This window comes from Dendrobates tinctorius, unplaced genomic scaffold (assembly GCF_039654945.1).
Source record: "Dendrobates tinctorius isolate UK_male_01 unplaced genomic scaffold, ASM3965494v1 ptg000297l, whole genome shotgun sequence".
Classification (NCBI taxonomy): Eukaryota; Metazoa; Chordata; class Amphibia; order Anura; family Dendrobatidae; genus Dendrobates; species Dendrobates tinctorius.
This window is the reverse complement of record NW_027361964.1, coordinates 1,088,580-1,232,758: the sequence shown is the minus strand read 5'-3', so window position 1 is coordinate 1,232,758 and position 144,179 is coordinate 1,088,580. Positions and strand designations below refer to the sequence as shown.

The 144,179-nt window shown below is 43.5% G+C and overlaps 3 protein-coding genes across 4 annotated transcripts; all 3 read right to left on the bottom strand.

The window, feature by feature from the left end:
- Positions 1-1,075: 1,075 nt before the first annotated feature.
- LOC141073130 (uncharacterized) lies at positions 1,076-16,055 on the bottom strand. Its single transcript, XM_073560489.1, has 4 exons — positions 15,248-16,055; positions 13,709-13,832; positions 3,932-4,005; positions 1,076-2,078 (listed from the first exon to the last, which is right to left on the bottom strand). The coding sequence occupies exons 1-4, from the start codon at positions 15,561-15,563 to the stop codon at positions 1,546-1,548; spliced, it is 1,047 nt and encodes a 348-aa protein (XP_073416590.1). The 5' UTR covers positions 15,564-16,055; the 3' UTR covers positions 1,076-1,545.
- A 5,081-nt stretch (positions 16,056-21,136) lies between these two features.
- LOC141073129 (uncharacterized) lies at positions 21,137-63,678 on the bottom strand. 2 transcript variants are annotated; one of them, XM_073560487.1, is made up of 4 exons: positions 63,149-63,676; positions 53,501-53,624; positions 23,075-23,148; positions 21,137-22,375 (listed from the first exon to the last, which is right to left on the bottom strand). In XM_073560487.1, the coding sequence occupies exons 1-4, from the start codon at positions 63,462-63,464 to the stop codon at positions 21,807-21,809; spliced, it is 1,083 nt and encodes a 360-aa protein (XP_073416588.1). In that variant the 5' UTR covers positions 63,465-63,676; the 3' UTR covers positions 21,137-21,806. The 2 variants fall into 2 exon arrangements, with proteins under 2 accessions (XP_073416588.1, XP_073416589.1); XM_073560488.1 differs by lacking the exons at positions 23,075-23,148; positions 53,501-53,624 and having other exon boundaries at positions 63,149-63,678.
- Positions 63,679-79,580: 15,902 nt separating this feature from the next.
- Positions 79,581-127,051, bottom strand: LOC141073128 (uncharacterized). The gene is made up of 4 exons (XM_073560486.1): positions 126,619-127,051; positions 123,547-123,670; positions 87,932-88,005; positions 79,581-81,047 (listed from the first exon to the last, which is right to left on the bottom strand). Exons 1-4 carry the CDS (start codon positions 126,932-126,934, stop codon positions 80,500-80,502), a joined length of 1,062 nt encoding a protein of 353 aa, XP_073416587.1. The 5' UTR covers positions 126,935-127,051; the 3' UTR covers positions 79,581-80,499.
- Positions 127,052-144,179: the final 17,128 nt, after the last annotated feature.

Genomic DNA, 144,179 nt, shown 5'->3' with positions numbered 1-144,179 from the left:
TCCTGGAGTCAGACGCGTGTCATGTACACCATAAGGGATCCTGGAGTAAGACATACGTCATGTACGCCGTAAGAGATCCTGGAGTCAGACGCATGTCATGTACACCATAAGGGATCCTGGAGTAAGACATACGTCATGTACGCCGTAAGAGATCCTGGAGTCAGACGCGTGTCATGTACACCATAAGGGATCCTGGAGTAAGACATACGTCATGTACGCCGTAAGAGATCCTGGAGTCAGACGCATGTCATGTACACCATAAGGGATCCTGGGGTAAGGCGTGCGTCATGTACACCGTAAGGGATTCTGGGGTCAGACGTGCGTCATGTACGCTGTAAGGGATTCTGGGGTCAGACGTGTGTCATGTACACCATAAGGGATCCTGGAGTAAGACATACGTCATGTACGCCGTAAGAGATCCTGGAGTCAGACGCGTGTCATGTACACCATAAGGGATCCTGGAGTAAGACATACGTCATGTACGCCGTAAGAGATCCTGGAGTCAGACGCGTGTCATGTACACCATAAGGGATCCTGGAGTAAGACATGCGTCATGTACGCCGTAAGAGATCCTGGAGTCAGACGCATGTCATGTACACCATAAGGGATCCTGGGGTAAGGCGTGCGTCATGTACACCGTAAGGGATTCTGGGGTCAGACGTGCGTCATGTACACCATAAGGGATCCTGGAGTAAGACATACGTCATGTATACTGTAAGGTATCCTGGAGTCAGACATGTGTCATGTACGCCGTAAGGGATCCTGGAGTCAGACATGTGTCATGTACGCCGTGAGGGATCCTGGAGTCAGACGTGCATCATGTACGCAGTAAAGGATCCTGGGGTAACACTGGTGTCATGTACGTGGTAAGAGATCCTGGGTTCAGACGCGTGTCTTACATCACACGCATCTGCCTGGACGGTTGCTGCACTCGGGCTGGCGTACATTCCCAGTGTAGTTGTTGACCCTTTTATAGTATATACTGTATATTGATGAGTTTGTCAGATATCTTTTCCGCACCCCCTTCCTTTCGGCCCGGCTGGCCACGATTAACAGACAGATTCCAAAAGTCAGAAAAATTGTGTGAAATTTAGAGTTGCAAAAATTTTCAGAACATTACTAGTAGTTTTACTCTAGAATTCTGGCATAAACTGCCTTCTGGACTTTCCTTTGACGTTTGGTGGTTGCAGCCTCCTCATCACAAGGATACAAATTTGTGGTGATTGAATCGGCCAATGGTGAGATCGCTGCTTTCTCTTTAAATAAAAATCATATAATTTTACTGTAAAGCAAGATACCAGGAGGTGTAAATGTGGTGTAAACTGTGGACGCCATGTCTCATCACGGCACGAATAGTAACAACTGCTGGGCTTGGCCCCGTTCACACCAATGTCTTATGGAGCCCTTTTCTTTTACGATTTGTCTCTGGGCTCAGGAAAAAGTTCAAAGAGTTCTACTGGGATCAAAAATCAGAAAAAGTAAGTGGGAGTGGAAACTAAAGAGATGGAGTGTGGTCTCTGTGACCAGAGCTTGATCAGAACGTGACTAGTGGAATAGACGATGCCACTTGTTTTTCTTGTCTTTGCTCGCCCTCTGTGCCCTGATTTCCGCCTCTCGTCTCGCCTGGTCTACCAGCTTCTTCCTCTCCATCTCCTCCAGCTTCCTCCGCACTTCGTCCTCCATCTCCATCTCTTCCCTCTTCGTCTGCTGCTCCAGTGTCTTCTCTTTCTTCCGTAGTTGTGCCATTAGGATGGTTTTCTCCAGCTCCTTGTGTCTCTCCACCTTGTCCTCCTGCAGTTTCTTCTCTCGCTCATGCACATAATTTAGTACAAATTGCTTCCGCTCCTTCATTTCTCTCTCTGGATCCCGAGAATGGTCAATTTGGAATATCACCTCCTCAATAACCTCCGATAAGAACTTCAGGACTTCCTCGTGCCTTCCCCTTGTCTTAATACAGTCTTCAAGGGTATAGTTTTCAAATGCAAATATCTTCTCGGCCCCCATGTCCCGGAATGCTGCGATGGTGTCCGTCAGACTCCCGCTTGTCTTGTAGGTAAGAACGACAATTGGGTAAATCCCTGTGAAGGAAGCAGAGAGGAATGACTCTGAAATCGGCATTAATCAAGTACACAGGGGTGGACGGTGATGGCTCCACCAGCTCCACCATCTACTCGAAACATTTCCACTGGTTACTGAGCATTTGGTAGACAAGGATGCGCCAGATATAAGATGATTGTTCCAAGTTGCACCAAGAGCTTAAAGGACATGTAAATTAATAGCACATGTGAATATAAGGAATTTTGTAATATATCTTACTATCAGCTTATAAGTCACCTGTCCCCCATCCTGCCTTGTGAACTCACCATCCACTGAAAAAAACAGCTCAACCCCATCTTGCTCAAGATAAGAAGGACTGCTCTTATTATACTGAATGAAGAAATGACGATGGGTAAGGAGCAGAGGGAGAAAACAAGCAGAGACAGACGCAGAAAGAACATGCTGAGCTTTCTAACAAGTATTTTCCCACTCAAGGTCTGGATGCACATCTGCACCGCTCAGTACTGCAGCATAAAACTCCTCTATGTCACTTCTGCTTCTTTCTGTGAGATAACTAAGGAATAACGAGCAGGAACCCCTCATGTCTGTGTGTTACATATCGGCGACGTGATAGCATCTAGTCTCCACCCACCTCAAAGGCAATTGGATGTTAAAGGGATGTTCTCATGTTGTCTCTTGAGTGGCTAAGAGCCATGCAGTTTCCTTACCTCCTAGTTTGTAGCAGGGTGGGTCCTCGTCCTTCAGATGCAGATATAGTGAAGAGTAAAACTACAGGATTAGCAGAACTATAAATGATATTGATAACAAGGCACAAAGCTTCCAAGAAGAAGCTGTCTCAGAGCTGGCCGGTCTCTACGTTTAATCACTTGGCATTTTAGAAGAACTGAACGGTTAAAAGAAGTAACTTGTATTTCTTCATACGGCTTCCACTGGGAATATGCCCAAGCTTTGTGCCGAGAAAGACACCGACAGTGGAGCTGCTGCAAGAAAAGCACAAATGCCTCCTCAGGAAGCCAACTGCCAGAGTTTTCAGGAAGTGGTTTCACCTGATAAACCTCCGAGGCTGTGCCGGTGCCTAAAAGACACTGTGTGCACATGTCCCAAGCCTACTAACACGCAGTAGGACAAAGACCAGCGACTTCTTCTGGAAGTGGCGTTATCTAGGAAACCTCGGCTGATCGGCCGGCATCTTAAAGATGACAAGTGGACATAGCCTTAAAGTGCTTCAAAAACTCTTCAAAAACTTCCGCTCAAATTAAAAACTCCTCTAAAAACTCCCCAAAGAAGGAGCGTTTCCTGAAAGTGTCATCACTCAAAATAAAACCTTCATGTGGACACAGCCTAAGGATATGTTCACACTACATCTTTTTCCACTGTTCCGCTTCAGGAATCGCTCCTTTCTTTGTGATCCTGAGTGTTTTTTTAATTGTTTTTCGGTTGTTTTCTGAAGTTCTTGTCAGCGTTCCTTTCTGCCTGCATATTTTTGAGCATTTTGGCATCTTTTTATTTGTATTTCCTGATATTTTAGTAAATCCATTAAGCAATGAAGAAACAGCAGAAAAAAATGCTCAAAAAGACACTATGGAGTTTCCAACCATTTTTGAAGCCTTCCATTGACTTCTTTGGTATAGTATGTTGTCAGGTGTCTTCTCTTAGACGCTCGATGGTTCTAAAAGCCTGAACCATGTAACAGACGCTCCACAGCCCGGAACATGGGCACAGAACAACGGTTTTTCACAAAAGTTAATTGATGGTCTTTTGAGCACTTTTTTAAACACAATCTGCTCAAAAAACACTGAAAAAAGTCAAGTGTGACTATCCCTTGAGCCTTTGGCCTCTGTCACAGGAACACAGTAGCGGACTGGATTCTTACCGGTAAGTTTGGCCGCAGTAAGTAGCAGATGTTTGATCTCGTCGACCTCGGTGGGGTGGACGCCGGTCTTCACACTATAAATGAAGAAATCCATCTGATCAGTATCCTGGTGATTACCGGCGTCTGTAGATTGTTAAAGGGAACCTGTCACCAGGTTTGGTCAATATGAGATGCGGCCATCACCTTTCAGGGCCGATATACTATAGGGGATTCTATAATGCCATATATCTGTCTCCAACCCGACCTGTAAGAGAAGAAAAACACCTTGTATTATACTCACCTGCGGGCCGATCCGGTCCAATGGGTGTTGCAGGTATTGGTCCGTCGCGTCCCTTCTTCTTACGATCGCCACCCTCCTTCTTACTACGCTTGGATGACGCGTACCCCAGCTTCATTTACTCAGTCTCCCCAGCATCGTGCTTCTGCGCAGGCGCACTTCTGTGACCTGTTGAGGGCAGAGCACAGTATTGCAGTGCGCAGGCACTGGGAAAGGTCAAAGATTCCCAACGCATGTGCCAGTACTGGTCAGGGCAAAGAAGGACACCTGTGCAGGAGCGCGATGCCGAGGACACTGTGTGGATGACGTAGGGATGTGTCATCCACATGAAGCAAGAAGGAGGGCTGCAATTGTATGATGATGAGAGGCGCCGGACCAAAACCAGCGATGCCTCTCTGACCGGACCACCTCCCAGGCGAGTATAATAAAAGGTCTTTTTCTTCTCTTACGGGTCCAGTTGGGGCAGATCTATGGCATTATAGAATGCTGTATATCAGGGCTGAAAGGTGGTGGCCGTGTCTCATATCGTCCAAACCAGGTGACAGGTTCCCTTTAAACATCAATGTCCTATATATATTTGTAGGGGGTCGTCTCTGGTAATACGTGAGATCCCCATCGGGAGGACGTCTCCACAATTCTTACTGGATTGTCCTTGGAAGGAAATTATTGCAGGAAAATACAGAAGTTCCCGGAAAATATCCGGCAATAATTGTGAGTCCGTGTGATTGATATATTCCTCCGAACTCTCTGTGGAACCTGAGTGAATCTTGTGGCGACTTTTTGTGCCCGAGAGCCACTCGCCATCAGGTATCAGATATATCTGCACTGAATCCACCACCTTTTGTGTCCATCCATGGCCTCCTAAGTGCTCCACCCTCAGACCTTCACCCGAGTGTCCATAAATCGGACGTCAGCGGATTCTCGTCCCGCTCTGTATGTGACAAGTATGACTTAGATACGTGACGCTTGTTGGATTGTAGGTGAGATGGTGGAGACATCTGACCCCGTAGACGCTCTGTGTCCTCCCTCCCGCCTCGTATTTCCTGATTCTGGCTTTTCTGAAATGGCGCATTGATTTTATGGTAAAACCATCTGTCTCTGTGATTCTTTACCTCCGTGACATTACGGAAATACCAAACTGACACTTTTCATTATTTTATTTAGCGGTGATAAAAATATCTGAAGTCTAAAGAAATATCTAATGTTTGTTTGTGTGGCCATTTTCCAAGACCCGTGATGCTTGTATTTCTCCATCCATGGAGGGTCAGGGCTTTTTCTGTTTGCGTGGTGACCGGGCGTTTTTGTTGATATCAATTTGGGGAACATAACATGTGCTGATTGCTTTTTTGGCATATTTGGGGATGAGCCCGATTCTGGAGTTTAGATACTTTTTCTTTTTATGGCATTACCATAAGGGTTAAAGGGATTGTCTGGCGGAAATGTAAAGTCTGCGGTCACTCTCTCATCACTGCAGACAGCGCGGGAGGCACAGGTCCACTTGGCCGTTATCTCACCTCATGTATGTGGTTTGTAGTCACAAGCCGGCGTCTCTTCTGGAAGAGAATTGAGAGAAGTGCAGAAGTCTAGTCAATATGTGATCACTAGTTGCTGAGACATGAGGCCACGAGACCATTCACTCACTTTATTTTTTAGCCCTCTTAGTGCACTTCAGCCTGAGATCGTTTCATCACTTACACATCATGGCCACATATGTCGCTGAGCTTCATAGGAGAGCTAATAATGACAGCGTCGGGTCCTCGTCAATGTGAGCCATTGATTCCCCATCGTCGTGTTACAGGGCCAATGGGAGCCGGTGCATGTGAGGATGAGTAACCTATTCATATAATTACCACTGATGGAGATTGACAGCAGCATGTAAATGGTTAACAGCAGCGACCAGCTCTGGCAACTGTATACTAAAGCCACCGTCTGCCCTGTACGGAGAGAGTTCAGCTCCTGAACCCTCTCTACATGGTGATCTGCTCTGTGGAGTTACTGGGGTTGACTCCTTAGGGGCCATATTTTGCTCCGCCTGAGGTGCACTGTAACCCCAAATGGCAGAAACAGCCCAGGGCACAAAAATGGACAAATGGTGGCTCAGAATTTTTGATTATGTCCGACTTACCATTTTACCACATACTGGAAAACAGAAAAAAATCTATCTGCTGTGAAAGGATGAAATGAAAAACTAATTCACAAGTCTGCCTTTTTTGGGGAAAGTTCATTTTTACGTCGTCCACTGTGTGGTAGAAATGACCTGGTTAAATGAATAATCTGGGTCAATATGATTGAGGCGATGTTACACTTGTATAGTTAATTTTGTTTTGTTTCACTATTATTTAAGGGGTAAAAAAAATCATGAAAGCGGTTTTCCACTCCTAGGACAGCCCTGTCTGGAACGAAATGTTTGGACCCCATGAAATAATAAAGTATTGGCCGGAGCCGAGCCTCCCCTCCCCTCAGGAAAGGCGTTACGCGGAGGCCAGCATGACGGGGGGTTTGGTGGGTGAAGGTGGGGGGAGTGGGTTGGTGGAGGGGGTGTTGCCAATATACAGTATATAGGGGCATGCAATGGACTTCCCTCCTCACAGTTCCTGCCCTGCTATACCAAGCAGTTTGTCCCGCCCTCGCTCCCTCTTTTTCCTAGGTTGGCGTATGGCAAAGTCGGGGTTACTCGGGTCATGGCGGTTCGAAAGGGGGGGGGTCCTTGGAGTCGTTTTGAAATTGGTTTTGGAGACTCATGGTATTGGGTCTCCTACGTTCATAGGTATGGTGGTGGTGATCTGGTGAAAATTGGATGGGGAGTTTCCGTAAAGTGGGCGGATCCCCTAGTTGATTAGTGGACAATATACCTCGGTGTGGTGGTGCTCCCGAACCTGTGGGGTAACGGCTGGGAGTAATATGTTGGTTTTGTCCACAACATATTTGAGTTTAATTCACCTAGATCTTTGTGGCTTCAAGGACTCCTCCTCAGTGTTCAAGTATTGTATTTATGGTGTTCATATTACATTATTTATTGTTGTTTGTTAATTTATAAAGGCTGCTGTGGCCATACAAATTCCAAAAGAAACTTTTGGTCTCTGGTGTTATTAAGCGGCGTATAGGGTTAAGACATGGGGGGTGGTGTTGGTCTTCGGGATGGTCTTGTCTCCCACAAACGAGAACAACTTGACAATCACAACGTCATGCCCTTACTCCCCACTAGTGCCGGCTTTCTGAGAGGTCCCCCCTCCAGGCTCACGCCAATTACATGAAGTGGTTCTCAGCAGTGATTGGAGTGAGCGCTGATCCTGCAGGCAGAGGCGGATGCTTTATTATACTGCCTGCACCCCGCGGAGCAAGCTCTGCTCCTGTGCCGTATACTCGCATATGATGTAATAGTGTGCAATGGATAGGGAAGGGGTTAAAGGGTTATATCAGACCTACCGATGACTTGTCAGTTAGGATAGGTGATCCATAACAAAGTGATTGGGGAAAGCGGTCAGTTATATAAACACCCACATAGACCAACTGTCATCACCTGTACTCTATGTAGTGGCCATTCTCGGTACTGCAGCTTAATTCCTATTGAAGTGAATGTTATTTGGGCAGTAAAATCAGCCACTACATGGTGTATGGAGTTGTGAGGTGCTGCAGTACTGAGAACGGCCACTGTTATGAATGAGTCACCGAAGGAGGAACAAACAAAAATACAAGCTAAGTCCAGAAAACCGGAGAGGTTGGTAGCTATCGGATTGCAGACCCCTGAACCTATCCACAACAACTAACAGTAGCCGTGGGGGGTTCCTACGGTGCCCTAGACCCCTCGTTCACAGCCGGAGAACTAAATAAGCCTAAAGAAAGAAAGGGGAAATTTAAACTGCCCCAGAGCAGACCCCAAAGCAATAGACAGCCCCCAACATGTATTGTTGGTGAAAAGCAGATGAAAACACAAACACAGACAGAAAGACAGGCTGAGCAAACGATGGGGCCCAACTAACTAAATAGGAAAGGACAGAAAAGATGCTGGCTGCAGTCCGCAAAAATTCTGCCAAAATAATGTCTAACACGTCTGATAAGAAAAAGGCCCTGAAGTCACTAGACTTCAAAATCACTACATCAGCACTCAGGTATATTCTGAAGACTGAGCAAAAGATCAACTTGACCAGAGACAAAAATGGAGCTCAGCCTGTACCAACAAGGGCAGGCAGAACCAAACACTAAGTAAGCAGACAATATCTCATGGAAAAATAAGAGAGCAAATACTTAGCTTTCAGAAGACAGGTACTGAACTGGTTTGCAAGAGCTCAGAGCAGAAAGGATCACCAGCACCCCTGTAGGGCGTCGGCTGCCTTATATCCACTCAGTGATTCCGAGTGTCCAATCAGGCTCCACCTGTTCAGATGACAGGTTCTTCCCAACCCAATCAATTTCACTACCTCTCTTCACCAGCAGAGGGAGTTCATCAGACATCAACGGTGAAGGGGAAAATGAACTCATAACAGACCACTACACGGTGTATGGAGCTGTGAGGAGCTGCAGTACTGAGAACGGCCACTACACGGTGTACAGAGCTGTGAGGAGCTGCAGTACTGAGAATGGCCACTACATGGTGTACCGAGCTGTGAGGAGCTGCAGTACCGAGGATGGCCACTACATGGTGCACAGAGCTGTGAGGAGCTGCAGTACTGAGAATGGCCACTACACGGTGTACAGAGCTGTGAGGAGCTGCAGTACTGAGAATGGCCACTACATGGTGTACAGAGCTGTGAGGAGCTGCAGTACTGAGAAAGGCCACTACACAGTGTACAAAGCTGTGAGGAGCTGCAGTGCTGAGAATGGCCACTACACGGTGTATGGAGCTGTGAGGAGCTGCAGTACTGAGAGTGACCACTACATGGTGTACGGAGCTGTGAGGAGCTGCAGCACTGAGAATGGCCACTACACAGTGTATGGAGCTGTGAGGAGCTGCAGTACTGAGAATGGCCACTACACGGTGTATGGAGCTGTGAGGAGCTGCAGTAATGCGAACGGCCACTACACGGTGTATGGAGCTGTGAGGAGCTGCAGTACTGAGAATGACCACTACATGGTGTACGGAGCTGTGAGGAGCTGCAGTACTGAGAATGGCCACTACACAGTGTATGGAGTTGTGAGGAGCTGCAGTACTGAGAATGGCCACTACACAGTGTATGGAGCTGTGAGGAGCTGCAGTAATGCGAACGGCCACTACACGGTGTATGGAGCTGTGAGAAGCTGCAGTACTGAGAACGGCCACTACATGGTGTATGGAGCTGTGAAGAGCTGCAGTACTGAGAACGGCCACTACACAGTGTACAGAGCTGTGTGGAGCTGCAGTACTGAGAACGGCCACTACATGGCTACATGGTGTACAGAGCTATGAGGAGCTGCCGTACTGAGAACAACCACTACACGGTGTACAGAGCTGTGTGGAGCTGCAGTACTGAGAACGGCCACTACACGGTGTACGGAGCTGTGAGGAGCTGTAGTACTGAGATCAGCCACTATACGGTGTACGGCGCTGTGAGGAGCTGCAGTACTGAGAACGGTCACTGCACGTTGTATGGAGCTGTGATGAGCTGCATTACTGAGAGCGGCCACTACATGGTGTATGGAGCTGTGAGGAGCTGCAGTACTGGGAACGGCCACTACACGGTGTATGGAGCTGTGAGGAGCTGCAGTACTGAGAACGGCCACTACACGGTGTATGGAGCTGTGAGGAGCTGCAGTACTGAGAACGGCCACTACACGGTGTATGGAGCTGTGATGAGCTGCAGTACTGAGAACGGCCACTACACGGTGTACGGAGCTGTGAGTATCTGCAGTACTGAGAATGGCCACTACACGGTGTATGGAGCTGTGAGGAGCTGCAGTACTGAGAACGCCCACTACATAGTGTATGGAGCTGTGATGAGCTGCAGTACTGAGAATGGCCACTACATGGTGTACAGAGCTGTGAGGAGCTGCAGTACTAAGAAAGGCCACTACACGGTGTACAGAGCTGTGAGGAGCTGCAGTATTGAGAAAACCACTACACGTTGTATGGAGCTGTGAGGAGCTGCAGTACTGAGAATGGCCACTACACGGTTTACGGAGCTGTGAGGTGCTGCAGTACTGAGAACAACCACTACACGGTGTACAGAGCTGTGTGGAGCTGCAGTACTGAGAACGGCCACTACACGTTGTACAGAGCTGTGAGGAGCTGCAGTACTGAGAATGGCCACTACACGTTGTATGGAGCTGTGATGAGCTGCAGTACTGAGAGCGGCCACTACATGGTGTATGGAGCTGTGAGGAGCTGCAGTACTGAGAACGGCCACTACACGGTAGATGGAGCTGTGAGGAGCTGCAGTACTGGGAACGGCCACTACACGGTGTACGGAGCTGTGAGGATCTTCAGTACTGGGAACGGCCACTACACGGTGTATGGCGCTGTGAGGAGCTGCAGTACTGAGAACAACCACTACACGTTGTATCAAGCTGTGAGGAGCTGCAGTACTGAGAACGGCCACTACACGGTGTATGGAGCTGTGAGGAACTGCAGTACTGGGAATGGCCACTACACGGTGTACGGAGCTGTGAGGATCTTCAGTACTGGGAACGGCCACTACACGGTGTATGGAGCTGTGAGGAGCTGCAGTACTGAGAACGCCCACTACACGGTGTATGGAGCTGTGATGAGCTGCAGTACTGAGAATGGCCACTTCACGGTGTATGGAGCTGTGAGGATCTGCAGTACTGAGAATGGCCACTACACGGTGTATGGAGCTGTGAGGAGCTGCAGTACTGAGAACGCCCACTACACGGTGTATGGAGCTGTGATGAGCTGCAGTACTGAGAATGGCCACTTCACGGTGTATGGAGCTGTGAGGAGCTGCAGTACTGAGAATGGCCACTACATGCTGTACAGAGCTGTGAGGAGCTGCAGTACTAAGAAAGGCCACTACACGGTGTACGGAGCTGTGAGGAGCTGCAGTATTGAGAACAACCACTACACGTTGTATGGAGCTGTGAGGAGCTGCAGTCCTGAGAATGGCCACTACACGGTTTACAGAGCTGTGAGGAGATGCAGTACTGAGAACGGCCACTACATGGTGTACAGAGCTGTGAGGAGCTGCATTACCGAGAACGGCCACTACACAGTGTACAGAGCTGTGAGGAGCTGCAGTACTGAGAACGGCCACTACACGGTGTATGGAGCTGTGTGGAGCTGCAGTACTGAGAACGGCGACTACATGGTGTACAGAGCTGTGAGGAGCTGCAGTGCTGAGAACGGCCACTACACGGTGTACAGAGCTGTGAGGAGCTGCAGTACCGAGAACGGCCACTACACGGTGTACAGAGCTGTGAGGAGCTGCAGTAATGAGAACGGCCACTACATGGTGTACAGAGCTGTGAGGAGCTGCAGTAATGAGAACGGCCACTACACGGTGTACAGAGCTGTGAGGAGCTGCAGTAATGAGAACGGCCACTACATGGTGTACAGAGCTGTGAGGAGCTGCAGTAATGAGAACGGCCACTACATGGTGTACAGAGCTGTGAGGAGCTGCAGTACTGAGAACGGCCACTACACGGTGTACGGAGCTGTGAGGAGCTGCAGTGCTGAGAACGGCCACTACACGGTGTACAGAGCTGTGAGGAGCTGCAGTACTGAGAACGACCACTACACGGTGTATGGAGCTGTGAGGAGCTGCAGTACTGAGAACGGCGACTACACGGTGTACAGAGCTGTGAGGAGCTGCAGTGCTGAGAACGGCCACTACACGGTGTACAGAGCTGTGAGGAGCTGCAGTACCGAGAACGGCCACTACACGGTGTACAGAGCTGTGAGGAGCTGCAGTAATGAGAACGGCCACTACATGGTGTACAGAGCTGTGAGGAGCTGCAGTACCGAGAACGGCCACTACACGGTGTACAGAGCTGTGAGGAGCTGCAGTACTGAGAACGGCCACTACATGGTGTACAGAGCTGTGAGGAGCTGCAGTAATGAGAACGGCCACTACATGGTGTACAGAGCTGTGAGGAGCTGCAGTACCGAGAACGGCCACTACACGGTGTACAGACCTGTGAGGAGCTGCAGTAATGAGAACGGCCACTACACGGTGTACAGAGCTGTGAGGAGCTGCAGTACCGAGAACGGCCACTACACGGTGTACAGAGCTGTGAGGAGCTGCAGTACTGAGAATGGCCACTACATGGTGTACAGAGCTGTGAGGAGCTGCAGTAATGAGAACGGCCACTACATGGTGTACAGAGCTGTGAGGAGCTGCAGTACAGAGAACGGCCACTACACGGTGTACAGACCTGTGAGGAGCTACAGTAATGAGAACGGCCACTACACGGTGTACAGAGCTGTGAGGAGCTGCAGTAATGAGAACGGCCACTACACGGTGTACAGAGCTGTGAGGAGCTGCAGTACTGAGAACGACCACTACACGGTGTACGGAGCTGTGAGGAGCTGCAGTACTGAGAACGACCACTACACGGTGTACGGAGCTGTGAGGAGCTGCAGTACTGAGAACAGCCACTACACGGTGTACAGAGCTGTGAGGAGCTGCAGTAATGAGAACGGCCACTACATGGTGTACAGAGCTGTGAGGAGCTGCAGTAATGAGAACGGCCACTACATGGTGTACAGAGCTGTGAGGAGCTGCAGTACCGAGAACGGCCACTACACGGTGTACAGACCTGTGAGGAGCTGCAGTAATGAGAACGGCCACTACACGGTGTACAGAGCTGTGAGGAGCTGCAGTAATGAGAACGGCCACTACACGGTGTACAGAGCTGTGAGGAGCTGCAGTACTGAGAACGACCACTACACGGTGTACGGAGCTGTGAGGAGCTGCAGTACTGAGAACGACCACTACACGGTGTACGGAGCTGTGAGGAGCTGCAGTACTGAGAACAGCCACTACACGGTGTACAGAGCTGTGAGGAGCTGCAGTACTGAGAACGACCACTACACGGTGTACGGAGCTGTGAGGAGCTGCAGTACTGAGAACGGCCACTACACGGTGTACAGTGAGGAGCTGCAGTACTGAGATCAGCCACTGCATGGTGTGATGCGCTGTGCTGAATCGGTTCTGCTGCCAGAGCTGATGAACATGGGGATGAACGTTGCTGGATCCCAACTAGAGTTGAGAAAATTTGTTTGGATTCGGTTCCGAATACGTTTGGCATCGAATATTGTTTTTGCAATATTTGTCGAACACAGCCGAATGAATGGGAGCAGAAATTGCCGAATATTTTCAGAACCGATCATCAAACTTACATTCAGTACGAGCAGGGAACCAATATGGCCCGAATATGGAAAATTCAGCATTTGTGACCACATCCAATGAAATTCGCTCCTCTCTATTCCCGACCGATCTTAAGAATAACTCACTGGTGTACAAGTCCCGGACAACCCCTGTAATACTGAAGCGGGTAGGTCCGCTCCCCATGCCCCGGTCCAGTCACATGAAATCAGATGTAAAGTGCTTATATCATTTGTTACTCGCCTGTAGATGAACACCGGGACGATGAAATCCGAGGTCTCTATTATGTTTTCCGCTCGGACGATTCTCTCTACGAGTCCAAATCCTTTACTCCACTCAACTGCGTCGCCGAGAGGAAGCAAATGACCTGAAAACCAGAAGACCAGCGATAAGTACGACCATGAGCAGCGGAGGGCCGAGACCCCAAACCCTCTGCCCCCTGTGTAGGGCTGAGGGCCGTCTTACCCTGTTCACCCCCTGATCCCTGAACACAACAACCGCACGGTGTGTATAGTGTCATGCGGTGTTATATGTGATAGTGATGTGCGTCTAATCAATGTATCCTGGCGATGTGCGGTATGGGAGTCGTGTGACGAGCTGGGGTGTAATGTCAGGAGTGTGCGCCTGAAGGTACTGTAAGTACGGTGCAGGTGATAGGGGCACAGAGTAAGGACACTAGACTCAGTCTACAGGATGGATGACAGAAGGATTCTCAGAGTGATCCCTTCATTATATTCTAGGAGTGATCCCTGTATTATATTCTAGGAGTGATCCCTGTATTACATTCTAGGAGTGATCCCTGTATTGGTAACCAGAAGAAATATATTTGCAGCTTTCAGAGCACAGCGACGCCTTCTTCAGGCAGGATTAGAAATGAATGTACAAATGACTGTGTGAGTGGATGATGAGTGTGTGAGTGGATGATGAGTGTGTGAGTGGATGATGAGTGTGTGAGTGGATGATGGCTGTGTGAGTGGATGATGAGTGTGTGAGTGGATGATGAGTGTGTGAGTGGATGATGGCTGTGTGAGTGGATGATGGCTGTGTGAGTGGATGATGGCTGTGTGAGTGGATGATGAGTATGTGAGTGCATGATGAGTGTAAGTGCATGATGAGTGTGTGAGTGGATGATGAGTGGATGATGGGAGTGTGAATGGGTGATGGGAGTGTGAGTGAATGATGATTGTGTGAGTGATGAGTGGATGATGGGTGTGTGAATGGATAATGATTTTGTGAGTGGATGATGGGTGTGTGAGTGGATGATGAGTGGATGATGGGAGTGTGAGTGCATGATGGGGGTGTGAATGGGTGATGGGAGTGTGAGTGAATGATGATTGTGTGAGTGATGAGTGGATGATGGGTGTGTGAATGGATAATGATTTTGTGAGTGGATGATGGGTGTGTGAGTGGATGATGAGTGGATGATGGGAGTGTGAGTGCATGATGGGGGTGTGAATGGATGATGGGAGTATGAGTGGATGATGGGAGTGTGAGTGGGTGATGGGAGTGTGAGTGAATGATGATTGTGTGAGTGGATGATGGGTATGTGAATGGATGATGATTTTGTGAGTGGATGATGGGTGTATGAGTGGCTGTTCATCTGTATTTTGCACTTGTGATACCCACCACATGTGAGAAGGTCCCGTTCTTATGAAGACCAGATGATGATAGTTTTTATGACCCATGATCTTATGGATGGACGAGGCTTTCTCCACTTGATCAATATGGCAGCCAGTGGTGGTGATGCGCCGGTGTCTCCTCATCATGGCTGCTCTCACTTACCCAGCTGAGCAAATATCTCTCCAGACTCGTAGCTCCCCAGTTTGGCGTATCCTCGGTTGTCCACCAGGGTGAGATGACTGGTGAGTGGGTATGTCAGCCTGTTCATAGTGCAGCCCTCATTGCTGGCAGCAGACTCTGCCCAGTTCTTGTAGTCGCCATCTTCCCAGACATACAAGCAGCTGTTGATGAAGGAGGACTTCCCGTGACCCAAGAGGCCGAAGAGCTGAATGAGGACTCTGCGAAATCCCTGCCGGCCATTCTCACCAGGCCTCAAGGTAAAGCTTTTTATTTTGCTCCTCAGTTTGTCCATATCCATGGCTGCCTCCAGACTCAGGTGTTTTCTCAAGTCACAAGGACTGAAGTCCTCTTACTGAACTTTATTAGACAAGTTACTGATTAAAGATACGGCAGTGGGAATATCCCCAGCGGGTCCAGGGTTCACTTTAGCAGGAACTGTCTCTTCTGGTCACTCAGGCCACATATGATGACGTGTCTTCTCACCTATGACATGGTTATGCTTGTGGGAGTAGGAATAGTGGAGGGAAAGCAGAGATGCTACATTCAGGGTTGGGATATTAGCTGGAGGGCAAGGATGGTAGTTGGCTGGTAGGGATGTTGTAGGGAGAGCAGGGATCGTAGCTAGACAGCAGACATTTAAGTGGGCCATGAGGGTTAGTAGAGGCAAGTCAATGATCTTAGCATAAGGGCTCGCTTACATGACCATATAACATGACCGAGTTATCTGATGTTTTATGAGTGTGTGAGTGGATGATGGCTGTGTGAGTGGATGATGTGAGTGGGCCCAATGTTATACTGGGAGGTAGTGCAGATCTCCAATGAGAGGACAATTGCAGCTTACTGTAGGCACATACGATAATCAGATCACACGCACCCATACAAGTCTATGGGTGCGTGGAAAAGATTGGATTATTGTGGACGCAGACCATGGAAAAGATGGAGAAATTAAGTCCTCCGTCTTCTCCACCCGTGCTCCAATTCTCACGAGAGAATCCGATCACACTAAGGTGGCCGTCAGATCAAACTCGGCCAGAATTTGCTCCAAGTGTCATTGGCATAATTGTCCCGGTTCTCTCGCCGTGTGACCCCGACCTTAGCACGTGTATTTCAGTGGGTGGGGGAGGTTTAGAAAGACAAAAATAATTGAAGAACTCATGAGAACATGTCCATAATTATCGTCCGGTGTGGTGAGATTCCAGGAATGAGACATGTTTTAGTTGGATCCTTCTAATCTTGTTACTTCTCTCCAGTTTTATGTGTCAGGTATAACAGTAGAGAGATGTGAGGGCCCCAGTTCTCCAGCTTTTATTCAGTGTCAGTGACGCCATGTCTCTTTTAGCAACCTCTTAATGGATGTCTTCTCTTCTGGGCGGTGCAATGTCAAAGATACGGTATGAAAATATACCTGTGCAAAGACTATGAAGTGCCAGCACTCACCCGATCCCATGGTAAATCAGGTCATTTTTATTTTCATTGCTTTTTGGACAACAAGATAAAGTGCGCTTCTACTAGTAACATGGACCTGTGGAGATGCAAGAAAAGCGCAAAACGGCCATTGTCCGTCCTGTCTTTTGTTCTTCCTGGTTGAAACTCCTGCACCTGCACTATTGGCATTACCGCACTTTAGGTTCTTGTCCAAGAATCACTGAAAATAAAAATGGTCTGATTTACCACCGGATCGTGCGAGTGCTGGCATCTCACGTTCTCAGCACAAGTTTACAGGTAATTACAGATTGTCTATGATCAATATAGATGTTCTGTACTCATCATCATGAAATAAAATCTCATCTCTCTGACAAAATTGCTTATAATATAATGAGTCTTTTCATTGGAAACATGGAGTTTGTGTCACGGTTCCACCTCTCAGTGTGTCTGGGATGCAGTTACTGACAGCTGTCGTCAATCTAGTACACTGTGTTCCAAATTATTATGCAAATGATATTTTTCTCTGATTTTCCTACATAGTCGGTACAAATGACAGTCAGTCTAAGAAAAGTCATCACCAATTTTATTGACGAAACCTCCCAATGATAACAGTATAATCTCCAAAATGAATAAAAACTCAAATTGCACTGTTCCAAATTATTAGGCACAGTAGAATTTCTAAACATTTGATCTGTTTTAAAGAACTGAAAATGCTCATTTGTGGAATTTGCAGCATTAGGAGGTCACATTCACCGAACAAAAAAGCTATATAACTCCAAAACATCCTAACAGGCCAAGTTACGTGGTAACATAGGAACCCTTCTGTGACATCACCTTCACAATTCTGGCCTCCATTGAACTTGGGAGTTTTTGGAGAGTTTCTTCTTGTATTTCTTTGCATGAAGTCAGAATAGCCTCCCAGAGCTGCTGTTTTGATGTGAACTGCCTCCCACCCTCATAGATCTTTTGCTTGATGATACTCCAAAGGTTCTCTATAGGGTTGAGGTCAGAGGAAGATGGTGGCCACACCATGAGTTTATCTCCTTTTATGCCCATAGCAGTCAATGACTCGGAGGTCTTCTTTGCAGCATGAGATGGTGCAGTGTCATGCATGAAGAGGATTTTGCTCCTGAAGACACATTTCTGCTTTTTATACCATGGAAGACAGCTGTCAGTCAGAAACTCTATATACTTTGCAGAGGTCATTTTCACACCTTCAGGAACCTTAAAGAGCCCTACCAGCTGTTTCCCCATGATTCCGGCCCAAAACATGACTCCCCCACCTCCTTGCTGACGTCGCAGCCTTGTTGGGACATAGTGACCATCCACTACTCTATCCATCTGGACCATCCAGGGTTGCTCGACACTCATCAGTAAACAAGACTGTATGAAAATTAGTCTTCATGTATGTCTGGGCCCACTGCTACAATTTCTGCTTGTGAGCACTGTTTAGGGGTGGCCGAATAGTAGATTTATGCACCACAGCAAGCCTTTGAAGGATCCTACACCTTGAGGTTCGAGGGACTCCAGAGGCACCAGCAGCTTTAAATATCTGTTTGCTGGTTGGTAATGGCTTTTTAGCAGCCGCTCTCTTAATCCGATGAACTTGCCTGACAGAAACCTTCCTCATTCTGCCTTTATCAGCACAAACATGTCTGTGCTCAGAATCAGCCACAAATCTCTTAACAGTACGATGGTCACGTTTAAATTTTTGGGAAATATCTAATGTTTTCATCTCTTGACCAAGGCATTGCACTATTTGATGCTTTTCAGCAGCAGAGAGATCCTTTTTCTTTCTTAAATTCCTTGAAACCTGTGCCCTGCTTAATAATGTGGAACATCATTCTTAAGTAGTTTTCCTTTAATTGAGCTCACCTGGTAAACTAATTATCACAGGCATTTGAGATTGATTTCAGTGATCCAAAGAGCCCTGATACACAATACCATCTATGAGTTTATTTGAAAAACTAAAAATTACATCCTTACGACACTTAAATCCAATTTGCATAATAATTTGGAACGCAGTGTAGAGGGGTGTACTGAAGCTGTCAGTGCTTTGACAGCACAGTCATCCAGTATGGTACAGGGGTATGCTGAGCTGTCAGTGTGTTGACTGACAGGTCAGCTGTCCAATCTGAGACTGGGAGGCGCTGACTGTTTCCAGGTGTTCATTGTCCCAGGTGATTGCCAGGCTACTTAACTGAGCTGTTTCTCTCAGACCTCTCTCTGCCAGACGTACATTTAGCTGGTGAGGTTTGTCTCTCTGTGCCTTGCATTCTGTATGTTGATCTTTCCTTGCCTGACCTTGGACCTCGTTCTGACCATCTGTCTGTGTAACCCCTTCTGCTCTGATCTGCTATCTTCCTTGTATTCTGACCTTGGAACGTTACCTGACCACGCTTTCATTTCCTTCTGTTTATGACGTAACTTCCAGGCCTCCGACCTTGGACTCCTTGACTATCCTGACTCACAGCTTGGCTATAAGAAGTGACTAGCATCACAGTTGGTAGTGACATTGACTCTGGGATCCTTTTGATCTACATGTTTCCTGCGACATTTGGTATTGGGTTAATCTGAAGTCACAGATTCCCTGGTTTTCACCCATACGGAGAGGTCAGCATTACTGCAGATAACCAGTAGGTTGAGTAAAATAATCTCTGAGCTCTAAAGCTTTTATACATTTGTCTGGTTCACCGATAAAGATATCTCTTACACTATATAAAGACTCTATAGAAACAGGGTCTGTTCCTTTTGATTGGCGGCAAGCAAATGTGGTACCAATATTCAAAAAGGGGTGTAAAAGGGAACCTGGAAACTATAGGCCGGTAAGCTTAACATCTGTTGTGGGTGAAATGTTTGAAGGGTTTCTAAGGGATACCATTATGGAATATCTCAATGTTAATAAATGTTTAACTCCATATCAACATGGATTTATGAAGGATCGCTCCTGTCAGACTAACCTGATCAGCTTCTATGAGGATGTGAGCTCTCAAATGGACCAAGGAGAATCATTGGATGTCATTTATCTCCACTTCTCTAAAGCATTTGACACTGTCCCACATAAAAGATTGGTCAGTAAGAGGAGAAATCTTGGGCTATGGGAAAATGTGTGTAGATGGGTAGGTAGCTGGCTTAGTGATAGAAAACAAAGAGTGGTTATTAATGGGGCATCCTCAGATTGGGCCAGGGTTACTAGTGGGGGACCACAGGGGTCTGTATTGGGCCCTCTACTATTTAATATATTTATTAATGATCTAGTGGATGGCTTACACAGTAAAATATCAGTATTTGCAGATGATACAAAACTATGTAAGGTAGTTAACACAAAGGAGGACAGTTTGCAACTACAGACAGATTTGAGTAAATTGGAGAATTGGGCTGAAAAATGGCAAATGAGGTTTAACACAGATAAGTGTAAGGTTATGCACATGGGAAGGAGAAACAGATGCTACAATTACTGACTAAATGGGAAACTGCTGGGGAAATCAGACATGGAAAAGACTTAGGCATCTTAGTCAATAAGAAGCTAAATTGGAGTGCCCAGTGTCAGGCAGCTGCCACCAAAGCAAATAGGGTGATGGGATGCATTAGAAGAGGTCTGGGGACACGAGAGGAAAACATAATTCTCCCTCTGTACAAATCACTCGTCAGACCACACTTGGAGGATTGTGTGCAATTTTGGATGCCGGTGCTCAAGAAAGACATTACTGAACTTGAAATGGTTCAAAGGCGGGCTACTAAAATGATAAATGGAGTTGGTTCACTACAATACCCAGAAAGGTTATCAAAATTAGGTCTATTTACTCAAGAAAAGAGAAGACTAAGGGGAGACTTAATATATATGTACAAGTATATCAGAGGGCAATACAGAGATCTCTCCAATGAACTGTTTGTACCAAGGACTGTGACAAGAACAAGGGGGCATTCTCTTCAATTGGAGGAAAGACAATTTCTGCACCAGCATAGAAGAAGGTTCTTCACGGTAAGAGCAGTGAGGCTCTGGAATTCTCTTCCTGAGGAAGTGGTGATGGCCAACTCACTGAATGAATGTAAGAAAGGAATGGAGGCTTTTCTTGTGAGTAACAGTATAGAAGGTTACGAATAACATAATATTATAGGTAGATGGTTGACCCAGCTTAGGGGAAGGAATTTTTTTCCCTATGGAGAAAATTGGCTTCTACTCTGTGGGTTTTTTGCCTTCCCCAGGATCAACAATGCAGAACAGCTGCACTAAAAATAGGCTGAACTAGATGGACATAAGGTCTTCCTTCAGCCTCCAAAACTATGTTACTATGTTACTATAGAATTCTTTTGTATTTTCTGACAAATGTTTTGACATCGAGAGGAAGGAACAAAACAGATTTGGGCTGTGGAACGTCACCTCACATTCTGGACTTAGCAGAAACATTCAAACTCTCAAAAAGTTTTCTTGCAACAAAATACAAATTCGTGAGTAGACAATGATTTTATGGAAATAAATTGCTGAACAATGGTTCATTTTTGGTTCAAACCTTAATCTTTTGTATTCACCGTCCAGTGAGCTGATGACGATATACTGGGATCCTTGTATTCTCATCATCCCACAGGACCCTCACATGTTCATTCTCCCCATACTCAGCCATTCTGGACTAATCTGTGTTGATATTTAGTGAGATGAAGTCAAGAAGTCGACCACTCTGATGAGACCCGGACCCTTTTATTTTGTGTTTCTATCGATCACATCCCTAGGGTTATATACAGTTTATCACAGTGAATCGTTCGTGTTGTGATCGGAGATTTATAGGACATTTTCTGCTTTCCGTTGCTATGTGAGCAGGGACTTGTCATTAGGACTACATTAATCATAAAGATCAGTCATCATGGTGCCGACAGACGCGGCTCTGGACGATCTCCGCCGCCTCCTATACTGGGGCAATGGTTTATAGTCGTATTACTGATTGGTAGAAAGAAAACAATTCCCCAAATGTGAATCATTTCAGAAACTCTGCAATTACGCTGAACGAGCAGCAAACACCGAGAAATGTCAGTTCTGAATTTAGAAGAGCATAGACAAGTGTCCATCTTCTGGTCCTGATATTTCCTGCCTGGATCATGAATATTATTTATTTATTTTGGGTTAAAACAATCCAAAGAATAATTTCTTCTTCTTCTTCTTCTTCTTCTTCTTCTTCTTCTTCTTCTTCTCCTCCCCACTTTGTCTCTGGTCCCTGATTTCCTCCTCTCGTCTAGCTCGCTCACATTCTCTCTCCCATTGGATCTCTTGCTGGCGTCTGATCAATTCCTCCTCCATCTTCCTCTCTTCTTCCTCCCTCCGTTTCTTCATCTCCTCTTCGGGATTCTTATGTTTCTTCTCCAGCAGAAATTGCTCCAAGACCTTTTTGTTTTCCACTTTTCTTTGCTTTTCCATTTTATCCCAGTCTTGGATGTAGTCAAGCACAAATTTCCTCCTCATCTTCATCTCCGCCGATGGATTTCGAGGTTGTTCCACCCGAAACTGAACGTCTCTAATGACTTCACACAAGAATTTCAGGACTTCTTCATGTTTCCCTCTGGTTTTCATGTGATCTTCTCTGGTGTAATTCTCAAATGAAAAGATCCTTTCCACCCCGAGGTCCCTGAATATTCCTTCTTTTTCAGTCAATGTTCCCGCCGTCTTATGAGTGAGAACGACTATTGGGACGACTCCTGGAAGACAAGAGACAAGATATCAGATGAGTTGCATCTATTCTATTGCGTTGACAATCTCTAGACAAGATATTTGGAATATAATAGCACCAGTTTGGTGTTTAGTGCCAATGTGACGTGTGGGACAATGTGAGCCGCAGCGTGACCGTTATTCCGAGAGGAGCAGATGAATTGTCTTTAGAACTATTGACTTTTTGGAGACTTTTGTTGGAATTCAGTGATTTTTGCACAAAGAAAAGTAACAGAACGGTCCTCATCATCTACTAACAGCTATGGGGCACGTGAACATGCTCTGTGAGAGGAGGACATGCTGTACCTCTGTCAGCACTGATAAGTCTTGGGTCATTAATCTCCATGTAATAATGACGTGACTGCAGAAAAGTGATCCCTACAGGAAGTATCAGTCTGGTATGAGACTCACTGGACAGAAGAAGAACTGCGACATTTCAGATATAACTTTCCCAGTCTCCTCTCACCCTTCCACGGTAAAAATTGTGGGAGACCACAGTCCAGGATGTGATTTAAAGTCACAATTTTTCAAGATTCACATTTGGGTGCACTCAGTTTGTTTTCCCACAAATCCAAGAATACAGAAGGTCAGCATTGTGTGTGCAATGTGATAGAACCGGACAGGTAACGCCATAGAAGAATGAGGCCCCGGAGATTCTCAGAACCTTAATATATACGGGCGGATAATACCTGTCAGCTTCTGGGCAGAAAGAAATAAGCTTTTCAGGTTCTCCTTTTCTTCATTTGTGATTACTTTTCTTACACTAAAAAGATTAAAGAAAAAAAACAACAACCTGAGAACCGTCACAAAATGGGAGAACGAAGCATTTATCATTGCAACAGGTTCAAGACGAAAAACATCAACATAGTGATGCCACAATAAAAAACATATGTCCAAACATAACTCACCAACGAGCCCATACAATGAAGAGATAATACCGGAGTAACAGGCACGTCACAATTTTCAGAATTAGATTTTTAAAATATTTATAAAACTAGAAAACCACGTATCATTTCCAGGGATGGGAGAACCCGAACAGTAAAGATTGGCGTCAGTACTGATCGCCTACTGTTCGGGCATGGACGCAGAACACTGATTTCACCAGGAAGTCCGTGTTACTGTTCGGGTTCAGAGTGACCCCAATTATCCAGTCTTTGTCATGTGCATGCCAGCGCGGCAAACACCGATTATGAGCGGCGGTAAAATCATTAGCGCCAGTCAGAGAGCCAAGGTTTCCAGGCGCAGCTGTGATCGGAGGTATAAAGTTTACCTCAGGTCATTGGTGTTGGCTGATGGGACTACTGCTCCCATCAGCCAATGCCTGCTGCCGCTAATAAGAGTGAGAGCCGGAGTGACTGAAGGGAGTATTCACCAGCCGGCTCCTGCACTGTAAATAAATAATTTAAAAAAAAAAGGTTGTGGGTTCCCCTGTATTTCTGATAACGATCCAGGCCAAACTGACAGCTGGGGACTACAACCCTCAGCTGTCAGATTCAGCCAGGCTGGTTATCAAGAATAGAGGGATCCCACTTCGATTTTATAAATTATTTAAATAAAAAAGGCGTGGGGTCCCCACAAATTTTTGACAACCAGCCAAGCTAAAGGAGACAGTTTGAGGCTGGTATTCTCAGGCTGGTAAGGGAACATGGATACTGACCCCCAGCCTAAAATTAGCAACGCGCAGCCATCCAGAAAAGGCACATCTATTAGATGCGTCAATTCTGGCGCTTTGTCCAGGACTTCACACTTGCCCTGTAGCGGTCGCAAGTGGGGTTCATATTTTGAAGGTTGATTTCACCTTTCTATTGTCAGAAGTGTTGAGCGATACTTTCCGATATTCAAAAATATCGGATCGGATTGGATCGGACCGATACCCAAAAAGTATCGGGTATCGCCGATTCCAATACCGGAAGCCCCATTCAAGTCAATGGGACAGAAATATCAGAATTAAAAAAAACCCTCGGGGTCTGTGCGGGCCTGCTGGGGGTCTGTATGGGCCTGCCGGGGGTCTGTGCCGGCTGCCGGGGGTCTATACGGGCCTGCCGGGGGTCTGTACGGGCCTGCCGGGGGTCTGTGCCGACTGCCGGGAGTCTGTGCGGGCCTGCCGGGGGTCTGTACGGGCCTGCCAGGGGTCTGTGCCGGCTGCCGGGGGTCTGTGCGGACTGCCGGTGGTCTGTGCGGACCTGCCGGGGGTCTGTGCCGGCTGCCGGGGGTCTGTACGGGCCTGCCGGGGGTCTGTACGCGCCTGCCGGGGGTTGTGTGTGCAGGCATCGTCCGATGGGACTACAATTCCCATCGGGCGATGCCTGCTACAATGACAATGATTGACACATTAGCCAATGATGGGACAGTAGTAGTCCCATCATCCGGCTAATGTGTTGAATGTAAAAAAAAAAAATATACATACTACATATATACAACATTCATACAACATACATACTACATACATACATACTACATACATCATATATACCACATTCATATAACATACATACTAAAGTACATACATACTACATAATACATACATACTAGATATATACTACATTCATGCAACATACATACTACATACTACATGTATACTACATTCATACAACATACATACATACTACATACTACATATATGCTACATTCATACAACATACATACATACTACATACAATACATTCATACATTCATACAATACATACATATAGACATACCGTACATATAACATACTTACCATCACTTGTCACTTTGTTCCCCGAAGCCAGTGTCATCTCATTTGAAAAGATATGAAAATAACAAGCAACCGATATACTCCCTGATCCGCAGAAATCCACGCGTGTCCCACGACGATCTCCTGTTGAGAACTGCAGCATCAGCTGATGCGACCGCTCTCCAGGGGGCTCCAGGAATCCAGTGACGGGAGGTAGGTATCCTTCCGCACTGTATTCCTCCGCCACTGTAAAAAAATAGTCCCTAGTCTCACTTTTGGCATTGATGCGCGAGAAAGTTCCCACGCAGCTTTTGCCATAAAGTGAGACCAGTGAACTATAGTAACCACCCAGTGATGCGCTGCAGGAGATCGTCGTGGGACACTCGTGGATTTCTGCGGATCAGGGAGTATATCTGTTGTTTGTTATTTTAATATTTTTTACAGATGACCCTGGCTTCGGGGATCAAAGTGACAAGTGATGGTGAGTATGTACTCTATATTATATGTACTGTATGTCTATATGTATGTATTGTATGAATGTATTGTATGTAGTATGTATGTAGTATATATGTAGTAGGTATATATGTATGTAGTATGTATGCATGTATATAGTATGTATGTAGTATGTTTCTAGCATGTTGTATGTATGTAGTATGTTTCTAGCATGTTGTATGTATGTAGTATGTATGTATGTTGTATGTAGTATGTATGTTGTATGAATGTAGTATATATGTAGTATGTATGTAGCATGTATGTAGTATATATGTATGTTGTATGAATGTAGTATATATGTAGAATGTATGTAGTATGTATGCATATTGTATGAATGTAGTATATATGTAGTATGTATGTATTATGTATGTACGTTGTACGAATGTAGTATATATGTAGCATGTATGTAGTATGTTTGTTTTTTTTGTTTTGTTTTTTTTACATTCAACACATAGGCCGGATGATGGGACTACTACTGTCCCATCATTGGCTAATGTGTCAATCACTGTCATTGTAGCAGGCATAGCCCGATGGGACTTGTAGTCCCATCGGACAATGCCTGCACACACACACACACAACCCCCGGCAGGCCCGCACAGACCCCATCAGTTGGCACAGACCCCTGGCAGGCCCGCACAGACCCCTGGCAGCCAGCACAGACCCCTGGCAGGCCCGCACAGACCCCTGGCAGCCAGCACAGACCCCTGGTAAGCCCGCACAGACTGCGCATAATGATATCATTTAAGCAGCCAATCACAGCCACAACAGTGGCTCATTGCATTATGGGGACTTCCGATTACGGTATCGGATATTTGAAGTATCGGAATGCTCAACACTAATTGTCAGGTGACACAAGCCAATGGCTTAGTAATGGAGAGGCATCTATAAAACACTGATCCATTACATAGAAAGTTTCATGGTGCAGAGTTGAGCTCAGAGTTCACTGCAGTGAAATTCTCCCGATGAATTGTAGTGAACTCACCTCTGCACCGTGAGACTTTTTCTCACTGTGCTAGCGGTGATCTAACCGAGGTCACCGCAATTCAGCCCAGCTGGGAACGCAGCCTGAGAGGCTGGCAGTAACCTCAATAATGTCACCACTATTCACTGATGCTGCGCTTGCAGCAGCTCACTCACCAGTGGTTCTCAGCCTAGACGGTTGCATCTTGGCACCGTCTACAGTGAAAGCTTTTTATCCCCCAGACATAGATCATGGCGTGAGACAGAACTACAGACACATGAAGGATATTGTTGTTTTTTTATTTTTATTATTTTCTATGTACAAGAATATAGCTACTATAATACTGCCCCCTATGTACAAGTATATAACTACTATAATACTGCCCCCTATGTACAAGAATATAACTACTATAATACTGCCCCCTATGTACAAGAATATAACTACTATAATACTGCCCCTATGTACAAGAATATAACTACTATAATACTGCCCCTATATGTAAGAATATAACTACTATAATTCTGCCCCCTATGTACAGGAATATAACTACTATAATACTGCTCCTATGTACAGGAATATAACTACTATAATACTGCTCCTATATGTAAGAATATAACTACTATAATACTGCTCCTATGTACAAGAATATAACTACTATAATACTGCCCCTATGTACTAGAATATAACTACTATAATACTGCTCCTATATACAAGAATATAACTACTATAATACTGCTCCTATGTACAAGAATATAACTACTATAATACTGCTCCTATATACAAGAATATAACTACTATAATACTGCTCCTATGTACAAGAATATAACTACTATAATACTGCTCCTATATGCAAGAATATAACTACTATAATACTGCTCCTATGTACAAGAATATAACTACTATAATACTGCTCCTATATACAAGAATATAACTACTATAATACTGCTCCTATATGCAAGAATATAACTACTATAATACTGCTCCTATGTACAAGAATATAACTACTATAATACTGCCTCCTATGTACAAGAATATAACTACTATAATACTGCTCCTATGTACAAGAATATAACTATTATAATACTGCCTCCTATGTACAAGAATATAACTACTATAATACTGCTCCTATGTACAAGAATATAACTACTATAATACTGCTCCTATGTACAAGAATATAACTACTATAATACTGCTCCTATATACAAGAATATAACTACTATAATACTGCCCCTATGTACAAGAATATAACTACTATAATACTGCCCCTATGTACAAGAATATAACTACTATAATACTGCCTCCTATGTACAAGAATATAACTACTATAATACTGCTCCCTATGTACAAGAATATAACTGCTATAATACTGCTCCTATGTACAAGAATATAACTACTATAATACTGCTCCTATATACAAGAATATAACTACTATAATACTGCCCCTATGTACAAGAATATAACTACTATAATACTGCCCCTATGTACAAGAATATAACTACTATAATACTGCCTCCTATGTACAAGAATATAACTACTATAATACTGCTCCTATGTACAAGAATATAACTACTATAATACTGCTCCTATATACAAGAATATAACTACTGTAATACTGCCACTATGTACAAGAATATAACTACTATAATACTGCCCCTATGTACAAGAATATAACTACTATATTACTGCTCCTATGTACAAGAATATAACTACTATAATACTGCTCCTATGTACAAGAATATAACTACTATAATACTGCCCCCTATGTACAAGTATATAACTACTATAATTCTGCCCCCTATGTACAGGAATATAACTACTATAATACTGCTCCTATATGTAAGAATATAACTACTATAATACTGCTCCCTATGTACAAGAATATAACTACTATAATACTGCTCCTATATACAAGAATATAACTACTATAATACTGCTCCTATATGCAAGAATATAACTACTATAATACTGCTCCTATGTACAGGAATATAACTACTATAATACTGTCCCTATGTACAAGAATATAACTACTATAATACTGCTCCTATGTACAAGAATATAACTACTATAATACTGCCTCCTATGTACAAGAATATAACTACTATAATACTGCCCCCTATGTACAAGAATATAACTACTATATTACTGCTCCTATGTACAAGAATATAACTACTATATTACTTCTCCTATGTACAAGAATATAACTACTATAATACTGCTCCTATATACAAGAATATAACTACTGTAATACTGCCACTATGTACAAGAATATAACTACTATAATACTGCTCCTATGTACAAGAATATAACTACTATAATACTGCCCCTATGTACAAGAATATAACTACTATATTACTGCTCCTATGTACAAGAATATAACTACTATAATACTGCTCCTATATACAAGAATATAACTACTATAATACTGCTCCTATATGCAAGAATATAACTACTATAATACTGCTCCTATGTACAGGAATATAACTACTATAATACTGCCCCCTATGCACAAGAATATAACTATTATAATACTGCCCCCTATGTACAAGAATATAACTACTATAATACTGCTCCTATGTACAAGAATATAACTACTATAATACTGCCCCCTATGTACAAGGATATAACTACTATAATACTGCCCCCTATGTACAAGAATATAACTACTATAATACTTCACCTATGTACAAGAATATAACTACTATAATACTGCCCCCTATGTACAAGTATATAACTACTATAATTCTGTCCCCTATGTACAAGAATATAACTACTATAATACTGCCCCCTATGTACAAGAATATAACTACTATAATACTGCACCTATGTACAAGAATATAACTACTATAATACTGCACCTATGAACAAGAATATAACTACTATAATGCTGCCCCCTATGTACAAGAATATAACTACTATAATACTGCTCCTATGTACAAGAATATAACTACTATAATACTGCCCCCTATGTACAAGTATATAACTACTATAATTCTGTCCCCTATGTACAAGAATATAACTACTATAATACTGCTCCTATGTACAAGAATATAACTACTATAATACTTCCCCTATGTACAAGAATATAACTACTATAATACTGCTCCTATGTACAAGAATATAACTGCTATAATACTGCCCCTTATGTACAAGAATATAACTACTATAATTCTGCCCACCAATGTACAAGAATATAACTACTATAATACTGCTCCTATGTACAAGAATATAACTACTATAATACTGCCCCCTATGTACAAGGATATAACTACTATAATACTGCCCCCTATGTACAAGAATATAACTACTATAATACTGCCCCCTATGTACAGGAATATAACTACTGTAATACTGCTCCTAAATGCTAGAATATAACTACTATAATACTATCCCCTATGTACAAGAATATAACTACTATAATACTGTTCCTATGTACAAGAATATAACTACTATAATACTGCTCCCTATGTACAAGAATATAACTACTATAATACTGTCCCCTATGTACAAGAATATAACTACTATAATGCTTCCCCCTATGTACAAGAATATAACTACTATAATACTGCTCCTATGTACAAGAATATAACTACTATAATACTGCCCCCTATGTACAAGAATATAACTACTATAATACTGCCCCCTATGTACAGGAATATAACTACTATAATACTGCTCCTATATGCAAGAATATAACTACTATAATACTGCTACCTATGTACAAGAATATAACTACTATAATACTGCCCCTATATACAAGAATATAACTACTATAATACTGCTCCTATGTACAAGAATATAACTACTATAATACTGCTCCTATATACAAGAATATAACTACTATAATACTGCTCCTATATGCAAGAATATAACTACTATATTACTGCTCCTATGTACAGGAATATAACTACTATAATACTGCTCCTATGTACAAGAATATAACTACTATAATACTGCCCCCTATGCACAAGAATATAACTATTATAATACTGCCCCCTATGTACAAGAATATAACTACTATAATACTGCTCCTATGTACAAGAATATAACTACTATAATACTGCCCCCTATGTACAAGAATATAACTATTATAATACTGCCCCTATATACAAGAATATAACTACTATAATACTGCTCCTATGTACAAGAATATAACTACTATAATACTGCCCCCTATGTACAAGAATATAACTATTATAATACTGCCCCTATATACAAGAATATAACTACTATAATACTGCTCCTATGTACAAGAATATAACTACTATAATACTGCCCCCTATGTACAGGAATATAACTACTATAATGCTGCTCCTATATGCAAGAATATATCTACTATAATATTGCTCCCTATGTACAAGAATATAACTACTTTAATACTGCTCCTATGTACAAGAATATATCTACTATAATACTGCCCCTATGTACAAGAATATAACTACTATAATACTGCTCCTATGTGCAAGAATATAACTACTATAATACTGCCCCCTATGTACAGGAATATAACTACTATAATACTGCTCCTAAATGCTAGAATATAACTACTATAATACTGTCCCCTATGTACAAGAATATAACTACTATAATACTGTTCCTATGTACAATATAACTACTATAATACTGCCCCCTATGTACAAGAATATAACTACTATAATACTGTCCCCTATGTACAAGAATATAACTATTATAATACTGCCCCCTATGTACAAGAATATAACTACTATAATACTGCTCCTATGTACAAGAATATAACTACTATAATACTGCCCCCTATGTACAAGAATATAACTATTATAATACTGCCCCTATATACAAGAATATAACTACTATAATACTGCTCCTATGTACAAGAATATAACTACTATAATACTGCCCCATATGTACAGGAATATAACTACTATAATGCTGCTCCTATATGCAAGAATATATCTACTATAATACTGCTCCCTATGTACAAGAATATAACTACTATAATACTGCTCCTATGTACAAGAATATATCTACTATAATACTGCCCCTATGTACAAGAATATAACTACTATAATACTGTTCCTATGTACAATATAACTACTATAATACTGCCCCCTATGTACAAGAATATAACTACTATAATACTGCCCCCTATGTACAAGAATATAACTACTATAATACTGTCCCCTATGTACAAGAATATAACTACTATAATGCTGCCAACTATGTACAAGAATATAACTACTATAATACTGCTCCTATGTACAAGAATATAAATACTATAATACTGCCCCCTATGTACAAGGATATAACTACTATAATGCTGCCCCCTATGTACAAGAATATAACTACTATTATACTGCTCCTATGTACAAGAATATAACTACTATAATACTGCCCCCTATGTACAAGTATATAACTACTATAATTCTGCCCCCTATGTACAGGAATATAACTACTATAATGCTGCTCCTATATGCAAGAATATATCTACTATAATACTGCTCCCTATGTACAAGAATATAACTACTATAATACTGCTCCTATGTACAAGAATATATCTACTATAATACTGCCCCTATGTACAAGAATATAACTACTATAATACTGCTCCTATGTGCAAGAATATAACTACTATAATACTGCCCCCTATGTACAGGAATATAACTACTATAATACTGCTCCTAAATGCTAGAATATAACTACTATAATACTGTCCCCTATGTACAAGAATATAACTACTATAATACTGTTCCTATGTACAATATAACTACTATAATACTGCCCCCTATGTACAAGAATATAACTACTATAATACTGTCCCCTATGTACAAGAATATAACTACTATAATGCTGCCAACTATGTACAAGAATATAACTACTATAATACTGCTCCTATGTACAAGAATATAAATACTATAATACTGCCCCCTATGTACAAGGATATAACTACTATAATGCTGCCCCCTATGTACAAGAATATAACTACTATTATACTGCTCCTATGTACAAGAATATAACTACTATAATACTGCCCCCTATGTACAAGTATATAACTACTATAATTCTGCCCCCTATGTACAAGAATATAACTACTATAATACTGCTCCTATGTACAAGAATATAACTACTATAATACTGCTCCTATGTACAAGAATATAACTACTGTAATACTTCCCCTATGTACAAGAATATAACTACTATAATACTGCCCCCTATGCACAAGAATATAACTATTATAATACTGCCCCCTATGTACAAGAATATAACTACTATAATACTGCCCCCTATGTACAAGAATATAACTATTATAATACTGCCCCTATATACAAGAATATAACTACTATAATACTGCTCCTATGTACAAGAATATAACGACTATAATACTGCTCCTATGTACAAGAATATAACTACTATAATACTGTCCCCTATGTACAAGAATATAACTACTATAATGCTGCCAACTATGTACAAGAATATAACTACTATAATACTGCTCCTATGTACAAGAATATAACTACTATAATACTGCTCCTATGTACAAGAATATAACTACTATAATACTGCCCCCTATGTACAAGTATATAACTACTATAATTCTGCCCCCTATGTACAAGAATATAACTACTATAATACTTCCCCTATGTACAAGAATATAACTGCTATAATTCTGCCCACCAATGTACAAGAATATAACTACTATAATACTTCCCCCTATGCACAAGAATATAACTATTATAATACTGCCCCCTATGTACAAGAATATAACTACTATAATACTGCTCCTATGTACAAGAATATAACTACTATAATACTGCCCCCTATGTACAAGAATATAACTATTATAATACTGCCCCTATATACAAGAATATAACTACTATAATACTGCTCCTATGTACAAGAATATAACTACTATAATACTGCCCCCTATGTACAGGAATATAACTACTATAATACTGCTCCTATCTGCAAGAATATATCTACTATAATACTGCTCCCTATGTACAAGAATATAACTACTATAATACTGCTCCTATGTACAAGAATATATCTACTATAATACTGCCCCTATGTACAAGAATATAACTACTATAATACTGCTTCTATGTGCAAGAATATAACTACTATAATACTGCCCCCTATGTACAGGAACATAACTACTATAATACTGCTCCTAAATGCTAGAATATAACTACTATAATACTGTCCCCTATGTACAAGATTATTACTACTATAATACTGCTCCCTATGTACAAGTATATATCTACTATAATACTGCCCCCTATGTACAAGTATATAACTACTATAATACTGCTCCTATATGCAAGAATATATCTAGTATAATACTGCTCCCTATGTACAGGAATATAACTACTATAATACTGCTCCTAAATGCTAGAATATAACTACTATAATACTGTCCCCTATGTACAAGAATATAACTACTATAATACTGCTCCCTATGTACAAGAATATAACTACTATAATACTGCCCCCTATGTACAAGTATATAACTACTATAATACTGCTCCTATATGCAAGAATATAACTACTATAATACTGCCCCCTATGTACAGGAATATAACTACTATAATACTGCTCCTATATGCAAGAATATATCTACTATAATACTGCTCCCTATGTACAAGAATATAACTACTATAATACTGCTCCTATGTACAAGAATATATCTACTATAATACTGCCCCTATGTACAAGAATATAACTACTATAATACTGCTCCTATGTGCAAGAATATAACTACTATAATACTGCCCCCTATGTACAGGAATATAACTACTATAATACTGCTCCTAAATGCTAGAATATAACTACTATAACACTGTCCCCTATGTACAAGAATATAACTACTATAATACTGCTCCTATGTACAAGAATATAACTACTATAATACTGCCCCCTATGTACAAGTATATAACTACTATAATTCTGCCCCCTATGTACAAGAATATAACTACTATAATACTGCTCCTATGTACAAGAATATAACGACTATAATACTGCTCCTATGTACAAGAATATAACTGCTATAATGCTGCCCCTTATGTACAAGAATATAACTACTATAATTCTGCCCACCAATGTACAAGAATATAACTACTATAATACTGCTCCTATATGCAAGAATATATCTACTATAATACTGCTCCCTATGTACAAGAATATAACTACTATAATACTGCTCCTATGTACAAGAATATAACTATTATAATACTGCCCCTATATACAAGAATATAACTACTATAATACTGCTCCTATGTACAAGAATATAACTACTATAATACTGCCCCCTATGTACAGGAATATAACTACTATAATACTGCTCCTATATGCAAGAATATATCTACTATAATACTGCTCCCTATGTACAAGAATATAACTACTATAATACTGCTCCTATGTACAAGAATATAACTACTATAATACTTCCCCTATGTACAAGAATATAACGACTATAATACTGCTCCTATGTACAAGAATATAACTGCTATAATGCTGCCCCTTATGTACAAGAATATAACTACTATAATTCTGCCCACCAATGTACAAGAATATAACTACTATAATACTGCTCCTATGTACAAGAATATAACTACTATAATACTGCTCCTATGTGCAAGAATATAACTACTATAATACTGCTCCTATGTACAAGAATATAACTACTATAATACTGCCCCTATGTATAAGAATATAACTACTATAATACTGCTCCTATGTACAAGAATATAACTACTATAATACTGCTCCCTATGTACAAGAATATAACTACTATAATACTGCCCCCTATGTACAAGAATATAACTACTATAATACTGCCCCTATATACAAGAATATAACTACTATAATACTGCTCCTATGTACAAGAATATAACTACTATAATATTGCTCCTATGTACAAGAGTATAACTACTATAATACTGCCCCTATGTACAAGAGTATAACTACTATAATACTGCCCCTATGTATAAGAATATAACTACTATAATACTGCTCCTATATACAAGAATATAACTACTATAATACTGCTCCTATGTACAGGAATATAACTACTATAATACTGCCCCCTATATACAAGAATATATCTACTATAATACTGCCCCTATGTACAAGAATATATCTACTATAATACTGCTCCCTATGTACAAGAATATAACTACTATAATACTGCCCCTATATACAAGAATATAACTACTATAATACTGCTCCTATGTGCAAGAATATAACTACTATAATACTGACCACTATGTACAAGAATATAACTATTATAATACTGCCCCCTATGTACAGGAATATAACTACTATAATACTGCTCCTATATGCAAGAATATATCTACTATAACACTGCTCCCTATGTACAAGAATATAACTACTATAATACTGCCCCTATATACAAGAATATAACTACTATAATACTGCCCCTATGTACAAGAATATAACTGCTATAATACTGCTCCTATGTACAAGAATATAACTGCTATAATACTGCTCCTATGTTCAAGAATATAACTACTATAATACTGCCCCCTATGTACAAGAATATAACTATTATAATACTGCCCCCTATGTACAGGAATATAACTACTATAATACTGCTCCTATATGCAAGAATATATCTACTATAATACTGCCCCCATGTACAAGAATATAACTACTATAATACTGCCCCTATATACAAGAATATAACTACTATAATACTGCTCCTATGTGCAAGAATATAACTACTATAATACTGCCCTCTATGTACAAGAATATAACTACTATAATACTGCTCCCTATGTACAAGAATATAACTACTATAATACTGCCCCCTATGTACAAGAATATAACTATTATAATACTGCCCCCTATGTACAGGAATATAACTACTATAATACTGCTCCTATATGCAAGAATATATCTACTATAATACTGCTCCCTATGTACAAGAATATAACTACTATAATACTGCCCCTATATACAAGAATATAACTACTATAATACTGCCCCTATGTACAAGAATATAACTGCTATAATACTGCTCCTATGTACAAGAATATAACTGCTATAATATTCTTGTACATAGGAGCAGTATTATAGCAGTTATATTCCTGTACATAGGGGGCAGTATTATAATAGTTATATTCTTGTACATAGGGGGCAGTATTATAGTAGTTTATATTCTTGTACATAGGAGCAGTATAACTACTATAATACTGCCCCCTATGTACAAGAATATAACTATTATAATACTGCCCCCTTTTTACAGGAATATAACTACTATAATACTGCTCCTATGTACAAGAATATAACTACTATAATACTGCCCCCTATGTACAAGAATATAACTACTATAATACTGCCCCTATATACAAGAATATAACTACTATAATACTGCTCCTATGTACAAGAATATAACTACTATAATACTGCTCCCTATGTACAAGAATATAACTACTATAATACTGCCCCTATGTACAAGAATATAACTACTATAATACTGCTCCCTATGTACAAGAATATAACTACTATAATACTGCCCCTATATACAAGAATATAACTACTATAATACTGCCCCCTATGTACAAGAATATAACTACTATAATACTGCCCCCTATGTACAAGAATATAACTACTATAATACTGCCCCTATATACAAGAACATAACTACTATAATATTGCTCCTATGTGCAAGAATATAACTACTATAATACTGCCCCCTATGTACAAGGATATAACTACTATAATACTGCCCCCTATGTACAAGAATATAACTACTATAATACTGCCTCCTAGCTGTGAGGTTGTGTGTCAGTGGTTCTCCTGATGTCTGGAGCAAGCACAGGGAGGGGCCACCCTGGGCGGGGAAGCTCCCCAGGCAAGGCCCAGGCTTCCCGGCCTACACTGGGACTAGCCTCCCAGGCTTCTAATGGGAATGTTAATCCCAAAGCCGCTGTGAGTCCAGTGAATGCAGCGAGTCAAAGCTGCAGCAGTTCTATGAAGAAGGAAACAGTTGTGACTAAAGTTTTGGGAGGAAAACCTTCTCCAGTTCCAGGAAAGAAGCAAGAAGGCAATGTGTCAGTGAGTGATGGAAACCAGCTGAATGTGAAGTCTTGTAGCTCCCCAGTCAGTAAGCAGCTCCTGCCAGGTGCACAGGTGAGATCGGCCCCAGCTGTGCAGATCACCTCTCCTGCTTCCAGGCAGAGACGGACGTCTTTGGAAAGGCAGACAATGCAGGAGAACCTACAGCAGCATGGCAGTATGGCGCGGTCAGGACGCACACGGTCACAGTCAGGTGGCAGCGATAAACCTGCTGCGGAGCCTGCATCCAGCCAAGGGGCCACAAAACTATCCGTGGTGGACCCGCACAAGACCATCTTCAAAACCCCTGTACCTGTGGTCAAGACTAAGCCTGTGGAGCCGGCGCGTGCACCCGAGCTGCAGCTAGCGGATGAGATACCGGGACTTGTCCGAAAACTGGGTGAGTTACAGCAGCAAAAAAAAGCGCTGCAAATGGAGGTAGACTTCATCTATAGTCTAAAGACCACTAATCCTGCCAGTAATGACGCCTATGACCTGAGACTGAACACACTGGGTGTACAGCTGGCGAGTGTTGTGCAGGACACTGAGTCTGTGCTGGAGAGCATGGGGCCCCTGGCAGAGACCTACAGGAACCGCGAGCGGTTCACCTCCTATAAGCAGGACTGTGCTGTAGAGGCCAGGACCCCTGATGTTCAGGACGGGACCCCCCAGCAGCGGACACGGCCAGTGTTACAGGCTGCCCGCTTCTGCTTCCAGGAGGGAAAACAGCTGCAGCAGCTCAGTGTGAACAGGAGCACACACTGCAGACTCCAGCAGAGGCACCACAGGTCCCAGAGTGCCCCACACAGGAGCCGGACAGTGTATGTGAGACTGTTTGTGCTGATGAGGCTGAGGCTGAAGCACAGACTGTGGCTGGTGATGCTGTGCCCATGGGGTCGGGGGTTGGAGGGGTTTCTGTAATGGACGTCGCACTGTCTGATAATGATGCTGCTCATGATAATGTGCATGATATGTGTGACTATCCCCCTTTGCCATCCAGTCCACAAGGTGTGACAGCCCCCCCTGCTGCAGGCCCTCTCCCTGTCAGTCAGCCCAGTGTGACCCGGCAGGTGCCCCCCCAGGAATGCCTGGAGCTGCGGCGCCCCATCCTTCACTTCCAGCGCCAGGTATACCGGCCAGACATTCAAACGCATTAATGTGGTGCGGTTTAAATACATAGGTGCCAAGGAGGATCTGCCACAACGCAGGTATGTGGTGAAAGAGCTGCTCTGCGGCCAGATGGGGTTTGTGGCAAATGAGATCCTGGCAGTGTCTAATCTTCAGGACAGGCAGGGCTACGAGGTCAGCTTCAAGCTCATGTCTGACCTGGACAGATTCTGGGCCAATTACCCCAAGTTCAGAGATGCTGAGGGCTGGAATAAGTTTGTGTTGGTTCCTATCTCCAGGCCGGACACTGTCACAGTGAATATCACGTTCTGGAATGAGGCCGTTCCTCCACAGGACATCGAGGTGTGGCTCCGGAGACACTGTGACCTCGTCTCTGGACTCACCAAGGTCAGAGATGAGGATGGTATCTGGACAATGGGGTGGCGGGTCTTGGTGAAACTGCGGCAATGTAATAACATCACTGCCCACTTACCCAACTCCTTCTTCATTGGGAGGGAGAAGGGAAGGTGTTATTATCCCGGGCAACCCAGAAAGTGTTTCAAATGTGGTGGGAAAGGTCATCTGGCTAACGCCTGTACTGTGGTGAAGTGCAGTCTGTGTGGGGCAATCGGCCATGTCGCTGCAGACTGCCGGGACGTCAGGTGCAACCTCTGTGGTAGGATGGGCCACCCTCACAGGGACTGTCCAGACGCCTGGCACAACATCTGCAGAGTCTTCCCTGATGAGTTAGTGATGGCAGGGGCAGAGGCTCAGGAGGATGAGGATGTGGTGGCAGGGACACATGAGGAGAAGTGTTTAATGTCAGGAGAGATGTTGACCAACTCAGATGCCCACCAGGAGTCCACTCAGGCAGCACCAGAGAAGCAGGGTGCAGAGGGAAACATGGAGGTCGTCCATCAGGTCCAGCAGCCTCAGATACCCCCCCTTCAGCATCGCTGTCTGTATCTGATGACTGGAGCATTAATAATAATAAAAGGAAGAAAAAGAACACATCCTCCCGTAAACCTGAGGCAGAATATGACACTGGTCAGAGTGCTAGTAAGAAGGTTCAGAATTCTGCAGGAGTGATGGTCGTGTCCAACAAGTATGGAGTTTTATCTGAGTCCAATGGTGACGATTATGAGGAAGAGTTGAGGAAAGTTGATGCTGAGTGTGACAGGGACATAGAGGACCATCCCCCGCCAAAGCGGAAGCCCTTATCTGTGGACCCTCAGGTAGAGTCTGACATGGACACCAGTGGTGGACAGAACATCTCTGACTCATGATGATGGCTGTTACTCTGCTCCTTCTATATTGTGCTGTGATGGCGGGGTTCTCATTGACAGTGACCTCGAGCAATGTGAATAGCATTAAGCTGAGGAGAACTAGACACACGGTGTATGAACATCTCAAATATCTGGACACAGATGTCATCTTCCTGCAGGAGACACGACTGACATCTCTGGGGCTTATGAGAGAGGCTGAGAGGGAATGGCGGTCCGGTCCTTCTTTCTGGTCACTGGCTGTGGAGCCTTACGCCGGGGTCGCTGTCCTGTTTAACACCAATGATGTGACTGTGCATAGGATGACGGAGGTGGTCATGGGAAGATGTCTGGTCCTGGAAGTCACTGTCCATGGGAGGCGACTCCGGCTTATTAACATCTATGGGCCACAGACAGTGACGGACAGGATCCAGCTGTTTAATGACGTCAAGCCTTACCTCTTCACTTCTCTTCCAGTGGTGATGGCGGGGGACTTTAATGCCATAATGACATCAGGTGACAGCTCCTCGGGCAGGGCAGTGACCAGGGACGGTAAGGTCCTACATAACGTCATAATGCAGGCAGGATTGACCGACGTTTTCACACAGGGTGGGCGACAGCCAAAATTCACGTATTCATGTTCCAACAGGAGCAGTAGGATAGATTTTGCTTTTGTCAGTCCTACTGAGGCTGTCGGCGCCCTGAGTGAGAAGGTCGTCCCTTACTCTGATCACCTTGCCTTGTGCTTCTCTTTGGGTTCCTCTAACCGTCCGGACATTGGTAGAGGGTTGTGGAAGCTCAATTCCAGTCTCCTGGATGATGCCTATGTTCAGAGCCGTGTTCACTCCCTTATCCAGCTTCATCTAGACAGGGTTGACTTCTATGACAACATGACCGACTGGTGGGAGGACGTCAAGGAGGATATCAGATCCCTCTTAAAGAGACTGTCAGTTAATAAAGGGAGGAATAAGTACAGCCAGTACCTAAAGCTGTGCAAAGAATTGGAGTCACTGTATTCGGCGGGCGGGGATGACAAAGTGAAGATCGACCGGCTGAAATCTGAGATAAAGCAGTATCAGTATAGCAGGTATACCTCCCTGGTTCTTGAACGGGATTATGGGTCCTTAGGGGCCCCTGATCCCTTTGAGAATTGCAGGGAGAGGGTGGCCAAAAAAATGGTCACGGGTCTCATTGACTCCCAGGGTGTATTGCAGGATTCACGGGAGGGTATCCTGGAGGTGGTGAGATCTTACTATGCTGACTTGTTTCAGAGGAAAGTTTTGGATAAAGATAAGATGACTCAATTCTTGGAGGCAACTCCAGCGCCTGATACTAATGATCTGGACTTTTCTCCTTTGACAGCAGAATTAACGGTGGAAGAAGTTAAGGAGGCTATTGATAAGTTATATCTGAAGAAGGCACCAGGTCCAGATGGTATAACGGCAGAATTTTATAAGAAATTCAGAGACCTCCTGGCTCCAATTCTCGTGGATGTGTATAGAAATTGTCTAGAAAATCACCTGATGCCTCCATCCATGAGAGTGTCCTCGTTAATTCTGCTGTCTAAAGGTAAAGAGCCGAGTGACATCAAGAACTGGAGGCCGATTGCCCTCTTGAATGTGGACAGGAAGATTCTAGCAAAGATCCTATTTTCTAGATTAGTCTGTTTGTCCCCGGCACTGTTGGCAGGCTCTCAGTTTGGCACAGTAAAAGGGCGGAACATCTCTGGAGCGGTCATCTCGATACGAGAGATGTTTGAGAGATGTAAAGCTCTGCGGTGTGGGAGATATATTGTTAGTCTGGTCCAGGCTAAAGCCTTTGACAGGGTTGATCATGACTATCTGTGGGCCACTTTGTCAAAGTACGGTATTCCGGGACTATTTGTGGATTGGTTGAAGACGTTGTACAGAGAGGCGGTGAGCTTTCCTCTGATTAATGGTTGGCAGGGTGACACTTTTGGAGTTGGGGCGGGGGTGAGACAGGGCTGCCCAATGAGTCCGCTCCTGTATGTTTTTGGCCTAGACCCATTTCTGAGGTCACTGCAGGAGTGCGATTTTCAGGGGGTGCCGGTCCCCCACTGCCCGCCTCTGAATGTTGTTGCCTATGCGGACGATGTGACACTGGTGATCTCCAATCCTTGTGAGGTGCAGATGTTATCTGCGTCCATCAGAAGCTACTCAGAGGCCTCCGGGTCTCTGATCAACCTTGAAAAGAGTCAAGCTCTGTGGACATTAGATACTGAACCCAGCTTTGATCTGCCGCAGTTTTCCAAAGCCTCCACCCATATTAAGATCCTAGGGGTTAAATTTGGGAGGGATGATAATGCCACGCTAAATTGGGAGGAGAAATTGGAAACCGGAAATGCAAAGGTTCAGCGATGGAAGAACTGGAGGCTGACCTACAGAGAAAGGGTCACAATGTTGAAGACTTACCTGGTCCCCGTTTTCTTGTATGTCTCTGTCGCTTTCCCTTTGCCAGAATCTTTCTCAGCGAGGCTCTTCAGCCTGTTCTTCCAGCTCTTGTGGGGGAATAGGTTGAACCTAATAAAGAGGGGAATAACGTACCTACGGCGGAGAGAGGGTGGGCTGGATATGTTGAATCCAAGGGTTTTCTTTGACTCCTTGTTTCTAAAGGTGAATTTTGGGAACATGGACTCAAACAGTAGCTCCCTGTGGGTAAATAGTATCAGGTACTGGATATTGCCTTTTGCAGAATCTTGGGTGCGAGGCGGCAGTCTCAAGAGGAGGAGATGGACAGGTGACCACCTCCCCCAGTATCTGGACTATGGACTGAAGTGTGTTAGGAGGTGGGGACTGGAGAGGTCTTACATTGAGAGCAGTACGAGAAGAGACCTGTATGCTCGTGTATGTAGGACTTTCTTCTACTCTCCACTGGCCCTGAGAGATTGTGTCACCACCACCCTGCAGGAAAGCCTTAGGTTCCTAAACGGGAAACGGCTTCCTCCTAAACTGTTTGATGTCACTTGGCTTTCACTGCATAGTCGGCTCTTTGTCAAAGGGAACCTGAAACATCTGTGTGTCTCTGATCGGAATTGTCCCCTTGGTTGTCAGCAGGAGGGGACTATGGAGCACTTTATATGTGATTGCTGGGGAGGAAGATCTGGGAGGAAGTGTCAGATAATCTAAAAATCCCCAGACTGCGGACTCTAAAGTATCCTGACATAATCTATGGTGTCCCCTCCACTGTTAGTAACATCAACAGAGAGACAATGTACATTATAATCAGTGTCATCAAATACTATCACTGGCACATGAGAACCCGGGTGTCACTACACAATGAGCTGTTCGATCACACCGCTGCCGCCAATCAGGTTATGTCAGAACTCCGGTGGATAAAATCACTGGAAGTTGGAAGGAGTCCAAGAAACATAACGTTATGGAGAAACGTAAAATTCAGTTAGAAAATATGATAATGTTTTTTTGTTTTTTTTTCCCTCTAACTTTCTTTTTCCATCCCCAGGTGTGGACACTTTAATTTATTTATGAATATGATCTGATCATTAGTGCTGCGTATATATTACCTAAGTGGTTTGTGTTTTGTAATACTGGATGATTTTTGTTTTATTATAATTGTATTTATGTTTGGGTTTTTATAATAAAAATTGCCCCCTATGTACAGGAATATAACTACTATAATACTGCTCCCTATGTACAAGAATATGACTACTATAATACTGCCCCTATGTACAAGAATATAACTACTATAATACTGCCCCTATGTACAAGAATATAACTACTATAATACTGCTCCTATGTACAAGAATATAACTACTATAATACTGTCCCTATGTACAAGAATGTAACTACTATAATACTGTCCCTATGTACAAGAATATAACTACTATAATACTGCTCCCTATGTACAAGAATGTAACCACTATATTACTGCTCCTATGTACAAGAATATAACTACTATAATACTGCTCCTATGTACAAGAATATAACTACTATAATACTGCCCCCTATGTACAAGAATATAACTACTATAATACTGCTCCCTATGTACAAGAATGTAACTACTATAATACTGTCCCTATGTACAAGAATATAACTACTATAATACTGCCCCTATGTACAAGAATATAACTACTATAATACTGCTCCCTATGTACAAGAATATAACTACTATAATACTGCCCCTATGTGCAAGAATATAACTACTATAATACTGCTCCCTATGTACAAGAATATAACTACTATAATACTGTCCCTATGTACAAGAATATAACTACTATAATACTGCCCCCTATGTACAAGAATATAACTACTATAATACTGCCACTATGTACAAGAATATAACTACTATAGTACTGCCCCCTATGTACAAGAATGTAACTACTATAATACTGCCCCCTATGTACAAGAATATAACTACTATAATACTGCTCCTATGTACAAGAATATAACTACTATAATACTGCTCCTATGTACAAGAATATAACTACTATAATACTGCTCCTATGTACAAGAATATAACTACTATAATACTGCCTCCTATGTACAAGAATATAACTACTATAATACTGTCCCTATGTACAAGAATATAACTACTATAATACTGCCACTATGTACAAGAATATAACTACTATAATACTGCTCCTATATACAAGAATATAACTACTATAATACTGTCCCTATGTACAAGAATATAACTACTATAGTACTGCTCCTATGTACAAGAATATAACTACTATAATACTGCTCCTATGTACAAGAATATAACTACTATAATACTGCTCCTATGTACAAGAATATAACTACTATAATACTGCTCCTATGTACAAGAATATAACTACTATAATACTGCCTCCTATGTACAAGAATATAACTACTATAATACTGTCCCTATGTACAAGAATATAACTACTATAATACTGCCACTATGTACAAGAATATAACTACTATAATACTACCCCTATATACAAGAATATAACTACTATAATACTGCTCCCTATGTACAAGAATATAACTACTATAATACTGCTCCTATGTACAAGAATATAACTACTATAATACTGCTCCTATGTACAAGAATATAACTACTATAATACTGCTCCCTATGTACAAGAATATAACTACTATAATACTGCTCCTATGTACAAGAATATAACTACTATAATACTGCTCCCTATGTACAAGAATGTAACTACTATAATACTGCTCCTATGTACAAGAATGTAACTACTATAATACTGCTCCTATGTACAAGAATATTTCTACTGTAATACTGTCCCTATGTACCAGAATATAACTACTATAATACTGTCCCTATGTACAAGAATATAACTACTATAATACTGCTCCCTATGTACAAGAATATAACTACTATAATACTGCTCCCTATGTACAAGAATATAACTACTATAATACTGCTCCTATATACAAGAATATAACTACTATAATATTGTCCCTATGTACAAGAATATAACTACTATAGTACTGCTCCCTATGTACAAGAATATAACTACTATAATACTGCTCCTATGTACAAGAATATAACTACTATAATACTGCTCCTATGTACAAGAATATAACTACTATAATACTGCTCCCTATGTACAAGAATGTAACTACTATAATACTGCTCCTATGTACAAGAATGTAACTACTATAATACTGCTCCTATGTACAAGAATATTACTACTGTAATACTGTCCCTATGTACCAGAATATAACTACTATAATACTGTCCCTATGTACAAGAATATAACTACTATAATACTGCTCCCTATGTACAAGAATATAACTACTATAATACTGCTCCCTATGTACAAGAATATAACTACTATAATACTGCCCCTATGTACAAGAATATAACTACTATAATACTGCCACTATGTACAAGAATATAACTACTATAATACTGCTCCTATATACAAGAATATAACTACTATAATACTGTCCCTATGTACAAGAATATAACTACTATAGTACTGCTCCCTATGTACAAGAATATAACTACTATAATACTGCTCCTATGTACAAGAATATAACTACTATAATACTGCTCCTATGTACAAGAATATAACTACTATAATACTGCTCCCTATGTACAAGAATATAACTACTATAATACTGCTCCTATGTACAAGAATATAACTACTATAATACTGCTCCCTATGTACAAGAATGTAACTACTATAATACTGCTCCTATGTACAAGAATGTAACTACTATAATACTGCTCCTATGTACAAGAATATTTCTACTGTAATACTGTCCCTATGTAACAGAATATAACTACTATAATACTGTCCCTATGTACAAGAATATAACTACTATAATACTGCTCCCTATGTACAAGAATATAACTACTATAATACTGCTCCCTATGTACAAGAATATAACTACTATAATACTGCTCCCTATGTACAAGAATATAACTACTATAATACTGCTCCTATATACAAGAATATAACTACTATAATATTGTCCCTATGTACAAGAATATAACTACTATAGTACTGCTCCCTATGTACAAGAATATAACTACTATAATACTGCTCCTATGTACAAGAATATAACTACTATAATACTGCTCCTATGTACAAGAATATAACTACTATAATACTGCTCCCTATGTACAAGAATGTAACTACTATAATACTGCTCCTATGTACAAGAATATAACTACTATAATACTGTCCCTATGTACAAGAATATAACTACTATAATACTGCTCCCTATGTGCAAGAATATAACTACTATAATACTGCTCCTATGTACAAGAATATAACTACTATAATACTGCTCCTATGTACAAGAATATAACTACTATAATACTGCTCCCTATGTACAAGAATATAACTACTATAATACTGCCCCCTATGTACAAGAATATAACTACTATAATACTGCCCCTATATACAAGAATATAACTACTATAATACTGCCCACTATGTACAAGAATATAACTACTATAATACTGCCCCCTTTGTACAAGAATATAACTACTATAATACTGCTCCCTATGTACAAGAATATAACTACTATAATACTGCTCCTATGTACAAGAATATAACTACTATAATACTGCCCCCTATGTACAAGAATATAACTACTATAATACTGCCCCCATGTACAAGAATATAACTACTATAATACTGCCCCCTATATACAAGAATATAACTACTATAATACTGCCCCTATGTACAAGAATGTAACTACTATAATACTGTCCCTATGTACAAGAATATAACTACTATAATACTGCTCCCTATGTACAAGAATGTAACCACTATATTACTGCTCCTATGTACAAGAATATAACTACTATAATACTGCTCCTATGTACAAGAATATAACTACTATAATACTGCCCCCTATGTACAAGAATATAACTACTATAATACTGCTCCCTATGTACAAGAATGTAACTACTATAATACTGTCCCTATGTACAAGAATATAACTACTATAATACTGCCCCATGTACAAGAATATAACTACTATAATACTGCTCCCTATGTACAAGAATATAACTACTATAATACTGCCCCTATGTGCAAGAATATAACTACTATAATACTGCTCCCTATGTACAAGAATATAACTACTATAATACTGTCCCTATGTACAAGAATATAACTACTATAATACTGCCCCCTATGTACAAGAATATAACTACTATAATACTGCCACTATGTACAAGAATATAACTACTATAGTACTGCCCCCTATGTACAAGAATGTAACTACTATAATACTGCCCCCTATGTACAAGAATATAACTACTATAATACTGCTCCTATGTACAAGAATATAACTACTATAATACTGCTCCTATGTACAAGAATATAACTACTATAATACTGCTCCTATGTACAAGAATATAACTACTATAATACTGCCCCTATGTACAAGAATAAAACTACTATAATACTGCCTCCTATGTACAAGAATATAACTACTATAATACTGTCCCTATGTACAAGAATATAACTACTATAATACTGCCACTATGTACAAGAATATAACTACTATAATACTGCTCCTATATACAAGAATATAACTACTATAATACTGTCCCTATGTACAAGAATATAACTACTATAGTACTGCTCCCTATGTACAAGAATATAACTACTATAATACTGCTCCTATGTACAAGAATATAACTACTATAATACTGCTCCTATGTACAAGAATATAACTACTATAATACTGCTCCCTATGTACAAGAATATAACTACTATAATACTGCTCCTATGTACAAGAATATAACTACTATAATACTGCTCCCTATGTACAAGAATGTAACTACTATAATACTGCTCCTATGTACAAGAATGTAACTACTATAATACTGCTCCTATGTACAAGAATATTTCTACTGTAATACTGTCCCTATGTACCAGAATATAACTACTATAATACTGTCCCTATGTACAAGAATATAACTACTATAATACTGCTCCCTATGTACAAGAATATAACTACTATAATACTGCTCCCTATGTACAAGAATATAACTACTATAATACTGCTCCTATATACAAGAATATAACTACTATAATATTGTCCCTATGTACAAGAATATAACTACTATAGTACTGCTCCCTATGTACAAGAATATAACTACTATAATACTGCTCCTATGTACAAGAATATAACTACTATAATACTGCTCCTATGTACAAGAATATAACTACTATAATACTGCTCCCTATGTACAAGAATGTAACTACTATAATACTGCTCCTATGTACAAGAATGTAACTACTATAATACTGCTCCTATGTACAAGAATATTACTACTGTAATACTGTCCCTATGTACCAGAATATAACTACTATAATACTGTCCCTATGTACAAGAATATAACTACTATAATACTGCTCCCTATGTACAAGAATATAACTACTATAATACTGCTCCCTATGTACAAGAATATAACTACTATAATACTGCCCCTATGTACAAGAATATAACTACTATAATACTGCTCCTATGTACAAGAATATAACTACTATAATACTGCTCCCTATGTACAAGAATGTAACTACTATAATACTGCTCCTATGTACAAGAATGTAACTACTATAATACTGCTCCTATGTACAAGAATATTTCTACTGTAATACTGTCCCTATGTACCAGAATATAACTACTATAATACTGTCCCTATGTACAAGAATATAACTACTATAATACTGCTCCCTATGTACAAGAATATAACTACTATAATACTGCTCCCTATGTACAAGAATATAACTACTATAATACTGCTCCTATATACAAGAATATAACTACTATAATATTGTCCCTATGTACAAGAATATAACTACTATAGTACTGCTCCCTATGTACAAGAATATAACTACTATAATACTGCTCCTATGTACAAGAATATAACTACTATAATACTGCTCCTATGTACAAGAATATAACTACTATAATACTGCTCCCTATGTACAAGAATGTAACTACTATAATACTGCTCCTATGTACAAGAATGTAACTACTATAATACTGCTCCTATGTACAAGAATATTACTACTGTAATACTGTCCCTATGTACCAGAATATAACTACTATAATACTGTCCCTATGTACAAGAATATAACTACTATAATACTGCTCCCTATGTACAAGAATATAACTACTATAATACTGCTCCCTATGTACAAGAATATAACTACTATAATACTGCCCCTATGTACAAGAATATAACTACTATAATACTGCCACTATGTACAAGAATATAACTACTATAATACTGCTCCTATGTACAAGAATATAACTACTATAATACTGCTCCTATGTACAAGAATATAACTACTATAATACTGCTCCCTATGTACAAGAATATAACTACTATAATACTGCTCCTATGTACAAGAATATAACTACTATAATACTGCTCCCTATGTACAAGAATGTAACTACTATAATACTGCTCCTATGTACAAGAATGTAACTACTATAATACTGCTCCTATGTACAAGAATATTTCTACTGTAATACTGTCCCTATGTACCAGAATATAACTACTATAATACTGTCCCTATGTACAAGAATATAACTACTATAATACTGCTCCCTATGTACAAGAATATAACTACTATAATACTGCTCCCTATGTACAAGAATATAACTACTATAATACTGCCCCTATGTACAAGAATATAACTACTATAATACTGCCACTATGTACAAGAATATAACTACTATAATACTGCTCCTATGTACAAGAATATAACTACTATAATACTGCTCCTATGTACAAGAATATAACTACTATAATACTGCTCCCTATGTACAAGAATATAACTACTATAATACTGCTCCTATGTACAAGAATATAACTACTATAATACTGCTCCCTATGTACAAGAATGTAACTACTATAATACTGCTCCTATGTACAAGAATGTAACTACTATAATACTGCTCCTATGTACAAGAATATTTCTACTGTAATACTGTCCCTATGTACCAGAATATAACTACTATAATACTGTCCCTATGTACAAGAATATAACTACTATAATACTGCTCCCTATGTACAAGAATATAACTACTATAATACTGCTCCCTATGTACAAGAATATAACTACTATAATACTGCTCCCTATGTACAAGAATATAACTACTATAATACTGCTCCTATATACAAGAATATAACTACTATAATATTGTCCCTATGTACAAGAATATAACTACTATAGTACTGCTCCCTATGTACAAGAATATAACTACTATAATACTGCTCCCTATGTACAAGAATGTAACTACTATAATACTGCTCCTATGTACAAGAATATTACTACTGTAATACTGTCCCTATGTACCAGAATATAACTACTATAATACTGTCCCTATGTACAAGAATATAACTACTATAATACTGCTCCCTATGTACAAGAATATAACTACTATAATACTGCTCCCTATGTACAAGAATATAACTACTATAATACTGCTCCTATATACAAGAATATAACTACTATAATACTGTCCCTATGTACAAGAATATAACTACTATAATACTGCTCCCTATGTGCAAGAATATAACTACTATAATACTGCTCCTATGTACAAGAATATAACTACTATAATACTGCTCCTATGTACAAGAATATAACTACTATAATACTGCTCCCTATGTACAAGAATATAACTACTATAATACTGCCCCCTATGTACAAGAATATAACTACTATAATACTGCCCCTATATACAAGAATATAACTACTATAATACTGCCCACTATGTACAAGAATATAACTACTATAATACTGCCCCCTTTGTACAAGAATATAACTACTATAATACTGCTCCCTATGTACAAGAATATAACTACTATAATACTGCTCCTATGTACAAGAATATAACTACTATAATACTGCCCCCTATGTACAAGAATATAACTACTATAATACTGCCCCTATGTACAAGAATATAACTACTATAATACTGCTCCTATGTACAAGAATATAACTACTATAATACTGCCCCCTATATACAAGAATATAACTACTATAATACTGCCTCTATGTACAAGAATATAACTACTATAATACTGCCCCCTATGTACAAGAATATAACTACTATAATACTGCCCCCTATGTACAAGAATATAACTACTATAATAATGCCCCTATGTACAAGAATATAACTACTATAATACTGCTCCTATGTACAAGAATATAACTACTATAATACTGCCCCCTATATACAAGAATATAACTACTATAATACTGCCCCCTATGTACAAGAATATAACTACTATAATAAGGCTCCCTATGTACAAGAATATAACTACTATAATACTGCCCCCTATATACAAGAATATAACTACTATAATACTGCCTCTATATACAAGAATATAACTACTATAATACTGCCCCCTATGTACAAGAATATAACTACTATAATACTGCTCCCTATGTACAAGAATATAACTACTATAATACTGCTCCTATGTACAAGAATATAACTACTATAATACTGCCCCCTATGTACAAGAATATAACTACTATAATACTGCCTCTATGTACAAGAATATAACTACTATAATACTGCCCCCTATGTACAAGAATATAACTACTATAATACTGCCCCCTATGTACAAGAATATAACTACTATAATACTGCCCCTATGTACAAGAATATAACTACTATAATACTGCTCCTATGTACAAGAATATAACTACTATAATACTGCCCCCTATATACAAGAATATAACTACTATAATACTGCCTCTATGTACAAGAATATAACTACTATAATACTGCCCCCTATGTACAAGAATATAACTACTATAATACTGCCCCCTATGTACAAGAATATAACTACTATAATACTGCCCCTATGTACAAGCATATAACTACTATAATACTGCTCCTATGTACAAGAATATAACTACTATAATACTGCCCCCTATACACAAGAATATAGCTACTATAATACTGCCTCTATGTACAAGAATATAACTACTGTAGTACTGCCCCCTATGTACAAGAATAAAACTACTATAATGCTGTTCCCTATGTACAAGAATATAACTACTATAATACTGCTCCTATGTACAAGAATATAACTACTATAATACTGCCCCCTATGTACAAGAGTATAACTACTATAATACTGCCCCCTATGTACAAGATTATAACTACTATAATACTGCTCCCTATGTACAAGAATATAACTACTATAATACTGCCCCCTATGTACAAGAATATAACTACTATAATACTGCCCCCTATGTACAAGAATATAACTACTAACATAATACTGCCCCTATGTACAAGAATATAACTACTATAATACTGCTCCTATGTACAAGAATATAACTACTATAATACTGCCCCCTATGTACAAGAATATAACTACTATAATACTGCCCCCTATGTACAAGAATATAACTACTATAATACTGCTCCCTATGTACAAGAATATAACTACTATAATACTGCCTCCTATGTACAAGAATATAGCTACTATAATACTGCTCCCTATATAGAAGAATATAACTACTATAGTACTGCCCCCTATGTACAAGAATATAACTACTATAATACTGCCCCCTATGTACAAGAATATAACTACTATAATACTGCTCCTATGTACAAGAATATAACTACTATAATACTGCCCCTATGTACAAGAATATAACTACTATAATACTACCCCTATATAGAAGAATATAACTACTATAATACTGCACCTATGTACAAGAATATAACTACTATAATACTGCTCCCTATGTACAAGAATATAACTACTATAATACTACTCCCTATATACAAGAATATAACTAATATAATACTGCCTCCTATGTACAAGAAAATAACTACTATAATACTGCCCCCTATATACAAGAATATAACTACTATAATACTGCCCCCTATATACAAGAATATAACTACTATAATACTGCCCCCTATGTACAAGAAAGGTAAAAAAAATTGTAACTATTATTACACTGTCCTTTGCGTACAAATATTGGTCTGGATTATTTTCAGGTGAATAGTTTGGTTGTAGCTCTGAGCCCGTGGTTGGTGTCTGGTCTTGTTCTCACCTGTGCACAAATACTGGGAAGACGAAATCTGAGCTTTTCACTTGTTTCTCGGCTTTGACCATATTTTCTGCCAGGTGGAATCCCTCTTCCCAATCCACCTTGGCACCGATGGGCAGCAGGTTTCCTGGAGGAGATATATATCGTGATATATTGTAACTTCCCTATACACAACCATTATCTCCTCTCTGTGGAGAACAGAACTCGGAGGTGGTAAGAAGTTGGGAATCATGAGTAGAGATGCGAGAACTTGCTCACCACTCTCAGATTCCGCTGTCCGAGTCGTGTTCGCTTTCACAAGCATTTTTACTCAAAGTCAGCAAAATTCAGCCCAGTTCGGTAAATGATCAGGTTTCCACTAATGTTTGTTATTACTTTGGCTGGGATAGTGACTCTGTATGAAGAGCCGGGGTGATGGGGGGACGCGTTTGATGAGGGCAGGGGTCTACTGAGATGAGTGGTGGAGTGTAAACCATCCACAACGTCATGACACAAGGGTTTCTTTCTTTGGCTGCCAAAGTCCATTCAGTGACGGGTGACTGACAGCTGCGGGCCTTAAGGGGGTTTTACACATAGCGATATCGCTAGAAATATCGCTAAAGCGTCACCGATTTGGTGACGAAGCAGCGATATCGCTATGTGTGATACTCACCTCCGACCGGCTCCCCCGCTGTCTGTCGCTGATCCCGCAAGATCGCGCAGCTCCATTTCTCGTCGGGCGCTTCCCGCTGGGCTTTCTGCTGGCGCCGACGAGCGACGCGTGGACACGGGCAGGAGGACGTCAGGATCGCCTCGTCTGAAAGGTAAGTATCGTTCGCTGTATCGCTGCTACATCACTGTGAGATCTGCCTGTGTGGCAGCTCACTAGCGACAATTTAGCGATGCACCAGCGATCCTGACTGGGTCGTATCGTGGGCGGGATCGCTGCTGCATCGCTAAATGTAAAGGGGCCTTAAGGTTGTGAAACAGCAGGTTACAAGAGGGGAAGGGTACACACAACATGATTTGGAAAAAGCGAGGTCATGGTGGAAGGTGGAATAGGCTTGGTGTTTGACGTGTACGTGGGTTAGTTGTTAATGGATCGCCCGCCACGGCAGTGGGGATACTCGGTACCAGACCACTTCTTAAAGCGGATGTTTCACAGAAGCAGTGATCCGGTCTGTGGCCCTTGGCGTCCAATTAAAGAGGGGATATTTACAAGGGATAAGAGTTTGTAATAAAGTTTATAATAAAGTGTTCGTGATGCCACCTGTGGTTTCTGGTCAGAGGTGACGAGCGCTGCAGAGCAGATCCTCTGGGACTGATGGTAATGCAGCAGAGTTGGTACATCTCTCCACAGGCAGAGCTTTGACCCAGGGCAGTTGTGACAGAAAAGATGTTGTATTTGGTGATGATAGATGTAGCAGAGTTGGTAAGTGACTCAGGAAAAACTCCAAGGACACAGCTGGGTGCAGTTCCAAAGGTTTACTCACTGTTCTGGCATGCACAGGTGCCCGCTTGGTACGGCGTCCTCCAGGTGAGCGGTCCAGCCAACTCCCAGGTAGATCAGGATACACCTTCCCAGGACTCCCTTCAGTATTTGCCTTTCCTGGCCTTCTCACTGTGTTGGCTTTCCGCCTCTCCTGCCCAACACCTCACAGTCAGTGTCCCGAGCCAGCAGCTGCCGCCCTGTCAGGTAATGTCCTCTCTGCGTCCCCTGGTTCCATTATGACTGCCTTATGGCAAAGATAACTGTGGCTTGTGACTGAAATACCTACAGGTGCCTCTGCCTCCAGCTTGCCAGCTGAGTCTGATGATTTCTTCACTGGACTAGGGGGCTGGTACCCCTCTGCAACTTGGTCTCTCCAATACTGGATCGGGCCCCAAGAGTGGCATCCGTACATCCCATACCCCTAAGACCCCTTCTGCTCTACAGTAGCTTCTTTCTGTCTGTTTCCTTGAGCTTTCCAGGGAGCTGCTTGTCAGCATGTCTGCTCCCTTTCACTTTCCCCTCCAGTCTGACTAACTCTGCACTGTCCTTCCTGCTCTCTAAACTCCACCCACATCCCAACACCCTTTACTACCCAGGCAGGGATGACAGGGGGCCCTGCCACTGTAATGTGTGTTGGGTGCAGGTGCTAGAGTCCTAGGTGGTGCTTCCTCCTTACCTGAGAGTGGGGTACCACACCTCTGGATGAGGTGCAGTACTTCTGTGGTGACTGAACCCTCAGGGGCGCCACAATAATGTGAATGAAAGCTCAACTGAACAAGCACCTTCTCATCCAATGCAAAGACCACCGACAAGTTCTGTTACTGGCCGGGCTACTCCACTCCCTTTCTTTGGCAGCTGCGCAACGGAATACCTTGTAGATGAGGGTCAAAAAGTGCATGTGTACCAGTGGATGGCAAGCGCTGCATCAAGTGACCTCTCCTCTTCCTCCACCATAACATCACAAAGTGCAATCCTCAGACGTGACACCACAATCATCTTTGTTTTCCTCAGTGTCACGACTTTCTAACCACGCAACTGACTGTGGGAAACCAAACATGGGCCATTTTGCAGAGCTGTTCACACTTTCTTTTCCATTGGCATCAGAGGTCTACTCCAAAGATTCACAGAATTCAGAGGAAAGCATCCGTTTTCCTGTAAGATCCAGAGTTGGGCGAAATAGGTCCAAACAGAATCCAGACCTTCATCAACAAATGTTAACCTCTGGGGTGGAGGTGATGCTGATGAGACTCATATACCTAAGGTATTGACTGTACTGTGCTGTCAGGGCAGGAAGAGGAAGAGGGTGGCTCTCAGGGTGAGGAGTGTGAGAGCAGAGATGATGATGAGGTTGTAGATCCCACTTGGTGTATACCCAGAGGCATGCAGCTCAGTAGCTCAGCAGAGGAGGTGGAGGAGGAGGAAGTCCACCCAACCCATCAGCACATGTCAATTACTTTACCAAAATGGGGTCTCTTGAAGGAGTATTATTAAGTTCTTAAATTGTTTTCATTAGTTAGACAGAATGCAAATAAGCAAGATTGCAATTGACTTGCTTTTTCCCTCTTCCCAGACTCTGGCTGAGAGCATGCAGTATTTACAGTCCAGTAGAGAGGTTAACTCCTAACATCCCAGTCAGCTCTCTCCAGACCACTGATTCCTATACAACAGTCATCTGCTCACCTTCCTTTCTTGCAAGATCACCAGTCTGCACTTTTCAGATTAGTTCTCCTGATCACGGCATTCTGCTGTCTGGAGCTGTGCGCTTGTTCAGATGCCTCATTATCTCTCGGATTAAACATAGCGATAGTAGTATAGAACAAGCCACTGACAGCTGAATGTGTTACAGCAGATGTTGTGCTGAGCTTTGTAATTCTACTACTCACTAGACCTGTCACTCAAGGTTGAGAGCCCGCCCGAGACCAAGAAGTAAGGAGACTGTAAAGAGACTCCATAGCTGGTTGTTGCTCAAGAGGCAACTTGGCATTAACCCTTTAAATGCTACTGTCAGAGATTGACAGTGACAATGAAGTGTTTAAACAGCAGCGATTGGAAGTACCAATAGGTCCTATATAGGGAAAGGTTTAAACATGCGCCTTTACCACTTGGCGCACCATGATATACATATAATAACGCTGTATATATGTTACTTCACCATGCCGCACATTACATCTCCGTCATTGCACAGGCACAGAAACTGACTGACAGCGAATGTTATGATCAAGATCAGAGAGGCTCCTGATCCCAGTATTTGGGTACCTTGGATGCAGTGGACCGTAGTGACCATACTATTATCATTATTGACAGGGGAGACAGATCCCTCCATCAACATACTACAGTACTAGTACTACAACAGATGGATCAACGTGTTACCATGGTAACAAGGGGCTAACAAACTCTTCATTGCTGCCATGGTTTTCTGCCTATCCGCCTGTGTAGCCATGGCTCAATAGTTTTTTCTACACAAGGCAAAATTATGCAAACCTCCCAACTTTGAAAAACAAAGAAAGAGGAACACATATGGCAGCACGAGTTTAATTTTACACTAGGCCAGTGCCGTCACCTCGCCCAGTTCTGTATATGCCCCCACACAGAAATATTGCTCCTTGTGAAGCCCACTAGTGTTTCCACACATTATGTTACCAATTTTATAGACTTTACAGTGTCCCCCACACATATTAATGCACCACAGTGCTGACCACACGCTGTATGATGTCCCACAACTCCCCAACAATATAATGGACCCACAGCTCCCCACACAGTACAATGCCCCCTACAGACTTCCCAACAATATAATGGACCCACAGCTCCCCACACATGATGTCCCACAGCTCCCCACACAGTACAATGCCCCCTACAGACTTCCCAACAATATAATGGACCCACAGCTCACCACACATGATGTCCCACAGCTCCCCCACACAGTACAATGTCCACTACAGACTTCCCAACAATATAGTGGACCCACAGCTCACCTCACATGATGTCCCACAGCTCCCCCACACAGTACAATACCCCCTACAGACTCCCCAACAATATAATGGACCCACAGCTCACCACACATGATGTCCCACAGCTCCCCACACAGTACAATGTCCCCTACAGACTTCCCAACAATATAGTGGACCCACAGCTCACTACACATGATGTCCCACAGCTCCCCCACACAGTACAATGTCCCCTACAGACTTCCCAACAATATAGTGGACCCACAGCTCACCTCACATGATGTCCCACAGCTCCCCCATACAGTACAATGCCCCCTACAGACTTCCCAACAATATAATGGACCCACAGCTCACCACACATGATGTCCCACAGCTCCCCCACACAGTACAATGCCCCCTACAGACTTCCCAACAATATAATGGACCCACAGCTCACCACACATGATGTCCCACAGCTCCCCACACAGTACAATGTCCCCTACAGACTTCCCAACAATATAGTGGACCCACAGCTCACCACACATGATGTCCCACAGCTCCCCCACACAGTACAATGTCCCCTACAGACTTCCCAACAATATAGTGGACCCACAGCTCACCTCACATGATGTCCCACAGCTCCCCCATACAGTACAATGCCCCCTACAGACTTCCCAACAATATAATGGACCCACAGCTCACCAAACATGATGTCCCACAACTCCCCCATACAGTATAATGCCCCCTACAGACTTCCCAACAATATAATGGACCCACAGCTCACCACACATGATGTCCCACAGCTCCCCCATACAGCACAATGTCCCCTACAGACTTGCCAACAATATAATGGTCCCACAGCTCCCCCATACAGTACAATGTTCCCTACAGACTTCCCAACAATATAATGGACCCACAGCTCACCTCACATGATGTCCCACAGCTGCCCCACACAGTACAATGCCCCCTACAGCCTTCCCAACAATATAATGGACCCACAGCTCACCACACATAGTATGATGTCCCACAGCTCCCCCACACAGTACAATGTCCCCTACAGACTTCCCAACAATATAATGGACCCACAGCTCACCAAACATGATGTCCCACAACTCCCCCATACAGTATAATGCCCCCTACAGACTTCCCAACAATATAATGGACCCACAGCTCACCACACATGATGTCCCACAGCTCCCCCATACAGCACAATGTCCCCTACCGACTTCCCAACAATATAATGGACCCACAGCTCACCACACATGATGTCCCACTGCTCCCCCATACAGCACAATGTCCCCTACAGAGTTCCCAACAATATAATGGACCCACAGCTCACCTCACATGATGTCCCACAGCTGCCCCACACAGTACAATGCCCCTACAGACTTCCCAACAATATAATGGACCCACAGCTCACCAAACATGATGTCCCACAGCTCCCCCACACAGTACAATGTCCCCTACAGACTTACCAACAATACAGTGGACCCACAGCTCACCTCACATGATGTCCCACAGCTCCCTCATACAGTACAATGCCCCCTACAGACTTCCCAACAATATAATGGACCCACAGCTCACCACACATGATGTCCCACAGCTCCCCCATACAGTACAATGCCCCCTACAGACTTCCCAACAATATAGTGGACCCACAGCTCACCAAACATGATGTCCCACAACTCCCCCATACAGTATAATGCCCCCTACAGACTTCCCAACAATATAATGGACCCACAGATCAAAACACATGATGTCCCACAGCTCCCCCATACAGCACAATGTCCCCTACAGACTTTCCAACAATATAATGGACCCACAGCTCACCTCACATGATGTCCCACAGCTGCCCCACACAGTACAATGCCCCCTACAGCCTTCCCAACAATATAATGGACCCACAGCTCACCACACATAGTATGATGTCCCACAGCTCCCCCACACAGTACAATGTCCCCTACAGACTTCCCAACAATATAATGGACCCACAGCTCACCAAACATGATGTCCCACAACTCCCCCATACAGTATAATGCCCCCTACAGACTTCCCAACAATATAATGGACCCACAGCTCACCACACATGATGTCCCACAGCTCCCCCATACAGCACAATGTCCCCTACAGACTTCCCAACAATATAATGGACCCACAGCTCACCACACATGATGTCCCACAGCTCCCCCATACAGCACAATGTCCCCTACAGACTTCCCAACAATATAATGGACCCACAGCTCACCTCACATGATGTCCCACAGCTGCCCCACACAGTACAATGCCCCCTACAGACTTCCCAACAATATAATGGACCCACAGCTTACCAAACATGATGTCCCACAGCTCCCCCATACAGTACAATGTCCCCTACAGACTTCCCAACAATATAATGGACCCACAGCTCACCACACATGATGTCCCACAGCTGCCCCACACAGTACAATGCCCCCTACAGCCTTCCCAGCAATATAATGGACTCACAGCTCACCTCACATAGTATGATGTCCCACAGCTCCCCCATACAGTACAATGCCCCCTACAGACTTCCCAACCATATAATGGACCCACAGCTCACCAAACATGATGTCCCACAGCTCCCCCATACAGTATAATGCCCCCTACAGACTTCCCAACAATATAATGGACCCACAGCTCACCACACATGATGTCCCACAGCTCCCCCATACAGTACAATGCCCCCTACAGCCTTCCCAGCAATATAATGGACCCACAGCTCACCACACATGATGTCCACAGCTGCCCCACACAGTACAATGCCCCCTACAGCCTTCCCAGCAATATAATGGACCCACATAGTATGATGTCCCCACAGCTCCCCAACAATATAATGGACCCACATCTCCCCACACATGATGTCCCACAGCTCCCCCATACAGTATGATGTCCCCGCAGCTCACCAACAATATAATGGACGCACAGCTCACCACACACAGTATGATGTCCCACAGCTCCCCCATACAGTATAATGCTCCCTACCGCCTTCCCAGCAATATAATGGACCCAGAGCTCACCTCACATAGTATGATGTCCCCCAGCTTCCCAGAAATATAGTGGACCCACAGCTCCCCACACATGATGTCCCACAGCTCCCCCATACAGTATGATGTCCCCACAGCTCCCCAACAATATAATGGACCCACAGCTCACCTCACATAGTATGATGTCCCCCCCAACTTCCCAGAAATATAATGGACCAACAGCTCCCCACATACAGTATGATGTCCCCACAGCTCCCCAACAATATAATGGACCCACAGCTCCCCCATACAGTATGACGCTCCCTACAGACTTCCCAGCAATATAATGGACCCACAGCACACTACATGCCACGTGATATCCTCACAGTACATTCAATAACACACAGGATAATGAAGTAAAATTAAGCTTAATGAGTATAATAAAGTATAAACATATAAAAATGGCAGATTTGGAGGTTTTTTTTCAATTATTTACTCCAAAATAATCCCATAACTTATTAGGTTCCATAGAAGGACGTAGATCTGGGGATTTATTCTGCTGGACTAGGGGCTGAACTGGATGGACACAGGGCTTTTTTCGGCCTTGCTAACTATGTTGCTATATTACACAAATATACTGCTCTTTCTGGAAAAATCAAGCAGTCATAGCTCTCAGAATGCAGCAACACAAATATGATTTTTTTTGGCCATAAAACGTAATCCTTTGTGAAAAAGTATTACCAGTATTATCTTCTTTCTGACTTACCATTAATCCTAGTCAGTGTTGCTCCTGTGTTTAGTGTGAGGCTCTGCTTCTAATTTACTTACGACCAGCTCCATCTGCGCCAGTTTACTATAGTAGCCTGACATGCATCTCTGATGTCATTTCCAGAGGCCTTTTAAGTCTGGCTCAGGCGGCTTCATGCCACCTGAGTATTCTGGTAGTAGTGCAAGCTACTGCCACCTTCTTTCCAGGAGTCAAGCTGCACTTCCCACTGCTCTGCAGCAGTCACAGGCCTGATTTTATAGTCAGCTGGTCCTGAGTGCTATCCATCCTCCAGCTTTCACTGCCAACCTTGCTGGTGTCCACACCCTCACATCAGCTCTGAAGGTACCTGACCACCCACTCATCCCTACTATTTCTACCTGCATACCAACTGACATGACCAAAACGGGTTGTCAAATACTAAAATATTCTGTCTTATTATTTGTAAAACATGATATCTTTGGTAATTTGTTTTACAAGTTTTCTATTGTTCCCTCTATACACAGTGACAGCATGCAGGATGCACTGGGAATACTCAAACGGGGTGTCACCAGGAGGCCAGTGCTGCAGTCACTTCCACTTTGCTTTTCACCACCCTGAAACAGGTTGATTTGATGATGTTCTGTGTCAAGGTGATTAAAGAAGCTGTGGTACGTGGCCGCAGCGCCGTCCCCTGATGACATAGCAAGTCAATGTTGGTGAAAGAAGCAGGGGAAGTGACTGCACTGTCACACCCCACAGCCTTGAAATGGCATGTTATTAGAGGCGGCACTCCAGTCCTCACAGCTTCTTTCACCATCATTAATGCGAGATGTCATCAGGGGAAGGCATGAAGGTTGTAGGGAGTAGTGATGGAGGTGTCACTTTTCCCTTTTTTCATTACTGTCCCCCGATGACATTGTGTTTCAGGAAGGTGAAGAAAGCAGGGGTAAGTCATCGCAGCGCCAAAAAGTAAAGTAAATTACCAAAGTGATTATGTTTTAAAAATAGAGACTTAAACAGTAAGCTTTAAGTGTCGGAAAACACATGTAGAAGTTCTTAGATGGTGACGTCAGAGGTGCATGTTGGTTTACCACAGTAACCCGGCAGAGATTAGCAAAAAAGGTGCTGGTTATAGGGGGGGGGGAAGGAGAGCCAGGTAGTGAAACTAGGTCAGGTGAGTATCATCAACTCTCCTGTTCCTATACGTTATCTGCATTCATGTATCAAGACACATTTGACACTACTGCAGGTAATACTTCCAGCTCTGACAATCCACCTGCTGTCCTGCAGACCCAAGTCTACAAGTCCTCGTTTTTCCATGTACCATCTAGTTGACCTACTCTACTATATGAAAGTCTTTGGTCTAAGCTTCTCATCCTGACCTATAGCTTATTGAATCCACTTCATCAGATGTGCCGATACCAGTCTAGGCTGCACGTGAGGTCATGATATCAAAGTCTACTAGAGTTTGTTTAATTCTCTCCTGAAACTCCTGGCCCACCATACTACTGACCGCTCAGTACTCACCAAGCTGAGCAAAGATAACTCCTGATTCTTGGTCTTCCAATGTACTGCAACCTCTGTTATCTACCAGGGTGAGGTTCTCTGACAGTTCATATGGGATTCTCTCTGTTGTGTGTCCTCCATCTTTATCCACTGCCTTCGACCAGTTCTGGAACTCACAATCTTTCCAGACGTAGATGCAGGTGTTAATGAACGACGACTTCCCGTGACCTAAGAGGCCAAAAAGTTGGATGAGGATGCGGTGGAAGCCTTGGTTTCCTTTCTTACATCGATCAAAACTGAAGTTCTTAATAAAACGTCTCATCTCATCGCTGTCCATGTCTTCTCCTCAGATAGTTCTTTTCTTAATGACTGGAGGGACTGAAAGGAGACAAAGTCCTTCGGCTATAACATTCCCAGAAATTATCTTCCTGCTTCTTCAGCTTGGACTCTAATCACAAGCACAGTAAATATCCTGACTTCCTCATACCTTCAGATCTCCTCTTATATTTAATCTAGATTGTAACATCATAAGAACCAGGGAAAATTCTGTATACCGGAGGATCCCCCATTATGCGGGACTACAGAGTATGACTGCCCACTGTGAAGACATCCAGGGCAGATTGACTAATCCGAAAACTTAGACCAGGCATTCTGTCAATGTGCCAAACCTATGACAGTGACTCCTGAGGAATGATGAAGAATCCGTCACGTCCTGTTAGACATTTTGTTCACTTTATTAACCACTTAGTCATTTGCGCCAATATTTTGTAGCACATCTTTTGTTTAATTTTATGTCTTTCCACTTATTTCTCTAAGTCATAACCCCTGATGTATATTATTTCTAAAGCAAAAATGCCGTAACAGCGGACAATATCAACATAACATGACAAGGACTGAACAATAGCTGCATCTAGAAAGATTACTGCTAACAACATCAATATCAAAAGATAAGACTATTGCACAACAACAAAACCTCTATATAGGCCGTGTACCGGGTGGGTCTCTCCCAGAATACAGGGAGCCGAGGACAAAGAACACGACCGGACATTTTGTCAAGCAACTACTTTTTACTAACAATGGAAACAAAGTTGCCCCGACAATGCAAGAAAGAAAGAGTTACATATCACACACACCTAGCCGGGTCGGCTAAGACCCCTACACAGCACAGCCTAGGCCAGCAGGAAGCCTTCCACATAACAGCAGATAACTTGGGGGGAATTCAACTCTGCAGCCAACCATAGTCATCCCCCCAAGGGAATTATTTCTCTCTAACAGGCTTCACAGGAACAGGTACACCCGTTTCACCATGACTCTGGTCAGTTTCTGGAACACAGCGAACTCTGAGCTCCCAGGATGGCAGTGGATTGTGTGACGACTCCTGGAGTGGACCCTCTGGGTCGTGACACCAACCCGCCCAGGGCGAGCTGACCTAGTGAGGACCACCCCCTCTACAGGGAGTGTCAGGGGCAAGCCCCAGGGGGTGAGGCACCACGATTGCTGGCACCAGGCGGCCGGTTCACAGGAGACACGAGTGGGTGAGTGTGTCTGCAGGAACGTTTAAAGCGTGGACACGGGAACACGTGGTATACAGAGACTTCGTTCGTCCGGGTGTGAGTGAAGCAGGATGCGTGCAAGGCGCACGTCAGAGCACTGAGTCAGGCAGCAGGTGTGCCAGGAGGTGTAACAGTACAGGAGCAGGGTGTGTGCCAGAGGGCACAACTGAGCATAAGACAGAGTGCAGGATTGGTACATGTGCCAGGAGGCACAACAGAGTAAGAGACTGAGTACAGGATCAGAGCATGTGCCAGGAGGCACAACTGAGTATGAGACAAAGCACAGGGTCCGAGTGTGTGCCAGGAGGCACAACTGAGTATGAGACAGAGCACGGAATCAGAGTGTGTGCCAGGAGGCACAACTGAGTATAAGACAGAGCACGGAATCAGAGTGTGTGCCAGGAAGCACAACTGAGTATGAGACAGATTACAGGATCAGAGCATGTGCCAGGAGGCACAACCAAGTACAAGGCAGAGTGCAGGTTCAGAGTGTGTGCCAAGAGGCACAATAGAGTGCAAGGCAGGGAACCTGAATACAGTGCACAGCCAGGCAGGGACACGGCAGACCAAGCCAGGAATCATAGAATCATAGAATCATAGAATGGTAGAGTTGGAAGGGACCTCCTGGGCCATCTGGTCCAACCCCCTGCTCAAAGCAGGATTCGCTAAATCATCCCAGTCAGATGTCTGTCCAGCCTCTGTTTGAAGACTTCCATTGAAGGAGAACTCACCACTTCTCGTGGCAGCCTGTTCCACTCATTGATCACTCTAACTGTCAAAAAGTTTTTTCTAATATCTAATCTGTGTCTCCTCCCATTCAGCTTCATCCCATTGCTTCTAGTCTTTCCTTGTGCAAATGAGAATAAAGTTGATCCTTCTACAATGTGACAGCCCTTTAGATATTTGTAGACAGCTATTAAGTCTCCTCTCAGTCTTCTCTTTTGCAAACTAAACATTCCCAAATCCTGCAACCTTTCCTCATAAGACAGGGTTTGCAGACCGGTCACCATTCTGGTCGCTCTTTTCTGAACTTGCTCCAGTTTGTTGATGTCTTTTTTAAAATGTGGTGCCCAAAATTGGACACAATATTCCAGATGAGGTCTGACCAAAGAGGAGTAGAGGGAAATAATGACTTCACGTGATCTAGACTGTATGCTTCTGTTAATACATCCTAGAATTGCATTTGCCTTTTTTGCTGCTGCATCACACTGTTGACTCATATTCAGTCTGTGATCTATTAGTATACCCAAGTCTTTTTCACATGTGCTGTCACTTAGCCCTATTCCTCCCATTCTATATATGCTTTTTTCATTTTTATTGCCCAGATGTAGTACTTTGCATTTCTCCCTGTTAAAAACCATTCTGTTAGTTGCTGCCCACTTCTCCAGTTTATTTATATCTTTTTGAATCCTCTCTCTCTTCTCTAGTATTAGCTATCCCTCCTAGCTTCGTGTCATCAGCAAATTTAATCAGTTTACCCTCAATTCCTTCATCTAAATCATTGATAAAGATGTTGAACAATACAGGGCCCAGGACAGAGCCCTGTGGTACCCCACTTGAGACATTCTTCCAACTGGATGTGCAGCCATTTACGAACACTCTTTGGGTCCGATCACTGAGCCAGTTATGAATCCACCTAACAGTTGCCTTGTCCATTCCATACTTAGTCATTTTTTCAATAAGGATTGTATGAGAGACTTTGTCAAATGCTTTGCTGAAGTCAAGATATACTATATCTACAGCATTTCCTTGATCCACCCAATCAGTAATACCGTCATAGTAGGAAATTAATTTAGTCTGACATGACTTATTAGTTACAAACCCATGCTGACTCTGTTTAATCACTTCATTCTTATCCAGGTATTGACATACATGTTGTTTAATAATTTGTTCAAAGATCTTTCCTGGTATAGAAGTCAGACTCACCGGCCTATAGTTGCCTGGGTCCACCTTCTTCCCCTTTTTGAAGATGGGAACAACATTTGCTCTTCTCCAGTCTTCTGGCACTTCTCCTGTTCTCCAAGAATTTTCAAAGATTATGGAGAGGGGTTCAAAAATTTCTTCTGCTATCTCCTTCAGTACTCTGGGGTGTAATTCATCTGGACCTGGAGACTTGAATTCATTTAGGTTAGCTAAGTGTTTCCTCACTATCTTTCTGTTTATAGATATCCTGGATTCTTCTATTCCCTTAATAGGACAGTGAATAACAGTTGATGTTACATTTCCTTTCTGAGAGAAAACAGATGCAAAATAGGAATTTAAAAGTTCAGCCTTCTCAACATCCTGTCTTACATCATTTTCATCCTGTAAAAATCCTATAGCATCTTTGACTTTTCTTTTACTTTTGACATATCCCCAAAATCCTTTATTATTATTATTATTATTAGGAAGCACAACAATAATCAGGCACCTCCCCTAGGAAGAGGTAGCCTGATATAGCACTTGATCACGAGAGCTTCCTGGGACAAGTCCTTCAGTACCATAGAGAGGACTGACCTGGAGACCGAACTGAGAAAAGTGTGCAAGTGCAGACATAACATGGAGGAGACAGGGACCTAGGTACGAGAGGTGCGCGTGCACACCCGGCGGGACCCCCGGAGTGACCGCGGCTCCGGAAGAGATGACGTCGGGACCGAGGTCCCGCCCCCAGGTGAGCGCGGCGTGACAGTCCCCCCCTTTATGACCCCTCTTTCTAAAACTGGAGAAGAACTTAGACAAAATCTGGGGTGCGTGGATATTCTCCCTGGGTTCCCATGACCTCTCCTCGGGGCCAAAACCCTTCCAATCGACCAAGAACATGGTTCTCCCTCTTACCTTCTTCATGGCCAAAATGTCATTCACCTCAAACTCATCCCCCAAGCCAACAGGCTGGGGTGTGTGGCCTGGAGAAGGATTAAATCGGTTAAGAACCACAGGTTTAAGGAGAGACACATGGAAGGAATTGGGAATATGGAGTGAAGGAGGCAGCTTCAATTTGTACGCGACATCATTAATCCGCCTGAGGACCTCAAAAGGACCAATGTAACGGGGACCCAGTTTGTAAGATGGTACCTTAAGGCGAACGTATTTGGTGGAGAGCCACACCTTGTCACCAGGGAGAAATGGAGGAACGTCCAGGCGCCTCTTGTCAGCGTGTAATTTCATTCTGTCCCGTGCTTTCTCGAGAGCGGTTTTGGTCTCCTACCATACCCTGGAGAACTCCACAGACAGAGAATCGGCAGCAGGTACCCCCAGACAGGAAGTACCGGTAGAGGCACATTGTGATGCTGTCCAAAGACGATGAAGAAAGGAGACTTGGTAGACGATTCACTGGAGTGATTATTGTAGGCGAACTCAGCCCAAGGAAGTAGACCGACCCAGTCATTCTGATGAGCATTAGAAAAATGCCGGAGGTAGGATGTAAGGATCTGGTTGGTACGTTCCACCTGCCCATTGGTTTGGGGGTGATAGGCGGAAGAGAAATCCAATGACACTTTCATGAGTCCGCATAGAGCTCTCCAGAACCGGGAGGTGAATTGGACCCCTCTGTCTGACACGATGTGCTGGGGGAAGCCGTGAATTCTGAAGATATGGGAAATGAAGATCATCGCCAAGTCAGGAGCAGAGGGTAGTCCGGGAAGAGGAATGAAGTAGGCCATCTTTGAAAATTGGTCTACAACCACCAAGACCACAGTACAACCAGAAGAACGAGGCAGATCAGTAATGAAATCCATGGCTATGTGCTGCCATGGAGCCGATGGAACGGGAAGCGGGAGCAGAAGACCGGAGGGTGGTTGTCTGGGTATCTTGTTCTGGGCACAGGACGGGCAAGATGCTACAAAGTCTTTAACATCCTGGGAGAGTGAAGGCCACCAATAATGGCGAGAGATTAAGTCCAAAGTCTTTTTGACACCAACGTGGCCGGCAATCTTGGACGAATGTCCCCAATTTAGCACTCGTTTTCGGTTATTCTCAGCCACAAAGGTTCTTCCCGGAGGTAACGTGGTTAACTTGACAGGAGCCACAGTAATTACTTTGGATATATCAATGATATGAGAGGGTTCTTCCTCTGTATCAGACGACAGGAATGATCTTGACAATGCATCCGCTCTAACGTTTTTATCGCCAGGCCGAAAATGTAGCTCAAAGTCAAAGCGGGCGAAGAATAGGGACCACCTGGCTTGCCTAGGATTGAGCCTCTGTGCGTACTGGATGTATGCCAGGTTCTTCAGGTCCGTGAAGATCTTGAATGGATGTATGGCACCTTCCAGTAAGTACCTCCACTCCTCCAAAGCCAATTTAATGGCCAATAGCTCTTTGTCGCCAATGGAGTAGTTCTGCTCAGTGGAGGAAAATACTTTAGAAAAGAAGCCACAGGTGACAAAACGTCCAGAAGAGGATTTCTGCAGAAGGACTGCGCCAGCCCCGGTAGAGGATGCGTCCACCTCGAGAGTGAAAGGTCTACTAACCTCAGGTCGGTGAAGCGCCGGAGCAGCGGCAAAGGCTTGTTTCAATGACTGGAAGGCCTCTTCAGCCTCAGAGGGCCAAGCCTTTGGGTTAGCTCCCTTGCAGATAAGGGACGAGATGGGGCGAACCAACGAGGAGAAATGAGGAACGAACTGTCGGTAGTAGTTCGCAAAACCAAGGAAGCGTTGGATTGCCTTCACCCCATGGGGCTGTGGCCAATCGAGGACGGCGGACACCTTTGCCGGATCCATGCGTAGACCTGATTCTGAGATAATGTACCCCAAGAATGGCAGGGACGTTTGCTCGAAGGCACATTTCTCGAGCTTGGCATAAAGGCGGTTCTCCCTCAGGCGCTGGAGGACTTGACGCACGTTCTTTCTGTGGGCGGAGAGGTCTGGAGAAAAAACGAGGATGTCATCCAGATAGACTACCACGCAGGAGTACAGCATATCTCGGAAGACATCATTCACAAACTCCTGGAACACCGCTGGGGCATTGCAGAGGCCGAAGGGCATGACCAAGTACTCGTAGTGACCGTCTCTGGTGTTAAAGGCAGTCTTCCACTCATCCCCAGAACGAATGCGGATCAAGTTGTATGCCCCACGAAGATCCAGTTTGGTGAAAATTCGAGCTCCTCTAAGTCGGTCAAAGAGCTCCGGGATCAATGGCAATGGGTACTTGTTCTTGACCGTGATATCGTTCAGGCCTCGGTAGTCTATGCAAGGACGGAGGGAGCCGTCCTTCTTTTGGACAAAGAAAAATCCCACTCCCAAGGGCGAGGAGGACTTACGGATAAAACCTCTCGCAAGGTTCTCTTGGATATACTCAGACATAGCTTGGGTTTCAGCAGGGGATAGCGGGTATATCCTACCCCTGGGTGGCGTAGAACCAGGAATGAGGTTAATCGGACAGTCATATGGCCGATGGAGGGGCAGAGTCTCGGCCTCCTTCTTGTCGAAGACATCTGCAAAGGACCAGTAAGCCGACGGCAGACCTGTAAGTGCCGGGGATGGACCAGCAGAGTTCATCGGACGGACGGGCAACAGGCACTTCTCCTGACAGAATGGTCCCCACCAGAGCATCTCACCTGACCGCCAGTCCAGGGTTGGCTCATGAGTCCGTAGCCAAGGGAGACCTAGAAGAAGTGTGTGAGACATGGTAGACAAGACAAGGAAGGAGATCTTCTCCAGGTGCAGGGATCTGCAGCTCGATCTCTTTGGTGGCCTGGGTAACGGTCTCCTGCACGGACGTAACATTGACCGAAAAAATCGACCGAGGAGTCTCCAGGGATCTGGCAGGAATCCGGTATTTTTTAACCGCCTCGAGTGTGATAAAATTCCCCTCCGTGCCAGAATCCAGAAAAGCCTCCTCAGAATAACGCTTGGCACCGAGATTCAATAATACGGACACGAGCAGGGGAGGAGAGGAATCACGTACACCTAGGGAGGCCTCTCCTATCAACCCTAGGCGGAGAAGTTTCCTGGCTTCTTGGAGCAGGAACGGGGGAGGTGAGGGGAGCTCCTCTCTCTGGCTAATTCACGGGCACATTCCTGAAACCACAGGTCAATGCGTGTCGCCAGAGAGATCAGATCCTCTAAAGAGGTGGGAGTATCCCGACCTGCCAGTTCGTCTTTGATCCGACCGGACAGGCCACGCCAAAAGATCCCTACGAGAGCCTCGTTGTTCCAACCGAGTTCGGAGGACAAGGTACGAAAACAGATGGCATACTGTCCCACCAGTAGCGTACCCTGATGGAGGTTAAAGAGAGACTCGGTGACAGAGGCCAGCCGACCCGGCTCGTCGAACACCTTGCGGAAGGTGTCCAAAAAGGTGGAAAGCTGAGAGACGAGTGGGTCATTGCGCTCCCAGAGGGGGTTCACCCATGCAAACGCCTCCCCCTCTAAGTGTGAAACAATAAAGGCAATTTGGGCACGCTCAGTGGGATAGTGCTGCTGCAAAAGCTCAAAATGTAACCGGCATTGGTTCAGAAATCCTCGACAAAACTTAGGGTCCCCGCTATATCGGAGTGGCTTGCCGAGGCGCGGCATCGGGTACGGGGCCGAGGACTGGGTAGAAACGGATTGTATGGAAAGAAGCCGACTGTCTACCGACGCCATATAGCTGAGGATATAGACCTGGGTGTCGCGTTGCTGTGTGAGTTCTTGCTGGAGGCTGGCCAGCTGGGAAGCATTCCCAGGGTCAGAGGACTGCATGGCCGACAAACGGGACTCCATGGATTTCAAAAAGGCCATAATCCTGGTCTGACTCTCCCGCAGGAACACCAGTTCCTTTTGGATGGAGGTGGTGGTACCAGCGGGGTCCATGGCCTGATAATACTGTGACGACTCCTGGAGTGGACCCTCTGGGTCGTGACACCAACCCTCCCAGGGCGAGCTGACCTAGTGAAGACCACCCCCTATACAGGGAGTGTCAGGGGCAAGCCCCAGGGGATGAGGCACCACGACTGCTGGCACCAGGCGGCCGGCTCACAGGAGACACGAGTGGGTGAGTGTGTCTGCAGGAACGTGTAAAGTGTGGACACGGGAACACGTGGTATACAGAGACTTCGTGCGTCTGGGTGTGAGTGAAGCAGGATGCGTGCAAGGAGCATGTCAGAGCACTGAGTCAGGCAGCAGGTGTGCCAGGAGGTGTAACAGAGTACAGGAGCAGGGTGTGTGGCAGAGGGCACAACTGAGCATAAGACAGAGTGCAGGATTGGTAAGTGTGCCAGGAGGCACAACTGAGTATAAGACAGAGCACGGAATCAGAGTGTGTGCCAGGAGGCACAACTGAGTATGAGACAGAGTACAGGATCAGAGCATGTGCCAGGAGGCACAACAGAGTGCAAGGCAGGGAACCTGAATACAGCGCACAGCCAGGCAGGGACACGGCAGACCAAGCCAGGAAGCACAACAATAATCAGGCACCTCCCCTAGGAAGAGGTAGCCTGATATAGCACATGATCACGAGAGCTTCCTGGGTCAAGTCCTTCTGTACCATAGAGAAGACTGACCTGGAGACTGAACTGAGAAAAGTGCGCAAGCACAGACATAACATGGAGACAGGGACCTAGGGACGAGAGGTGTGCGTGCACACCCGGCGGGACCCCCGGAGTGACCGCGGCTCCGGAAGAGGTGACGTCGGGACCGAGGTCCCGCCCCCAGGTGTGACAGATTGTCCTACTCCAGTCAGCTCTCTGATCGAACTGAAAAACACCATGAGGCCTGCAACAGAGTCTATTCAAGAGGCAACAGGGACCTCTCGTTGACTGGAGTCTGACACTGCAACAATGTCTATTCATTAGCATCTATCACTTACGTAGATTCTAGGAGACGGTCAGCAAACAAAGCACTGACAAAAGTGTATAGAAAGAATTTATCTTATACCTGATTCAAATGAACAGCAACACATTGATTAAAACAATAGCAAAACCATTTCAGAATTCCAACACAGAGGCATAATTGCATAAGTTTACAATGAATTAAAAAAAAATCTTCACACACTTGGTTCTCTATCTGCAGTCTTTATCTCTTTGGCATCTTGCTTGGTGCCTTCTTGTTATGCCACCCTGGTTTGGCCCTAGTGATATGACGTCTTCCTTGGTAGGGCCCCGTCATTGCTCTCTGCATCCTCTTCCCCAGGGAAATCTTCCTGAATGCCTTTTGCTATCATTGTCCCCAGGGACCCGACCCTGAAGGTCTCCCCTTCCTTTCTCAATTTCCCACCTTGTGCTACACTTTGGTCTTTTACACCTTTTTTGGGACCAGTTATGGAGATGCCATGATCAAAGACCTGCAGTGATCAGTCTTTGTTCTTTCCTTCCAATACTCATATTGTAACTTCATCACCCTGACTCTCCTCCATTAGCAACCTGTATTTAAGTAACCCAGAGCGGAGACATGGTGGCACAATGATATCACCTCTGAACGCATCTTACAAGTGAATAATCCTTGTGCTTCAGGAGCCATAGACAGTAGACGGCTGGCAGATGAACGATGCTTGAGTTGATCGTTCGGTGGACAGCCGTCTCAGCAGTTCTCCCACACTCAGGACGGCTCATTGAGGTCAGAGCGCAGCTCATTCCATGTAGAAACTAAAAGGTCTGCTCTACTACTGAGATAGATCCCTCTGGGTGTAATGACTCTATAGAATAGAGGAGAGGCACTTTGTCTATTGAAGAACTGAAATAAATTCACTTTATGATGATATTATAATTTTGTGAGAAGCACTTGTTTGTGTTACTCTGTAACGTCCCTCATTTTTTAAAAATTTTGCCATTCTTTAACCCCTTAACGACCGCCGATACACCTTTGAATGGCGGCAGTTAAGGGGCCTTATTCCTCAGCGCCACTTCTTAATGGCGCTGAGAAATAAGTATATAGCACCCCCCAGCATTGGAAAATCTCAGGGTCTCAGCTACCGGGTTTAGCTGAGACCCCGGAGAACATGATTCTGGTCGGTTTTTACCATCCCCAGTCTTGTGATCGCAAAAAAAAGTCTGATATTCAATTCATTCCTCCTCTGATATGATCTAGCATACCAGAGGAGAGAGAAATGGGGTCCCCCAAGCCTCATGGTGCCTCCGCCGTCCCCGGACTCTCCTACTCCATCCCCCGGCCCTCCGCAACATCTTCCTGGAAGAAAATGTCTCCCGCCGAGATCTTTCAGCCAGTACTCGGCAATAATAGATTTTTTCTATTGGTTCATTTTGATCACTGTGAAAGACCCTATCACAGTGATCAAAATAAAAAAAATAGTAAATCAAACCCCCCTTTGTCACCCCCTTAGTTAGGTAAAAATATTATTTTTTTCCATTCTTTGCAGTTAGTGATAAGGTAGGGGTTAGAGCTATGGTTAGGGTTGGGCTAGGGTTGAGGCTAGGGTTACTGTTATGGTTATGGTTGTATTGGGGTTATGTTGTTTTGGGGTTACAGTTGTGTTCAAGTTAGGGTTTTGTTGGGGTTACGGTTGTGATGTTGAGGTTAGGGTTGTATTGGGGATACAGTTGTTTTGGGGTTACAGTTGTGTTGGGATTAGGGTGGTGTTGGGGTTAGGGTTGTGGTTAGGGTAGTGTTGGGGTTATGGTTGTGGTTAGGGTTGGGTTTAGGGCTTTGTTGGGGTTACGGTTGTGTTGAGGTTAGGGTTCTGATGTTGAGGTTAGGGTTGTATTGGGGATACAGTTATTTTGGGGTTACAGTTGTGTTGGGATTAGGGTGGTGTTGGGGTTAGGGTTGTGGTTAGGGTAGTGTTGGGGTTATGGTTGTGGTTAGGGTTGGGTTTAGGGGTGTGTTGGGGTTAGGGTTGAGGTTAGGGCTGTGTTAAAGTTGGAGTTAGAATTGGGGTTTCCACTGTTTAGGCACATCAGGGGGGTCTCCAAATGCGACATGGTTCACACCATTGATTCCAGCCAATTTTGCGTTCAAAATGTCAAGTGGTGCTTCCTCCCTCCTGAGCCCTGCCATGCGCCCAAACAGTGGCTTTCCCCCATGCATTGGGGTATCGGCGTATTCAGAGGAAATTGTACAACAAATTTTGTGGTCCATTTTCTCTCGATACCCTTGTGAAAATAAAAAAGTTTGGATAATTTTTTTGTGAAATAAGTAAAATGTTAATTTTTTTCCTTCCACATTGCTTTAGTTCTTGTGAAGCACCCGAAGGGCTAATAAACTTCTTGAAAGTGGTTTTGCGCATCTTGAGGGGTGCAGTTTTTAGAATGGTGTCACTTTGAGGTATTTTTTGCCATATTGACACTCCAAAGTCACTTCAAATCTGAGGTGGTCCCTAAAAAATGATTTTGGAAATTTTGTTTGAAAAATGAGATCGCTGGTCAACTTTAAACCTTTATAGCGTCCTAACAAAAAAAATTTATGTTTCCAAAATTGTGCTGACATGTGGGAAATGTTAATTATTAACTATTTAATATGATTCTCTTATTTAAGGGCACAAAAATTAAAAGTTTGAAAATTGCAAAATTTTCATACTTTTGTCTGTTGTTTTCATAAATAAAGACAAGTCATATTGAAGACATTTTACCAGTATCATGAAGCACAATATGTCACGAGAAAACATTCTCAGAATCAGTAGGATACGTTGAAGCGTTCCAGAGTTATAACATCATAAAGTGACATTGGTCAGAACTGTAAAAAATGGACTGGTCATTAAGGTCAAAATTGGCTCGGTTACTAAGGGGTTAAGCTAAAGAATATACAAAGTGTCTGTCACGGGTTTATCATGACAGAGAAGAGCCAGAAGACCACAGCGTCTGATTTCTCCTACTCCTGCACTGATTAGAAGCACTTCACCATCATATAAAATGGTGCAGCTTTCTTTTAGCAGTGTAGGGGTTAATCTACTCAGTTGAGAGCTCCTGGAAGCTTTCCTGCATTAAGGCTCTCAGCTGTGCACTGTTAGCCACTCCCATCTCCTATATAATATGGGCCCTGCCTAGCACTCATTGTCAGAGTAGCTTTTGCTGCATGGCTGGAGGTTGTTAGTGGTTATTATGGGAGAAGGAGTTTAGTGGATTTATCTGTGACTGTTGCTAGGTTTTGAGTGTGTGATAAATCCCTTTCTTATCATATTTTGGTTTAACCCCATCCTCCTCTCCCCGGTGTATTGCTCTGTGAGTATAGAGTCTTACTTATGGGTCGCCCTCGCACACCCAGGGCTGTGGGGTACTCGGTACCGGGCCGGTGTCAGGGGGATGTGCATGTCACAGCAGCGGTGACCCGGTCCGTGGCCCTGGGCCCCAATATCAATGGCGGTTGATGTTAACGGTATTAAAGTTTATATGAATAGTTCGTGATGCCACCCGTGGTGTTTGGCAAGTAAGATGTTAAGCCAACGCTGCATGCAGATCCGCGGTGCAGCAGAGATGGTGCAGCTCCCCACAGGCGGAGCTGTAGTCCCAGGGCAGTGTAGGTTCAATGGATGAGGAGAGGCGCAGAATGGTGTTGATGCTGGTACCCTGGTGTAGAGGTGCTGGAATAACTGGAGGACACCAGAGTGTGCGGTTCCAAAGCTTTACTCACTGTTTGCAGTTCACACAACTGCCTGCCTCCGTACTGTGTTCTCCAGGTCAGGGCTCCAGCCAACCTCCAGGCCGGATAGGATTCTCCCTTCCACACTCCGCCAACGTGTACCTTTCTGAACGACTCCTCCAATGCGCCTTTAGGTGCGAAGCACTCCAGTACTTAGTTACCCTGGAATGCCTCTCTCTAGGTGTTCCTAGTCTCTACTTGTATGACAGACAGCTGTAGCCTGCTTCGGGGACTCCTCTCTGCGTCCCGGCTCTCTAATCATTCGCTGTTGTGTCCCAAGTCTATGATGGGAGCAAGGCGTTAGCGGCTCACTACTCCTCCGGTGTCTGTTGCCGGACATAAAGATCCAATCAACCTCGGGGACCGGGCCCCAGCCTTTGCGCTCTCTGGACTGGATGGGTTCTCTATCTTTCTCAACCTGCTTCCCACCATCCTTCTCTTCTCCTTCGTTCCGATCTGTTCTATCTCTCTTATGGAAGGTTAGGTTATCAATCTTATCAGTCTCTTTCTGTGGTCTTTCTCGTGCCAGCAGCCCAGATCACTGGGACCTGCTGCAGCACGTCCCTCAGACACCCATCTTCTCTCTTCTCTCTCCACTAACCAACAACTCTCTACTCTCTGTCCTCAGACTGAACTAACTTCTAACTTTCACTCTTCCCACTCTTTTATAGCTAACTCCACCCACCTCCCCAGCACCTCTTGTGTTACGAAGCCAGGGACCACAAAAGGCACCTTATGACCTTTCCAGCATAAAGCATGGATGGGTCCCTGCTGAACTATCCTGTGTGTGGGGTGCAGGTGTGGAGTGTGGTCAGGAGTTCCCACCTTACCTGGATGGTGGTGCACTACACCTTAGGAGAAGGTGCAGTACCTCTGTGGCGACTGAAGCCTCAGGGGCGCCACACTTACATTGCTCAATCGAAAAAAAGCATGAAACATTGCTAATAAGACTACATTCTGTAATAATGTCCCACATCCTGGGCCCTTTTCATTCTTCTCCAGTACATTTGAAAAAGAAATGAATGATTACTCTTACCTTCCCCCGCTCCCACGCCATATGGCTTCCTCTTGTAAAGCCATCACAGAAGCTGGAAAATGACTTCTTCGTGCCGGTGTGGGCAGCACATGAAGTGCATGATGTCACTGTTATTTGCCTCCTGTCACAGGCAAGCTGACGTCCGCTGATGGCCTCTGATTGACCAGCAACATGTATTGCAGAGCACAGAGCCCGCGGGACTATGTGTCACAATAAAATTCAGCTGAATGTGCATCCAAGGATGCACGTCCAGGTGAAATTGGTGTCGTCAGGAATCCCTCCCCCAGCATGGGCCTGGTCGCAGTTACAACCTCTGTTACCACAATTGTTATGCTCCTTCCTAGTAGAAAGTGTTGGGAAATGAGATTTGATACTGGTGAAGGAGAGCTGGTCTGGTTGATTGAGAGTAAATATGGTGGTGGGAGTAGAGATCATTGTCAAACAGCAGGGCCATTAGAGTCAGGGTTGAGATGATAGAGGGAGAGTAGGGATGGAACTGGGAGAGCATGAACAATGATGGGAGAGCAGAACTACTGGATGGATACAAGGTTTGCGTTACGTCCACAGGGCATGAAGTTGGAGCTGCGAGATAGGCGCTGGTCTCCCTGTGCAGTGGAGAGCAGATATGGTTGAGCAAGAGGAGGGATAGCGGAGGGAAAGCAGGAGTGTGATATTCAGGGATGTTAGTTGGAGGACAAAGATGGTAGTTGGATATCAGGGATGTGAAGAGTAAGCAGAGATCGTGGGTGGAGAGCATGGATTTTAGTGGGAAAGCAGAGATGGTGGAGATAAAGCAGGGATGGTAGAGTAAAGGCCCCTTTACATTTAGCGATGCACCAGTGATCTCGACCACGATACGACCCGGTCAGGATCGCTGGTGCATCGCTAAATGATCACTAGTGAGCTGCCACACAGGAAGATCTCACAGCGATGCAGCAGCGATACAGCGGACGATACTTACCTTTCAGTCGCGGCGATCCTGACGTCCTCCGTCCGCATCCACGCGTCGCTCGTCTGTGCCAGCAGGAAGCCCAGCAGGAAGCGCCCGACGAGAAATGGAGCTGCGCGATCTCACGCGATCAATGATGGACAGCGGGGGAGGTAAGTATCACACATAGCGATGCTGCTGCGTCACCAAATCGGTGATGCTTTAGCGATATTGTTAGCGATATCGCTATGTGTAAAAACCCCTTAAGAGCATGTATTTCAGGGGGTGAGGAAGGTTTGGAAAGACCCAAATAATTGAAGAACTCAGGAAAACATGTCGATAATTATCATTGGTGTGGTGAGAGTTTCCAGGAATAAGACATCTTTTTAATTGAATCCTTATGATCTTGTTACTTCTCTACAGTGTTATTTATAAGGTGATTACAGATTGTCTATGATCAATATAGATGTTCTGTACTTATGATCATGAAGTAAAATCGCATCTCTCTGACAAAATTGCTTATAATATATAGAGTCTTCATTGGAAACATGAGTTTGTGTCACGGTTCCATTCCTCAGGGTGTCTGGGATGCAGTTACTGACAGCTGTCATCAATCTAGTATAGGGGTGTACTGAAGCTGTCAGTGCTTTGATTGACAACACAGTCATACAGTCTGGTGCATGGGGTGCTGAGCTGTCAGTGTATTGATTGACAGCTCAGCTGTCCAATCTGAGACTAGGAGGCGCTGACTGTCTCCAGGTGTTCATTGTCACAGGTGATTGCCAGGCTACTTAATTTAGCGGTTTCTCCCAGAACTCTCTCTGCCAGACATACATTCAGCTTAGTCTCTCTGTGCCTTGCATTCTCTATGTTGATCTTTCATTGCCTGGCCTTGGACCTCGTTCTAACCATCCGTCTTGTCTGTGTAACCCCTTCTGCTCTGATCCGCTATCCTCTTGGTGTTCTAACCTTGGAATGTTACCTGACCACGCTTTTGTCTCTTCCTTCTGTTTATGATGTACCTTCCTGGCCTCCGACCATGGACTCCTTGACCATTCTGACTAACGGCTTGGCCGTGAGAAGTGACTAGCATCACAGTTTGTAGTGACGTTGACTCTGGGATCCTTTTGATCTACATGTTGCTGCGACATTTGGTATTGGGTTAATCTGAAGTCACAGATTCCCTGGTTTTCACCCATACGGAGAGGTCAGTGTTACTGCAGATAATCACTAGGCTGAGTAAAATAATCTCTGAGCTCTAAAGCTTTTATATATTTGTCTGGTTAACCAATAAAGTTATCTCTTACACTATTGGATTCTTTTGTATTTTCTGATATGACAAATTATTTATCATCGTAATGAAGGAACAAAACAGATTTGGGCTGTGGAACGTCACCTTACATTCTGGACTTAGCAGAAACATTCAAACTCTCTTACAACAAAATACAAATTCGTGATTAATGATTTTATGGAAATAAATTGCTGAACAATGGTTCATTTTTGGTTCGAACCTTAATATTTAGTATTCACTGTCCAGTGAGCTGGTAATGATGTTCATTCTCCCCATACTCAGCCATTCTGGACTAATCTGTGGTGATATTAGAATCATAGAATGGTAGAGTTGGAAGGGACCTCTTGGGCCATCTGGTCCAACCCCCTGCTCAAAGCAGGATTCTCTAAATCATCCCAGTCAGATATCTGTCCAGCCTCTGTTTGAAGACTTCCATTGAAGGAGGTGAAGTCAAGAAGTCGATCACGTTGATGAGACCCGGACCCTTTTATTTTGTGTTTCTATCGATCACATCCCTAGGGTTATATACAGTTTATCACAGTGAATCGTTCGTGTTGTGATCGGAGATTTATAGGACATTTTCTGCTTTCCGTTGCTATGTGAGCAGGGACTTGTCATTAGGACTACATTAATCATAAAGATCAGTCATCATGGTGCCGAAAGACGCGGCTCTGGACGATCTCCGCCGCCTCCTATACTGGGGCAATGGTTTATAGTCGTATTACTGATTGGTAGAAAGAAAACAATTCCCCAAATGTGAATCATTTCAGAAACTCTGCAATTACGCTGAACGAGCAGCAAACACCGAGAAATGTCAGTTCTGAATTTAGAAGAGCATAGACAAGTGTCCATCTTCTGGTCCTGATATTTCCTGCCTGGATCATGAATATTATTTTTTGATGTTGGATTTTTTTTCTTTGTCTTTTTTCCTTGTTTTTTTTTTTTTTGTTGTATCTTAGAAGCGAAATAAACAAGCAGGAGATGCTGAGACATGTTGGCTCTGAATCTTGGAGAGTTGTGGGAACTGGAAAAGGTCTCCATCTTCTGCTCTTGATTCTTTATGTCTGGATCATGAAGATTATTTTCTTTTGAAAACATTCCAAGGATTTTTTTTTTCGTTTTTCTTATTCTGCTTTTCTGTCTGGTCCCTGGTTTCCTCCTCTCGTCTAGCTCGTTCAAGTTCCCTCTGCCATTGGAGCTCTTGCTGTTGCCTCTTGAATTCTTCATCCTGCTCTCGCTGTTGTTTCAGACTCTGTCTCTTCATCTCCTCTTCCTGTTGCTTATGTCTCTTCTCCTGTAGAGCTTGGTCTAAGGCCTTTTTCTTTTCCACTTTTCTCTGCTGTTCCTTCTTCTCACACTCATGGATGTAGTTAAGCACAAATTTCCTCCTCATCTTAATCTCCTCCGATGGATTTCGAGGTTGTTCCACCCGAAACTGAACGTCTCTAATGACTTCACACAAGAATTTCAGGACTTCTTCATGTTTTCCTCTGGTTTTCATGTGATCTTCTCTGGTGTAATTCTCAAATGAAAAGATCCTTTCCACTCCGATGTCCCTGAATATTCCTTCTGTTTCAGTTAGAGACCCCGCTGTCTTATGAGTGAGAACGACTATTGGGACGACTCCTGGAAGACAAGAGACACAAAGTGAGAAGAGATCCAGATTCGCCCTGAACTTCCTACTGCATTGCCAGTGGTGACACACTGAACATTTCACCTCTAGATGTGGCGTCACATATATTTCCAATACATTTCTAGCACGTTTAGAGCGCACGCTCGCGACCTGTAACGTGACGATTGGGCAGAGCACAGCAGATGAATTGTCCATGTTTCCTACTGCGTTCTTTAGACACTATAATTGGCATTCAGCGATTACTGTGCACAGTATGGACTGGCCCATCACCTATTATTATCTATAGGATAATAAACTGAGCATGCTCGGTGAGAGGAGGAGTCGGCATATTACAGCCACTTATTGGCAATGAAATAAGCTTCATAATGGAGGTTTTACTCTTTACTGTAATCCTCTCCTCTTACTATGAAGGTAATCCTGACGCCCCTCTTATGACTGCAGACAAATGATCCGTGCAGGGAAGATAGTGTCAGTCAATAAACCCCCCACAGCCGCCAACACACGGAAAATACATCTAAGAAAAGGGGCAAATGATGAATCAGGCAAAAACACAGAAACCATAAATCCCCCACAGCCGCCAACACACAGAAAATAGATCTAAGAAAAGGGGCAAATGATGAATCAGGCAAAAACACGGAAACCATAAACCCCCCACAGCCACCAACACATGGAAAATAGATCTAAGAAAAGGGTCAAATGATGAATCAGGGAAAACACGGAAACCATAAACCCCACACAGCCACCAACACATGGAAAATAGATCTAAGAAAAGGGTCAAATGATGAATCAGGCAAAAACACAGAAACCATAAACCCCCCACAGCCGCCAACACATGGAAAATAGATCTAAGAAAAGGGTCAAATGACGAATCAGGCAAAAACACGGAAACCATAAACCCCACACAGCCACCAACACACGGAAAATAGGTCTAAGAAAAGGGGCAAATGACGAATCAGGCAAAAACACAGAAACCATAAACCCCCCACAGCCACCAACACATGGAAAATAGATCTAAGAAAAGGGTCAAATGATGAATCAGGCAAAAACACGGAAGCCATAAACTCCCCACAGCCGCCAACACATGGAAAATAGGTCTAAGAAAAGGGACAAATGATGAATCAGGCAAAAACACAGAAACCATAAACCCCCCACAGCCGCCAACACATAGAAAATAGATCTAAGAAAAGGGGCAAATGATGAACTAGGCAAAAACACAGAAACCATAAACTCCCCACAGCCGCCAACACATGGAAAATAGATCTAAGAAAAGGGACAAATGATGAATCAGGCAAAAACACGGAAGCCATAAACTCCCCACAGCCGCCAACACACGGAAAATAGATCTAAGAAAAGGGACAAATGATGAATCAGGCAAAAACACAGAAACCATAAACCCCCCACAGCCACCAACACATGGAAAATAGATCTAAGAAAAGGGTCAAATGATGAATCAGGCAAAAACACGGAAGCCATAAACTCCCCACAGCCGCCAACACACGGAAAATAGATCTAAGAAAAGGGACAAATGATGAATCAGGCAAAAACACAGAAACCATAAACCCCCCACAGCCGCCAACACATAGAAAATAGATCTAAGAAAAGGGGCAAATGATGAACTAGGCAAAAACACAGAAACCATAAACTCCCCACAGCCGCCAACACATGGAAAATAGATCTAAGAAAAGGGACAAATGATGAATCAGGCAAAAATACAGAAACCATAAACCCCCCACAGCTGCCAACACATGGAAAATAGATCTAAGAAAAGGGGCAAATGATGAACTAGGCAAAAACACGGAAACCATAAACCCCCCACAGCCGCCAACACATGGAAAATAGATCTAAGAAAAGGGGCAAATGACGAATCAGGCAAAAATACAGAAACCATAAACCCCCCACAGCCGCCAACACATGGAAAATAGATCTAAGAAAAGGGACAATTGATGAATCAGGCAAAAACACAGAAACCATAAAACCCCCACAGCCGCCAACACATAGAAAATAGATCTAAGAAAAGGGGCAAATGATGAACTAGGCAAAAACACGGAAACCATAAACCCCCCACAGCCGCCAACACACGGAAAATAGATCTAAGAAAAGGGACAATTGATGAATCAGGCAAAAACACAGAAACCATAAACTCCCCACAGCCGCCAACACACGGAAAATAGATCTAAGAAAAGGGGCAAATGATGAATCAGGGAAAAACATGGAAACCATAAACCCCCCACAGCCGCCAACACACGGAAAATAGATCTAAGAAAAGGGGCAAACGATGAATCAGGGAAAAACACGGAAACCATAAACTCCCCACAGCCGCCAACACACGGAAAATAGATCTAAGAAAAGGGGCAAACGATGAATCAGGGAAAAACACGGAAACCATAAACCCCCCACAGCCGCCAACACATAGAAAATAGATCTAAGAAAAGGGGCAAATGATGAACTAGGCAAAAACACGGAAACCATAAACCCCCCACAGCCGCCAACACATGGAAAATAGATCTAAGAAAAGGGGCAAATGATGAACTAGGCAAAAACACAGAAACCATAAACCCCCCACAGCCGCCAACACATGGAAAATAGATCTAAGAAAAGGGGAAAATGATGAACTAGGCAAAAACACGGAAACCATAAACCCCCCACAGCCGCCAACACATGGAAAATAGATCTAAGAAAAGGGGCAAATGATGAACTAGGCAAAAACACAGAAACCATAAACCCCCCACAGCCGCCAACACATGGAAAATAGATCTAAGAAAAGGGGCAAATGATGAATCAGGCAAAAACACGGAAACCATAAACGCCCCCACAGCCGCCAACACATAGAAAATAGATCTAAGAAAAGGGGCAAATGATGAATCAGGCAAAAACACGGAAACCATAAACCCCCCTCAGCCGCCAACACATGGAAAATAGATCTAAGAAAAGGGGCAAATGATGAACTAGGCAAAAACATGGAAACCATAAACCCCCCACAGCCGCCAACACACGGAAAATAGATCTAAGAAAAGGGGCAAATGATGAACTAGGCAAAAACATGGAAACCATAAACCCCCCACTGCCGCCAACACACGGAAAATAGATCTAAGAAAAGGGGCAAATGATGAACTAGGCAAAAACATGGAAACCATAAACTCCCCACAGCCGCCAACACACGGAAAATAGATCTAAGAAAAGGGGCAAATGATGAACTAGGCAAAAACATGGAAACCATAAACCCCCCACTGCCGCCAACACACGGAAAATAGATCTAAGAAAAGGGGCAAATGATGAACTAGGCAAAAACATGGAAACCATAAACCCCCCACTGCCGCCAACACACGGAAAATAGATCTAAGAAAAGGGGCAAATGATGAACTAGGCAAAAACATGGAAACCATAAACTCCCCACAGCCGCCAACACACGGAAAATAGATCTAAGAAAAGGGGCAAACGATGAATCAGGGAAAAACACGGAAACCATAAACTCCCCACAGCCGCCAACACACGGAAAATAGATCTAAGAAAAGGGGCAAATGATGAATCAGGCAAAAACACGGAAACCATAAACCCCCCACAGCCGCCAACACACGGAAAATAGATCTAAGAAAAGGGGCAAACGATGAATCAGGGAAAAACATGGAAACCATAAACCCCCCACAGCCGCCAACACACGGAAAATAGATCTAAGAAAAGGGGCAAATGATGAATCAGGGAAAAACATGGAAACCATAAACCCCCCACAGCCGCCAACACACGGAAAATAGATCTAAGAAAAGGGGCAAACGATGAATCAGGGAAAAACACGGAAACCATAAACTCCCCACAGCCGCCAACACACGGAAAATAGATCTAAGAAAAGGGGCAAACGATGAATCAGGGAAAAACACGGAAACCATAAACTCCCCACAGCCGCCAACACACGGAAAATAGATCTAAGAAAAGGGGCAAACGATGAATCAGGGAAAAACACGGAAACCATAAACCCCCCACAGCCGCCAACACACGGAAAATAGATCTAAGAAAAGGGGCAAACGATGAATCAGGGAAAAACACGGAAACCATAAACTCCCCACAGATGCCAACACACGGAAAATAGATCTAAAAAAGGCGCAAATGATGAATCAGGGAAAAACATGGAAACCATGCACCCCCCACATCCGCCAATACATAGAAGATAGATTTAAAAAAAGGGGCAATGATGAATCAGGCAAAAACATGAAAACCATAAACCCCCCACAGATGCCAACACACAGAAGATAGATCTAAAAAAAGGGGCAAATGATGAATCAGGGAAAAACACAAACTATAAACCCGCCACAGCCGCCAACACATGGAAAATAGATCTAAAAAATGGGCAAATGATGAATCAGGGAAAAACACAGAAACTATAAACCCCCCACAGCCGCCAACACACAGAAAATAGATCTAAGTAAAGGGGCAAATGATGAATCAGGCAAAAACATAAGGAAACCATAAACCCCCCACAGCCACCAACACATAGAAAATAGATTTAAAAAAGGGGCAAATGAAAAGTTTAATTTAGGGTAAACGAAAAAGTTGTAAAACACCAAAAACTTGGCAAAATAGCAGACACAAATGCAATAATGTACTGTGCCTTGGGTGCCATAATTTCTATATCCAGTGGTCCATCTAGATCAGCTTTAAAGCTACTTTGTCAGTAGGATTTCACCCCACAAGCTATTTCTATGCACATGTGGCTCTTACAAAGACTAGTCCAGTGATCCTTTTACATGGCCGGTCGGTTCCTTCATTACTGAGAAATCAGAGTTTTTATTGATATGGAAATAAGACTGAAGAGCTATGGTAGATCTGAAGCCTCAGTCACTCCAGCTCTATCTCCCGCCCAGTGCCGCCTCCTCCTGCTTGACTGACAGCTCCTTTATCTTAAAGCAGAACCGTCATTAACATTTTTATTTCATAATTGAAAAATTTGGAACTTTGTAACAGATCTTATCCAAGAAGTCTGCTTCTTTCTCCTCTTCGACTCTTTCATTTTCAAAATTCTCTGTTCTCGGGTAAAATCTGTATTCAGTGAAGGCAGATTGTTACATTACTGAGATCTGGGATGACGGGAGCTGCTGATGAGATTCTGACATCAGGAAGGGCTGACGGCTGCGGGTGATGGACGTGGCTGACGGTGCATGAAGGTCTGCACTGATCCACGTCTGATTCATTGCAGCAAACATTAGGTGTTCACGTTTATAGTGGATAGCGCGGTCCACTCTGGTGTGGAAAATCCACCGGCTTGATGAAGCCCCTCTGTGATACCACAGGCTGGACATGACAGTGCACCCATAGCTAACTGGGCCAGTCCTTGCCACTGGACCAAGTTTTTGACCCAGAAATCCATGGAATTGAGTCTCAGGATATCTTCCTGAGCTCTGTTGGCTGCTGTGCATTAGTTCTTGCAGCGGCAAATAAGCCACTTGGTCCATCATGGCCGTCATGTCAACTAATTTGTGCTGCTGCCCAGGATATGCGTGAAATGCTTAATCTTGTGACTAAAAAATGCACTTATAGAAAACAAATTAGTTTTCAAAATTTTAAGCAAATGAGCACTTTCCCTTTCTGCCCTGCCCAGGGGCCGAACACTCATGGAAGGAAACGCACAGCGGTCACCAGGTCCTCCATGCGGTCTCCAACCAACCACTGTCACCAATTATGGAGCTCATGTTTCCCTGTCTGTATGACAAATCCCCCACTGGAAAAAAATTATCTTTTTTGATAAAAATTGCATTCCTTGCACAATCTTTTTTGTGAAAGGGGGAATCAATTTCTTTGAAAATGCAACACAAAATGCCTCAAAATCCAGAGATTTAACTGTGACTGTCTACCTCACAAAGTGTGCGTGTCACAAGCACTTTATTTTCCCACACCTACACACTGGTTAGATTTTACATCTGAACACCACAGCAATGCAGCGTCACACTGCAGGTGCTGGCTTTATGTATGGCTACCTACCGAGCATTTCTTCTTCTATTAGTTTTATGAAGAGGGTTACATTTTATTAACGGAAAAAAGGGAAAAAAGCAGACATTGTAGGAAAGCTGGGAAGGACAGGGATGAATTAGCAGCTCTGCAGGGTTTGATTAGAGGCACCTGTCTAGTTTGTCTAGAACCAGGAAATAAGGTCATGTAGTGTCAGTCTGCTGGGGAATGGGGCGCAGAGTGTTGGTGAAGTGACCAGCGAATGTGGCTTGTACCTGCAGGAAGAAAAGTCCTCTGGTGTTGGCAGTCCCAGCCAGAAGGTGAAAGAGAGGACAGCAATCTGGTGATTTGTTCAGGTGAACATCATGGACCTTTTTGCTGCTGAATGATCTGGTTATTTGCTGTGACCTTTGTGCCCAGGAGAGGATGTTTTGTTTTCGATCCCTTGGTGTCTTATAAAAGCAATTCACCTGCACGTTTGGACCAAACTGCGTGTGTGAACGCTCCATACTGCAGAGGGTGAACCCCTTCACTAGTTAATCGCACATATCTGATATTTCACAGCTCTGCTACTTGCCCAATCTGACAGCACAGCATGCCACATCTCTGCAGAGCCCTATTCCCACATTCTGCTTTCTGTACTTGTAACTCCCTACATTGCTTGCTACATCTCCTTTACAAAGGCTTGAATAGTAGGGGGTCAAAGAGATTGTCAAAAGTTAATGGTAGGGTGTGCAAAATGTGTAGCAAAAGAAAAGATTGTAATGGGTGGGGAAGGGTTAAAAAACATCACAACTAATGGTGTCGGTGCTGCTGGCAACAGAACCACCACCATGATCCCCGTCACAAGCAGGAGGCAGCGGATAGAACTGGACATACACCTGCATAGGGGAATAAGGTCCTGGAGATTGTTACAATGTGCAGAAATTACACAGAAATATACCTGTCAGCATCTTTGCAGAGTCCAGTAAGGTTTTTAGTTCTTCCCTTTCTTCTTTTGGGATTACTTTTCTTACACTGAAAAGGATAAAAACAATAAAAAACAATCTGAAAATTAGCCCAAAATAGGAGAAAAAGGCGAGTATCAAAGTAACAACAAACTGGTGATTCCACAATAAAAGTAAGAAAGGAACAAAAACACAAAATTCTTGTACATTCACCCAATAACAATAACCCATGGACCAGGAACAATAATACAGTAGTTACCATCACTAATCCAAATATAGCAAAGTATCTTACATCCCTCCAACGAATTACTGCTCATATGTTCAAGAATATAAGTGTTATAATCCTGGCCCCTACTAGTGATGAGCATGAGGGTGCTCAGGTACACATCTAGTATCGCCCGTGCTCGAGTCACCGCCTCTCTTCTTTGCAGATTTTAGACAGCCATAAACTTGTGGGGATTACCTGCCATATACAGTAATGCCGAAGCCATGGCTGATCACTATCCTCTTCATTCAAGAAAACTACTATAATACTGCCCCTATATACAAGAATATAACTACTATAATACTGCCCCTATATACAAGAATATAACTACTATAATACTGCCCCCTATGTACAAGAATATAACTACTATAATACTGCCCCTATGTACAATAATATAACTACTATAATACTGCTCCTATATACAGGAATATAACTACTATAATACTGCCCCCTATGTTCAAGAATATAACTACTATAATACTGCTCCTGTGTACAAGAATATAACTACTATAATACTGCTCCTATGTACAAGAATATAACTACTATAATACTGCCCCTATGTACAATAATATAACTACTATAATACTGCTCCTATGTACAAGAATATAACTACTATAATACTGCTCCTATGTACAAGAATATAACTACTATAATACTGCTCCCTATGTACAAGGATATAACTACTATAATACTGCTCCCTATGTACAAGAATATAACTACTATACTACTGCCCCTATGTACAATAATATAACTACTATAATACTGCTCCTATGTACAAGAATATAACTACTATAATACTGCCCCTATGTACAATAATATAACTACTATAATACTGCTCCTATGTACAAGAATATAACTACTATAATACTGCTCCTATGTACAAGAATATAACTACTATAATACTGCCCCCTATGTACAAGAATATAACTACTATAATACTGACCCTATGTACAATAATATAACTACTATAATACTGCTCCTATGTACAGGAATATAGCTACTATAATACTGCCCCTATGTACAAGAATATAACTACTATAATACTGCCCCTATGTACAATAATATAACTACTATAATACTGCTCCTATGTACAGGAATATAACTACTATAATACTGCCCCCTATGTTCAAGAATATAACTACTATAATACTGCCCCTATGTACAAGAATATAACTACTATAATACTGCTCCTATGTACAAGAATATAACTACTATAATACTGCCCCTATGTACAATAATATAACTACTATAATACTGCTCCTATGTACAGGAATATAACTACTATAATACTGCCCCCTATGTTCAAGAATATAACTACTATAATACTGCCCCTATGTACAAGAATATAACTACTATAATACTGCCCCTATGTACAATAATATAACTACTATAATACTGCTCCTATGTACAAGAATATAACTACTATAATACTGCCCCTATGCACAAGAATATAACTACTCTAATACTGTCCCCTATGTACAAGAATATAACTACTATAATACTGCCCCCTATGTACAAGAATATAACTACTATAAGGCTGTGTGCACACGCTGCGGATTTTGCTGCGGTTCCGCAGCGGTTTTGGCCGCTGCGGACCCGCAGCAGTTTTTGCTGCGGTGTACAGTACAATGATTCCCTATGGGAATCAAAAACCGCAGTGCAGACGGTGCGGAATTTTCCGCGCGGATTATCTGCGGTTTTCAATCCGCAGAAAGAATTGACATGTCAATTCTTTCTGCGGATTCTCCTGCGGTTTGCCATCTCCTCCATTGAGGAGATGAAAAACCGCAGGGCAAAACCGCAGAGCAATCCGCAGGTAAAACCGCAGGTCTTTTGACCTGCGGTTTCACCTGCGGATTGTACAAAATCCGCGCGGATGAATCCGCACCTTTTCCGCAGCGTGTGCACACAGCCTAATACTGCTCCTATGTACAAGAATATAACTGCTATAATACTGCCCCTATGTACAAGACTATAACTACTATAATACTGCCCCCTATGTACAAGAATATACCTACTATAATACTGCTCCCTATGTACAAGAATATAACTACTATAATACTGCCCCTATGTACAAGAATATAACTACTATAATACTGCCCCTATGTACAAGAATATAGCTACTATAATACTGCCTCCTATCTACAAGAATATACCTACTATAATACTGCTCCCTATGTACAAGAATATAACTACTATAATACTGCCCCTATGTACAAGAATATAGCTACTATAATACTGCCTCCTATCTACAAGAATATAACTACTATAATACTGCTCCCTATGTACAAGCATATAACTACTATAATACTGCCCCTATGTACAAGAATATAGCTACTATAATACTGCCCCCTATGTACAAGAATATAACTACTATAATACTGCCCCTATGTACAAGAATAAAGCTACTATAATACTGCCCCCTATGTACAAGAATATAACTACTATAATACTGCTCCCTATGTACAAGAATATAACTACTATAATACTGCTCCCTATGTACAAGAATATAACTACTATAATACTGCTCCCTATGTACAAGAATATAACTACTATAATACTGCTCCTATGTACAAGAATATAACTGCTATAATACTGCCCCTATGTACAAGACTATAACTACTATAATACTGCCCCCTATGTACAAGAATATACCTACTATAATACTGCTCCCTATGTACAAGAATATAACTACTATAATACTGCCCCTATGTACAAGAATATAACTACTATAATACTGCCCCTATGTACAAGAATATAGCTACTATAATACTGCCTCCTATGTACAAGAATATAACTACTATAATACTGCTCCCTATGTACAAGCATATAACTACTATAATACTGCCCCTATGTACAAGAATATAGCTACTATAATACTGCCCCCTATGTACAAGAATATAACTACTATAATACTGCCCCTATGTACAAGAATAAAGCTACTATAATACTGCCCCCTATGTACAAGAATATAACTACTATAATACTGCTCCCTATGTACAAGAATATAACTACTATGATATTGCTCCCTATGTACAAGAATATAACTACTATAATACTGCTCCCTATGTACAAGAATATAACTGCTATAATACTGCCCCTATGTACAAGAATATACCTACTATAATACTGCCCCTATGTACAAGAATATAACTACTATAATACTGCTCCTATGTACAAGAATATAACTACTATAATACTGCTCCCTATGTACAAGAATATAACTACTATAATACTGCCCCTATGTACAAGAATATAACTACTATGATATTGCTCCCTATGTACAAGAATATAACTACTATAATACTGCCCCCATGTACAAGAATATAACTACTATAATACTGCCCCTATGTACAAGAATATAACTACTATAATACTGCTCCTATGTACAAGAATAAAGCTACTATAATACTGCCCCCTATGTACAAGAATATAACTACTATAATACTGCTCCCTATGTACAAGAATATAACTACTATGATATTGCTCCCTATGTACAAGAATATAACTACTATAATACTGCTCCCTATGTACAAGAATATAACTGCTATAATACTGCCCCTATGTACAAGAATATACCTACTATAATACTGCCCCTATGTACAAGAATATAACTGCTATAATACTGCTCCTATGTACAAGAATATAACTACTATAATACTGCTCCCTATGTACAAGAATATAACTACTATAATACTGCCCCTATGTACAAGAATATAACTACTATAATACTGCACCCTATGTACAAGAATATAACTACTATAATACTGCTCCTATGTACAAGAATATAACTACTATAATACTGCCCCTATGTACAAGAATATAACTACTATAATATTGCCTCCTAGCTGTGAGGTTGTGTGTCTGTGGTTCTCCTCATGTCTGGAGCAAGCCCAGGGAGGGGCCACCCTGGGCAGGGAAGCTCCCCAAGCAAGGCCCTGGCTTCCAGGCCTACACTGGGAGGAAACTCCCAACCTTCTCATGTGGATGGAAATCCCAGAGTTGCCTCTGCAGGAAATAAACCTCAGAATGGAAGTCCCAGCAGTGTGGAGAAAGATCCTGTGTTGAAGTTCAGCACAGGAAAGAAACAGGAGAACGTTTTGTCTGTGTGCAAGGATGTTTCTGTTAAACAGTCGGCCGGTCAAGGCAAACAGTGTCCAGAGCCTGGAAGGAAATCCCAGAAGGCATCTTCTGCTGAGAACCTGAGTGCTGGAGGGCAGGTGGCTGCACAGAAGGTGAGGCAGAGTCCATCACCAGCTTCAGGTGTGCAGCTCACTCCAGGCAGACAGAGACGGACATCTCTGGAGAAGCAAACACTCCAGGAGAACCTTCAGCTGGGACATGTGGTGACCAGCATGGCGAGCTCTGGACGCACGAGGTTGCAGTCTGGTGGCAGCGGTAAAAGTGTTATGGAGGCTGGAGTCACAAAACCAGCGACATTAAAAACCAACGTGTCAACCCCTAAAGCAAGACCCCAGAGGGAGCCGCCGCGAGCCCCGGAGCTACAGCTGGCAGAGGAGATACCAGGACTGGTCAGGAGGATGGGTGAGTTGCAGCAGCAGAGGAATCTTCTGCAAATGGAAATTGACTGTATTTACAAGTTGAAGGCTGCGAATCCTGGGGATCACTCTGTATATGACCAGAGACTGAATGCACTGGGGGTAGAGCTGGCGACTGTGGTGCGGGACATGGACTGTGTGCTGGCGAGGATGGGGCCCCTGGCAGAGACATTTAGGAACCAGGAGCGGTTTAGGTCCTGCACGCAGGACTCTGCTGGTTCCCGCACAGACATTGTCCCAGGTGGGACCCGGCAGCAGGAACGGCCGGTGCTGCAGCCCGCTAGCTTCTGTTTTAAGGAGGGTCAGATACTGCACCAGCAGCCGCAACTACCTGCGGCAGACCCCAAGCAGGAGCAAGAGGCTCAGATCCCAGCGGTACCACAAGTCCCAGCATGCCCAGCACAACAGCAAGACAGTGGACATGAGACTGCATCTACTGTTGGAGCCCAGGAGAGCACTAATTCTGGGGATATTGATACTGTTCATGTGGGGTTGGGGGCTGAAGGGGGTACAGAGACTGTGGTGGATATTGCGCATCCTGATGACACTATTGAGATTGATGATGATGATGATAATAATGTGCAAAATGTCTGTGATTTCCCCCCTTTGGTTTCCAGCACACAAGGTGCAACAGGCCCCTCCGCTGCAGACCCTCGCCCTTTCAGTCAGCCCAGTGCGGCCCCACAGGTCCCTCCCAGTAATGTTTGGAGCCGCGGCGCTCCATCCTTTACCTCCAGCGCCAATTACACTGGGCAGGCTTTCAAAAGGAGGAATGTGGTGCGGTTCAGGCACAGAGGTGCCAAGGAGGATCTGCCGGACAGGAGGCTGGTGGTCAGGGAGCTTCTGTGCCGCCAGATGGGGTTTGCGCCGGTTAATATCTTGGCGGTCATCAATCTGCCAGACAGACAGGGCTATGATATCAGCTTTAAGCTTATGTCTGATCTGGACAGATTCTGGGCCAATTTCCCCAAGTTCAGGGACGCTGATGGCTGGAATAAGTTCAGCTTCATTCCAATATCTAAGCCAGATACTGCCACGGTTAACATCATCTTTTGGAATGAGGCTGTTCCCCCGCAGGACATTGTGGTGTGGCTCCGGAGGCATTGTGACCTTGTCTCCGACCTCACCAAAAACAGGGATGAGGACGGTATATGGACTGGTGGATGGAAGGTGCTGGTGAAACTGCACCAGCACAACAATATCACGGCTCACTTACCCAACTCCTTCTTTACCGGGAGGGAGAAGGGGGTTTGCTTCTACCCTGGGCAGCCACGAAAGTGTTTTAAGTGTGGTAAAGTGGGTCACCTGGCAAACACCTGTACCGTGGTAAAGTGCAGCCTGTGCGGGGAAGTCGGCCACTTAGCGGCAGATTGCCAGAACATCAAGTGCAATCTCTGTGGGGAGATCGGCCACCCTCACAGGGACTGTCCTGATGCCTGGCACAATATATGCAAGCTCCTTCCTGATGAGGAGTTAGTGACAGGGACAGAGACTCAGGAGGAGGAGGCTTTAATGTCAGGGACAGTACTGACCAGGTCAGAGGTCCACCAGGGGTCCGCTCAGGTAACATCAGAGCAGCTTTGTACAGAGGGGAGCATGGAGGTCGTCCCTCAGGTCCAGCAGCCACATGTAGCCACTTCAGTATCACCATCTCTAGCTGAAGAAAGTGGCTGTAATCAGATAAAAAGGAAAAAAAAGGACAAGGCCTCCCGTAAACCTGAGGCGGAGTATGTCACTTGCCAGGGTGGCAGGAAAAAAGTCCAGAGTTCAGCAGGTGTGATGGTCGTGTCCAATAAGTTTGATGTTTTGTCTGAGTCTGATGGGGACTTGGAGGAAGAGATAAAAAGAATAGAGACTGAGTATGACAGGGACATAGCGGACGATCCCCCTACAAAACGGAAGCCCGTACCTGCTGACACTCAGATACAGTCTGACATGGAGACCGGTGGTAGTCAGAACATCTGTGATTCAGACTTATGATGGCGGCTTTTACATCTCTGCTCCTCTGTTGTGGTATTGTGATGGCAGACTTCTCATTAAAAGTAACATCCAGTAATGTGAACAGCATTAAGGTGAGGAGGACGAGGCACGCTGTCTATGACCATCTCCGATACCTGGACGCAGATGTCCTCTTTCTGCAGGAGACGAGGCTGACGACTCAGGGGCTCATGAGGGAGGCTGAGAGGGAATGGCGGTCTGGTCCCTCTTTTTGGTCACTGGCTGTGGAGTCGTACGCCGGGGTCGCCATTCTGTTTAACACCAGGGATGTGACAGTACATAGGATGACGGAGGTGGTTATGGGAAGGTGTCTGGTCCTGGAAGTCACTGTCCATGGGAGGCGACTTAGGCTTATTAACATCTATGGGCCACAGACGGTGACTGACAGGATACAGTTATTTAATGATGTCAAGCCTTATCTGTTCACCTCTCTTCCAGTGATAATGGTGGGGGACTTTAATGCCATACTGACATCTGGTGACAGCTCCTCAGGTAGAACCGTGACGAGGGATGGTAGGATCTTGAATAACGTAGTCCTGCAGGCCGGATTAGGGGACGTCTTTAAACGGGGAGGTCGAAAGCCAAAATTAACCTATTCCTGTTCCAATAGAGGCAGTAGAATAGATCTGGCTTTTGTAAGTCCCATGGAAGTCATTGGTGCCATGAGTGAGAGAGTCGTCCCATACTCAGACCATCTTGCCCTATATTTCTGCCTGGGGGCCACTAAGCGAGCTGATGTTGGTAGGGGGTTATGGAGACTCAATTCCAGCCTCCTCCATGATGTCTCTGTCCAGAGTTGTGTCCACTCCCTTTTGCAGGGTAATCTACAGAGAGTGGACTTCTATGACAACATGGCCGACTGGTGGGAGGACGTCAAGGATGATATCAGATACCTCTTGAAGAGACTGTCAGTTAAGAAGGGCAGGAGTAAGTATAGCCAGTACCTAAGGCTGCGCAAAGAATTGGAGTCACTCTATTCGGAGGGTGGGGGTAACAAAGAGAAGATCGACCGGTTGAAATCTGAGATAAGGCAGTATCAGTACAGCAGGTATACCTCCTTGGTTCTTGAAGGGGATTATGGGGTCTTAGGGGCACCTGATCCCATTGAGAATTGCCGGGAGCGGGTGGCCAATAAATTGGTCACAGGTCTCATTGACTCCCAGGGTGTATTGCAGGAATCTCGGGAGGGTATCCTGGGGGTTGTGAAATCTTATTATACTGACTTGTTTCAGAGGAAGGCTTTGGATAAACATAAAATGACTCAATTCTTGGAGGCAACTCCAACGCCTGATACTAATGATCTGGACTTTTCTCCTTTGACAGCAGAATTAATGGTGGAGGAGGTTAAGGAGGCCATTGATAAGTTACATCTGAAGAAGGCACCAGGTCCGGATGGTATAACAGCAGAATTTTATAAGAAATTCAGAGACCTCCTGGCTCCAATTCTTGTGGATGTTTACAAAAATTGTCTAGAAAATCACCTGATACCTCCATCCATGAGAGTGTCCTCATTAATTCTGCTGTCTAAAGGTAAGGAGCCGAGCGACATCAAGAACTGGAGGCCAATTGCCCTCTTGAATGTTGACAGGAAGATTCTGGCGAAGATCCTGTTTTCTAGGTTAGTCTGTTTGTCCCCGGCACTGTTGGTAGCCTCTCAGTTTGGCACGGTAAAAGGGCGGAACATCTCTGGAGCGGTCATCTCTATACGGGAGATGTTTGAGAGATGTAAAGCTCTGCGGTGTGGGAGATATGTTGTCAGTCTGGACCAGGCTAAAGCCTTTGACAGAGTTGATCATGATTATCTGTGGGCCACTTTGTCAAAGTACGGTATTCCAGGACAATTTGTGGATTGGCTGAAGATTTTGTACAGAGAGGCGATGAGCTTTCCTCTGATTAATGGTTGGCAGGGTGGCACTTTTGGAGTTGAGGCGGGGGTGAGACAGGGCTGCCCGCTGAGTCCACTCCTGTATGTTTTTGCCATAGACCCATTTCTGAGGTCACTGCAGGAGTGTAACTTTTGGGGGGTGCCGGTCCCTCACTGCTTGCCTCTGAAGGTGGTTGCCTACGCGGATGATGTGACGCTGGTGATATCTAATCCTCATGAGGTGCAGATGTTGTCTGCGGCCATCAGAAGTTACTCAGAGGCCTCCGGGTCTCTGGTCAACCTTGAGAAGAGTCAAGCTCTGTGGACATTGCAATCTGACCCAGACTTTGATCTGCCGCAGTTTGTTAAGGCCTCCACCCATATTAAGATCTTAGGGGTGAAATTTGGGAGGGAAGATAATGCCAGCCTAAATTGGGAGGAAAAATTGGAGACCGGAAATGCAAAGGTTCAGCGATGGAAGAACTGGAGGCTGACTTACAGAGAAAGGGTTGCTATGTTGAAGACGTACCTGGTCCCCGTCTTCTTGTATGTCTCTGTCGTTTTTCCTTTGCCAGAATCCTTCTCGGCAAGGCTCCTCAGCCTGTTCTTCTTCCAGCTCTTGTGGGGGAACAGGATGAACCTGATAAAGAGGGGAATAACGTACCTACGGCGGAGTGAGGGCGGGCTGGATATGTTAAATCCAAGGGTTTTCTTTGACTCCTTGTTTCTGAAAGTAAATTTTGGGAGCATGGATTCAAACAGTAGCTCCCTGTGGGCGAATAGTATCAGGTATTGGATATTGCCTTTTGCGGAATCTTGGGTGCGAGGCGGCAGTCTCAAGAGGAGGAGATGGACAGGTGATCACCTCCCCCAGTATCTGGAATATGGTCTGAAGTGTGTCAGGAAGTGGGGACTGGAGAAATCTTACATTGAGAGTAATACGAGGAAAGATCTGTGTGCTCATATATGTAGGACTTTCTTCTACTCTCCACTGGCCCTAAGAGATTGTGCCACCAGGACCCTTCAGGACAGTCTCCGATTCCTCAACGGGAGGCGACTTCCAGCAAAGTTTTTTGACATTGCTTGGCTGTCGCTACATGGGAAGCTCTTTGTGAGGGGGGACTTAAAATATTTAAGTGTTTCGGATCGGAACTGTCCCCTTGGTTGTCAGCAGGAGGAAACCATGGAGCATTTTATTTGTGATTGCTGGGGAGGTAGGGAAATATGGACGGAAGTATCGACCAAGCTGAAAATCCCCAGACTGCTGTCCCTGAATTACCCTGACATTATCTATGGAGTCCCATCCACTGACGGTAACATCGACAGGGGGACAATGTACTTGATCATTACCACCATTAAGTATTACCACTGGCACATGAGAACCCGAGTGTCCCTCCACAGCGAGCCCTTCTATCCCGTCACCGCAGCCACAAAGATACTGTCCGAGCTCAGATGGATAAGAGCGATAGAGATAAAGAAAAGTCAGAGTAATGAGAAACTATGGAGGAATGTGTCTGTGGGATAATAACATGATCGTGTTACTAAAAGTGTTTATTTCATATTCTTCCTTCCACAGGAGTGAACTCTAAGTTACCTTTATTCCTAATGTATTAATTTAGTTCTATAATTATTGTCTGATGCATTCATGAGAATTTGTGTTTTGTATTAAGGAAGAATTCTGTTTATTTTAATTGTATTTGTGGGTTTTATACAATAAAAATTGCCCCCTATGTACAAGAATATAACTACTATAATACTGCCCCTATGTACAAGAATATAACTACTATAATACTGCCCCTATGTACAAGAATATAACTACTATAATACTGCTCCTATGTACAAGAATATAACTACTATAATACTGCTCTTATGTACAAGAATATAACTACTATAATACTGCCCCAATGTACAAGAATATAACTACTATAATACTGTTCCTATGTACAAGAATATAACTACTATAATACTGCTCCTGTGTACAAGAATATAACTACTTTAATACTGCCCCTATGTACAAGAATATAACTACTATAATACTGCTCCTATGTACAAGAATATAACTACTATAATACTGTTCCTATGTACAAGAATATAACTACTATAATACTGCTCCTGTGTACAAGAATATAACTACTATAATACTGTTCCTATGTACAAGAATATAACTACTATAATACTGCTCCTGTGTACAAGAATATAACTACTTTAATACTGCCCCTATGTACAAGAATATAACTACTTTAATACTGCTCCTATGTACAAGAATATAACTACTATAATACTGCTCCTATGTACAAGAATATAACTACTATAATACTGCTCCCTATGTACAAGAATATAACTACTATAATACTGCTCCTATGTACAAGAATATAACTACTATAATACTGCCCCTATGTACAAGAATATAACTACTATAATACTGTTCCTATGTACAAGAATATAACTACTATAATACTGCCCCTATGTACAAGAATATAACTACTATAATACTGCTCCTATGTACAAGAATATAACTACTATAATACTGCTCCTATGTACAAGAATATAACTACTATAATACTGCTCCCTATGTACAAGAATATAACTACTATAATACTGCTCCTATGTACAAGAATATAACTACTATAATACTGCTCCTGTGTACAAGAATATAACTACTATAATACTGCCCCTATGTACAAGAATATAACTACTATAATACTGTTCCTATGTACAAGAATATAACTACTATAATACTGTTCCTATGTACAAGAATATAACTACTATAATACTGCTCCTGTGTACAAGAATATAACTACTTTAATACTGCCCCTATGTACAAGAATATAACTACTTTAATACTGCTCCTATGTACAAGAATATAACTACTATAATACTGCTCCTATGTACAAGAATATAACTACTATAATACTGCTCCCTATGTACAAGAATATAACTACTATAATACTGCTCCTATGTACAAGAATATAACTACTATAATACTGCTCCCTATGTACAAGAATATAACTACTATAATACTGCTCCTATGTACAAGAATATAACTACTATAATACTGCTCCTATGTGCAAGAATATAACTACTATAATACTACCCCCTATGCACAAGAATATAACTACTATAATACTGCCCCCTATGTACAAGAATATAACTACTATAATACTGCCCCTATGTACAAGAATATAACTACTATAATACTGCCCCTATGTACAAGAATATAACTACTTTAATACTGCCCCCTATGTACAAGAATATAACTACTATAATACTGCCCCCTATGTACAAGAATATAACTACTATAATACTGCCCCTATGTACAAGAATATAACTACTATAATACTGCACCTATGTACAAGAATATAACTACTTTAATACTGCCCCTATGTACAAGAATATAACTACTTTAATACTGCTCCTATGTACAAGAATATAACTACTATAATACTGCCCCTATGTACAAGAATATAACTACTATAATACTACCCCCTATGCACAAGAATATAACTACTATAATACTGCCCCCTATGTACAAGAATATAACTACTATAATACTGCCCCTATGTACAAGAATATAACTACTATAATACTGCCCCTATGTACAAGAATATAACTACTATAATACTGCACCTATGTACAAGAACATAACTACTATAATACTGCTCCTATGTACAAGAATATAACTACTATAATACTGCTCCTATGTACAAGAATATAATTACTATAATACTACCCCCATGTACAAGAATATAACTACTATAATACTGCTCCTATGTACAAGAATATAACTACTATAATACTGCCCCTATGTACAAGAATATAACTACTATAATACTGCTCCTATGTACAAGAATATAATTGCTATAATACTGCCCCCTATGTACAAGAATATAACTACTATAATACTGCCTCTATGTACAAGAATATAACTACTATAATACTGCTCCTATGTACAAGAATATAATTACTATAATACTACCCCCTATGTACAAGAATATAACTACTATAATACTGCTCCTATGTACAAGAATATAATTACTATAATACTACCCCCTATGTACAAGAATATAACTACTATAATACTACCCCCTATGTACAAGTATATAACTACTATAATACTGCTCCTATGTACAAGAATATAACTACTATAATACTGCCCCTATGTACAAGAATATAACTACTTTAATACTGCCCCTATGTACAAGAATATAACTACTATAATACTACCCCCTATGCACAAGAATATAACTACTATAATACTGCCCCCTATGTACAAGAATATAACTACTATAATACTGCTCCTATGTACAAGAATATAACTACTATAATACTGCTCCTATGTACAAGAATATAACTACTATAATACTGCTCCTATGTACAAGAATATAATTACTATAATACTACCCCCTATGTACAAGAATATAACTACTATAATACTGCTCCTATGTACAAGAATATAATTACTATAATACTACCCCCTATGTACAAGAATATAACTACTATAATACTGCCCCTATGTACAAGAATATAACTACTATAATACTGCTCCTATGAACAAGAATATAATTACTATAATACTACCCCCTATGTACAATAATATAACTACTATAATACTGCTCCTATGTACAAGAATATAATTACTATAATACTACCCCCTATGTACAAGACTATAACTACTATAATACTACCCCCTATGTACAAGAATATAACTACTATAATACTGCTCCTATGTACAAGAATATAACTACTATAATACTGCCCCTATGTACAAGAATATAACTACTTTAATACTGCCCCTATGTACAAGAATATAACTACTATAATACTACCCCCTATGCACAAGAATATAACTACTATAATACTGCTCCTATGTACAAGAATATAATTACTATAATACTACCCCCATGTACAAGAATATAACTACTATAATACTGCTCCTATGTACAAGAATATAACTACTATAATACTGCCCCTATGTACAAGAATATAACTACTATAATACTACCCCCTATGCACAAGAATATAACTACTATAATACTGCCCCCTATGTACAAGAATATAACTACTATAATACTGCCCCTATGTACAAGAATATAACTACTATAATACTGCCCCTATGTACAAGAACATAACTACTATAATACTGCTCCTATGTACAAGAATATAACTACTATAATACTGCTCCTATGTACAAGAATATAACTACTATAATACTGCCCCTATGTACAAGAACATAACTACTATAATACTGCTCCTATGTACAAGAATATAACTACTATAATACTGCTCCTATGTACAAGAATATAATTACTATAATACTACCCCCATGTACAAGAATATAACTACTATAATACTGCTCCTATGTACAAGAATATAACTACTATAATACTGCCCCTATGTACAAGAATATAACTACTATAATACTGCTCCTATGTACAAGAATATAATTGCTATAATACTGCCCCCTATGTACAAGAATATAACTACTATAATACTGCCTCTATGTACAAGAATATAACTACTATAATACTGCTCCTATGTACAAGAATATAATTACTATAATACTACCCCCTATGTACAAGAATATAACTACTATAATACTGCTCCTATGTACAAGAATATAATTACTATAATACTACCCCCTATGTACAAGAATATAACTACTATAATACTACCCCCTATGTACAAGTATATAACTACTATAATACTGCTCCTATGTACAAGAATATAACTACTATAATACTGCCCCTATGTACAAGAATATAACTACTTTAATACTGCCCCTATGTACAAGAATATAACTACTATAATACTACCCCCTATGCACAAGAATATAACTACTATAATACTGCCCCCTATGTACAAGAATATAACTACTATAATACTGCTCCTATGTACAAGAATATAACTACTATAATACTGCTCCTATGTACAAGAATATAACTACTATAATACTGCTCCTATGTACAAGAATATAATTACTATAATACTACCCCCTATGTACAAGAATATAACTACTATAATACTGCCCCTATGTACAAGAATATAACTACTATAATACTGCTCCTATGAACAAGAATATAATTACTATAATACTACCCCCTATGTACAATAATATAACTACTATAATACTGCTCCTATGTACAAGAATATAATTACTATAATACTACCCCCTATGTACAAGAATATAACTACTATAATACTACCCCCTATGTACAAGAATATAACTACTATAATACTGCTCCTATGTACAAGAATATAACTACTATAATACTGCCCCTATGTACAAGAATATAACTACTTTAATACTGCCCCTATGTACAAGAATATAACTACTATAATACTACCCCCTATGCACAAGAATATAACTACTATAATACTGCTCCTATGTACAAGAATATAATTACTATAATACTACCCCCTATGTACAAGAATATAACTACTATAATACTGCCCCTATGTACAAGAATATAACTACTATAATACTGCTCCTATGTACAAGAATATAATTACTATAATACTACCCCCTATGTACAAGAATATAACTACTATAATACTGCTCCCATGTACAAGAATATAATTACTATAATACTACCCCCTATGTACAAGAATACAACTACTATAATACTGCTCCTATGTACAAGAATATAACTACTATAATACTGCTCCTATGTACAAGAATATAACTACTATAATACTACCCCCTATGTACAAGAATATAACTACTATATTACTGCTCCTATGTACAAGAATATAATTACTATAATACTACCCCCTATGTACAAGAATATAACTACTATAATACTGCCCCCTATGTACAGTAATGTAACTACTATAATACTGCCCCTATGCACAAGAATATAACTACTATAATACTGCCCCTATGTACAAGAATATAACTACTATAATACTGCTCCTGTGTACAAGAATATAACTACTATAATACTGCTCCTATGTACAAGAATATAACTACTATAATACTGCTCCTATGTACAAGAATATAACTGCTATAATACTGCCCCTATGTACAAGAATATAGCTACTATAATACTGCCCCCTATGTACAAGAATATAACTACTATAATACTGCCCCTATGTACAAGAATATAACTACTATAATACTGCCCCTATGTACAAGAATATTACTACTATAATACTGCCCCCTATGTACAAGAATATAACTACTATAATACTGCCCCTATGTACAAGAATATAACTACTATAATACTGCCCCTATATACAAGAATATAACTACTATAATACTGCTCCTATGTACAAGAATATAACTACTATAATACTGCCCCTATGTACAAGAATATAACTACTATAATACTGCCCCCTATGTACAAGAATATAACTACTATAATACTGCTCCTATGTGCAAGAATATAACTACTTTAATACTGCTCCTATGTATAAGAATATAACTACTATAATACTGCCTCCTAGCTGTGAGGTTGTGTGTCTGTGGTTCTCCTCATGTCTGGAGCAAGCCCAGGGAGGGGCCACCCTGGGCGGGGAAGCTCCCCAAGCAAGGCCCTGGCTTCCAGGCCTACACTGGGAGGAAACTCCCAACCTTCTCATGTGGATGGAAATCCCAGAGTTGCCTCTGGGGAAATTAAACCTCAGAATGGAAGTCCCAACAGCATGGAGAAAGATCCTGTGTTGAAGCTCAGTACGGGAAAGAAACAGGAGAAAGCTTTGTCTGTGTGCAAGGATGTTTCTGTTAATCAGTCGGCCAGTCAAGGCAAACAGTGTCCAGAGCCTGGAAGGAAATCCCAGAAGGCATCTTCTGCTGAGAACCTGAGTGCTGGAGGGCAGGTGGCTGCACAGAAGGTGAGGCAGAGTCCATCACCACCTTCAGGTGTGCAGCTCACTCCAGGCAGACAGAGACGGACATCTCTGGAGAAGCTAACACTCCAGGAGAACCTTCAGCTGGGACATGTGGTGACCAGCATGGCGAGCTCTGGACACACGAGGTTGCAGGCTGGTGGCAGCGGTAAAAGTGTTGCGGAGGCTGGAGTCACAAAACCAGCGACATTAAAAACCAACGTGTCAACCCCTAAAGCAAGACCCCAGAAGGAGCCGCCGCGTGCCCCGGAGCTACAGCTGGCAGAGGAGATACCAGGACTGGTCAGGAGGATGGGTGAGTTGCAGCAGCAGAGGAATCTTCTGCAAATGGAAATTGACTGCATTTACAAGGTGAAGGCTGCTAATCCTGGGGATCACTCTGTATATGACCAGAGACTGAATGCACTGGGGGTAGAGCTGGCGACTGTGGTGCGGGACATGGACTGTGTGCTGGCAAGGATGGGGCCCATGGCAGAGACATATAGGAACCAGGAGCGGTTTAGGTCCTGCGCGCAGGACTCTGCTGGCTCCCGCACAGACATTGTCCCAGGGAGGACCCGGCAGCAGGTACGGCCGGTGCTGCAGCCCGCTAGCTTCTGTTTTAAGGAGGGTCAGATACTGCACCAGCAGCCGCAACTACCTGCGGCAGACCCCAAACAGGAGCAAGAGGCTCAGATCCCAGCGGTACCACAAGTCCCAGCATGCCCAGCACAACAGCATGACAGTGGACATGAGACTGCATCTACTGTTGGAGCCCAGGAGAGCACTAATTCTGGGGATATTGATACTGCTCATGTGGGGTTGGGGGCTGAAGGGGGTACAGAGACTGTGGTGGACATTGCGCATCCTGATGACGCTATTGAGATTGATGATGATGATGTTGATATTAATGTGCAAAATGTTTGTGATTTCCCCCCTTTGGTTTCCAGCACACAAGGTGTAACAGGCCCCTCTGCTGCAGACCCTCGCCCTGTCAGTCAGCCCAGTGTGGCCCCACAGGTCCCTCCCAGTAATGTTTGGAGCCGCGGTGCTCCATCCTTTACCTCCAGCGCCAATTACACCGGGCAGGCTTTCAAAAGGAGGAATGTGGTGCGGTTCAGGCACAGAGGTGCCAAGGAGGACCTGCCGGACAGGAGGCTGGTGGTCAGGGAGCTTCTGTGCCACCAGATGGGGTTTGCGCCGGTTAATATCTTGGCGGTCATCAATCTGCCAGACAGACAGGGCTATGATATCAGCTTTAAGCTTATGTCTGATCTGGACAGATTCTGGGCCAATTTCCCCAAGTTCAGGGACACTGATGGCTGGAATAAGTTCAGCTTCATTCCAATATCTAAGCCGGATACTGCCACGGTTAACATCATCTTTTGGAATGGGGCTGTTCCCCCACAGGACATTGTGGTGTGGCTCCGGAGGCATTGTGACCTTGTCTCCGACCTCACCAAAAACAGGGATGAGGACGGTATATGGACTGGTGGATGGAAGGTGCTGGTGAAATTGCGCCAGCACAACAATATCACGGCTCACTTACCCAACTCCTTCTTTATCGGGAGGGAGAAGGAGGTTTGCTTCTACCCTGGGCAGCCACGAAAGTGTTTTAAGTGTGGTAAAGTGGGTCATCTGGCAAACACCTGTACCGTGGTAAAGTGCAGCCTGTGCGGGGAAGTCGGCCACTTAGCGGCAGATTGCCAGAACATCAAATGCAATCTCTGTGGGAGATCGGCCACCCTCACAGGGACTGTCCAGATGCCTGGCACAATATTTGCAAGCTCCTTCCTGATGAGGAGTTAGTGACAGGGACAGAGGCTCAGGAGGAGGAGGCTTTAATGTCAGGGACAGTACTGACCAGGTCAGAGGTCCACCAGGGGTCCGCTCAGGTAACATCAGAGCAGCTTTACACAGAGGGTACAGAGGGGAGCATGGAGGTCGTCCCTCAGGTCCAGCAGCCACATACAGCCACCACTTCAGTATCACCATCTCTAGCTGAAGAAAGTTGCTGTAATCAGGTAAAAAGGAAAAAAAAGGACAAGGCCTCCCGTAAACCTGAGGAGGAGTATGTCACTAGCCAGGGTGGCAGGAAAAAAGTCCAGAGTTCAGCAGGTGTGATGGTCGTGTCCAATAAGTTTGATGTTTTGTCTGAGTCTGATGGGGACTTGGAGGAAGAGATAAAAAGAATAGAGACTGAGTATGACAGGGACGTAGCGGACCATCCCCCTACAAAACGGAAGCCCGTACTTGCTGACAATGAGATACAGTCTGACATGGAGACCGGTGGTTGTCAGAACATCTGTGACCCAGACTTATGATGGCGGCTTTTACATCTCTGCTCCTCTGTTGTGGTATTGTGATGGCAGACTTCTCATTAAAAGTAACATCCAGTAATGTGAACAGCATTAAGGTGAGGAGGATGAGGCACGCTGTCTATGACCATCTCCGATACCTGGACGCAGATGTCATCTTTCTGCAGGAGACGCGGCTGACGACTCAGGGGCTCATGAGGGAGGCTGAGAGGGAATGGCGGTCTGGTCCCTCTTTTTGGTCACTGGCTGTGGAGCCGTACGCCGGGGTCGCCATTCTGTTTAACACCAGGGATGTGACAGTACACAGGATGACGGAGGTGGTTATGGGAAGGTGTCTGGTCCTGGAAGTCACTGTCCATGGGAGGCGACTCCGGCTTATTAACATCTATGGGCCACAGACGTTGACTGACAGGATACAGTTATTTAATGATATCAAGCCTTATCTGTTCACCTCTCTTCCAGTGATAATGGTGGGGGACTTTAATGCCATACTGACATCTGGTGACAGCTCCTCAGGTAGAACCGTGACGAGGGATGGTAGGATCTTGAATAACATAGTCCTGCAGGCCGGATTAGGTGACGTCTTTAAACGGGGAGGACGAAAGCCAAAATTAACCTATTCCGGCTCCAATAGAAGCAGTAGAATAGATCTGGCTTTTGTAAGTCCCATGGAAGTCATTGGTGCCATGAGTGAGAGAGTCGTCCCATACTCAGACCATCTTGCCCTATATTTCTGACTGGGGGCCACTAAGCGAGCTGATGTTGGTAGGGGGTTATGGAGACTCAATTCTAGCCTCTTCCATGATGTCTCTGTCCAGAGTTGTGTCCACTCCCTTTTGCAGGGTAATCTACAGAGAGTGGACTTCTATGACAACATGGCCGACTGGTGGGAGGACGTCAAGGATGATATCAGATACCTCTTGAATAGACTGTCAGTTAAGAAAGGCAGGAGTATGTATAGCCAGTACCTAAGGCTGCGCAAAAAATTGGAGTCACTGTATTCGGAGGGCGGGGGTAACCAAGAGAAGATCGACCGGCTGAAATCTGAGATAAGGCAGTATCAGTACAGCAGGTATACCTCCTTGGTTCTTGAAGGGGATTATGGGGTCTTAGGGGCACCTGATCCCTTTGAGAATTGCCGGGAGCGGGTGGCCAATAAATTGGTCACAGGTCTCATTGACTCCCAGGGTGTATTGCAGGAATCTCGGGAGGGTATCCTTGGGGTTGTGAAATCTTATTATACTGACTTGTTTCAGAGGAAGGCTTTGGATAAACATAAAATGACTCAGTTCTTGGAGGCAACTCCAGCGCCTGATACTAATGATCTGGACTTTTCTCCTTTGACAGCAGAATTAACGGTGGAGGAGGTTAAGGAGGCCATTGATAAGTTACATCTGAAGAGGGCACCAGGTCCGGATGGTATAACAGCAGAATTTTATAAGAAATTCAGAGACCTCCTGGCTCCAATTCTTGTGAATGTTTACAAAAATTGTCTAGAAAATCACCTGATACCTCCATCCATGAGAGTGTCCTCATTAATTCTGCTGTCTAAAGGTAAGGAGCCGAGCGACATCAAGAACTGAAGGCCAATTGCCCTCTTGAATGTTGACAGGAAGATTCTGGCAAAGATCCTGTTTTCTAGGTTAGTCTGTTTGTCCTCGGCACTGTTGGTAGGCTCTCAGTTTGGCACAGTAAAAGGGCGGAACATCTCTGGAGCGGTCATCTCGATACGGGAGATGTTTGAGAGATGTAAAGCTCTGCGATGTGGGAGATATGTTGTCAGGCTGGACCAGGCTAAAGCCTTTTACAGAGTTGATCATGACTATCTGTGGGCCACTTTGTCAAAGTATGGTATTCCAGGACAATTTGTGGATTGGCTGAAGACTTTGTACAGAGAGGCGGTGAGCTTTCCTCTGATTAATGGTTGGCAGGGTGGCACTTTTGGAGTTGAGGCGGGGGTGAGACAGGGCTGCCCGCTGAGTCCACTCCTGTATGCTTTTGCCATAGACCCGTTTCTGAGGTCACTGCAGGAGTGTAACTTTTGGGGGGTGCCGGTCCCCCACTGCTTGCCTCTGAAGGTGGTTGCCTACGCGGATGATGTGACGCTGGTGATATCTAATCCTCATGAGGTGCAGATGTTGTCTGCGGCCATCAGAAGTTACTCAGAGGCCTCCGGGTCTCTGGTCAACCTTGAGAAGAGTCAAGCTCTGTGGACATTGCAATCTGACCCAGACTTTGATCTGCCGCAGTTTGTTAAGGCCTCCACCCATATTAAGATCTTAGGGGTGAAATTTGGGAGGGAAGATAATGCCAGCCTAAATTGGGAGGAAAAATTGGAGACCGGAAATGCAAAGGTTCAGCGATGGAAGAACTGGAGGCTGACTTACAGAGAAAGGGTTGCTATGTTGAAGACTTACCTGGTCCCCGTCTTCTTGTATGTCTCTGTCGTTTTTCCTTTGCCAGAATCTTTCTCGGCGAGGCTCCTCAGCCTGTTCTTCCAGCTCTTGTGGGGGAACAGGATGAACCTGATAAAGAGGGGAATAACGTACCTACAGCGGAGTGAGGGCGGGCTGGATATGTTAAATCCAAGGGTTTTCTTTGACTCCTTGTTTCTGAAAGTAAATTTTGGGAGCATGGATTCAAACAGTAGCTCCCTGTGGGCGAATAGTATCAGGTATTGGATATTGCCTTTTGCGGAATCTTGGGTGCGAGGCGGCAGTCTCAAGAGGAGGAGATGGACAGTTGACCACCTCCCCCAGTATCTGGAATATGGTCTGAAGTGTGTTAGGAGGTGGGGACTGGAGAAATCTTACATTGAGAGTAATACGAGGAAAGATCTGTGTGCTCATATATGTAGGACTTTCTTCTACTCTCCACTGGCCCTAAGAGATTGTGCCACCAGGACCCTTCAGGACAGTCTCCGATTCCTCAACGGGAGGCGACTTCCAGCAAAGTTTTTTGACATTGCTTGGCTGTCGCAACATGGGAAGCTCTTTGTGAGGGGGAACTTTAAATATTTGAGTGTTTTGGATCGGAACTGTCCCCTTGGTTGTCAGCAAGAGGAAACCATGGAGCATTTTATTTGTGATTGCTGGGGAGGTAGGGAAATATGGACGGAAGTATCGACCAAGCTGAAAATCCCCAGACTGCTGTCCCTGAAATACCCTGACATTATCTATGGAGTCCCATCCACTGACGGTAACATCGACAGGGGGACAATGTACCTGATCATTACCACCATTAAGTATTACCACTGGCACATGAGAACCCGAGTGTCCCTCCACAGCGAATATAACTACTATAATACTGCCCCCTATGTACAAGAATATAGCTACTATAATACTGCTCCTATGTACAAGAATATAACTACTATAATACTGCCCCTATGTACAAGAATATAACTACTATAATACTGCTCCTATATACAAGAATATAACTACTATAATACTGCTCCTATATACAAGAATATAACTAGTATAATACTGCTCCTATGTACAAGAATATAACTACTATAATACTGCCCCCTGTGTACAAGAATATAACTACTATAACACTGCTCCTATATACAAGAATATAACTACTATAATACTGCTCCTATGTACAAGAATATAACTACTATAATACTGCCCCCTATGTACAAGAATATAACTACTATAATACTGCCCCCTATGTACAATAATATAACTACTATAATACTGCTCCTACTTACAAGAATATAACTACTATAATACTGCTCCTATATACAAGAATATAACTACTATAATACTGCTCCTATGTACAAGAATATAACTACTATAATACTGCCCCCTATGTACAAGAATATAACTACTATAATACTGCTCCTATGTACAAGAATATAACTACTATAATACTGCCCCTATGTACAATAATATAACTACTATAATACTGCTCCTACTTACAAGAATATAACTACTATAATACTGCTCCTATATACAAGAATATAACTACTATAATACTGCTCCTATGTACAAGAATATAACTACTATAATACTGCCCCCTATGTACAAGAATATAACTACTATAATACTGCTCCTATGTACAAGAATATAACTACTATAATACTGCCCCTATGTACAATAATATAACTACTATAATACTGCTCCTACTTACAAGAATATAACTACTATAATACTGCTCCTATGTACAAGAATATAACTACTATAATACTGTCCCCTATGTACAAGAATATAACTAGTATAATACTACCCCTATGTACAAGAATATAACTACTATAATACTGCCCCTCTGTACAAGAATATAACTAGTATAATACTACCCCTATGTACAAGAATATAACTACTATAATACTGCTCCTATGTACAAGAATATAACTACTATAATACTTCCCCTATGTACAAGAATATAACTACTATAATACTGCTCCTATGTACAAGAATATAGCTACTATAATACTGCTCCTATGTACAAGAATATAACTACTATAATACTTCCCCTATGTACAAGAATATAACTACTATAATACTGCTCCTATGTACAAGAATATAGCTACTATAATACTGCTCCTATGTACAAGAATATAACTACTATAATACTTCCCCTATGTACAAGAATATAACTACTATAATACTGCCCCCATGTACAAGAATATAACTACTATAATACTGCTCCTATGTACAAGAATATAACTACTATAATACTGCTCCTATGTACAAGAATATACTGTAACTACTATAATACTTCCCCTATGTACAAGAATATAACTACTATAATACTTCCCCTATGTACAAGAATATAACTACTATAATACTGCTCCTATGTACAATAATATAACTAGTATAATACTGCCCCTATGTACAAGAATATAACTGCTATAATACTGCTCCTATGTACAAGAATATAACTACTATAATACTGCTCCTATGTACAAGAATATAACTACTATAATACTGCTCCTATGTACAAGAGTATAACTACTATAATACTGCTCCTATGTACAAGAATATAACTAGTATAATACTGCTCCTATGTACAAGAATATAACTACTATAATACTGCTCCTATGTACAAGAATATAGCTACTATAATACTGCTCCTATGTACAAGAATATAACTACTATAATACTTCCCCTATGTACAAGAATATAACTACTATAATACTTCCCCTATGTACAAGAATATATCTACTATAATACTGCCCCCATGTACAAGAATATAACTACTATAATACTGCTCCTATGTACAAGAATATAGCTACTATAATACTGCTCCTATGTACAAGAATATAACTACTATAATACTTCCCCTATGTACAAGAATATAACTACTATAATACTTCCCCTATGTACAAGAATATAACTACTATAATACTGCTCCTATGTACAAGAATATAACTACTATAATACTGTCCCCTATGTACAAGAATATAACTAGTATAATACTACCCCTATGTACAAGAATATAACTACTATAATACTGCCCCTCTGTACAAGAATATAACTAGTATAATACTACCCCTATGTACAAGAATATAACTACTATAATACTGCTCCTATGTACAAGAATATAACTACTATAATACTTCCCCTATGTACAAGAATATAACTACTATAATACTGCTCCTATGTACAAGAATATAGCTACTATAATACTGCTCCTATGTACAAGAATATAACTACTATAATACTTCCCCTATGTACAAGAATATAACTACTATAATACTGCTCCTATGTACAAGAATATAGCTACTATAATACTGCTCCTATGTACAAGAATATAACTACTATAATACTTCCCCTATGTACAAGAATATAACTACTATAATACTGCCCCCATGTACAAGAATATAACTACTATAATACTGCTCCTATGTACAAGAATATAACTACTATAATACTGCTCCTATGTACAAGAATATACTGTAACTACTATAATACTTCCCCTATGTACAAGAATATAACTACTATAATACTTCCCCTATGTACAAGAATATAACTACTATAATACTGCTCCTATGTACAATAATATAACTAGTATAATACTGCCCCTATGTACAAGAATATAACTGCTATAATACTGCTCCTATGTACAAGAATATAACTACTATAATACTGCTCCTATGTACAAGAATATAACTACTATAATACTGCTCCTATGTACAAGAGTATAACTACTATAATACTGCTCCTATGTACAAGAATATAACTAGTATAATACTGCTCCTATGTACAAGAATATAACTACTATAATACTGCTCCTATGTACAAGAATATAGCTACTATAATACTGCTCCTATGTACAAGAATATAACTACTATAATACTTCCCCTATGTACAAGAATATAACTACTATAATACTTCCCCTATGTACAAGAATATATCTACTATAATACTGCCCCCATGTACAAGAATATAACTACTATAATACTGCTCCTATGTACAAGAATATAGCTACTATAATACTGCTCCTATGTACAAGAATATAACTACTATAATACTTCCCCTATGTACAAGAATATAACTACTATAATACTTCCCCTATGTACAAGAATATAACTACTATAATACTGCTCCCATGTACAAGAATATAACTAGTATAATACTGCCCCTATGTACAAGAATATAACTGCTATAATACTGCTCCTATGTACAAGAATATAACTAATATAATACTTCCCCTATGTACAAGAATATAACTACTATAATACTGCTCCTATGTACAAGAATATAACTAGTATAATACTACCCCTATGTACAAGAATATAACTACTATAATACTGCTCCTATGTACAAGAATATAACTACTATAATACTTCCCCTATGTACAAGAATATAACTACTATAATACTGCTCCTATGTACAAGAATATAACTACTATAATACTGCTCCTAAGTGCAAGAATATAACTAGTATAATACTACCCCTATGTACAAGAATATAACTACTATAATACTGCTCCTATGTACAAGAATATAACTAGTATAATACTACCCCTATGTACAAGAATATAACTACTATAATACTGCTCCTATGTAAAAGAATATAACTACTATAATACTTCCCCTATGTACAAGAATATAACTACTATAATACTTCTCCTATGTACAAGAATATAACTAGTATAATACTACCCCTATGTACAAGAATATAACTACTTTAATACTGCTCCTATGTACAAGAATATAACTACTATAATACTTCCCATATGTACAAGAATATATCTACTATAATACTGCTCCTATGTACAAGAATATAACTACTATAATACTTCCCCTATGTACAAGAATATAACTACTATAATACTGCTCCTATGTACAAGAATATAACTACTATAATACTGCTCCTATGTACAAGAGTATAACTACTATAATACTGCTCCTAAGTACAAGAATATAACTACTATAATACTGCTCCTATGTACAAGAATATAACTACTATAATACTTCCCCTATGTACAAGAATATAACTACTATAATACTGCTCCTATGTACAAGAATATAACTAGTATAATACTGCCCCTATGTACAAGAATATAACTACTATAATACTGCTCCTATGTACAAGAATATAACTACTATAATACTGCTCCTATGTACAAGAATATAACTACTATAATACTTCCCCTATGTACAAGAATATAACTACTATAATACTGCTCCTATGTACAAGAATATAACTACTATAATACTGCTCCTTTGTACAAGAATATAACTACTATAATACTTCCCCTATGTACAAGAATATAACTACTATAATACTGCTCCTATGTACAAGAATCTAACTAGTATAATACTACCCCTATGTACAAGAATATAACTACTATAATACTTCCCCTATGTACAAGAATATAACTACTATAATACTGCTCCTATGTACAAGAATATAACTAGTATAATACTACCACTATGTACAAGAATATAACTACTATAATACTGCCCCCTATGTACAAGAATATAACTACTATAATACTTCCCCTATGTACAAGAATATAACTACTATAATACTGCTCCTATGTACAAGAATATAACTACTATAATACTGCTCCTAAGTACAAGAATATAACTACTATAATACTGCTCCTATGTGCAAGAACATAACTAGTATAATATGGCCCCCTATGTACAAGAATATAACTACTATAATACTGCTCCTATATACAAGAATATAACTACTATAATACTGCTCCTATGTACAAGAATATAACTACTATAATACTTCCCCTATGTACAAGAATATAACTACTATAATACTGCTCCTATGTACAAGAATATAACTAGTATAATACTTCCCCTATGTACAAGAATATAACTACTATAATACTGCTCCTATGTACAAGAATATAACTAGTATAATACTACCCCTATGTACAAGAATATAACTACTTTAATACTGCTCCTATGTACAAGAATATAACTACTATAATACTTCCCCTATGTACAAGAATATAACTACTTTAATACTTCCCCTATGTACAAGAATATAACTACTATAATACTGCTCCTATGTACAAGAATATAACTATTATAATACTGCTCCTATGTATAAGAATATAACTACTATAATACTGCCCCTATGTACAAGAATATAACTACTATAATACTGCCCACTATATACAGGAATATAACTACTATAATACTGCCCCCTATGTACAAGAATATAACTACTATAATACTGCCCTTACATTATGTACAAGAATATAACTACTATAATACTGCCCCTATGTACAAGAATATAACTACTATAATACTGCCCCTATATACAAGAATATAACTACTATAATACTGCCCCTATGTACAAGAATATAACTACTATAATACTGCTCCTATGTACAAGAATATAACTACTATAATACTGCCCCCTATGTACAAGAATATAACTACTATAATACTGCCCTTACATTATGTACAAGAATTTAACTACTATAATACTGCCCCTATGTACAAGAATATAACTACTATAATACTGCCCCTATATACAAGAATATAACTACTATAATACTGCCCCTATGTACAAGAATATAACTACTATAATACTGCCCCTATGTACAAGAATATAACTACTATAATACTGCCCACTATATACAGGAATATAACTACTATAATACTGCCCCCTATGTACAAGAATATAACTACTATAATACTGCCCTTACATTATGTACAAGAATATAACTACTATAATACTGCCCCTATGTACAAGAATATAACTACTATAATACTGCCCCTATATACAAGAATATAACTACTATAATACTGCCCCTATGTACAAGAATATAACTACTATAATACTGCTCCTATGTACAAGAATATAACTACTATAATACTGCCCCTATGTACAAGAATATAACTACTATAATACTGCCCCTATGTACAAGAATATAACTACTATAATACTGCTCCTATGTACAAGAATATAACTACTATAATACTGCTCCTATGTACAAGAATATAACTACTATAATACTGCCCCTATGTACAAGAATATAACTACTATAATACTGCTCCTATGTACAAGAATATAACTACTATAATACTGCCCCTATGTACAAGAATATAACTACTATAATACTGCCCCTATGTACAAGAATATACAGTGCCTACAAGTAGTATTCAACCCCCTGCAGATTTAGCAGGTTTACACATTCGGAATTAACTTGGCATTGTGACATTTGGACTGTAGCTCAGCCTGGAAGTGTGAAATGCACTGCAGCAAAAAAGAATCTTATTTCTTTGTTTAATTTTTTTTAAAATTGTGAAAAGTTTATTCAGAGGGTCATTTATTATTCAACCCCTCAAACCACCAGAATTCTGTTTGGTTCCCCTAAAGTATTAAGAAGTATTTCAGGCACAAAGAACAATGAGCTTCACATGTTTGGATTAATTATCTCTTTTTCCAGCCTTTTCTGACTATTTAAGACCCTCTCCAAACTTGTGAACAGCACTCATACATGGTCAACATGGGAAAGACAAAGGAGCATTCCAAGGCCATCAGAGACAAGATCGTGGAGGGTCACAAGGCTGGCAAGGGGTACAAAACCCTTTCCAAGGAGTTGGGCCTACCTGTCTCCACTGTTGGGAGCATCATCCGGAAGTGGAAGGCTTATGGAACTACTGTTAGCCTTCCACGGCCTGGACAGCCTTTGAAAGTTTCCTCCCGTGCCGAGGCCAGGCTTGTCCGAAGAGTCAAGGCTAACCCAAGGACAACAAGGAAGGAGCTCCGGGAAGATCTCATGGCAGTGGGGACATTGGTTTCAGTCAATACCATAAGTAACGTACTCCACCGCAATGGTCTCCGTTCCAGACGAGCCAGTAATGTACCTTTACTTTCAAAGCGTCATGTCAAGGCTCGTCTACAGTTTGCTCATGATCACTTGGAGGACTCTGAGACAGATTGGTTCAAGGTTCTCTGGTCTGATGAGACCAAGATCGAGATCTTTGGTGCCAACCACACACGTGACGTTTGGAGACTGGATGGCACTGCATACGACCCCAAGAATACCATCCCTACAGTCAAGCATGGTGGTGGCAGCATCATGCTGTGGGGCTGTTTCTGAGCCAAGGGGCCTGGCCATCTGGTCCGCATCCATGGGAAGATGGATAGCACGGCCTACCTGGAGATTTTGGCCAAGAACCTCCGCTCCTCCATCAAGGATCTTAAGATGGGTCGTCATTTCATCTTCCAACAAGACAACGACCCAAAGCACACAGCCAAGAAACCAAGGCCTGGTTCAAGAGGGAAAAAATCAAGGTGTTGCAGTGGCCTAGTCAGTCTCCTGACCTTAACCCAATTGAAAACTTGTGGAAGGAGCTCAAGATTAAAGTCCACATGAGACACCCAAAGAACCTAGATAACTTGGAGAAGATCTGCATGGAGGAGTGGGCCAAGATAACTCCAGAGACCTGTGCCGGCCTGATCAGGTCTTATAAAAGACGATTATTAGCTGTAATTGCAAACAAGGGTTATTCCACAAAATATTAAACCTAGGGGTTGAATAATAATTGACCCACACTTTTATGTTTAAAATTTATTAAAATTTAACTGAGCAACATAACTTTTTGGTTTGTAAGATTTATGCATCTGTTAATAAATCCTGCTCTTGTGTGAAGTTTGAAGGCTCTAACTTATTTGCATCTTATCAAACCTGCTAAATCTGCAGGGGGTTGAATACTACTTGTAGGCACTGTAACTACTATAATACTGCCCCCTATGTACAGGAATATAACTACTATAATACTGCCCCCTATATACAAGAATATAACTACTATAATACTGCTCCTATGTACAAGAATATAATTACTATAATACTGCCCCCTATGTACAAGAATACAAGAATATAGTGACCTGGGTCTGCTGACACAGGAAAGGAAAGAAAGAGACAGACATGGAAGAGAAACCTGATCTTCCATAAGAAGGAACATACTATTACGGAACGTAGGAGTAAAAGGGAACAGAGGATGTGGGTTAGGAGAGAACCCTGCCTAGAAGTTCTCAGCGCAAGGCCGGGGCCCGGTCCCGGAGGTTGTATGGACACTAATGGTTCTGCAGCAGACACCGGTGGAGTAGTGGGCTGTACATGCACTACTCCCATCTAAGACTTGGAGGCACAACAGCAACTGGGATAGTGAGCCGGGACTTAGGAGTGAGGAGTCCCCGAAGCAGGCTACAGCTGTCTGCCGTACAAGGAGAGTTCTTGGGAACATCCAACAGGAGGAACTCCAGTGTAACTCAGTACTTGGAGTACTTCACGCAAAGGCGCTATAGAGGAGACGTTCAGAAAGGCACATGTTGGCAGAGTGTTGGAAGGGAGCATTACATCTTGCTTGGAGGTTGACTGATCCCCTGACCCGGAGGACACGGCCCGGAGGCAGGCACCTGTTTGTGCAGCAGACTGTGAGTAAAGCTTTGGAACTACAAGCCCTTGTGTCCTCTACTCATTCCTGCACCAACATCCCCCAACACTGCTACATCACTGCACCATTCACGTCTCCCAACTATCATCTCCTTTACACTGCCCTGGGACTACAGATCCACCTGTGGGGAGCTTCAATATCTTTGCTGCACCACACCACCAGTCCCAGAGGATCTGCATGCAGCGTCGGCTTAACATCTCAATTGCCGAACACCACAGGTGGCGTCCCGAACTATTCATTTAATCCACTACATTCCACCATTCAATCTCCCCTATCAATTGGGTGCCTAGGGCCACGGACCGGTCACTGCTGCCGTGACACATCCCGCTGATACCGGCCCGGTACCGAGTACCCCACAGCCCTGGGAGGGCGACCCATAAACCCCCCCTCCCAAAAAAAAATTGTTTAAAAAATAACGTATCTTTTGTAGTTGTGTGACTGGCACAAGGCCTGCAGAGATACTCAAACGTGACTTTTTACCTGTAATTAATGTCAGTCTGCTGTAGTGTATAATCAAGCGGCGTTGTCCAAGAAAAATAGCCACACTTTGCTAGACACAATGAATTTGTACATAAGACCTTTGTGAGGGTACTTGTGAAAAATAAAGCCAGTATTTTTTGGTTTCATAAGCATAATGCATTCAATATGAGAAAGGGTGATGTTATGGGACGTGGATGTGGTGGTGCCCACCAAGGCTGTGTGACAGATCCGAAGGTGACTGGGTCTCTTTCTAGGTTCCTGGCAAAAGTTGGTCAGCGCGCTACACCACTGATGATCCCAGACAAGTATGAGGATGTTGTGGGTTGGATGGCAGACAAAGGCTCCAGTGTGTTGACACTATGAAGTCTTCCACACGCTCCAGTCTCAGTAGCCATGAGGCTGGGCCTCACAATCCTCAAGCAGGCCTCCCACCATCAAGAGTCCCAGGAGAGATATAACCCCAATGCTGGCCACTCTAAGGAACTGTTTACATTCCCTTGCAATTTGTCAGGGCTCTCAATGTGCACCATTAAAGAGGGCCCTGAGGAGATGGAGTGTGGTAATTCCCAAACATTTGAGCACTCACAGCCAGGAAAAAGCCACGTTGGGGAAGGTCAATTGATATCTGAAGAGGTGGAAGGCAATCATGAGGCACAGTTGCCATCAGCTCAGCATCAAATCGCAGTTCAGAAGGAGGATCAGATTGAGGAATTGGAAGACGACGTGGTTGATGATGAGGCCACTGATTCAACCTGACCCGGTGGCACGCCTAGTGAGCACAGCAGTGCAGAGAGGGATGGATCCGTAGTATGAAAATGGGCAAGAAGAGGTAGTGGTTTGCCCAGAGTTAGAACTCAGTCAACTGTTTCACAGAGCCCCTGCACTCGGCTAGATAAGAGGCCAAGGATGCGGTGTTCCCCTGTATGGCAGTTTTTTCTGAAATTCCTTTAAACAAAGCATCTGCCAAACCAAGCTGAGAAGAGGCAAGAACGGTGCCAACCTGATCACCACCAGAATGCAGAAGCACATGGAAGCCAAACACCCCAGTAGAGGGCTGAATGCCTGGGTACAAAATCTGTGTCTGATGGTGAAACCACTGCCCCTTCCCCTGTGTTCTTTCCTTCCCAATCTGCTGTTCAGGAAGGAGGCGCTGAGGCCTCCAGCCCACAACCTGCAGCTGAACAGACACAACAGTCAGCAACCACATTAGCATATGGGTCGCCCTCCCAGGGCTGTGGGGTACTCGGTACCGAGCCGGTCTCTCAAATGGGAATGTCAGAGCAGTGGTGACCCAGTCCATGGCCCTGGGCGCCCATGTAAAAGGGGGGTTGAGGCATTGTGCTTATTGTGGTGAAAGTTTATAAGTGATTTGTGACTCCACCTGTGGTGTTCGGCAATGGAGATGTAAGCCGACGCTGCAGACAGATCCTCTGGGACGGATGGTGTGGTGCAGCAGTGATGTTATAGCTCTCCACAGGCAGGGCTGTAGTCCCAGGGCAAAGTAGGTGAAGTGACACGTAGATGGTGTAGTGTTTGGCACAAGGGATGTAGCAGTGCTGGGCGGGCTGGCGCAGGAATGAGTGGAGGACACCAGGGCATGTAGTTCCAAAGCTTTACTCACAGTCTGTTGAACAAACAGGTGCCTGCCTCCGTGCCGTGTCCTCCGCGTCAGGGACTCAGTCAACCTCCAGGCCAGATGGGATACTCCTTTCCAACACTCCGCCGACATGTGCCTTTCTGAACGTCTCCTCTTATAGAGTCCCAGCTCACTATCTAGTTGCTGTTGTGCCCCCAAGTCTTTTGTGGGAATAATGTGGTCACTACTTCTATTTCTCCGGTGTCTGCTGCAGGACCATTAGTATCCATACAACCTCGGGGACCGGGCGCCGGCCTTGCACTTAGAACTTCGAGGAAGGGTTCTCTTCTAACCCACGTCCTCTGTTCTCTTTTGGTCCTCACGTTCCGCACTAATCTTTCTTTCTATGGAGAGTCAGGCTTTCAGTCTGTTGCCCTTTCTCTCTTCCTTTCCTGTGCCAGCAGGACCAGGTCACTGGGATCTGCTGCAGCACTTCCATCCATCTATCCCTCTCTCCAGAGATCTTCTTCTCTCCAACTCTCTAACCAACCAACTGACCTCTCATCCTAAACTCTTCCCACTCCTTGTAATATAAACTAACTCCACCCACCTCCCAGCACGTTTCGTGTTCCAAGCAGGGAGCCGCCGAAGGTGCTTTGCTTTACTACTTTGTGATGTAGGGTGCAGGTGTTGGAGTGTGGTCAGGAGTCTCCACCTTACCTGGATGGTGGGGCACCACACCTCAGGAGGAGGTGCAGTACCTCTGTGGCGGCTGAGCCTCAGGGGCGCCACACATATATGTCTGTGCACAAATTGTTGGTTAGATAGGGTATACAGTTGTGCTCAAAAGTTTACATACCCCAGCAGAATTTTTTCTTTCTTGGCCTTTTTTCAGAGAATATGAATGATAACACCAAAACTTTTTCTGCACTCATGGTCAGTGGTTGGGTGAAGCCATTTATTGTCAGACTACTGTGTTTTCTCTTACATCATAATGTCAACCCAAAGCATCCAAATGACCCTGATCAAAAGTTCACATACCCTGGTGATTGCGCCCTGATAACACACGCAGAAGTTGACACAAATGGGTGTGAATGGCTACTAAAGGTAACATCCTCACCTGTGACAACTGCCAGGAAAATTGTTCGGGATGAAAATAAAAACCCACAAATAACATCAGCTGAAATACTGGACTGTCTGAAAACTAGCGGTGCGGCTGCTTCAAGATGCACAATAAGGAGGCACGTGAAGAAAAATGGGCGGCATGGTCGAGTCACCAGAAGAAAGATATTACTGCAGAAATGCCACAAAGCATCTCACCTACAATACGCAAAACGGCACAGAGACAAACAACCAAACTTCTGGAACAAGGGAATCTGGAGCGATGAGACCAAAATTGAACTTTTCAGCCACAAACAAAAATGTTACATTTGGAGAGAGGTCAACATGTTGTTCCCATTTAGTTTTAGCTCTTTCTCATCCATTTCAGCTTTTTCCCATTGACTTGCGTTGGATTCATTATTCGGTATGAATGCACAGATATTAGAAATTATTCCTGCCCATTTCCCCGAATCCAAATATATCACTACTTGCTCATCTCTAGAATGAACTCTTCTGCTTTTCAGATGAATGATCTCAGACATTTTGGAGCTGAAGTTATGAATATTGTTTCTGTGACCGGCATAGGTCCTACAGCTATGGGAGAAATATTTCTGGCATTATGATGAAGTGGCGAACGTAACATAATTACTTGCATCACTAAGCATCACCTCATAATTATCAGTTTGCTTTATAAGTGTTCCATGTTCAAAGGAGCAAAGGAGAGCTTCTTCCTTGAAGACCAGAGCCATTCCTGCAACCACAGGTTTCGGAATTCTCTTTCGCTATCCCTTTTATTTTATGTAATTCTACATATTGTATTGTTCCCATTTTGTATCAGCTTTTTATATTTTTTTTAAACACTGCCTACTTTTCAGATTAAATATATAAAATGTAATAGAGCAAGAGGAACGAAGCTATCAACTGGTGCCCATTTGGCCTGTATGAACGATTGGTGGTGGCAGCTAGTTGTTGGGTTATTGCGAAGCTACCAGGGACCATACCAGAGTATGTATGTATGTATGTACAGTATATGCGTGTGTGTGTGTGTATATATATATATATATAGATATTATTTCCGTGTGTTTATATACTATATGTTAACTGTGAGTTCCCAATAAATAGGAGGGATAGCTAATACTAGAGAAGAGAGAGGATTCAAAAAGATCTAAATAAACTGGAGAAGTGGGCAGCAACTAACAGAATGGTTTTTAACAGGGAGAAATGCAAAGTACTACATCTGGGCAATAAAAATGAAAAAAGCATATACAGAATGGGAGGAATAGGGCTAAGTGACAGCACATGTGAAAAAGACTTGGGTATACTAATAGATCACAGACTGAATATGAGTCAACAGTGTGATGCAGCAGCAAAAAAAGCAAATGCAATTCTAGGATGTATTAACAGAAGCATACAGTCTAGATCACGTGAAATCATTATTGCCCTCTACTCCTCTTTGGTCAGACCTCATCTGGAATATTGTGTCCAGTTTTGGGCACCACATTTTAAAAAAGACATCAACAAACTGGAGCAAATATCTGGCCTAGTAGCCACAGCAGCCGCGGCCTCGTCCATCAATCATCGGTCAATTGTGTAACTGTCCTTATGATTGTCCCTACAATTGTAGGTAGCAGAGCTGGTGTGTGACTGCTCGGCAAAAGCGGTGGGGGGATATCGGGATCCCCTGGCTGTCTAGTGTGACAGCATTGAGCCGATGTGTTGGTGCCTGGTCTTGTACTCACCTGTGTACAAATACTGGGAAGACGAAATCTGAGGTTTTGACCAGTTTCTCGGCTTTGACCATTCTTTCTGTAAGTCCGAATCCCTCTCCCCATTCCACTCTTGCACCAATAGGCAGCAGGTTACCTGGCGAAGACATATATATATTGTAAGTGTAAAGACATAACCATCATCTCCATTCCGCGGACAGCCGAACTGGGAAGTGGTGAAGATGGGGATCATGGGAACTTTGTTCCTCTTGCATTGAGTTTGCTGAACTTTTGCAATAAGCAGAAGAACCTTGCTCGCACTTTCTAAGGCTCCTTTCCTCTTGTATTCCTGCCCATGCTCAGTGGTCCCTTCACGGCTTGTGTCCAAACACCTGAAGAATGGGATTTGGCGTCTGCAGCTAATTCTGATAACGCATTCCTACGTAACTCATGACCAGCAAACCGTGTCAGCCAAGAGTTCGTGTAGGAGGAGACTCATGGATGAAATGGTTGTAACATCACACATTGTGCACGGTGTTCCCACAGACGGATAATCCGAGGAGCAGAGGGGAGCCGTCTTCCAAACCTGTAGGTGACACTATTTTACTATTTTTACTCCTTGATTTCAGGTATTGTACAAAGAAAATGGAATCGAATTACCAACAAAATGTTTTTTTTCATTAATTTCAGTTTTATACAAACATTACCATTTGCAATAATAAGTGAACAATAAGATATAGATTAGAAAACACTTTCTGACAGTGTGTCGTGTGCCATGGATGGAACCACTTGTTATGTATGTTTCATTCTGCTGGTGCTAGGGAGGAGCTCTGCCTTCTGAAGTTTGGCCCTTCTTCCCTCCTGTAGTTGGTGATGTTGGCCCTTGCTCCTCCCTTCTTCAGGATCAGTTTTCTGCAGCCATCTTTGGATGCACATGTGTACCTCTCTGGGATTACTCGTTCCTCCTGCTGCATTGTACTTAATACAAGATTTCAGAGAATATCAGCTCTGTTTCTCCTGGACTCTTATTACAAGTCAGTGTGGCTGAGTTGGAACTGAGGACGCCTGGCAGGTGAGTACAACCATCATTCAGTTATCTAAGAGATTGATGGCTAAGGATTTAAAGACTCATACTGCCTTGGAGAGTCAGAATAGTGAGGGTGATCAATTAGTGGAAGAGGCTGCCACGATAGAGGTGGTGAGCTCTCCTTCAATGGAAGTCTTCACACAGAGGCTGGACAGACATCTGTCTGAGATGGTTTAGTGACTCCTGCATTGAGCAGGGGGTTGGACACGAGTCCATTCCAGTGCTAACATTCTAGGATTCTATGGTTCTAAGGGTTTTGGAACTGCTTCTTTTCAAGGGACCAAAAGTACTTGGACAATTAATCTCAGAAGTTCTTTAATGGGTTATTCCCTCCTTAATCAATCTTTGATTAAGCAGGTAAACTGTCTGGAGCTGATTCCAGGCGTGGCATTTGCATTTGGAAGCTGTTGCTGTGAAACCACAACATGTGGTTAGAGAATCTCTCAATAGAAGAGAAACAGATCATCAATAGGCTGAATAAAAGAAGAAATCCATTAAAGAGGCCAGAAATGTCAGGAGTGACCAACTCAACAGTTTGGCACATTATGGGAAAAAAAGAGCACCCTGGTGAGCTCGGGAACTCAAAGGCCTGGATGTTCATGGAAGACAACAGAAATGGATCATCTCAGCTTTGCCGTGAGCTTCTGCCTGTAACTCTACATCGGCCTGACCAGATAGTTTGCTTGTCCAAGGCGACATTATGGAAGGTAATCAAATTATTGTTGGTTTCCCAGGAGAAGGAGGGAGGCAGAAAACTTAGCTTTATTAAAGCTTAAACACTTACCATTGATAGAATCTTATTTTTTTTTTTCTTCCACTAAATTATACACCCCAAATTAATACCAATAAAAGCTTCAAGCCATCCCACAAAGGCCGATAATCCCTCATACTGCTGTTGACGAAAAAAATAAAAAAAGCTCTAGATCTCAGAATGGGGCATCACAAAGAACACAACTTTTTTTTTTAGCTATAAACATGTTTTACTAGGCTAAAGTACTGGCATGTTGAAAATATACGTATTTCATATTACCAATGTCAAGACTTGAGTTATACCTAGTCAGTGTTGCTCACCTGTCCCAGGTCCTCCTCACCCATCTTATGGCAACCTCCCTCTGTGCCAGTGCATGCCGGTTTATTATGGTAGTCTGGGAGGAACCTCGGGTATCCTTTTCGAGTATGCCGGTAGTAGAGTATGTTACTGCCATGTGCTTTACTCTACTCAGGTGTTCCTCAGTGCTCTCCAGTATCATGCTCCTACTACCAACTCAGCTGATGTCCACACCCTCAACTCTACTATGAAGGTACCTAATAACCAGTTCGTCTTTGCTATTTACATTTACTCTTCTTTTCCCATGTGCTTTCCGCACTCCTGCTTGCTGCCTGATTGCCTACTCATCTCTGCTGTTCCTGTGCGCTATCACAAGACTGCATCAAGGCCCTGACTGCACATTTGGCCCTGGCGCATCTAGCACCGCTTGACCTGCCATCCTGCATTTCCAGTTCTACTGTATTTCACTATTCTATGTAGCATCCGGTTGTCCTGCTCTGCTGCACCAATGCCACCAGTCCGTGCTGCTCACCCTGTCTTTTGAATTAGCAAATTCATATCAAAAGTTGAGCCTAGGCTTCATGTGATGTCCTGATGTCACAAGGCCTAGGTGCTGGCCGAGATGCCAAAGTCATGACCGGACTCATGGCATGAAGACAGGTGGTCTGTGACCGGTTTGGAATATTGGAGTGACCATGTGGGAACCTGCCTGGACAAGTTCAGGGCTGGAAAGAGACGACTTATCATTTTTGATAAATTTTATACCCTTCCCAGCACTTTTGAGTGCAACAAAATTGCTTGATTTTTGTGAATCGCAATAAAAAAAGTTTGATTCTGCCAAATTCAAACTTCTGATGATATTTGAGGCAAATTTTATTAACTTCAAAGTGATTTACTCCGCTCTATCAGAATTAGTTTCATTCTCTCCCGATGCTCCTTATAAAACTGACTCTGACCCCTCAGTACTCACCGAGCTGAGCATAGATGACTCCAGATTCTTTGTCTTCCAATGTGCGGCAACCTCTGTTGTCCACCAGGGTGAGGTTCTCTGTCAGCTCATACGGGATTCTGTCTGTAGTCGATCCTCCATCTTCACCCCTTGCCTTTGACCAGTTCCGGAACTCACAATCTTTCCAGGCGTAGATGCAGGTGTTAATGAATGACGACTTCCCATTACCTAAGAGGCCAAAGAGTTGGATGAGGATGCAGTTGAAGCCTTGGTTTCCTTTCTTACATTGATCAAAACTGAAGTTCTTAATAAAACGTCTCATCTCATCGCTGTCCATGTCTTCTCCTCAGATCGCTCTTTTCTTTGTGACTGGAAGGACTGAAAGGCGTCAAATTCCTTCTGCTATAACATTCCCTGATGTTATCTTCCTGCTTCTTCAGTTTGGACCCTAGTCACAAGTACATTAAATCTCAAGACTTCCTCATATCTTCACAACTCCTTTTATCTCTGGTCTAGATGGTAAACTCTTAAGGACCAGGAAATATTCTGTATATATCAAAGTCCGGCACTAAAAAGCACGACAGAACATGCCTGCCTACTGTGAAGAAGCATTCCTACCATAAAGCCCCTGCCTACAGTGAAAACACTGGGGCAGATGTACTAATCCAGAACTCGTTACCTGTATAAAAGACACCTGTCCACACAGCCAATCACACTCCAACCTCTCCACCATGGCCAAGACTAAAGAGCTGTCTAAGGACACCAAGGACAAAACTGTAGACCTGCACAAGGCTGGGATGGGCTACAGGGCAACAGGCATGCAGCTTGGTCAGAAGGCAACAACTGTTGGCGCAATTAATAGAACATGGAAGAAACATATGACTGTCAATCTTCCTTGGTCTGGGGCTCCATGCAAGATCTTACCTTTTGGGGTAAGTATAATTGAGAGGTCCGGAATCAACCCAGAACTACACAGGAGGACCTGGTCAATGACCTGAAGAAAGCTGGGACAACAGTCTCAAACATTACCAATAGTAACACACTCCACAGTTGGATTAAAATCCTGCAGGGCACACAAGGTCCCTCTGCTCACGCCAACACATATCCAGGCCTGTTTGAAGTTCACCAATGATCATTTGGATGATCCAGAGGAAGCATGGGAGAAGATCATTTGGTCAGATGAAACCAAAATAGAACTTTTGGTATCCAATCCACTCGCTGTGTTTGGAGGAGGAAGAAGGATGACTACAACCTCAAGGACACTGTTCCAACCGTGAAGCATAGAAGGGAAAACATCATACTTTGGGGGTGATTTTCTGTAAAGGGGACAGGACGACTTCACCATATTGAAGGGAGGATGGATGGGGTCGTGTATCGTGAAATTTTAGCCAACAACCACCTTCCCTCCATAAGACCATAGAAAATGGGTCATGTCTGGGTCTTCCAACATGACAATGACCCAAAACACACAGCCGGGACACCTAAGGAGAGGCTCCATAAGAAGTATCTCAAGGTCCTGGAGTTGATGGGATGGATCAGATAATCTTCCACTGCAACAACTGATTACAAGTCAGAATATGTCAAGCCTGATAGAATTATTGTGTAAAATTTGCCAAACACATATTCTTACCCATAGGTCAAAGAAGCCAGGATTATTACCAAGAAAGTCCCCTAACCCCCTTGAAAAGCAAGTTAAAAATGCGCAAGACACATGTTAGGGACTTTCTTGGTAAGTTAACTGGTGCACTGCTGCCCCATAAATTGTAGGCTGTTTTTGCCCAGGAGAAGTGACATATAAGGACTGGAACCCAACTTTGAAGGACACCTTGATGTTGCCATTGGGCTCACATATATAGGCCAATCTACAAGCTAAGTACCTTCTTTTTTGCTGTGTTTATCATAGCAATTTTGCAGATATTTTATATATACTTTATAAAACATTTTTTTCCTTTTTTTCCAATTTTCTATGTCAGTAATGCAGTATCAATGTTCTAGAGTAATTATTCTTTATATCATCATATAATGAAAAATGTACAAAAGACTCAACAAGTACAAACATTCATTTTTATTAAATATTAAGAAAATACACATCTAAAGACTAAGGATATTAAAAAGTGGGAAACCACAAGATGGCGCCGAAGTGCTAAGAACCTTCACGCACGAAGCTTAGCGAGTCACTGTTGAATCCTGAGTGGAAATATAAAAGTTAGCATGTGGTGGGGATGTATAGGACTAAGGGATCAAAAGCCCTACAAGGCCAAGCATTGCTTGCCACTAAAACAAACCCACACTTAATATAAGACGCCCGACCCATTCCACTTCAACGGCAATGTACAAAGTATATTATACATGAAGCAATCTTGTAGTGTAGGAGACGGCACACACCATGAGACCCAACGCGCGTTTCGGCGATTAGCCTTCTTCTGGGGTCCAGAGGTTTCCAGTGTTCAGAGCTCATAGCAAGTGAGCATTTCTGCTACATACAAGCGATCTGATCAGCGCCTGAATGTAGCAGAGCCGATCAGATTATGGCAGCTTCTAGTTTCCAAAGGAGACTATTGAAGCATGCAAAAAGTAAAAAAATGTAAAAGTCCAAATTACCCTCTTTTGCCCCTTTCAAAATAAAACAAAAAAAAAATCAGACATGCACATATTTGGTATCGCCGCATTCAGGATCGCCCGATCTATCAATAAAAAAAAAATAATTAACCCGATTGAGAAAAAAAGTCTAAACGCTAGAATTGTTTTTTCGGTCGCCGCAACATTGCATTAAAATGCAATAACGGGCGATCAAGGGAACTTATCTGCACCAAAATGGTATAATTAAAAACGTCGGCTCGGCACACAAAATATAAGCCCTCACCCCAGATCACGAAAAAAATGGAGACGCTACGGGTCTCGGAAAATGGCACAATTTTTTTTTAACAAAGTTTGAAAAAAAATTTCACCACTTAGATAAAAAGAACCTAAAAACATGTTCGGTGTCTATGAACTTGGGGAATCATAGTGGCAGGTCACAAACCTTTCCAGAATCCAATTCTGACTGTTATTCTCATTATTCAATTACGTAGCAAAGACAAAATGAGGAATAAAAATCCTCCAAAAATTCAAGAATTAACGCAGCAAAAAAGTGGCCGCAGTGTTCACCTGCCAGGTGTCAGGACTAATGCAGTAAACCCGTGTAGTAAAGATGGCAGCTGCACAGGCGCAGTATACGGAGGAGACCACTACTCCCAACCTGCCATACACGGAGGGCGTGATGGCTTAGTATTAGATTGCAGCCAGTATAGGGCGCTGGTCACACACCGGTAATGCACGGTGTCCGGCTTACAGCCTATTAGTGACGCTTGGGAAGGAGTCTTCACACACGATAGGAGCTCAGGAGCTGCGCTCCCTCCACACCCGGCAGATGCCTGCGCCTGTCCCTACCAGCTGGCGCTCACATCGGCTCCCATTGGCTTTATGACAGCCGCGTTCTGCTGAAGGCCCCGTCACCGCCATCTTGGTCCTCCTCTGGAGCCCATCTGTATGCTGAGCTCCACAGAAGACAGATTTTTACTATATACTCCGCAATACTCTGCTGCTGTATGTAGTATGAGTGATCGACTGATCGCAGGTTCAAGTCACCTAAGGGGACTAAGAAATGATGAAAAAACTATAGAATGTCTAGCAATACAGAAAGTAGAGAGCGGGGAGAAAAGCTGAGCTCGATAGGCCGGCGTCTCTTCGACTTATGTAACTATGTAAAAGTATAACATTTCAAAAAATACATAAAAGTTGAAATCGCCCTCCTTCTTCCTCATTAAAAATAAAGTCCGGTATCCGTTCATTGTGTGTTAATTAGACTAGGATGATACCATTAGAAATTAACAACTCATCCTGCAAAAGAGACGCCCTCACATGGCAATAACAGGGAGAAGGGAGGAAGGAAGAGTGAGGCAGGAAGGGAAGGAGGGAGGAAGGAAAGGAGGAAGAGGAAGGGAGAAAGAGCAAGAGAGGGAAGGAGGAAGTAAGGGAGGTAGGAAGAGAGAGTGAGGGGGGAAGGAATGTAGGAAGGGATGAAGGGAGTGAGGGAGGATGGAAGAAGGGAGAGTGAGGAAGGAAGGAAAAGAGGGAGTACGGGAGCAAGGAATGGAGGGAGGAAGGGAGGGAGGGTGGAAGAAGGGAGAGTGAGGAAGGAAGGAAAAGAGGGAGTACGGGAGCAAGGAAAGGAGGGAGGGAGGGTGGAAAGAAGGAAGGAAGGGGAGGACGGGAGCAAGGAAGGGAGGGAGGGTGGAAAGAGGGGAGGAAGGGCGAGTGAGGAAGGAGGGAGGAAGGGAGGGAGGAGGAAGGAAGGGAGCAAGGTAAGGAAGAGAGTGAGGTGGGGAAGCAAGGGAGGAAGGAAGGGAGCAAGGTAAGGAAGAGAGTGAGGTGGGGAAGCAAGGGAGGAAGGGAGGGAGGGAGAGCGGAAAGAAGGATGGGAGGGAGTGTCACGATCCATTTTTGGATCTGTGTCAGTGTGGGCTTCTCATATATAAACTTTTTTCCTTTCAGGCCATTGGGGGTTGTCAGTTTTTGCCTCTGGTGGCCGCTGGTGTTACTACATGTTTTGTGGGTCTGTTATTGCTGGTGGTGACCACTCCCTCCTTCCTACATAAGGTCACCTGGTACACCAGCTGACTGTTGGTAATACAGGTCCTTTGGAAACCAACCGTTCTGAAGAGAGGAGTTATTTGGAGCAATGGTGTTAGCAGCGTATCTGGTGTAGTGGCCATACGGCTGAAAGCAGTGTTCGGGTGCCTTACTCTGCTGTCCAGTACATGACAGCAGAGAAAGCTAAGTGTTTGTTTTTCCCTGTCTGTTATTTTCCTTGGTGTTTTCTTAGTACAGCGGTGAGGACCAGTGTCCGCACTTGCCAGTTCCCTAGTAAGGGATAGGTGCAGGGCAAGTCAGGGCTCAGGTATCCTGGTCAGCGACAGGTTGAAAGAAACTGTATAGGGAACGTCAGGAGAGTTCAGGGCACTTCCTTAGGAGAGTGCAGGAGGTGTCCATTTCCCCGGTCCCTATTGCAGGGCCCACCTATGTAATTGTGTCCCCGGTGTCCCCTTGTTTGTCTCTGTTGGTTTTGTGACTGACCGGTCAGTGGGTCGCGCCACACAGGACCGTCACACCATGACAGGGAGAGAGGAAAGGAGGAAGGAAGGAAAGGAGGGAAGAAGGACTCCATCCACATTCAATCTTCTTATAGGGGTGTCCCATCCAATGAAATGAGGACAGTTGCAAAGTCCCAAAGAAAACAAGATATTTTACAATTTGCCTCTATGCAAATACAGATGGATTTTTTATTCTATAGTTTAGTACATGAAGCGCTGTATCTGGCCTCCTTCAGTTCCCCGTGTTCCTCTGCTTGGTGGAGGCAAAGATGACTCTGCTTACAGTATTGAGGAGTGCACGGTCCAGGCTATCGGCACAGCCATGCCTCCTACTGACCCCTCATCAAGCAGATCAGAGGCAGAGGAGCGGTGCACGCCTGAATATAGAACATGAGAGCCCCTCTAAGGAGAGCGAGTTCTCCTCAATACCTGGTGCAACAAAGAAATTCAGCATTTCATCAATATTCATCATAGTTGTCCTGATGATGGATCCCGGGTATGAGTAGTAGATGAGTCAGATCGATAATGGGTGAGACCTCGCTATCTCTGTCATATTCCCCAGCTCAGTCTGCCAAATGCTAAAGTGCAGAGTAGCAGACAATGAGCTCCCATGTTCCCAGCCGGCAGCACCAGAGACACCATAGAGACATCGCCAGCAGTGGCTCCACCGGCATGGGTAATGGATGATGGACCCACATGAGGAGCTGTGCAGTTATCATCACTGGAGGATCACAACACTCATAGACTGTAAGCTTGCGAGCAGGGCCCTCATTCCTCTTAGTATCTATTAATCTGTGATTATTGCTATGCTGTAATGTCTATTGTCTATACAAGTCCCCTCTATAATGCAAAGTGCTGCGGAATATGTTGGCGCTGTAGAAATAAAATTATTAAGGTTCATGGAGTTCATTGACACTGATACATTGTATCCCTACTATCATCCAGTGAGAAAACAAATACAAGGAAAGAAACTGGAAACTAAGGAAACTCTGAGCTTGTTGTGATACATATGCAAATAATAGTATCTTCAGTGATAACGTACAAGAGCAAAGTATCAGGAGAAGTCCTGGATACATCACATGGCACAAGATATGGGAGAGAGTGTATCCAGTACTGGACAGCAGGAGACGTCTTTATTAGTCACGAGATCCAGTACTGGACTGCACGAGACGTCTTCATTAGTTCCGAGATCCAGTACTGGACGGCAGGAGACATCTTCATTAGTCCCAAGGTCCAGTACTGGACAGCAGGAGACGTCTTCATTAGTCCCGAGATCCAGCACTGGTTGGCAGGAGACGTCTTCATTAGTCCAAAGATCCAGTACTGGACGACAGGAAACATCTTTGTTAGTCCTGCGGCGATCCAGTACTGGACAGCAGGAGACATCTTCATTAGTCCCGAGATCCAGTACTGGATGGCAGGAGACATCTTCATTATTCCCGAGATCCAGTACTGGACGGCAGGAGACGTCTTCATTAGTCCCGAGATCCAGTACTGGACGGCAGAAGACGTCTTCATTAGTCCCGAGATCCAGTACTGGACGGCAGGAGACGTCATCATTAGTTCCGAGATCCAGTACTGGACGGCAGAAGACGTCTTCATTAGTCCCGAGATCCAGTACTGGACGGCAGAAGACGTCTTCATTAGTCCCGAGATACAGTACTGGACAGCAGAAGACGTCTTCACTAGTTCCGAGAACCAGTACTGGACGGCAGGAGACGTCTTCATTAGTCCCGAGATCCAGTACTGGACGGCCGGAGACGTCTTCATTAGTCCCGAGATCCAGTACTGGACGGCAGGAGACGTCTTCATTAGTCCCGAGATCCAGTACTGGACGGCAGGAGACGTCATCATTAGTTCCGAGATCCAGTACTGGACGGCAGAAGACGTCTTCATTAGTCCCGAGATACAGTACTGGACAGCAGAAGACGTCTTCACTAGTTCCGAGAACCAGTACTGGACGGCAGGAGACGTCTTCATTAGTCCCGAGATACAGTACTGGACAGCAGAAGACGTCTTCACTAATTCCGAGAACCAGTACTGGACGGCAGGAGACGACTTCACTAGTCCCGAGATCCAGTACTGGACAGCAGAAGACGTCTTCATTAGTTCCGAGATCCAGTACTGGACGGCAGGAGACGTCTTCATTAGTCCCGAGATACAGTACTGGACAGCAGAAGACGTCTTCACTAGTTCCGAGAACCAGTACTGGACGGCAGGAGACGACTTCATTAGTCCTGAGTTCCAGTACTGGACGGCAGGAGACATCTTCATTAGTCCCAAGGTCCAGTACTGGACGGCAGGAGACGTCTTCATTAGTCCCGAGATCCAGCACTGGTCGGCAGGAGACATCTTCATTAGTCCCGAGATCCAGTACTGGATGGCAGGAGACATCTTCATTAGTCCCAAGGTCCAGTACTGGACTGCAGGAGACGTTTTCATTAGTCCCGAGATCCAGTACTGGTCGGCAGGAGACATCTTCATTAGTCCCGAGATCCAGTACTGGTCGGCAGGAGACATCTTCATTAGTCCCGAGATCCAGTACTGGACGACAGGAGACGTCTTCATTAGTCCCGAGATCCAGTACTGGACGGCAGGAGACGTCTTCATTAGTTCCGAGATACAGTACTGGACGGCAGAAGACGTCTTCACTAGTCCCGAGACCCAGTACTGGATGGCAGGAGACGTCTTCATTAGTCCAGAGATCCAGTACTGGACGGCAGGAGACGTCTTCATTAGTCCCGAGATACAGTACTGGACAGCAGAAGACGTTTTCACTAGTTCCGAGATCCAGTACTGGACGGCAGGAGACGACTTCATTAGTCCCGAGATCCAGTACTGGACAGCAGAAGACGTCTTCACTAGTCCCGAGACCCAGTACTGGATTGCAGGAGACGTCTTCATTAGTCCAGAGATCCAGTACTGGACGGCAGGAGACGTCTTCATTAGTCCCGAGATACAGTACTGGACAGCAGAAGACGTCTTCACTAGTTCCGAGATCCAGTACTGGACGGCAGGAGACATCTTCATTAGTCCCGAGATCCAGTACTGGACGGCAGGAGACATCTTCATTAGTCCCAAGTGTGATGTACCATGTCTGCAAGATATGTTTTCTGTTGCAATGTGCTAACAAATCCTCCATCCTAGGACATTGTAAACTCTCAGTAGTAGGAATTCCTTCCCCCCAGGTTTTATCAACCCTGCCACTTCCTCTGGAAGAGCAGGAATGTTAATTAGCTAGACCATCTTCCTCACACCATTTGCCTTCTCTCCTCTTCAGAGCGGGAAAAACTTCTTTGTTTGAAACGAATAAAACTATGAGAGACTATACCATAAGAACCAAATACCCTAGAGATATGAAAATCATATTTTTGTAACCTGAGCGGTCCCAGCTTCGAGACCGCGTATGTTTCGAAGTTCTACCCTGTCCAGAACATGAGATAGGATTTGCGCCCAAATGGACGGTCATATCGCATAGATGTTTGATGTTTTCTTGATGGGCTCATTACGCTGGGAAACATGATACCACTGATGAGTCCATACCAGCTTCTCCCATAAAGTTATAGCTAATCTAAGTTTTGTAGCCAAAACATAACTTGGATAAGAGAGGTGGGATCAACCCAGAATGCACCTCTCTGTGATGTCACATAGGAAAGTCTATAAGGCATTTCCTGGGCAAACCAGCTCAGAACAGCTCAAGTCGTCGTGCTAGAAGGACCCCAATGAGCGGAGAAGTGCAGCTCCGCCTCCACCCACCTTAGCCGCATGGTCTGCCTAAGGAACAATATGGAACTGAGTGTAATCTCTTTGTTTTCTCCACTTTTATTTTATACCTGTACTGTACATATTTTATGTCTCAATTTTATAGCAACTTTTATCTGTAATCACTGTCCTCTTTCGGAAAATAAATGAAATTATTTAGATCTGTCTCCATGCTCTAAGAATCGAACTATACGCCTTTGATAGATAATCGCTACTAATTCAAGGGGTTTGCCACGGACCCTCTTAATTTAACACTGTGAATTAAGTAACCGTGACTGGTGGCAGCGCGTTGTGTACGGCTATTACGGCTTGCTGGCAGTCTAGAAGGGTCTTATATTGCTGAGTAAGGGGCTTCAGCCACAGCATTGATAATTCCCTTACTGCAGAAGCCTAATTGCCGGTTCACAACAGGCAGCCCGTCCGGCGACTAATTATCCTAGGTGCAGTTCCCTGACTGACCTGAGGGTAAGGGGGGCGCCGGAGAGCTGCGAGTTCCAAAGTGGAACTGAGAAAGTGGGATATACATAAATCCCCGCAGTACTTGGAAGATTGATAGCAGTGGTGGGGCATCCAAATTAAACTCCCCCTGCGGCAAATTGTAGAGCGAGATTAGCTTGCTGGATATTTTTGGTCACATGGTGCCAGTGTTGGGATAACTAAGATAAGCCCCACTGCGCCTGTGATAGCCGTGTGCCGGCATTGTGTCACGCCCCTCCGTCCGCTGATACACCCGTGTCAGTGGTGGGACTGTGACATAGTGGTGACACAGGGTCCGCTGTCCATCGCGTTTTGGTGGCAGCGGGACTCCCGTTAGTGTCGCCCGTAAGTGGACGAACGGCGGTGGGCTGTTCGTCACATATTGGTGGCAGCGCGGTGGGATAATCCTAGAGCATTAGTGATTTGGTTTGAGCAATCATTCCTCTCACTAAAAACCTGCACGGTTCCTGCGGGAATCCTGCATCATAGGTTTTGGAGAACAGACTCAGTGGTTACTAGTCCTGAGACATTAGTGTGTACTTGCAAGTATCCCCCTCCCGTTTCTTCGTTTTTCTTTTTCTATCTTTTATTTGGCAACCATGGCGGCAAAAGGAGAACCTTGGTACACCCGGCAGACAAAGGAAGTTCTTGCTGCGTTATGCACGTACCAAGGCCTTGACGCCACGAACAAAAACAGAGCTCAAATGATCGCGGCTCTAGTGCAGCTGGACAACGACCAGAATCCAGCGAGCGCAGAAGTTGGCCCAAGTTGCAATGGGGCTGCAGCAGAGGCTCCACTCCTGAGCGCTGGCCCCACATTCAACCAGAACGGGGTGGACCCCTATCTGCAAATGGCCTTGGACGAACTCCCCGCCGAAGACAGTGATGGGCGGGTGAGGCTGATCCAGCAAGCTCGAGAGAGAGCAGAGCAGCGAGCCGAGCGCCAGGCGGAGAGAGCTGAGCGCCAAGCTGAGGCTGAGAGAGCCGAGCGCCAGGCGCAGAGGGCCCATGAACTGGAGGTACTCCAGCGGGGTGGGAATGCCCTCACAGCCTGAAGCCGTGAGCCCAGCAGCGTCCAGACTCCTAAACCCCGGCCAGAGCATTTTCCCGTGATGGAAAAGGACGGGGACTTGGACACATTTCTGCGAGCCTTTGAGAAAGCCTGCAGACAGTACCAGCTGCCTAGAGACCAATGGGCAAGGTACTTGACCCCAGGGCTAAAAGGCAAAGCCCTGGAGGCATTTGCTTCTCTTCCGCCAGAAGCCGATGATGACTATGACGCCATAAAGCAGGCGCTGATCGCCAAATACCGGCTGACACCTGAGGTATACCGAAAGAAGTTCCGACACCTCCAACGTGGCCCACACGATAGCTACAGTGATGTGGTGCAAGGACTCAGGACCCACTTTGACCAGTGGATCCATGGACTGTCCGTTGAAACCTTTGAGCAGCTACGGGACCTGATGATCAAAGACCAGTTCCTGCATCTCTGCCCAGCTGAGGTCCGACAGTTCATCCTGGACCGCGAACCAACGAACGCGGACAAAGCGGCGCAGATCGCCGACAACCACGAGGCCAACCGGAAGCCCGAGACGCGGAGGCCAGTCGCCACCAGCTGGAAAGGGGGTAAGCCAGCAACCAACCCCAATGCCCCAGCTAGCCGTCCCTCCGGAGGCCCTGTCCCTGTTGCCAACAACAGGCCGGCTACTGACAGTCGCCTGTGTCACCACTGCCAGCGGCCTGGTCACTTCTTTTACACCTGTCCGAACAGGCCGAAGAACCCCCCAGCCAAGGCCCCGGGCCCAATGCCTCTGTTCTTTTGGTGGGAGGTGTGGTTGGGAGGGCTGACGACAACGTTCAACCTGTTCAGGTGGGGGCCCGTCTTGCTACAGGCCTCAAGGACACCGGGGCTGAACGAACCCTCATCCGTCCTGGACTGGCGGCCCCTGAAGAGTTTGTTGAGGGGAAAACCCTGACTGTCACCGGGATTGGAGGCACCCGTTGTCCCTTGCCAGTGGCACGAGTTTTTCTTGACTGGGGTGCCGGGAGCGGGTTGAGGGAGGTGGGAGTGTCTGAAAATTTGCCCACTGATGTTTTATTGGGGACTGACTTGGGGAGGATGGTTGCATACTATGTCCCTGAAACCCTTCCCCAAACTGATAATAAGGGTAACGTTAACCCTGATGATGTTGATGATGGGAAACTGAATGTGTTACCTGCTAATGCCTTGATGAGTAATGATGCAACTAACAACCATTCTTTCCCCAGGTACGATGCTGATGCTGATGTGAATGTACCAAAGCAAACTGATAACCATTCTTCTCCTAGGAAGGATGATGATGATGTTGATGTATCTGTGCCGACTGAACCCGTTAACCCTTTCTTTGAAGCGGTAGATGTGTCCACAGGTACCGAAGTGCTCAGCCCCGTCACTCTGCGGAGTGAGACGGCTGAGGAACCCCTGGCAGGAGTAAGCAACGGTGCTCAAGGAAATGGGGAGGTGCATGGGGACCATGAGGAAGGTAATGCCATGCAGCTGACCAGTGCCACCGAGGAAGGTAACTGGCCCATAAGTAGCACTGCTCCTGAAGTGTTGGGGGTGGATGGGGAGGTAGAGCCCAGGGCAGCACCAGCTGGTGGGTCTGCAGAAATCCCCAGGGAGACAGCATACATAGCAGCTGTCACACGCAGTCAGAGTGCCCAGATCGCAGGTAACGCACTGTCTTCTGGACCCTCTGCTGCTACAGGAGAGACTGAACCAGAGGTGAACCCAGAGCCGGTTCCAGAGGGTCCCAGTAAAGAGGGGACCCTGACGTCACTTCTGGCAGCCTCCAGCATGGAGTTCCAGGCTGCTCTGCACTCAGATGCCAGCCTGGAGAAATTGAGAGGTCTCGCCGAGACGCCCACCTCCAAGTCTGATAAGGAGAGGGTGTTCTGGGAACGAGGAAGGTTGTACCGGGAGACAGTACCCGGAGATCCTAAAAAGGAGTGGTTGAGGGAAAGACAGCTGGTCGTCCCCTATCAGTTCAGAACTGAGTTGTTGCGGATTGCCCATGAGATTCCACTCGCTGGACACTTGGGGATCAGCAAAACAAAGGCACGGCTGTCTCAACACTTCTATTGGCCCAAGATGGGGACAGATGTAACACACTACTGCCGCTCCTGTGCCACCTGTCAAAAAGTGGGTAAGGCGGGGCCTGCTCTTAAGGCTCCCCTTATTCCTTTGCCGGTGATAGAGGAGCCTTTCCAGAGAATCGCGGTGGACATTGTAGGACCGCTGTCCATCCCCAGCAGCTCCGGAAAGCGATACATTCTCACCGTGGTAGACTACGCTACCCGGTACCCAGAGGCAGTAGCTCTGTCTTCAACCAGGGCAGATAATTTGGCTGACGCACTGGTGACCATCTTTTCAAGAGTAGGATTTCCCAGGGAGATGCTTACCGATCAAGGGCCCCAATTCATGTCTCGCCTAATGGAGGCTCTCTGTGAGAAAATGCAGGTGACGCACCTGGTATCGAGTCCGTATCACCCACAGACTAATGGTTTGTGTGAACGCTTCAACGGTACCCTCAAACAGATGCTCCGCATACTGGTTGAGACCCAAGGGCGCGACTGGGAGCGGTACCTCCCACACCTGCTGTTCGCTTACAGAGAAGTTCCGCAGGCCTCGACCGGGTTCTCCCCCTTCGAGCTCCTGTATGGCAGGCGAGTCCGGGGACCCCTTGGGTTGATAAGAGAATCCTGGGAAGATGAGCCAAACCCCACAGAAGTGTCCATCGTGGATTATGTCATGCGCTTCCGTGACAAGATGCAGACCTTGACGCAGTTGGTGCATGACAACATGACGCAGGCTCAGGCTGACCAGCAGCACTGGTACGACCAGAACGCCCGGGAGCGGACCTACCAGGTGGGTCAAAAGGTGTGGGCGCTGGTCCCTGTACCAACGGATAAGCTTCAGGCAGCCTGGGAAGGCCCGTACGTCGTCCACCAACAGCTCAACCCGGTCACCTACGTGGTCACGCTTGACCATGCTCGGGGTAGGCGCAAGGCCTTTCACGTCAACATGCTGAAGGCGCACTACGAACGTGAAGCTTGCGTCCTACCGGTCTGCAATCTGCCAGAGGATGGGGAGGAAGATTCCCTCCTGGACATGCTGGCCCAGGCCAAGGCCAATGGGTCCATTGAGGACATGGAGATAAGTGGTTCGCTCACCGTGTCCCAGCGGTTGCAGTTGATGGCCACCCTGGAACTCTTCCGGCCCGTGTTCACCAACCGTCCTGGGAGGACGGAGTTAGCGGTTCATGAGGTGGACACCGGGAATCACGCCCCATTACGGCGAACACCTTATCGGATCTCTGAAACGGTGCAACAAGTCATGCGCCAAGAGGTCGATGAGATGTTAAGGCTGGGAGTGATTCGACGGTCAAAAGGTGCGTGGGCTTCACCTGTAGTCCTCGTGCCTAAAAAGGATCGAACCACCCGGTTCTATGATTCTATGATTCTATGATTCTATGATTCTATGGTTCTGCGTGGACTACAGGGGGCTCAACGCCATCACAACCCCTGATGCCCACCCAATGCCGCGCATCGAGGATCTGCTCGAGCGGTTGACAAACGCCAACTACATATCCATCATGGATTTGAGTCGGGGATACTGGCAGATTCCCCTGAGCCCTGAGGCGCAGGAGAAATCCGCCTTTATCACCCCCTTTGGACTGTACGAGTCCACGGTCATGCCCTTCGGCATGAAGAATGCCCCTGCCACTTTCCAGCGGATGGTCAACCACCTGCTTCGGGGACTGGAGGAGTACGCAGTGGCGTACTTAGACGATATTGCCGTCTTCAGTTCCACCTGGGAGGAACACCTTCAGCACCTCCAGGAGGTGCTCAAGCGTCTTCACCAGGCAGGCCTGACCATCAAGCCGGGGAAGTGCCAGATAGGCATGCGCGAGGTCCACTACCTGGGGCACCGGGTAGGCGGGGGTTCCATGAGTCCGGAGCCAGAAAAAGTGGACGCAATCGTGTCCTGGCCCACCCCCAGGACCAAGAAACAGGTGAAGTCCTTCTTGGGCACTGCAGGGTACTATAGGCGGTTCGTACAGGACTATAGCGCCCTTGCCAAACCCTTGACTGACCTCACCAAGCAGAGGCTACCCCAAACAGTCAACTGGACAGATGACTGTGAGGCGGCTTTCCAAGCTTTGAAAGCAGCCCTGTGCAACTCTCCAGTGTTGAGAGCAGTCGACAGCAGTCGCCCGTTTCTGGTACAGACCGACGCCAGCGAGTTTGGCCTCGGTGCTGTGCTTAGCCAGGTCGACTCGGGGGACCAAGAGCACCCCGTGTTGTACCTGAGCCGGAAACTTTTGCCGAGGGAAGTGGCATACTCGACCATCGAGAAGGAGTGTCTGGCCATGGTGTGGGCACTGCAGCGTTTGCAGCCCTACCTGTATGGGCGCGCCTTCACGGTGGTAACCGACCACAACCCTCTGAGCTGGTTGCACACAGTGTCCGGAACCAATGGAAGATTGCTCCGCTGGAGCCTTGCCCTTCAACAGTACGATTTTACTGTAAAACACAGGAAGGGCAGTGAAAACGGCAATGCCGATGGGTTGTCCCGCCGGGGCGAACCCGCTGAGGTGCGCATGGCCGATTACCGAGAGGTAATGCCTCCTTAGCGCCCTCTTAAGGGTGGAGGTGTGATGTACCATGTCTGCAAGATATGTTTTCTGTTGCAATGTGCTAACAAATCCTCCATCCTAGGACATTGTAAACTCTCAGTAGTAGGAATTCCTTCCCCCCAGGTTTTATCAACCCTGCCACTTCCTCTGGAAGAGCAGGAATGTTAATTAGCTAGACCATCTTCCTCACACCATTTGCCTTCTCTCCTCTTCAGAGCGGGAAAAACTTCTTTGTTTGAAACGAATAAAACTATGAGAGACTATACCATAAGAACCAAATACCCTAGAGATATGAAAATCATATTTTTGTAACCTGAGCGGTCCCAGCTTCGAGACCGCGTATGTTTCGAAGTTCTACCCTGTCCAGAACATGAGATAGGATTTGCGCCCAAATGGACGGTCATATCGCATAGATGTTTGATGTTTTCTTGATGGGCTCATTACGCTGGGAAACATGATACCACTGATGAGTCCATACCAGCTTCTCCCATAAAGTTATAGCTAATCTAAGTTTTGTAGCCAAAACATAACTTGGATAAGAGAGGTGGGATCAACCCAGAATGCACCTCTCTGTGATGTCACATAGGAAAGTCTATAAGGCATTTCCTGGGCAAACCAGCTCAGAACAGCTCAAGTCGTCGTGCTAGAAGGACCCCAATGAGCGGAGAAGTGCAGCTCCGCCTCCACCCACCTTAGCCGCATGGTCTGCCTAAGGAACAATATGGAACTGTGAGTGTAATCTCTTTGTTTTCTCCACTTTTATTTTATACCTGTACTGTACATATTTTATGTCTCAATTTTATAGCAACTTTTATCTGTAATCACTGTCCTCTTTCGGAAAATAAATGAAATTATTTAGATCTGTCTCCATGCTCTAAGAATCGAACTATACGCCTTTGATAGATAATCGCTACTAATTCAAGGGGTTTGCCACGGACCCTCTTAATTTAACACTGTGAATTAAGTAACCGTGACTGGTGGCAGCGCGTTGTGTACGGCTATTACGGCTTGCTGGCAGTCTAGAAGGGTCTTATATTGCTGAGTAAGGGGCTTCAGCCACAGCATTGATAATTCCCTTACTGCAGAAGCCTAATTGCCGGTTCACAACAGGCAGCCCGTCCGGCGACTAATTATCCTAGGTGCAGTTCCCTGACTGACCTGAGGGTAAGGGGGGCGCCGGAGAGCTGCGAGTTCCAAAGTGGAACTGAGAAAGTGGGATATACATAAATCCCCGCAGTACTTGGAAGATTGATAGCAGTGGTGGGGCATCCAAATTAAACTCCCCCTGCGGCAAATTGTAGAGCGAGATTAGCTTGCTGGATATTTTTGGTCACATGGTGCCAGTGTTGGGATAACTAAGATAAGCCCCACTGCGCCTGTGATAGCCGTGTGCCGGCATTGTGTCACGCCCCTCCGTCCGCTGATACACCCGTGTCAGTGGTGGGACTGTGACATAGTGGTGACACAGGGTCCGCTGTCCATCGCGTTTTGGTGGCAGCGGGACTCCCGTTAGTGTCGCCCGTAAGTGGACGAACGGCGGTGGGCTGTTCGTCACACCAAGGTCCAGTACTGGACGGCAGGAGACGTCTTCATTAGTCCCGAGATCCAGTACTGGTTGGCAGGAGACATCTTCATTAGTCCCGAGATCCAGTACTGGACGACAGGAGACGTCTTCATTAGTCCCGAGATCCAGTACTGGACGGCAGGAGACGTCTTCATTAGTCCAGAGATCCAGTACTGGATGGCAGGAGACGTCTTCATTAGTCCCGAGATCCAGTACTGGACGGCAGAAGACGTCTTCACTAGTCCCGAGACCCAGTACTGGATGGCAGGAGACGTCTTCATTAGTCCAGAGATCCAGTACTGAACAGCAGGAGACTTGGGCTCAGATAGGAATCTTGAACAGTTACATTCTGCATTATACAGCGTTATCTGTGATGCGATAATCACCGACTCCATCTGAATCCTCTGAGCCTCTGTGCCAGGCACTGCAATACTTATGCTATTTACTGTTTACTACACTGTCTGATTGTCACTTCAGGACATCTACCCTGATCCAGTTACTGCACTGGCCCTATATTGTGCCCATCACTGCATTCTCTCTGGCCTTTACCAGTTATTGCTATACTTCAATTGTGCAAGTCACTGCACTGCCTCCACCATATACCGGTGACTGCTCTACCTCTACTCTCTGCAAGTCACTACACTGCCTCCACCATATACCAGTCACTGCTCTACCTCTACTCTCTACAAGTCACTGTGTCGGAAGAACGACCCCCGTCGGGTGTCCGGGCCGGAACCAAGGGAGCCGTCATCTAGGTTCCGGGGGAAACCAGTCCTGGGGGACAGAGTTCGGGGACGGACCGTTGAGATGGACAGCTGGGCTAGGGGAGGAACCAATATAAAAGGGGCAGGGAGCGCTAGTCACGATGAGTCAGCAGACCGGGACAGAAGCAGCAGGAGACCTTGGGAGCAACTAAGAGCCAGAGCGACTTACCAGTGCCAGGGGAGACGCTCACTGAGGACATCAGAG

Coding starts and splice junctions, on each gene's coding strand:
- LOC141073130 (XM_073560489.1), bottom strand. CDS start 15,563: ATGGATATGGACAAACTGAGGAGCAAAATAAAAAGCTTTACCTTGAGG. Junction 13,833..15,247: donor AGAGATATTTGCTCAGCTGG/GTAAGTGAGAGC, acceptor TCTGGTTTTCAG/GTCATTTGCTTCCTCTCGGC. Junction 2,079..3,931: donor TACTGCGGCCAAACTTACCG/GTAAGAATCCAG, acceptor CTTCCTTCACAG/GGATTTACCCAATTGTCGTT.
- LOC141073129 (XM_073560487.1), bottom strand. CDS start 63,464: ATGGACAGCGATGAGATGAGACGTTTTATTAAGAACTTCAGTTTTGAT. Junction 53,625..63,148: donor AGTTATCTTTGCTCAGCTTG/GTGAGTACTGAG, acceptor TATCTCCTCCAG/GAAACCTGCTGCCCATCGGT. Junction 22,376..23,074: donor TTCTGCCCAGAAGCTGACAG/GTATTATCCGCC, acceptor CTTGTCTTCCAG/GAGTCGTCCCAATAGTCGTT.
- LOC141073128 (XM_073560486.1), bottom strand. CDS start 126,934: ATGGACAGCGATGAGATGAGACGTTTTATTAAGAACTTCAGTTTTGAT. Junction 123,671..126,618: donor AGTCATCTATGCTCAGCTCG/GTGAGTACTGAG, acceptor TGTCTTCGCCAG/GTAACCTGCTGCCTATTGGT. Junction 88,006..123,546: donor TTCCCAGTATTTGTACACAG/GTGAGTACAAGA, acceptor TATCCTTTTCAG/TGTAAGAAAAGTAATCCCAA.